The sequence below is a fragment of the Scomber japonicus genome, chromosome 21 (assembly GCF_027409825.1).
Source record: "Scomber japonicus isolate fScoJap1 chromosome 21, fScoJap1.pri, whole genome shotgun sequence".
NCBI classification, from domain to species: Eukaryota; Metazoa; Chordata; class Actinopteri; order Scombriformes; family Scombridae; genus Scomber; species Scomber japonicus.
The window spans coordinates 6475747-6619925 of record NC_070598.1 but is presented as its reverse complement, the minus strand read 5'-3'; the positions used below and the strand labels follow the sequence as shown (position 1 = coordinate 6619925).

The 144179-nt window shown below is 39.1% G+C and overlaps 1 protein-coding gene across 2 annotated transcripts; it reads left to right on the top strand.

The window, feature by feature from the left end:
* Positions 1 to 30309: 30309 nt before the first annotated feature.
* Positions 30310 to 136740, top strand: LOC128382053 (cadherin-7-like). Of its 2 annotated transcripts, XM_053342031.1 has the most exons (11): positions 30310 to 30546; positions 69447 to 69741; positions 79212 to 79331; positions 102232 to 102399; positions 104494 to 104681; positions 107467 to 107720; positions 109566 to 109702; positions 112149 to 112270; positions 121193 to 121310; positions 124025 to 124273; positions 136226 to 136740. In XM_053342031.1, the coding sequence occupies exons 1-11, from the start codon at positions 30310 to 30312 to the stop codon at positions 136738 to 136740; spliced, it is 2403 nt and encodes an 800-aa protein (XP_053198006.1). The 2 variants fall into 2 exon arrangements, with proteins under 2 accessions (XP_053198006.1, XP_053198007.1); XM_053342032.1 differs by lacking the exon at positions 79212 to 79331 and having other exon boundaries at positions 30460 to 30546.
* The last annotated feature ends 7439 nt before the right edge of the window (positions 136741 to 144179 follow it).

Here is a 144179-nt window from a genome sequence, read left to right as displayed (position 1 = left end):
TCATAATCTTATTTTACATCCCAATGATTGCACGGATCAAAGTTTTCTCTTTGATTTCTATCTTTTCAGCAGGATTGGTGCAAGTTCACAGACACTGACTGGACGCTTAAAGCTGCAGTAGGCAAGTTTAACATACACAATGCAAAACCCTCCGTCCTCTCTCTGCTGCCTTTGCCTCCTTCCACAGACCTTTACCCAGTGTGAAGTCCCACCAGCCAGACAGCGGCGGTATGAAGCTGGAGGCGGAGTGGCAGGCAGCATGGCTGGACCTGGAGAAGCTCCGACAGGTGAAGAAGGAGGAATGAATAAGATTTCTGCTCCATGGTGTAGTTCCAGATACACCAATAAGCCACTGCTGCTGTGATTGGCTAGTTACATGCTATCTAACGCTGAACGGTTGTTTGATTCATACCAGGGCAAGTTTAAAAAACAAAAACAAAATATGAGTGGTCGTCCATCAATCGGAAGATCGGTGGTTTGATTCCTGGCTCCCTCAGTTCACATGTTGATGTGTCGTTGGGAAAGATTCTTAATCCCAAATTGCTCCTGATGACTGCACCAATGGTGAATGAATGTGTATGAATCTGATGAGCACGTTGGCACCCTGTGTGGCAGCTCCTGTTATCAGTGTGTGAATGTGTGAATGAGACATGTAGAAGTGCAGAGTGGTCAAAAAAATAGAAAAGAGTTATATAAGTACAGTCCATTTACCATTTTTTTTAAAGAACCCCTTCAGTTTAATATTGTTATTGACATGCAATTGTCAAAATTAGTCATTTCAATCATATTATAATGAAATAATATCACTTACTGCAGCTTAAAGTAACATACTATTCTTTTAATGGCTTGCATCCTTTATAAGTTACTGAAATGAAATCACTTAAAGTCTGTTGTATTACATACTGAAAAGCACACATTATGTAACTATTTTTTTAGCTGGATGAATACATAGTGCACCATGGATGTAGAACTCCTTATTTGGCTTAACCTAATAAGGCGTTGTGCTATTTTCCTGCTGCTGCTGCTATTGTTAGGCTTTTTTTTCTTGTATTATTTGTGTGGGCGAGAGCCTGCTGTCACTGTCAGTCATTAGCAGAAGGCACAATGGGTCCTGACAGATGAAAGAAGCAAATTAATTCAAGACTGATATTAGAATTTGAAGTGTTACCACCTTGGCATGAATGGCACATGTTGCTTGAAATCTGCTTATTTCATTGGAATTGTGGCCAGAGCTGGATGATGAAAAAAAATCAACAAAAATGAACAAGAAACAGTCCAGAAATGGCATCAGTGTGTTTATCAAAGTGCAAAGAGAGAAATTGTGGGATGTAAAATTTTTTAGGGGATTGCAAATGTTTCCTGGCAGCAAATATTATGCCTGATGTGGTTTTGTGAAGACATAGTTTGACTGTGTTTTTATATATTCCAACAAGTGCACGTCCTGACTTGGCAATAGCACTTAAAGAAAAAAACCCAAACGTCCTTCACAGCGAAAATTAGAAACCTCATAATTTTATTCTGCAAAAGTTGAACATGCTAAAATGTGCTCTGCTGTGCACACACTCGCTCATCAAATAGCCTTAGTGAAAATATCACAACCCTGTATTATAACTGCCCAACTCCATTTCGACTTAATCACTCCTGTCTCTCTCTTCCGGTTCTAAATTATGTTCCAAGTCCAGACGACATAGTTGATATGGAAGGGAGGCCATAGCTTTGATCGGTGTGAGGTCTACACAAGCTCAAGCTGCCTCTTTTATCACAAGTCTTCTTGATGAGGCAGCCAGTAAAGGCAGTGAAGTCTCCCTGCATAGACTCCAAAAGATGCAATTTACCAGGAATAGAAGTCCATTTAAACATTAAAATGTGTCTTTCACATTGTCTAGGACAATCCAGCCTCATAATATAAAATAGTGTATTTCCCTAAGACAGAGTAGTCCAACCACTAATACTCACATTGAAGATTTCATCAAGATCTAAAGCCTGTCTCTGATTTATAGAAAATGAATTGGAATATTACAGTAAAATAACTACACAGGGCTTTACTTTAGACTTTACAGGTTCAAGACTAAATAACACATCTGTAAAATAGAGCTTATTTTATTTGATTGATGTTCAAATACACTTTCTCTTTTATTATTTTGCATTGAAGGTCAATTCAAAGGCGCCACACTTTCCATGCATGTTCAGCCGATCAGTCTTTAAAAGGCTCATTGGAATGCTATCATGCAAGAAAATTGTACTTGGACTTTGAGTTTTCAGCCTTTGTGGTGTAACGAATATATTACAGTTTTTTTCTTTCTTTCTTTCTTTCTTTCTTTCTTTCTCAGTTGCTTCGGCTCAGTTCTCAAATGAAAGTTGAAGTTGTCAAAACAATATGTGAAATTCTTCACATATTGTTACTGGTGCAAAGCAGAAGGAGCATTTCTCACTCTGTTACCATGTGCAAATGTTAATGCTAATTTAGGCAAACGGTGAAGAACAGTTGGGTACAATTTGAACAATGAGGGGTTTTATATGTGTTGATCAACATAGACTATATTGGATAGTTATACTCTAAAAAATATGTTAGATTTATTTCAATGTCTAAGTCATCACATGCAGAGTAGTTCACTGAATCGTCAAAATCTACCAAGCCCATGTCTCATAAATTGTATTGATAAGGTGGTTGTAACGTCTGCTAAATTGATAAATTTGTTGTCAGGTGACACTCTGAACTTCACTGATTAATGGGGCGTTAGATCAACATGCTGTCCAGTTATCTTTATAGGTGTAAATCATGAGTATGTTTATTTTAAAACAAATTTATAGAGCTTGAGGGCAACAGAGAGCCTGCTCAGATAAAAATCAGATGAGGGTAACAGAGTGTTAAGTATATGATAATATAACAAATGGATGCAGCTTGTGATAACATAACAGCAGAAGTCTGCAGAGCATAGTTGTGACATATAAGATGATTCCTCCCTGTTGCTTTACAAAGGAGAGCATTCGATGTGATGAGAATCTGTGGCCAAACATGCATTATAACCAGGCGGGGAGTTCCGGTCCTCTGAAATGAGGCCGACGCGGAAGTAACTTAGAGCTGCATTTCATCAAAAGACCACCAGGGGGCGACCGTTTCGGTGTCAAAAGGACTTCCGTCTCTATACAAGTCAATGGAGAATTCACCAACTTCTCACTTGATTTCTAACCTCAGTAAATGTTTTCAAAAAGTGTTTATGGTCTCAATCGCTAGTTTAAAGCCTTCTTCAATGCAGTATGATGTTCATTTGTGAAATTTTGGCCTACCTGATTTTATATTTGACGATAAAGCAGGGTATGCATTAGGGCGTGGCTACGTAGTGATTGACTGGTTGATTGACCAATGTCCTCGAGATCCAGCCCTCGCAACCTATCGCAACCTCTCCGCTCCACCCATGGCCCCCCCTCATGCCCATATAAGTAGAATCCGTGTTTTTATTTTTCCCAGCATGCACCTGAAATTTTCAAGATGGCGCTGCCTAGATTCGAAACTATTGGCTTCCGAGCAGCAGTCCATAAACCAATGGGTGACGTTACATCCATTTCTTTTATACAGTCTATGATTATAACTTTATGTTATTACTATACTATAGTAGTAGGCCTGTGTTTTGTCTCAGTTCTTTTGTTTTACTGTATTGGTTTGTGTTGTGTGACCATTGCAGGAAAAATATAATAATAGTTTCTCCTCACATTACATGCAAATCTAAGAGCTCTTTTCCTTTTACAGAGTGGAATATGAAATCTCGTACTCTGAAGAGTTTTCACTTTGATATACAATAGCAGGCAGTTAGCTTCTGAAAAATAACAGTCTGGTGCAGTTGGCATTGATTGTCAGTGAAGACACGTACAGTATGACAATACTGTTTGGAAATGAGGAATACTTCCAGAGTGACAGTGTGAGCACCTTAGTTTTACACAATGTCAAAGAAACGTGTAATTTTGGTGGCAATGACTTATTCACTGACACAATAACTTAATTTGGAAACATGACTTAAAGGTTTTGGTTGATTTGAAGCCTTTTGAAGCTTAAGTATTAGGTTTTGCTGCATGCGTGTCAAGAAGCTGTTTTGGGAAATGAATCTTCAGTAAAAATGTTTTGAGGAAACCGCCAAAGCAATTGAGAAAAACAAAATTACACTGAAGTTCTTCAGGTAATGCAGTTATAATTGACATTTCTGTATAAACAGTGGATTACATGTCTACTTGTATGTGTAAAAGCTCAATTTTTTTTGTTATATAGCTTTGTTTGTATAGCTGTCGTCGTCGTTGTGGTTTTCTCTTACTGCTCTCACCAGTGCAGTTTTATCTAGAAGACATATCCTCCCTGTCAAGCACCAAACAGCTGAAAGAGAAAGTTTTGTAAGATGGACAAAAAAACGAAACAAACAAAAACAAAACCCTCTCCTGAACAGAAATAAAACACTGGGTTTCTCGGTACAAGTCAAACCTGGAAACAATGCCAAAAGATGTTTAACTTAGCCCTGCATATATGCTGCGAACAGAAGGAAACCTACCAGCACTCCTGAAACTCATTAACACTTTTATTTAATTCATACATAAATCCCCAACTCCATGTCTAGCCCCCTAATGAAAATGATGGTTGACAGATGACAATCAAGTGAAATTATCATTGAAACCATCAACATTGTGAGTGCAGAATCAAGGCCATAGTCATTGAGTGTATGGTGGGCTTTGGATTAGCTTTTCCCCCTACAAATATCCATTAAAATAGAGTGAGGCATGACATTTTTTTATAAAAACTCTGCAGTAACTCAAATCTGCATTCTGTCTCAATAATGAAATTTGAAAGAAAGCCCTTGAGAGATTAGGGATTCCCCTTTGCCAACGGATGTTTGTGAAATGAAAGAGTTTCAAAGAGAAAAGGCCAGGGGAGGGGCGGAGAGGCAGGGCAAGAAAAACAGCCAAAGTGTAATCTTGAGATGGAGGGAAATGTTTGGATTCTTGCTGCATTTGCACGGTGGGGGTACGAGGACAATGGATGAGGCTGATTTCTACATTGTAAATGTATTAGAGTGCAATCCCCCAGCAGAGGAGTGCTGCATCAGGATCAAGACTTAAACAATGTCGCCTTGCCTTTATCTCGCCGCCACACTCTCCGACGGACCTGCTGGAATTGACTCGCAGTCTGTTATTCCCAAAAGCGTGAATCACAAACAGCTCCCTCTCATTCAAGTGCAACTTCATTACCACTTGAAATATGTTCAGATTCAAGTGTAGGTTGCTCTGCTTGTATTCCTCGGCTTGTTTGACAGTTGCATCATTATTTAGATTGTTTAATTTAGACTTGCAAAGTCACTGTTATGTTTTTGTGTAACATAATCTCCCTATACACCAATAAAATGCTTGTAAAGTTAACTTTATGATAGCCTCGGACAGCCATCCTCTGACCTTCAGCTATGATAAAACATCAAACAGCTAAGGAATCTGAGAAAGAAATTGATTTAAGACGGGGAGATAGGATCTTCCATTCGCCCTCCATACAAATTCAACTAAAAGAACACTTGTTAAAGACCTCCACTTTATTGGACCATAGCTGTCACATCTGATGAAGCTCACTGTAACCGAGTGGGTGACCCAGGGACAGCAGGGAGGCTGGGAGATTGTTTAGTGCCAAACTCATGTGACACTGAAATGCACCTTTCACTTTGCTCTATCAGACAATCATTTCAAGCTGGGAGAGAAAACAGACGGGGCTTCCAAATTATATATATATATATAATGTAATGATAACAGTATAACAGTATTATTCCTGTTAAAAATCTGCTCCAAATCAAAGACTTCGCTGCAATCTGGCAGCAACATTTGCTCGAACACCTTGGACTTTAATGAGGGCCATGAAACCACAAATGAGCAAGTGAAGACTTCCAGTGTGGAATCAGGAATGAACACATTAGCGCGTGCTGACAGATGAGTCTTAATTGTTACCTCTGGCAAATGGGACTTCACACAACAGAACAAAAGCTCTCCTCCCAGCGCCCTGCTTGATGCAATGTGACGATGACCTTGCTGCAATGCACCCTCCGCAAGATCCTTAAGAGTTTATCTTGACAGACTCCCAAAGACTGTCTCTCAGGTGTCGCACTGATAGACCAATTCATTTAACTCTGTCACGATCCGGGGCTTTAGAGGCTGCCGCTTGATGAATCCCTATTGTTTCTCTGCCTGTCTGGCTGTTTGCACTCCTTGAGGCGAGCTACATTACTGTTTCAATAGCTTTTGGACTATTACCACATGGAAAAATGGGGCTGTTTTCAATGAGCATTGTCCGCTCTGTCCTATGTGCAGATTCAGTGGTAACTGTTGAAATATGCAGTGCTGGATAAATGAAACATGATTGCTTAAATCTTCAAAGCTTATGAATTTAGAGGTGGTACAGTATGTCTACATGTGCAGTTAGTGGATCAAACAGAAATTCAGTTTTTATATCTTTGAAGGATGTCCTGATAATTAATCTACACATCTCTGCATATCACACATGTCTCAGCACCCCAATAAACTATAAAATTTTGGGAATTAGGCTGGCTGACTTTCTTGCGGTCAGTTAGATGAGACGATTGATACCACATTCATATTAAGAGGCTGCAGCCAACACTGTTTAGTTTAGCTTAGCATAGAGACTGGAAGCAAGGGAAGCTAGCCTACTTCTATCTGAAAGTAACAATATTAATGTTATATCTTGTGTGTTTTATCCATATAAATACCTACATTTAAAAGAAATTTGAAATTGACACTGTGAGATATAAGTGTTAATAACGGAGCTTTGTGGTGCTGCTAGGTGGATTTTGGTACTAATGGCGCTTTTCCATTATACAGTTCTAGCACTACTCGGCTCAACTCGACTCTACTCTACTCAGTTTGGTACCAGGTACGTCATTTTTCATTACTTCATAGTACCTCCTCAACACGGGGGCGGGGTTGTCATAGCCATCCATGTAACTAATTTGTGTGAAACTCGCTGCAACTATTGTTGACGGTATTTAAAAATGGCTCGACTCGCTTGGACCTGGCCAGAGCAGGTACCAAGAAAGTACCAGGTACCAGGTACTATCCCTAAAGGAAAAAGCAAAAAGTTGAGTCGAGCCGAGTAGTGCTAGAACTGTATAATGGAAAAGCCCCGTAGCCCTAACCCTAGCCCCAAACCAGTTGTTTCCCCCTGTTTCCTGTCATAACATAGACTCTTCTAAAAGAATCTAATCTGGCTTTGTCCAAATGGAAAAAAATCTGCCGACCAGCATCTTTTAAACTCACAAATGAAACACATTATACCTCCTTTCCTGCGTCTTTGGAGGCTATCTCTTTTCCTGTTTCCGTTTCCTATCTCCAACTTCATGTTCAACAGCAAGATATGAGCGTGGTATTGATCTCCTCATCAAACAAAGCCTATTTTCCAAAATGTTGAGCTATTCCTTTTCCTTTATCTATTATCTTCCATCTCCATAACCTCACTGTTGTGTTGCCGCGTTCAGGTGGGGGTGTGTGTGTGGGGAATACCGAAGTATGACAGAGGGAAGAAAAATAACCGACGTTCTTGTCTTTGAAAGATGATTCTAGTAGAAGAAGACATTAAACGATAAGAGTGACTTAACGTCTGTGTTGAAAGGTCAAACATAAATACACGTTTATTAAATTCTGCCTGAAAAGTCATTTTTCGTTGTTTTCTAGTAGCTTCTCCCCATCTACATCTTTATAAATATAACTAACTACACACAGAAAAGAGCAGCTTGGAATTTTTATTTTCTGCTTCCCCCCCTTCCCCCCTGCCTTTTCTTTTTTTTACGTAATGAAACACATATTTTATAATAGCTGTCCTTGAACACAGCTGCATCTTCAGCTGAACACAGGTGACTGATTTTACCTCATGAGGGGGAGCTGAGACAGGCTCACTGAGATAAATACAGCATTGGCTTATTTGTGCACACATGGTGACATGATTGGCACCCTTGGATTCTGTTGCTTAAATAATGATAAATAGCGCATTGAATGAAAAGGAAGATGAAACGTATTATAGTTGGATTTTATTTTTGTACGTTAGAGACTCCATATGGTAACCAGAGGCGTTCAAAAGAATTTTAAATCCACAATCAATATCAGGGTGATAAACTTCACACATCATTGCTTTATATGAAAGGATACCAGAGGGATGTGTGAAATAAAATATCAGGAGCCTAGTATGGCCAGTTTTCTCAGGTCAAGCCCCCTCATGCTCTGCTTCCCTCTGTTTCTGTTTGATTTCTCACTTTAATCTGCTGTTTTGTCTTGATAAAGAAGATTGCAGACACCTTTTTATTTTTTTAGACAGCTAATTCTGATCTGAGAGGATGAATATAGCAGCGTGCAAAGTCAACTTTTCCTCCTTTTTTTTTTTGCCACCACCCTTCCTTGTAATACATCAACAAATCACCACAAGTGGTTGCGTCTGACTGTGCACACTCATCTCGGAGCAGCTGGACTACCTCATTGCCAGGCAGGGAGTGTGTGAGTGGTGTGAGTGGTCTTGCTTGGTGCAGCAGTGGGCATGCGGGTGTTAGATGAGCCATTGATCCTTCCCAGCAGGCTCTTCCACCAGGCGATTCCTCCACTCGCGCTACCCCTCCTCCACGCCATTGACTTTCTGCCATGACGTTCCGCTGTCACGGCAGGACCTGACATTTAATGATCCTCTGATGGAGTAACGTCACATTTATCACTTGCCAGCAGATGTGACGGGGCGGAATCTGAGGGGTGAGCATAGGCCAGAGCAAAAAAAAAAAAAAAACACACAACAACAAACAGATATTATAAAGCCAAGAAGAGGAGCTGACAGCAGGAGTTATTCAGGATAAAGTCTCCAAAATGTCTTTGAATGCACCACAAATAAGAAGGATTTAGCCATAACAGTCAGGAATTATGTTTTAAAAGCAAAAATTTAAACTTATACTCCATAGTGACGCTCATTATTGTCTCTTTTCTTTGGCCAACATCAATACGATTTGAAATATGACCTTTTTAAAACACACAATGTTCATCTGTTCTTTGACAGGTCAGGACCGAGCATGAAAGCACTTACAGGTCGGGTCTCACCTTACAGCTGTCGGTGGGGAAAGTAAAGCACGACATATTCAATAATAGATACATGTGAGCTCTTTTTTTAGGAAGATATCTGTGTCTCTGAACTAGGAGGTTGAGAAAATACACACAGAAATATTCATAGCTATAAGACAGCAGTATCCACCCAAGACAAATGAATCCCTGTTTCCTTAAACCAAGATCCTGGACCATCTAAAATCCAGTCCAAGCTCCTGGCCTGGGGTCTGAGGATCAGAATTTAAAGTCTTATATTCTTAAGTGACTTGCATACTTGGCGAGTACAAAAAAACATCCCAAGTGCACTTTTGCCTCAAGCAAACGGTCTGACTTACATCTGAAGGGAAAAATCTGCACTGTAAGTTAAAATAGTGACTCTAAGGTCGAATAATTATGCGTCCCTCCGTGTGGCATATTGCTGCATAAAAAAAAAAAAAAAAGCTGCCTTACTAATTTTGACCGGGGAAAAAAACTGTAGAAGAAAAGAAGAAGAAAAAAAAACAATGTTGGAGGACACTGAAAGAGATGTGTTAATTTACAAAAGGCTTGAGGAAGAGTTAATTAAGCAAGCTGCAGGAATGGGAGAAAGTGCTGAGTCCTGGAGACAAAAAATATTTATTCATCAGCCCATTAATGTTTAATTCCCTTTTTTTCCTATTTTTAAAATGGAGGCAGAATGAAGGAAAGCTTTGAACATTTGACCTTATATGTAAAAGTGTAGGGTGAGTCTGAGAGGCCTCTGGGAATGTCTTAATCATTATGAACCAGCATGGAAATAAACGAAGAAAAAAAAACTTGTTCAATGCTCTATTGGAGCAGATTATTCAAATCAGATTATAACAGCATTCCCTTTTATAAGTATAACCATGCTTGGAAAAATTCAGACTTTTTCTGATAAGGTGAGAAAACAGATATGTGACAGTTTGAGCTGGTGACCACTTGCTGGCGGATCAATAATTGCTCAAGACAAATGAATACATGACAGGACACTGAAAGATCAAGCCTGTCCGAAGTCTGCTCCACATATCCGTCATGTCACCCCCCTCCCCCACACCCCCACATACACTGTAACACCTCACTGTAAGGTAAGCGCTCCTTCGATCCTGGCGGACGTGTCTGATGAAAGGTAGGGGGGCCTGGCTGAGGAAGAAACAGTCCTGCTTGATTTGTCTGCAGCCTAATTATATGGCAACAAACGAGTTGCCAATCATGAGAATATATTGTCTGGTTTTATCTCAGGAACTCATCAAGTCAACCCAATTAAAAGCTGCAATGAGAAAGACATCGGCAGTGAACAGGGCTCTCATTCAGTTAATTCATGATTGCCAATTAAAACAGAATAGCGTGCAAAGTTGTAAAGCTGTCAGGAGGGCCAAGCTAAATTACCCTTTTCCACTTTGAATGATGGATGCGTTCATTGCTCTCCTTATCTTATTTATTCTCCGGGCTGGAGAGATGGGGTGGGAGGGGGGCACAAAAGCAGGAACAGTTTAAATAGTGTGTTGCTAATGAAGAAGGCCCCCCCCCCTTTTTGGAAAAACCAAAAAATCTGCCAGTAGAAGATTGTTTAGCTTTTGTAGGGTAAAAAAAAAATCCCTTAATTAAATCACGTACAGTATCCTGAATCCATGCAGACGGCTCAATTTTCTCACACAATCACTTGTACAAATTAAATCAAAACACTGCAGATTAAAATTGATTGAAATTCATCTGTTGTAGGTGGCTATAGGTAAATAACTATGCGTATATGATCAGTTCTAACAGAATAAGCCAATATTGACAGCAAAGAATCCAGTTATTTTTCCAGAAACAGTAGTCTCAAGAAAAATCTGTCAACACATTGCTTTAAAAATGTCATTTAAACATGTCCACAACAGTTAAAAGCGAAGGCAACTCATCCTGGTTGTGTCTTCTGCACCATTAGCCACTGTTGCCATACTATTGATGGCCTAATTAAAATGTGTCAGGCTGAAATATGTCACATTTTTTAAAGGCTGAAATTGATAGCTCACATTAATTTTCACTTTCTCAAAATGACCTTTAATTTCGCTCGCCAAATGCAGGCTTGTGTCTACATGCGGCACACCCTCCCCGTTTCCGCTCCTGAAACAATATGTCAAATGGGCTTTGACAACACTCAGCTCTCTCGCGGAGCACACCGACTGACCGTTACGCCGAGCGGAGAACGTCAAAGCTCAAATTGAAGTCATTCTCTGATTTCAAATATCTATGAGAAAATTATATGGCCGGCACTTCCCCATAGAATAATGGCTTCCAACATTTATTTCCCTTTTAATAACTCATCATGAAGCCAACTTGCCAACTAGCAATTTGCTCTCTTTTTGCTATTTTCTGTGTAGTCCAGTTTTTATATCCCCCCCCCCTTCCCATCTCTCTCATTGTGAAAGCCAAACAAACCCAGAGATCCAAAAGTGTCACAGTGGCAAGGTTTTCCCTGAAACGGTCAAGGAAAATGTGATAGTTTCCATTTGGTCATCCATTCCAGTAGCCAAGAGTTTGTTCTCATCCTCGGGAGATGTGCTCCACAGGTCAAGCTCTTTGTAACAGATTAAAAGAGAGTGTCACTAATGTCACCCAGCCAGGGAATCAATGGCATAGCGTAGGAAATGAAAGCTGTGACGGACGCGGACGGCCACATCAGCTCCTGTCACTGTGTGTCTACTCAGAGCATTCTCTTCATCCTGGCAGCTGCTGGGACCTGAGGGGGGGCCCTGTCAGCCAAAGCCTGGCCCCGGCACACTCCTGAACCATGGAAATCCCGCGGGGGCTTTTCTCGAAAAAAGCTTACAGTGTTTCAGACACTCAGACCATCAGCTCAATCAACTTCAGCTCTGGACTGAGCATTGCTGCCGCACCAGTGGAGAACTTTTCTCATTTCAAACGTGGCTTTGTCCTCACATGAGAAATCAAAGTGTTCGAAGTTAGAAATGGAGGAAAATGAAGTGAAAGAAGGGGAAACGGTGAACAGGCAGAGAGAGAGCGGTGATTTTGTGAAGTGATTTATAAGACTTTTTTTTTTTTGTTCCTGGTCACACTGATAATCAACAGAGCTCATTGTTGTTTAATCTTTATTTCATATAGTGATTGCGCCCATTTTTCAGGCAATGGATTTAATCACCATTCATCACGCTCCTTTTATTTTCATTTCCTCCTTTCTTTGTCTCTATGTGCATGGAATCTCATAAAGACAAAACACAGATGTGCACATTTTATTTGTCATATTCAACTTTACAAACGTAGCTCTTTTATGTTTTACAGCCCATAATGAATGTTCAAGTGGATATAACCCAATACTTCTTAAGATTTCTGTGCTTGCACGGTAATGGGGGGAGGTTTGTATTATCACTAGAAATGTATGTTTAAATAAAGGTTCCCTTATGTCAGATATATGTGGATAAGATCAGGTTTCTCATTTCTAGTCTAGTTTTAACTGATTTATTTGCTTGTTTAAATGACAACTGTCACTTAGCCGGTTTTGCCAGCTAGCTAGCTAATTAATGTAACGTTGAACAAGCTGTCTCCTGTAGACTTTTTAATGTTTCTGGTTGACTCATACTAAGAGAACAATGGTGTTAAAGCCTCATTAAAGCTCATGTTCTATATTGTTCTTATTGTTGCATTGGGTAACATGCTCATTAGCCATTAGCTCATTAGAGTTTGGACGTGTTAGTTTGTTTAGAAATGGCGCAAAAGAGTAATAACTGGTCATGTTTTGCACTGGAGCTCAGTTGCATTTACTTCGTTAGCTTATTATGCTACATTTCACAACCTCTTGACTTATAGTACATTTAGTATAAAGTCTTTCAAGCTGTTTGCAACATACATATAATCTTGTGTCACTGAGTGCAACAGTAGCTCAGTGACATGTATAATAATAGAGGTCTATGGCACAGAGGAATAAGATATATCAGGCTTCTGGATGCACACACAATACTTGTATCAGTTCATTGTTGGTTTGGTTCTGCACATGAGATTTGTTGACAATAAGAAAAATATAGAAAACTGCCAGCGATCTCCTTTTAAATATGGACTTGATGGCTGCATGATAAGCTCAAACACTGAGGCAAAAAGACATAATCCTCTGTAGCTGATGAACCATGTGGAAGAAATGGGAATATAAAAAAAATACAACAGCTACAGTCTTGGATAAAGAAGAAAAATGTAAGATCAGACTTCACTCTGATTCTTTTTTAACATTACTTACATAAGACTTTTGCTGTAATAGTATGCTTTTAATACAGCTCCAGTCACATTTATCCAACTTGCAGATATATCCAAAATTTACCAGCCATGCTGTGCTTAATTAAAGTTTCTAAAGTTATGATTTGACAATTGCTGTTTGAGGAGAGGGGTTTAACACACAATAAGTGGCTTATTGGTCCTTTATGGCTTCAAGTAGTGCTGGCCTGGGTACTCAATACCTTTACGTTATTGACCAGAATAAACCGATACCAAGTAGTCTCTTGTCAAACAATAACCGCAATCAATCCTTTTTTAACCCAGAGCCACAAAGTATGACTATTTGTATGGATATGCTCACTGCCAATCAATGCAAGCATTCTTCGATTTAATGCGACATGTGATTGGCCCACTGCCACAGCATCTACAACCCGTCTGTGGTGGTGAAGTTGTCGTGAATTTGAGTTAGCGCCCTTAGCAGTTCAGCAGTCAAGATGCCACCTAAACGCTCTAAAGTGTGTCTACACTACACACCTGTTACATCGGATAAAAGCAAGTGCAGAAAATATCTAACGAGTTTAAAATGAAGTTCTCAATTGGTATCAGCATCACTTTAAAGGCGCTTGCATTGGTACTAGTATGGTAATTTCTGAAATGATACCCAGCCCTGGCTTCAAAAGAAATGGTTCTTCTGATTTTCAAATACCACGTAGTTTTATAGTTTGCTATACTCAAGTTTATTCCAATATGAGGCAGCATTAGCAAACAGCATTATTTGAGGAAATCAAGGTGTTCACAGCATATATTTGTCATTGTTTTCCTACTTTGAACATGATCACCCACAGCTGCTATAAAATCTATTTTTTTCTTTGTTCCTAGTTCCTTTTTAAAAAACAATGCCTTACTTTATATTCACTTCTTCCGTTCTCGGAGTACTCGTAGAGAGAGAAGAAAAAAAAATTATTGGTAATGTATTTTGTTCTGTTCGCCCTCCACCCACTGACTCAGCAAGTGTTCTTGGCTCATACAATCCCATTCACATAAAGACAGAAAGGAAAATTTAATGGGTAGAATAGAAACTCCTGGAGTTAATGAGAAACATTTGAAATATGCCAGATAAGAAGAAGAAGACCTGTTATACTTCTCAGAGTTTCCCACTGGCATTCATTACCCAGTGTATTCAGTCAACCCAGCTCCTCATCCGTGCCTGTGTATTCCCATTTGACACTTGTTGGTTGATCGAGTCCATTAGATTATCATTGTTCATTTCCTTTTCCCGAGATTGGGGACTCACTTCTGTCACCAGCGGGACGGATCAGGCGTGGCGGGAGCACCACAGTTTGGCTTGACAGGACTGCATTTGATTTTCAGGATCAGGACGTTTCGCCTGACGCAAACACCACCTGTGCTGTTTGTGTTCACCTGTGTCTCTCTCAAAAAAGGAGAATGGAAAAAAAAAAGGGGGCGCTGCTTGTTTCCTTGTTACACGGTGGCCAGGAAACACGGGGGCTTGTTGAAGCAAACAGAATGCAGATGCTTGTGGTGTGGGAAAAGGGATGTGGAGAGAAGAGGAGCAAGGCAGATGAAGGCATGGGGGGATAACAAGCTCTTTGCCAACCAGGCAACCATGAGTGCTATTGCTCTGCTGGAGTGAATGCAACAGGCCTGGGTTTTTCAGCCTGACTACTGGAGCATGTGAACACACATCTTCCCCGCCATGGGAGAGGAGACTGTCATGACAAAGCCAATGCCTTTTTCTTTTTCTTTTTTCTCCTCTCTGTTACCGTCCCTTCCTGCTCTTCATCTATGTCTCTGTCTCATCCTGTGTCCTCATTTCTGTCTTGTTTGTGCTTCCTGTGTTTGCCTCTTTCTTTCTTTCTCATTGTATGTAACACAAGGTGACACATTATTTTCCCTCTTCTTTTTTTCCAAATAGAAAGAAAAGCATGTTGGTGATATGCAGCCAAAGCTTGCTGTCAAAAAGCCTAGAACATTTGCCACCTTTCAGGGAAATCCTAATTGAAAACCTCCGGCTCTGGAGATAAAACAAATAAAGTAGGGGAAGGAAGGAATTAACTAGACATGAATACTGATACGAGCTGATATGCAAGCATGGGAAGTTTTCTTAAATGATCGTGCATCTTAATGTGAGGATTTCCACATGAAAACGGCTTGAGAACCACATTTTTGTTGTGATACTCCACACATAAAAAAATCTTTTGAGTATCAAACACCCACCCCTCCACCCCTCTGTAGACTTGCATGGTAGAATTAGAAAGTTTGTAAGTTGTAGCTTCTTTTTGCAAGAGCCGACGACTGTAGCCACCTTGGATTTCAGGCAGTTTCAGTAGGTAAAAGTAATCCACAGCATAGAAAAGTATTAAACATCCGTAGAAACTTGTCAAACTGTCCCTGCAGCATTAGAGTCACTTCTCTGCTCCACATCGTGTGTGCCCGAAAAACTCATAGTTTTGCCTAAATGCACCTCAATCTCAATGCGTTAGGATGATCCTCTCACTCCCCAATTATTTCGCTTCGGTTGCAAATTGAACCCACCATTTATACTTCAGACAGAATTTAATCCAATTAAATTGACATAAAAATTGGAAGGCTCTCCATTCAGGACTTGACCTTTCATTGAGGAGTTCTAACTGTTAATATTCAATTAAATTAAATTTTATTCATACAGCACCAAATCACAACAAAAGTTATCTCAAGGCACTTTTTCTCACATAGAGCACGTCTAGAATGTTTTAGGAAAGTTATATCAGCAAAATGTATGTGTCAAAATGTGTAGGAGTTATACAATTATATTCTATTTTGTTGGATTACTGTTAATTAATCTGTCGGATGCATTTTAACATCATAGCTGATGATGGAATAAGTATTCAGACTTTTCTACTCAAGTAAAAGTAGCAAAAATACTCCAAATACAGTATAAGTATTTAAACATGGGCAGAATGAACCCTTTAAGGTTATATATATATGTTTTATTTGCTTATTAATTAACATGTAAAAGGTATTTTAATGTTGTATCTGATGGAAGAGTTCTGATGGAAGTAATGAAAGTAATGAAATCAAACTTTTACTCAAGTAAAAGTACAAATGTATTAGAATAGAAATACATTAAAAGGCTAGTTTGCATATTCAGAGCTTGTTTTGTAGATAAAATGTGTTGTCTTAATTTAATTCCTGTTTATAGGTATGGCAAAATAATAAGCAGCAGAGGAGAAGAGATGCTGCTTGACTGCAATATCTGCAAGGACAACGATTAAGGTTACTGACAGCAAAATGCAAAAAAGAAAAAGGTATGAAATGTTCAACTTTGTGGATTACTGTTGGTAGCACCCAGTAGCTAGCTCCCACAGTTTATGCTGACAACCCTATTCATGCTGTTTCCTGTCCTGCCTGCTTTTTTTGTTGTGCCAAAATTGTAAGTTAGGACAGGACAAGGTCGCAGATGAAGACTGAATCCAAACCAGCGTGTTTAGCTACATGTAAGCCGGCCAAACACAAGTGTTGGAACAACTGCCTTCCATGAAAGAGCAAGTTATAGTCCACGAGTAGTGAATGTTTGATACTGAAATTATATTGTACATTTTGGGTGACATATTGGTTTAAACTGCGCATACAAACCGTGAGCCAGGACTGAAACTGGCAACACTGTTAAGCTTAAAGCTGTAGTAACAGACTTTTTTGGTCACATAGGGACAAAATAAGTGAAACAAGCCAATAAAATATAGTGTATACCACAAACCGCCAAAGTTATTCAAAGTTAAACTCAGTTATTTAAAAGTTAAACTAAATTTTGGCTACCATGAATTGCCACACAAGACACACAGCAACATTAACCTTCATTTAGAGTTCTGTTACTGACCTCCTGAAAGAGTGTGAGTTTAACCCTCCTGTCGTCCTCCCGGGTCAAATTCTCCCCATATCTTTTTGACTGTTCCTTCTTTCCTCCCTTCTTCCCTCTTTCTTTAATTTTTCCTTCATTCTTCCCCTTCCCTTTCTTTGCTCCCTCCTCCTTCCATACTTCTTTCCTCATTTCCTTCCATCCTTCCTCTTTTCCTCCTTACTCATGCCCTTCCTTCCTTGCGTCCTCCTTTCCTTCCTCCCTCCCTCCTTACTCCTTTCCTTCCTTCCTTCCTCCCTTCTTCCCTCTTTCTTTAATTTTTCCTTCGTTCTTCCCCTCCTTCCCTCTTTCTTTGCTCCCTCCTCCTTCCATACTTCTTTCCTCATTTCCTTCCATCCTTCCATCCTTCCTCTTTTCCTCCTTACTCATGCCCTTCCTTCCTTGCGTCCTCCTTTCCTTCCTCCCTCCCTCCTTACTCCTTTCCTTCCTTCCTTCCTTCTCTCCTTACGTCCTTCCTCTTTTCCTCCCTCCCTCCTTCCTTCCTCCTGTCCTTCCTTGACCTGAGGACAACAGGAGGGTTAATATCCACTCTCCTTTTAGTTCAGTTTTAGTCTCCACCAACTCTTATATATCTCGCCCTTTAGCTTCTAGATGTTCGACTTTCTTCACTTTCTATCTGCTGTTTTTTTGCGCTGGGCAATTAGTGTTCCGGTGTTTTCTTTGCTGAAATAGCTGCTGGAAATGCAGGTGGTAATACACTTTGCATGCTGTACAGTGAAAACAAAAGGCTAAAAGCTCTGTAGAGAGCTTAAGAAGGAAGGCTCCAAGCAGGGTGATAATTCTCTGTGGATTTGTTGCTTTGCTGACCTCTTTCACCTTACACATTGGATCCATTGTTAATATATTGTATAATTTAATTAGTGGAGCTTTAAGTATTTCGTTGAGTGGAAAATGAATTGCAACCATGAGTCAAATCCATTTTGAAGCTTTAACCCGAAGGTTTCTAAAGCCATAACCCCATGCAGTGTATCTTCCACTATGTTGTAGTGACTATACTGACAGGGAGGATCTTCTCTGACAGCCTTATTTCCCTTTTGTAGAGATTTTACAGGTGCAGATGTGAATGTGAGTTGAGAGTACAGACCGAGCTGCCACGGCTCTCTCCCGCTCTGTGACACACAGACCACTGAATGCTAGCAGGTTGGTGTGTCATTAGGATTCGGATCAGGGTGCTGCCTCAGTCGACACAAACTGAGGTGAATGAACATGTCTGTCTGCAGCGAGACGTTTCTCTTTCAGAACCTGCTGTGACGCGTCTGGAGGGAAATTGCTGAGAATGACCTCTGTACTTGTCTGTTATCTATACCTCTTCTCAATCTCAAGTATTTACCTATGGTTTTTTTTTCCGTTTTGGGCTTCTTTGTCTTGATCATCTTGAGGAAGAAAGAAATGTCAGTTTACCTCTTGATGAGATTTGCAGAACAGCTTTTGCCTGATGCTATATGGAAGATGCCAAGAGTTCATGATAAACTTTCAGTAACATTGATTATTCACACAGATGCAGAAGATTGTCCTTGAAGAATGACTGTCTCTGCAGTGTTGGCAGCCAGTGTCACCAACCACCAAGTCATAATTTTGCTTGCGTGCAAAATTGCATCTGCGAGCATGACAACATTTTCAACATGCTGTATTTCAATGAGGATTAAGACAATTTATATATGGAGGGTGCGAGTGGAGGTATAGTGTGCGCTGCAGTTCTCCTCGTGAAGGAAATATGACAAGAAAAATAAAATATCTAAAAAGAGAGTAGGGTTGATAAAAACCTGTTACAGTAAATTATTCTGAATCTAACAATCTGGAAGACAAGTCCTAAACTGCAACTCAGCAAGATTGCCATTCCTCCCCTGTAATCTATTTAACCCCCAGGGGAACAGGAGAGGTATGGGCTAAATTAGTGTAATCTGACTGAGGGTTTCTTGAATATGGTGGTTCCAGCCAGTGAAGGATTGTATCCGCCTCTGGCTTCTGTGGCCTGACAGACAATGAGGATATGACCATATGAATCGATACAGCCAATCCCCCATGATTAGGTCATCCATTAGTTCACTTGATCTTTCGACCCTCTTACATTGCATTTGATGAAAATGTAATCGCTCAATACTTGCTGGATGATTAGTCTAAATCCCTGTTTCTCAAAGAGGAGGAGGATGAATGTTTTGATGCAGCATATGCAAATGAGTCAAGCTTTTGTATTTTAGTCATGGTGGTGGAGTCAGGGGGACGTCAACTCCCTGGCCTTGTCTCTTGAACATCAAGGCCCCTCGGCTGCCTCTGATCCCAGGCTCTGTTGCACCCTTATGAACTCCATGTAGTGAAATGCATGTTCACATAGGCTACTGTGAGCTATGCAAAAGAGCCCACACTGAGGCTTTGGCTTTGCTGAAAGAGACACTGGTCCTGATGCTCAAAAAGAAAAGAAAAATCAATCAACATTAAGAATTAAAAATAAAATTAAGGGGGAAAAGAAACAATTAAAAGGGAGGGGGGGCACTTGTGTGGAAATGTCTTGGTGCAATTATGGAGCAGGGAAAGAGTCAGAGATGAATTAGTACATCCACTAAATGGAATTCAGTTTGATGATAAATCTGCATCCCACTGTCAAGACCACGGTGTGAAAAAGGTCACTTGCTTTGAATCATTGCTCCACCGGCACTGAAAAATGTGAAGGCCAATGCAAGTGTGGTGAATTCTATTTTCATAAACTTAAAAAAAAAAAAAAACTTGAATTCATCAAAATGAATTAAAGTGCATCATGTGAGGACATTGCCATATTTCACTGCAGATTTTTTTCTGATACAGATCTGCATGATAACAAGAAAAAGATCATCTGTGGCTATTTCATCATGATTCCTCCTCCGTGTTTGCTGTGCAGCCACTGAGTTCAATGTTTGTGCAGAGAAAAAGCCAATGTGTGTTATGACATCTCTTTAACTGTGAGCAACAGCAACATGTTTTCTTTTAAATGTCCACTGGGAGAAATCAATGCCTTGTTTAGTGCCGAGATTGGCTGGTCAATGTTACAATCATCTGTTTCCAATGACAGTGAATGGCAGTTACTGAAATTATAATGTCATCTGTCTTTTAGCAGGTTATAGATTGGACAGCAATTAACATTACTGATCATTCAATTTACTTCTGCTGTGACTATCAATCCATATATATCCATGCCTTATTTGTATATTAGTGATTCCCAACCAAGGGAGCCTGTATCCTCGGGGGTTCATCTGCAGTTGCCCGAGGGTAAAGACTGTATGGTTGCTTAAGTAATTGAAAAAAATAGATATTAAAATAATACAACTATCCATGTACACAGTCAGATTTAACAGAATACATCATGTTGGGATTGAGAAACTAGTTAGCTAGTGAGCAAAGATAAATGTAATTAACAGTTTAAACACAAGCTACAAGTAATGGATAAGTTTTTAATATTACAAGAAATGGTTTAAATCCTTAGCTATAGTAATGGATAAAGTGTTATAATAGATAGCTAATTTAAGATCAAACAGTAGCTACTTATTGCCCCCACTCAATCTCCCACTCCTTTATAGATATCATTATCATGAAGTGCATTTTTGTAAGTTACGAGCAAATATATAACAAAGTGGTCTTTGTTGATTTGAGGCCAGCATAGTACAGTAGCATGCTGTTAATACATTTAGTGCTTCAATATCTAATAGTCATCAAGTGCCTTTTGTGCCAAGTGTACAAACATTGGCCTTTTTGAATGAATATAATTACAAATACCTGTAAATACACCACTATGTCTTGCCAAGGTTATTTACTCACAGTACGAAAACACATCAGTGTCACTATAATCTGGATAAATTCACAATAAAATGCAGCTGTAATATACCCAGATAGCATGCGAATGTGGGCCACTTGAGGCAATGATCCGGCACTGTAGGCATTCTTCTGGCCCGGACAAAACAGACGTGAACCTAAACTGGCCCATACATTTGGGCCAAATATCACAAAACGAATATGGCCCATCTTTGGCCGAAATATGGCAAGTATGGCAATGACTAATCCGGATGTGAGCCTAAAGAGGCCCACATATAAGGAAACATACTTGGCCCACCTTTGTTGAAACATATTTGGGCCAGTCTTGGCCAAACTGGTTTATTTGGTGTGTTTTTGGTTGACATCTGGCATTGTGATGGCTTGGTTATGGCCCACTTTTGGCAAACATGAGCGGACCGCCCAAGTGCCATCATTCCATGCTGTATGTGGGCCGGATGAACATGTCAGGTGTGGGCCAGATATGGGTCAAAAGAATTTTGCTATCTGGGTATCCAATGCTTTCGGATGTACAGGTGCTGTTTTTGAATTTAAACATCTCAATTGTAGTAAATACACCACTTTGTCTTACCAAGGTTACTGTAGTAACAGATAAATTGTTGATTGGCTTAAATGGCTGAAATCCAGCTTCTACCACTCCAAGTGTGAGTAATAGCACTACAAACTTGACCATACCACTTAAACACTGTCAGACCAGTTGTTTGAAAAAAAGCTGTGTTTAAACATCCAGTTTAAAATCAGTGTCATTAATGAGGTATCTAAGTTTATCTGACAGGGCTGAGGGGGCGTGTCTGAGCAAAACGATTGGTGACTACTGTGTTAGAGTAATAGCTGCTCATGCAAATAGCTTATGAGATGCAGTTGTAGTGACAAACAGTGTAAAATTCAAACCTTATTGTCCTTGGGGGGGGTCATATTATAATAAAATGTTCCATAAGCTGTTACAGTATCCCCTTCTCTCTGTTTTTCTTGTTATCCTGTGAACAAAAAGACCCATCAAGCCGTGAGTCACAGGGGAGCAGATAACTGTAGGCCAGGTGAGCGGAGGTCAAAGCATCCTGATGGGGGGGGGGTTGAGGTTGGGTGAGTGGTTAGCTTGGAGGAAGGGGCGAGGGGGTGGGGGGTGGTGCCTGAGGTGAAGGAGATGTAATGGAGGCATTGGCGGTTAAATGCCGGGGTTGGCCGTGGGATCCGGAGGGAGCGGGACGCGGGCCACATCACCTCAGGCATCTCCTGACCGCGTGTGATTGATGGGGATGAGCTGACGAGCCAAGCTCCCAATGTCACTCTCCAATTAAATAACTCTCACCGCTGAACTGCAGCCCCTCCAACCCATCGCCACCCTCCTACGATAAACCTCCCTCTTCTCCTCCCTTTCACCTCTTCCTCTGTTATCACACACCCACTCACTGTCCGCACTCTGTCTCCATACATCCTTTTAAGTTGAGTTCTTATTTAGTCCAGCTCTTCTCCATTTTATCTTGGCATTATCCACCTTTAACTCTCTTCTCTTTAGCTCCTCCCTTTTGCCTCCAACAACATTATTCTTCCTCCTCCTCCCGTTACTGTAGCTTTCTTTTCTTTTCTGTTCTGGTCTGCTCATTGTCCCGTGTGTCTAATTTTAGCTTTGCCAACTGCTCTTCCAGGTATGACAGACAGAGGCTGCTCTTTCTATTAGTTTGGGTCAATGCTTCCTTCCTAAGGCTGCATTCATACCAAATCCGGCAAACCGGCACTCCAACGCTGGGGGCTACAATGGCGGGCGGGAGGGGTTGGAGTGTTGTTGTTTGAGTTGCTGGTGAAACAATGAAATATGATCCAGGAAGTTGAGTTGGAGCTACAGATGAATGCATTTAAGGACTTGGAAGAAGGCAAAACCCTCACAGACAGGAATTTACAACTCTGTGGAGTTTTATTACAATAATTAAGACATAATTAGCGATATGGCGCTTATGTTGCTTAGAAATGTGTGGTTGCATGCATGTGATTGACCACCACAGCATAACATTAGGTTTTGATTCGAGTCTGGTTCAACTTCTTGCCAGACGTTAGCTTTTTGGTGACACCTGTGAAGTCCAGTCTGCTGCACAAAAATGCTCTGTCCCCATTGAAATGAATGGGAGGACTGATGTTTTTTCATGCATTGCCAGATTTGGTGTGAATGCAGCCTAAATGACGGCACAGAGGAGATGGGAGGGGGGAAAAAATCTGCACAATAGCAATGTATTCTGCCTAAAGAAGATGCAAATTCCATGCAGAAAAATACACAGACGGTAAGCCGCCGGTGACTAATGCCCAGGATTGTGTTTAAAGTGAAATGTGATGTTTCCACATGTGAGAGCAAGTGTACATACTTTGTGTCGGCGATCAGCAGAAAGCACCTGCTCAAAAACAAACATCCGAGTTCAAGCTGTTTACTTTGACAAGGCTCGAAGAGAATAATGTAATACTCTGTGCAAATGCATGTTAATAACTGGAGGTGCCGGTGCACACTGTATGTTTACTGTCACTAATTAGGAATGTAACTAATACTGGTTGGTTTCAAAGGTCTGCGAGTGTGGAGGTGTGGTATAGGCTAGTGTAGAGAGGCTAGTCTAATGCTGTCACCATAGGAGAGAAGTTTGCAGCTAATTAGATGAAAAACAAAACTCTTGAATAAAAATGGAAGCCCAGATATTCATGTGGAACTGCACACAAGAAAAATTCAATTTAGAAAAGAGAGAATTATGCAGGAAAGAAAGAAAAAACCCAGAATGGAGCAATCAAATGAATGCAGTATCTAAAGATGTCCACAGGGACCATCAATGGTAATAAACCGAAGATGCAACATTGTTGAACATAATAATTTTTAACATGCGAGTTGGCCAAATTTAATTAATTCTCAAGGTGAAGGAGGGATGCAAAATTCCTCTCACTGGTGGAAGGTTTCAAGAATTTTGTATTGATTTTCTTTTCACCAGTGAGGCAATCATTTAACAGTACACATGCCATCTGCTGCCAAAAAACTTGGCAGATTTGAAAATTCGGCTCTTCTTCCCCTCTGCCAAAACGCTGCGTGTGTTTCTGGCTCTCTCCACGCCAACTTATTTTGGTCAAACTATTTCGATAGGCTCTCTCCACTCCACTCAGCGAGGATTTGGCTCAGATGAGAGCGTTTCCTGTCTCGCCCGGCGTCCTGAGTCCTCGCTGCTGCTCGTCCCCTGTTGACTATGTAGAGAGAGATAGATACATACCCAGAACCCTGCAGCTGGGGTTCCCTGCACAGAGGCAGCACTGCGCAGGAGAGACGGAGAGAGAGAGAGAGTAGGGAGAGAGAGGGAAGGAGAGAGAGAGAGAGCGAGAGAGAGAGAGAGAGAGAGAGCGAGAGACAGACAGAGAGAAAGGGGATCAGACTTGCCACATCCCTGCCAAGGGTGAGCATTTACGCGCGATCCAGCCGCAGATCTCCAGCAGCCTTGCTCTGCCATCAGGACTAATTTCATCATGAAAACTTTCAAACTCTTCATCTTGACATAAGCTGTGTTTTTTTCTCTGTGTGGTGCGTGGAGAAAAAACCCAACTTTTACCACCAGACAGCATCATCTGCGCGGTCGGTGAAGTTATTCCATCTTCTTTTGGGTGAGTAATTCCAGCAGATTTCAAAGCGCAATTATGAATCCTTGATGTCATGTGTCGAGTTGTTCATCCCCACAATGCACCCCCCAGTTAATTTATGGTCTACTTAGGTATTCTGTGCATTTTTTTTGTCCCGTCGCTTATTCTGTAATTAGTATTCCATGGACACAGGTTTCCTGCGGCGGTCGCTCACAGAGATGTTTACTGTCGGTGTTTTCCGTGGTGCCCGATTCCCATCATGTGCCTGTTTGTCACTATCTAATGTCGTCTCCTGCTTTATTTCTTCTAAAACCCCGAAGTTGTGAAGATGTTTAATCGATCAGTGTTAATGATACGAGCTGGAGGTTTTTTTTTCATCTTCTATCGGAAAAAAACGTCTCCTATCGATCCGGGAACAGGTGCGCCCTGAGAACTTTTTCTGCATTGTGCAGGTGTTGACAGCTAATGCGCAATGATTGATACTTAACAGGAGGGTCAAAGCAGTCAGGTCACATCAGTGCACAAGGCCGACCAGAGAGATACCTGCTGATTTACACCACAAAGAATCAAAGAGTCACTGAGGACAAGATTGAGCTGCAAAATCCAATTTTTTTTAAAATATATGAACAATTGAAAAGAAGAAACTGCCGGCAGGGTAAAAAATGAGACTCATTTTTAATCAATGTGTCCGATGAATTTTCTAAAATTAAAAGATCTGCACTATTTCAGGCTAAGATACTGCAACATGTTCTAGGGAAATTCATGAAACTAATAACTGCAGTGGGAATAAGTGGAACTGTGCCAACATTTCACAGCATGTTAGAAGATAGATATATGTATTTATTTTTTTAAGGACAAGAAAATGACATTATGGATCAATACCAAATAACATGGATATTTCTTGCAGTGCAGGTTTATTCTGGAGCAAAATGTATCAAATTACTTGAGATGTCTGGCTGTGCAAAACCATAAACTCTGCTTGTGTTTGCAGCCCATTAGCTCTATAGTGACCATACTGAGTGTGATACTGTTTACCAAATAGCATTTTGCACAACCCATCTGCCCTACTGGTGTTGGTATTTCTCATCAGGATGCTGCAAAGACAGGAACTGATTCAATTTATGTCTGCAGAATAACTTAAAGGTCTCATTGATCTTCTTTTTTTTCTTTTCTTTTTTAAAAAATGCATCCAGAAAACTTAACAGAAATACTGTTTGCTTTGATTTTTGGGGAAATGGATGAAGTCCATAATTAATATAAGGTTAGATATGTCATTTTTTCTCTGCCTTTTTTAATTTATCAGTTATTTGCTGACTTTTTGATACACAAGCATAACTTCATTTTAGAACTCTAGCATACATTTGAAAGTAATTTAATTGGGTTGGGGGGAAAAAAAAGCAAATTCCTGTCTTTCTTATCACACAGCACGTGTTAAAACTCCATAAGCAGGAGGATCTCTGTAGTCCTCAACCAGACATCTCTCTCTCTCTCTCTCTCTCTCTTTCTCTCTCTCTCTCTTTATGTTGAATTCTGCCTTATTCGTGCAGCATGTGACACGTACATAGTGTCAGCTTCTGATCTACTAGTGAGGGATGCGGGATGAATTCAAATGAATACGAGATGAGGTAACAAAAAGCCGCTCCAGAGGGCAGGACGGTTGTTTAGTGAGTAGGGGAGACCCTTCAACCGGAGGACTCGGGTTCAAGCTCCTGCGTCAGCAAGAGTCTGGTCTGTGTGTGCTGTGAGTGTCCTTGAGCAATAACGCTGAAGACCCACCTGCTCCGGAGTTGCTGTCGCTTTGTAGCTGACCCTGTGCTCTGATTTCCCCCCGGAAAGGGACACACAAAGAGGGTGCCTTGTTATTATTATTTATATGGACACTGCACATATGCTGCCTTATTTATTACAAGCAGAGCTTCTATGTCACTAATGCACAGGGAAAATCTAATACCTGCTGTTGGCTTCAGCAAATTAATAGAAATCTGAGTAAATGTATCATCAAAAATCAACTCTATATACTTTTTAGTTTCTTAAATGAGCCAGTAGACGGTCTTTATTAAGTGTTTCAAACCCTAATTGACTTGTCAGCGGTTTGTATCCTGACACTCTGAATGTACACAATGATTGAGGAGAATATGGATCAGGAGAAGCGTACGATTGGTTACTGAGCACTGTAGCACTGGTAATCCTGTTGTGAGACTGGCAAATGGGATTAGAGCAGTGTGTGTAAGAGAAACAGAGCCGGGGGATGACTGGGGAGGCTTTACATTCACGGCTGTATCTCACATTTTCACTTAATTTAGTGTCTTTGCTTTGACGCTGCCCAACAGTAAGTCTGCTCCCTCACCTCCCTCCCTCCCTTCCTCCCTTCCTCCATCCCTCCCTCCCTCCCTCCTTCCCTACAGGAAGTCCAGCATGGACTTCTGTCAAAAGCTTTGACCACACTGAAAGATTGATGTTGCCAGACTGAATGTGCCAACAGATGATATTTTGTGCTGATATTTAAATATTTTAAGATGAGTAAAAAAATAAATAAAAAAGGCACCAGTATGATTTTTCTCTGCAGGGTGAAAAAACAACAGAAGCGTTTAGAGCATTTGGCACCAAAAATGTTGGACAAAAAAATGAAGACTACAATTCTTTGAATCAAGCTGCCAGTGCTTTAAGGCAGGATAACCCACCTCAGCTATTCAGCAGAAGGGGGAGAACTGCTTTTACAAGAAGAATACAGTAATGGACAGTTTGATATCTGAGAGTTTAAGAACACAACACCTGTGTTCTCTCACTTTCGTGCCATTTCTTGATGTTGCCCTTCACCTCGTCCATCTTTCTCGTACTCAGGCAGGCAGGCAGGCAGGCAGGCAGGCAAGCACACCTTTAAGACATCAGGTCTGCTTTTCCTCCTTTCAAGCAAAAAGCCACTTTCTGCCACTCACTCCTGTACAGTATGAAAAACAGCTTCCGCCGAGTGAGATAATCCATCACGGGGTGAACACGACGCCTTCATTTGGTCTCTGCCAAAGTTTCTCTGTTTCGTTGTCACTTCATTGTACCTCAGTTGAGTGTTTTTTGGTTTTTTTTACCCTATCAGCGCCACGTTGTGTTACGCTCTGCTTACTGTCAATCACCTGACACCAACAGGAAGAAATGGAAGCCTTCACGAGAAAAAGCAGTCTCGCGAAAACACACACTTCCTGTCACATCAATCTCTTTGTTTGCCAGACTTCGCCAGTTCATTTCAAGCTAGATTTGTTATTATACGCTTTAAGTTTTTAAATGATAAACAATTAGTTTGTTTTGAGGGGGAGAGAAATTGATTTCTATTACTGCACAGATTTTTTTTTTGGGACAAATAAACCAGACAGTAAATCAAGATAAAATAATTGAATAAAAAGACCTCGTGGAGCACATTGCAGCACTCTCAACCACATTATTATTATCTATGGCCTCTATCTGACTTCCATCTTTTCTATTGTTCAGGGTTTAGCAAAATGAGAAGCATTACCTTGGCCACTTGGCTCCAACTGACCCTGCGCCGATCTTCTCTCCCACAATACCACCGCTGCAACCTGCCTTCACAACTCGTGTTGCCCTGCAGCCAGATCTGCTCCACTTTCCACCTCTACCATTAAATTGTCATGCAGAGGCAGTGACTTTGAATCTGTGTGCAAATGTGTGTGTGTGTGTGTGTGTGTGTGTGTGTCTGTGTGTGTGTGTTAATGTTTTCCAGCCTTAGTGTGATGTATCTCAGCTCGTATATTAAATGCAGATCAGAATGATTGTTTCTGCAGCTCATTGGAGAAAGTTTCGCCTATTAGGAGTTAGTATGTTTTCTGAACCTTGACCAGAAATCTGAATAAACAGCACACACACACACACTCACACAAAAATAAAAAAAATAAAAATGGAAGATGCTTCTGTGAAGAATTTAAACATTTAAATATGATGCATTTTTCAAAAGCAAATTCTCCAGATTCTTCTTGCAAAACATGTAGGTGTCTAGGCGAGGTGACTAACATGCCATGATGATTTATTCCTGTGTTAATTATTAGCACGAGATAATGACTTCGCTATGGCAAAGTCATTACAACAAATCACTTACACAGGATGTGTGGTGGTGGGCTGTTTTTATTTTGCTTGGGGGGGGGGGGGGGGGTAGTGGGGGGGTAACGCCAAGCAAGTAAAATAAGAACTGGAGAATCTGTGTGGGAAGAAAGAGGTCACTGTATGCCAAAGCAATTACCTTCTTAGTCCTGGGCCCTGCCAATACTCTGCGAAGAGGAGAGAGAAAGAGAGGTCAGCGAGGGAATAAATATACGTACGTGCGGTCAAGCTTTCAGTTTTCTAAATGTCTTGCCTTGTTTAGATGGCATTTCTGAGTCAGTATCATCAAGATATTGTATAAATTTATGTACCAGCCTCCCCTCTCCCCTCTCTGCTCTGCTCCAAAGCTTCACTGTGTTTCCACATTCAAGGGAATTTGCCGGAGACGTCGCCACATGTCAAATTAGACAGATAATACCGGTGATATTAAGAAGTTTATGTAATTACTCAACTACTCAGTACTGCCAAGAATGAGTTGCGACACCACCAAGAACATTATCTGTCAGGACCGGATGCTTTCCTCTGTTTTGACAAGTCTTCATGTACTGGCATCTCGGGGAATCTGTCACAGCATGACGGTGGCAGAGAAGACAGAGAAGACAGATCCCCTTGCATGTGCTCGGCCCGTCAGACAGACTGCATGGAGTAGAGGTCAGGAGCGCTTGGGCCATCATGATGCTGACAGCTCAGATTTATTTTTAATCTCGGTGATGAGAGCTTGCCACACAGATCATGTGGCTTGTTAGTGTTGAGTGGCAAGCCCCGCCACCATTACGCCATGATCTTATACAAAGAGAATGTGACAAAATAACGACCTTGGTGAGGTAAAGCCCAGATAATTGGGAGGCAGCTGAATGGTGTTTGATTGTTATTCCGCGCAGCCACTGTTGTTTCTCTCTGTGAAATATCTTTGCTTATGTGCATTGAGGAGCCGAGTAATTCCTCCCTCCGTATTACCCTTATTAACATTTTGACCTTGCTGGATTTTTTTTTTTTGCCGTTGCATGTGTGTGTAGGTGAGTGTGTGTTTGTGAAGGACATAATGTTGATTGTATTTACCATATTTACTGTCTATTCATTTTTGACCAATTTCTTTATGATTGGTGAAAAATGTCATTATCATTGCATCAGCAGGCACATTACCTGCTGTCTAAAGTGACTGCGGTCACAGAGGCAATTTTGCTGACGGTACTTTCTCTTCTCTCTCCTCTATGTCTTTCTCCCTTTTTTTTCTCTTGCTCTCTCTGTTCTGATAGGTGCCAATTATATAGCCTCCGAGTTGAAGCCTCCCCGATTGCCATTGACCCTGTTAGCCAGCTTTAATGTCAACTCCCCGGCTCCAAAGCGGAAGGAATTACCCCACTTTTAGTCTCCAATCAGGAAAAAAAGAAGAGCAACACAGCAAAATGCAGAGCTTGACTCTTTTTGAACCCATGTGCTCTGTCCAGGGTGTGACTTCACTCGCTTTTTGGTGAAACACAGGGTCAGGACTGTGTGGATAAAACCCTGAGGGTTTTGACATTTAAGCTTTGCTGTCTATTTTTAAATTTTTGCTCCTCTTCTGGCCTCAGTGCGTTTTGGAGGGGGCCCAGATGATGGGGTGGTGTTGCTCAGGCATATGCAGAGCCCTGGCTCTCCTGGCACTCCTGCTTCCCTTGCGGGAGAGGGGCTGCTGGGGGCTAAATCCCAGCTCTGGGGATCTGGAGAAGTCCCCACACTCTGATCCAGCCCCCTGGGAGGTCCTGCACAGGCACAAACGCAGCTGGGTATGGAACCAGTTCTTCGTGTTAGAGGAGTACACGGGAATTGAGCCCCTCTATGTTGGCAAGGTAAGTGATCTGTGGCTGTTAATGTTCATAATCAGTGTTAGCACAGCTTAATGATGTGTTGTAACATACTCGAGACACTGCATTTGCAAAAACATATTCTCAAATGTTGGACTAAACCCATCTTTGTTCAAAAAAAAGAAAAGAAGCTGTGATAAACTGATACCCTATTTTTGCAGATGTGGCAGCAGTTTTATTGCACCTGTACTGCACTACACATATCAATAACCTCTTACTATAATGACCTGCAGAATCTGGGACACAGCAGAGTTTTACAGAGTTATACATATTCCCTATGCCCTATATAAAATCTTAAATAAATGAAAAGACAAAGCACAGACAGTGTAGGAAGGTTTACATCATTCTATTCCAGCCAGGCTGAAGTATGTGCTTGTAGTAATGTGCAATTTTAGTTTAGAGGCCGCTGTACAATATGACAAGGTAATTTGCATTGTAATCAATCCCTAGAAAAAAGGTATACCCAAATGTGTCTTTGTACAGTAGGTGTTCTGCCAAGGTAGTTGCAGATAGATCAAAGTAATGCCTGTTTTGGCAGGTAAATAAGTATGAATCCCTCCCAATGACATTTAAAGCAAGGCTCAAATGGAATAGTTAATGTGAGGGTACGTTGACAAAGTGACTAATCTTACATAAATGAGCTATGGTTACACTCCTATTATGGATTACATTTCTCATGTGAAAATGCATGCAGACCATTGGGGAGAAAATATTCAGACATTTGAAGGAAAGCAGGAAAAAAAGATAATGTAAAAAAAACTCAATTACACATAAATACAATGCAGTGATTTTTTAAAATTTAAAAGCAAAATGCATGCACTGTTAGCATTTTATTTTAAGCCTCATCACCCATTCATTTTAGCATTTATAAGCAGTAAATGATCAATTGGTAGTTTATAATAGACTTTAATGGAGTTGTAAGCATATATAAGGAGTTAATGTTTCATACAGTACAAATACTATACTAAGCATCATTTACCTGTATAGTAATAGCTCTGTATTACATACATATATTTATGTTTTTATATTACAAAGCACTGTTTCTATACCAATCATTTATGCATGTAAGAGTACATAAATTAACACCTGAAAATATATATAACATGGGCATTGAATGTTATAGCTACATTATATTGTGTTTAAACCATTTACTTCTTTGCACAATGCATTAACACATTAAAGTAAAATTGATTTAGCTACTTTATAGACTGTATAGTTGTTTCATTTATAGCAGTGCATCATAATTTATAATCTTTTGTATGTAAAATAAGAGCTTTTCAGCCCTTTTTTTATATCTGACATCTTATAGCTGTTATTTATTTACACGTCTGCTTTATCAGGAGTGTGTTGATGTGTTTTAATCAGATTTGACAGACAGCACATCACACAGCCTGCCAACTGTGCTCAGATTATGATGTATATGCTGCTAAAGTCCTGATTAGTGCATGGAAATAAATGACATCAGCTTTTCTCCAACTGAGCCCCATCCACTTTACACCCATGAGAAAAAAAATCACACAAAAACAAAACTGAAATAACCAAAACTGTTATTTTCATATTAGAAATCTGATTGCAAAAGAATAATTTCCTCATTTTAACTATGGACATCAAATAAATGTAGATGAGTAAAATATATTATTATTCCCTCTAAAATATAGTGAAGTAGACACACAAGGAAATGTACAGCAGGTAAAATAAGTATTGAACACGTCACCATTTTCTCAGTAAATATATTTCTAAAGGTGCTATTGACATGAGATTTTCACCAGACATCGGTAACAACCCATGCAATCCAAAATAAACCATAGGTGTCCATAAATTTGTTAATTTATGTGTAATAATGAGAAATGACACAGGGAAACAGTATTAAACACATGAACACAGAAAGGCAGGTGCAAAAAGGTATAGAAAGCCAAAACAGCAGCTCTATCAGTAACAGAACAGAAAAGACAGCAATCCTTCCACTAGCAAATCAATATCAACTGGTTCATTCCCAACTGATGGCCAATAAAAAGGTGTCTCATTACCAAGGTGTCACACAAGAAGCATCTCATGATGGGTAAAAGCAAAGAGCTCTCTCAAGACCTTCGCCACCTTATTGTTGCAAAACATACTGACGGCATTAATTACAGAAAGATTTCTAAGCTTCTGAATGTTCCAGTGAGCTCTGTCAGGGTCAGGAAGTGGAAAGAACATCATTTCACCTTAAACCAGCCATGATCTGGTGCTCCTCGCAAGATTTCTGACAGGAGTGAAAATAATTATCAGAAGAGTTGTCTAAGAGCCAAGGACTATTTGTGGAGACCTTCAGAAAGACCTGGAATTAGCAGGTATAATTGATTCAAAGAAAACAATAAGTAATGCACTCAACCACCATGGCCTGTATGCACGGTCACCAGGCAACACTCAATTGCTGAAGAAAAAGCATTTTGATTTAGATAAGTCTGTGAAATACTGGGAGAATATAGTCTGGTCAGATGAGACCAAAATTGAACTCTTTGGATGCCATAATACCACCATGTTTGGAGGTCAAATGGCACTGCACATCACCCCAAAAACACCATACCAATGGTGAAGTTTGGAGGTGGGATCATCATGGTGTGAGGCTCTTTATCAGTATTTGACACTGGCAAACTTCATATAATTGGAGGAAGGATGAATGGATGAATGTACAGAGACATTCTTGATAAAAATCTGCCACCATCTACCAGGATGATGAAGATGAAACAAGGGTAGACATTTCAGCAAGACAATGATCCCAAACACACAGCCGAGGAAACTGTCAGTGGGTTTCACAGAAAGAAAATAAAGCTGCTACAATGGCTCAACCAATCACCTGACTTGAATCCAATAGAACATCTATGGAATGAACTAAAGATCAGAGTTCATAGAAGAGACCCACAGTACCTTCAAGATTTGGGTTAGGGTTAGGGTTAGACTGTTTGTGTGGAACAATGGGCCAAAATCACACCTGAGCAATGCATGAGACTAGTCTTTCCATACAGGAGGCGTCTTGAAGCTGTCATTACCAACAAAGACTTTTGTACAAAGCATTAAATAAATTTCACTAAGCGCTTTCAATATTTTTTCCCTGTGTCATTCCATTTTATTACACATAACTTAATGTCTGAACTTATTTATTTTGGGTTCTTTGTATGTGTGGATTACTTGGGTTGTTATTGACATCTGGTCAACCTTTGGAAATATATTAACTGAGAAACATGGTGATGTGTTCAATACTTATTTTACCCGCTGTAACTTTGAGGTAGGCAAGTTAAATAGAGACATAAGTACCTCAAAATGTACTTTGAGGTGTTTAAATAAAAGTATTTAGTCACAGCCCACTAATGGAAGTAACTAGTAACTATAGCTGTTAAATTAATGTAGTATAAAAAGTACATTATTTCCCTCCGAAATCCACCAAAGTAGGTGGCAATGTAATGTAACACTGACTTTGTCAAATAAAATACAGGAAAAGTACCTTAAAATATACTTTAGCTCAGAATTTAAATTAAAGTATTTAGTCACATTTTACTACTGGAAGTAACTAGTAATTATAGCTGTTAAATAAATATAATTTAAAAACTGAAAAGTACATGATTTCCCCCTGAAATGTATATAATGTACCAAAGAAGATGAAAAATGTAATGTAATATTGAACTTGTCAAGTAAAATACAGAAAACAGTACCTGAAGATATACAGATGTACAGTAGACTACTTGAAAAAGTCACATACCACTACCAAATGTCTTATAGTAGTGTACATGCAGTATATTATTTCCTTCTAAAATGTAGTTAAACAGACATACAAGGAAGTGTAACGTTGAAATTGGCAAATTTACTGCAGAAAAAGTACCTCAAAATGTACCAGGACTTATAAATAAAACTTAATCACATTCCATGACTTGAATTAACTATAACTGTTAAATAAATGTAGTGTAAAAAGTAACAACTACATGATTTCCCTCTGAAATGTACCGAAGTAGATAAAAAATGTAATGTATTGTTGACCTAGTAAAGTAAAATACAGAAAAGTTCCCTTAAAATAAACTCAGCATAGCTCACAGTGAGGTAGAAGTATAGTAGTAGATAAAGATGGAAATACTCTAATAAAATACATGTAAAAACCCCCATATTGTACCATTCAGTTGCCACCACAGATTCAGACCAGATTAACATCCGAGACCTCGAGTTTTATGGAACTGTACGTTACCCTTTGTCAAATTGTTGGTTTACATCACAGTCGGTGTACATAAAACTCGCTCCCCAGATTTCAGCACCACTGTGTAAATGGACAGCTCCTGCTGCTGGAAAATGACTCTTGCGTGTTGCGGCACAGGCCAGATGGGTCTTGGATTGGTCTCTAGATCCCTGTTATCTTGGAGAATTTTCTGGTCTTATTATTAAATTAGTTTTCATCTTTCCGCTCATCTGCAGGATAATCATTCTCATCTGCATGTATTTGCCGGGTCTGCTCTCACAAGCCCATTTCCTTGCTGTCTCTGAACTGGATTAGCGGCTCCAGCTGGAATTAGGATACATTTGACTGTCCCTATTGTTCTCCTCTCTATTTTTTGCCAGAGGGATGCTGAAGGAAAGCATCTAAATCACAATGAGCGTATTTGTGACACCGGTTGAGTTCAACTAAAGGTCATTTCGTGTCCAAGCCTGCACAGTATAATACCTTCTTGTCTAATCTGTGTGTCTGCAGATATCTGTGTGGATCTGATTGCTGAGGAGGGTATTTGTTGTCCATGAATATGTGGTCTGATCCAGATGTTTTACCCTTTTCCTATTGTCCATTTGAAAGTAACAGTACCCAGAACATTTCAAGTGCTTCTTTTCTTTTATAAACACCTGAGTCTGATTGCTTTTCTTGTTACTAAATCCCAAAGGACTTGAGCTGACTGATTACTTATTCATAGGTGTGTAGATCTGCATATCCACATGGAATATACCCAAATTCGGATGTAAACCCTTCCTAAGAAAAAGTCCTTTTTATTGTTTCAATACATGTATTGATTGATCTTGTATTTCGCTCAGTATTCATGGCTTTATATTGTTATTACTAGCAGACAAGGGTGAAGACAATTACATGGCACAACAGCAGAAGGCACGTGAAAAAGAACTGGCTACATCTTTACATATGACCCCATGGCGAAGCTCAATCCAGCCCCTTCAGATATATGAAAAGTCTGATTCATTTACTCCCCCGAGGGAAGAGCGTGCTGCCTGTGAGCTTGAGAAGCTGTCACATTATTTGTTCCCTTAGATCATAGTTGTCACATAGTGTGTGTTTGTATGGTATCACAAGGGCATGCTGCTGCTGTAAAAAAAGTCTGGGCGGGACACCCTGACCTCGTGACTCAGTATGAGCGACGTGGAAGGTCCTCGCCATGTCAAGAAAATGGCCTCGGTAGAAATGAATTCTTTATGTGGCTTCTGCAAAAAAGAAAAAAGAAGAAAAAAAAGCTCCAAACATTTCCAGCAGGTTATAGACAAAAAACCCTGGAGTGACATGACCAGTGATTGCTTTTGTCAGATGTATGCTGGTATCTAATATGACAAACAATGGGAATTTGCGTCCAAACAATGGCACAGCCGCTGCACAATTTGGTCATTTGTTTGGCTGGGAGCAAAGGGAAATATGATATAGTCGGTAGGAAATGGGAAGTCATCACTTTGGCCCGGCTGCTCCCTTTGCATCTGCAGTCTGCTTGGCTTTAATGCATTCTGTCAGATTCCGAATTTCACAACCAAATGTCTCATTATACTTTGGCACTCTGCCTCGGGTAAGTGTACTGGCCTGGAATCAGCTGCAGTCACATCAAGCCAGTGGAAACATACATTAAAGAACCCCAGACTACACTGCCTCCACCGCAAATTGGTGACGCACATATTTAAACAAGCGAAACGCTGGAGCAACTCATCCACTTAACAAACACTTACTGGTAAACATGATGTGATTAACATTTCCTGCAAGGGCATTCATGTGACTAAATATTTGCAAGTGTTGAAAAGTACCAATTTGTAGCTTCTGCTGAATAAGCGATGTTAGCAGGCATGCAAATTTGTAAAATGGGGGACAAATCAGCTGTCATGTTTGGATCATTGTTTTGTTAATCCGCCGTCTCTCTTGGCTTTTTCTCCCATCTATTCAGTAACTTTTGTATAGCTACTGCTACATGCTATTAAGCACGCATCTTTTTAAAACATTTTTATTCATAGATCTATTTATGTTCAAGTGACTCCAGAAATTCACAGCCTCTGAGGCAGAGAAGTGCTGCTTCACATCATGGGAGGTACAAGCAGACAGACACAGCCCTTATGCTGAATTTCACTTATTTATAGAGATGTCTTCAAAATTGGCAGTCTGACTAACCATCCGAGTAATGGATGGACTTATTTCACCTTATGATTCAGGCTGCATTCAGTTGGCATTAGCCTGGGCTCTCCAGCTATGGTCACAGAAGGATTTCTTCCATACAAATAACAGAAGCTCAATAAGAAGCAGGAAAATGGAAAACATCTTTTGATGGAGGAAACTCTCATAGCTTGCTATCAAATCTTCAAGTGTGACTGAAGAAGAAAGAAATCACTTGTCTCAAAAATTGCAACAGGAAAGTTTCATTTTCCATCAGTTTAGTATTTTTGGCTTGGCGACACCATTTGTCTCGTATTTATTGCAGTAACCATTAAACATTTTTATGAGCGTGAGTCATATGTAATTTCTGACCTGATAGCTGTAACCTGGTGTTGCGCGTGACAGTAATTCACTTTAATAATCAAACAATATGCATCATGGGCATCAGGGATAGTCCCATGGATAATTATGATGGAGCAAACACAACATGTTGCTATGCGAGCTACTTCATTAGCATTCTATTAGATGTTCACTGTCAAATGGGTTAGAATCATAGAGCTGCAAAGGTCAGTCTGAACAGCATCTACTCACACTCACTGGTGCCGCAAACACATCCGCGCAGCTGGGGAGTGGTGAGAGCAGCATGTCGAGCCGGGGAGGAGGGTGATTCAAGCTGACAGGAGGGACATCATACACACAGCACCCAGGGACAAGAGCTCACAGAGGGGGGAGCTCATGAGACATCCTGGGGGCCTCTGGGATGGTGGGAAAGCCTATATCTGAGCCAGGCAATCAAAGAGGATGAAAACAGTAGCGTGCAGTAAAAGTAGACTAGAGGGTAGTTATCAGCCGGGTTGGGGGAAAGGACAGGAGAGGAACAATGTTTACACTTGCAGTCTCTCTTTCTCTTTCTCTCATGTATAGAGTCAGGGCTGGAGTCAACATCACCAAGGCAATTTTCAGATAAAGTCCAGTAAAGTTGGAGTCAAAGTCCACAAAAGGGTCACAACAAAGTCAAGACAGAGAAATGCAAACTGAAAGTGACTCAAAACCAAAGAAATCTTTACTTTTCTTACAGAAAACAATGAATTCCTTTAATGGGTCAACAGACATATAGTTTAAGCCAACGACGCGGTTACAACTGATGAATTCAAGATGAAATAATCAAACAAAGAATGTCAAATGATCGTGTTTTAAGAAAAAAATAATTATATATCCCAATTATCTCTGCTACAGTTCACCAAGTTGACTTTAATGGGCTCTGACCACAAGTCACTTTTTATTATGCGGGCTACAAGTAACATGAATCCTACCATGTGAGATGCAAACAGGTTAAAGATAAACCAAACGCAAGTTGTGAAACACAGTCACTAAGAGTTTATATAAGGCTGTGAATGGTGACAGTAGCTGCCTCAACACATTTAAGCAGAAATATGATGATATTATATACGGCAGATCCAGGGTCAGTGTACAGTTATGAATTATTGACATAAATAAGATGAATGATCAGCGTTGTTGCAAATCAGCTCTGTACTGTTTCACTGTTGTAAGGAATTATTGTTGCATGAACACAATAATTATTTTACACCTGACACTGTCCAGAATGTATTTACCTTCCTGGTCCAGTGTTTGAATTTTAAGTTGTTGAGCATTGACCAGGCGGGGAGTTCTGGTCCTCTGAAATGAGGCCAATGCGGAAGTAACTTAGAACTGCATTCTATCAAAAGGCCACCAGGGGGCGACCGTTTTGGTGTCAAAAGGACTTCCATCTCAATGGAGAATTCACCAACTTCTCACTTGATTTCTAACCTCAGTAAACATTTTCAAAATGTGTTTATGGTCTCAATCGCTAGTTTAAAGCCTTCTTCAATGCAGTATGATGTTCATTTGTGAAATTTTGGCCTCCCTGATTTTATATTTGACGATAAAGCAGGGTATGCATTAGGCCGTGGCTACGTCGTGATTGACAGGTTGATTGCCCAATGTCCTCGAGATCCAGTCATCGCAATTTTCAAGATGGCGCTGCCCAGATTCAAAACTATTGGCTTCCGAGCAGCAGTCCACAAACCAATGGGTGACGTCATGGATGTTACGTCCATTTCTTTTATACAGTCTATGGCTTTGACACACGTTGGCCAAAAAAAACAGTGTTGTTCTGGTGCATCTTGTTGCAAACGAGAAGTCATTGGATCGATCATTGTCCCTTAATCATTAATATTATTATTATTTTTTAAATTTTATTATTATTATCTGAAAAAAGGCAATATTCAATTTCCATAATAAAAAATAGCCATAGTAATGCTGGCTATTGACAGGTAGAGCATGTATTTGAAAAACTGAGACGAATTCTTCAGCCTTTTTGGAAGGTACTAAGTTACATCATTATTTTTAATCAGCCCAATAAAACTAAACTACATTAAAAAAACTACAATTAATTATGAAAACAGCACACAAGCTGCCAACAGTGATTTGTCTGCCGATGAAAGCCACCTGACAGGGTCTGGTTTTTTAAAAATATGCAGTTTTTAGCAAAGAAGTTAAGTACAATCAATTACTCCAACGCTATTATTAGTAATTAAACATGTCACAACTCAACATGTGCTCTACCAATTGGTTTAAAAGACAATTAAGCGGATCACCTCACTCCATTTCACAAAGTTTCCAAATCTTTCACTTGAAAAATAGCGTCTCCATTTAGCTGTGTGGTTTACTGCTGCACTCCTGCACAGGTGTTCTTAATTAGCCTGGTTGATTAAACCTCCAGTCAGGTGGAAGTTTGGAGGAGCCATGCTGGGAGTTACATGATGTCACCACATTGTGTTGGATTAACTAGAGCTGATCATCTCTCGAGAGCTGATTATCTTACACTTCATGACATTTGAATGAACTCAAAATATGCTTATTGAAATGTGCATTAAATGAGCAGCAGATCGTTTCCTTTGCTTACAACAAGGCAAGTATGCAAAGACATGGAAGACATAAAAATGGTCTTGGTCCTGGGCAGAAATTGAGTTTTTATATGTTTGCACGTGTTGTACTGTAGAAGCTGTTTGTCTCTTTGCCAAAGTTAAGATATTATTTAGAGAATGGATTTACATTCCTTGTTTCACCCCTCGGCTAGCTCCTTGAAATTTATGGGGATCTCATACTAGCTCACTAAAACAGAGGTACATCATTTTGGCATTTTGGATGTACTGTACAAGATAAATGTTCTTTTTTTCTAGCTAGTAATATTAACTCAATTAAATATTTAGCAATATTGTGAGCAGAGCGAGCTGTGAAATGGTTTGAAGTTGTTGTGAATTTTATTTTATGTTTTCTGTCTATATCCTCTTTTATGTGCTTTTTTTTTGTCTGAATATGGGGCTGCTGAAGTTTCCTGAAGTGCTGATGTATTGAATTTTAGACATTCCCAACAGGTCTGATCTTGAATAATTCAAGAGAGGTCCTCAGCCTGTGCTGAAAGTACAGACGTACTATGAATACACACAAAAGTTAAGTTTTCAGATCTCTCCATTTCCCTCTACAAAGTGGATAACAGGTGGCCTGGAGACTATTGTGTTTCATATAAAGGGGGTATCAAGCATCACCCTCCACTTCAATGAATAATGTAAGCATGGCGGGGCTCAACTGCATACAGGTAGTTCATGTATTATAAAGAGGTTGCTTAAATGTCTGCCACTTGTTCCTCTCAGACTGTTTTGCGGCATTTTAAAAAGACGAGGTGAGAAGAAGACTTACCTTTGTTGTAAAATAAAATGTAAAAAAAAAAAAAAAAAGCATTTAGTCAGTAGGGAAGCAGAAGAGAGATATAATATTATATGAGAGGCAAAGGAGAGAGTTGGTCAGGCATGCGTGTGCAGAGGATACTTAACTACAACTCTCAAAATGTAATGAGGCATTATGGAATGGCGCTCATTTTTCATGGACTGACTAATTGCATTTCACATTGGATATCTGTGTGAAATTAGCAGTTTGATCTCAGTGTATCTGAAATGGGTTTTCATACAGCCTGAAACAGCACTAGACACGACTTGAAGCATTACAAATGTTTCCTTGGAGAATCCCTACATTGAAAATCAAGTTTTTTTAGCCTTGTTAACATCTCCCTGTGCTGTTTTTAAAAAAATATCTGCTACAAGACATATCAGGAGTGAAATAAGCAGTCAAAGCCACAGCTGATCCTTCCTGCTTTGAAACTGCAGTGTACCAAGGACAGTCTCACAAAAAACATGGATTCAGTCAGGCAGGATTTCCTACATCAGAAATCTAAGGAACCGATCATTTATAATTTAAGATAATTATATGCAGAGTCGACCTCCTTGGGTTTTCCCCGGCAGCTGATTCCAATCTGCACGGAGGAATAAAAACCCGTTGAGCCGAAAAGCTGAGTCCAGCATATTGTTATTTAACCAAGTGGAAAAAAACAACAGATTCTCAACTTTCAGTGAACGCTCAGTATCACATCAGATCCGTTTTTGTTTTTTTTTGTTAAACCAGTGAAGGAACGAAGACCATGCTGTAAATAGCGAAGGAAGGAATGGCTGGCCTTGGTCGCATTAACTTTTAGCTTGCCTAACAGACCGACCCGCTAACCTCTCTTCTGCTTCCGTGCACACCACTTCCTCTCTCGCCTCGGAGCCATCGTTGTCCGCTACGCCGCTCGGTTGCCGTAGGGGCATCGTGTCGTCAGGAGCTTGGGTGGAAGTGAATCAGGCGAGTTGTTGATAAAGTTCGGTTGAGCTGCACCTTCTTGGCCTAGTTGCGCTGTTAGTGTTATCTGCACACTTTATTAAGAGAAGAGTCCCCAACACTCACACACCATAACCAGGAACCAGAGAAGCCGCTGCACTGCTGCTCTCCACCATGAATATATTTGCATATTCATACATTTTTTGGAATTTTTAATAAGGGAGAGGGAGTAGATGTCATTTTAAGGATTTCAAAGCAGTAATTATGCCTTTTTTTTTTTTTTGCAGTAGAGCCATATCAGACACAGCTGAGTATCTTTATACATCTTAATACATAGAGAGGATCTTTAAAGTAAGATTACAGAGACAGTGAGGTTTTTTTCTCATCTTTATTATTCCCCCTTTATTCCTCACACACAGACAGTTGCTCATTGTGTCAACTGTGTTTTGAGATTGATTCATTATGTATTACCCTCTGCCGCCTATGGGACCGCAGGTTTTGAAAGTCTATCAGAACTCCATTCAATCTGACTCTCTAACAAACATTTTCGCCTATCTGAGGCAGTGTGGTAATCTGATTTTTTCCCACTTTCCGCAGTAGTCTTATTTCAGAAACATCCATTTAAAGAGCAAAAAGCCCGTTTCCTTTTTCAGGTGAGGAGAGAAAGAATAATTTGGTTAACACAGCTAGATTTCAGCTGGAGAAAACCTTTTTACTTAATATAACCGTATCTGGGTTTCTTGTAACATCATGTTGGAAATTATAAATAGAGAAGGAACATATACACCACTTTCTTTTTTTATAGTAATCAAACACTGTATGAAAATGGTATGACTTGCAAAGGTTGTGATTCATAGGTGAAAGAAAATCAAGTCTTAGTGCTCATTTACAGTAAAAAGTGCAGAGGTATAGGTTTGATTTCATTAAATTATGGCTCTATTTTCAGGATCACTTACACTCATTTTGACTTTAAGTTACCTTTCAAATGACTATAATCAAAAGGGGTTAAAAATAGCAACCTTTTTATTCTGGGCATACTATTTGGAAGCTTGTGCACAAATTGGGTGTCTGGTAACATCATCATGTTCTTCCATGTATCAAGTAGCTTTTAAGTCAGAGGTTGATGCTGGTTTTTGGGAAGAGGAGAGGGGAAATACATAAACGAGTTACCCCAAATTTCTCACCTTAATCTGATTATACGCTGTAATCTACTTTTATGTGTGTCCATGTAAGAGTGTTCAAGTTGCAGCTCTGCTAAAGTAACCTGATCCTCATCTTCCCAATCCCCTCTGCTCCCACACCCACACACACACACACACATACACACACTTCATCCTACACCTAACCCCCTCCACACACACACTCCCTCCTCTAGACATTTACCATCCAATGGATGAAGGGACCCTAATATGCTAAAACCGGGGATGCATTGGCCACCTCTCACTGTAATTAAATTCAGTCATAATGAATCATAGCCCTTAATCCTAAAACAGGCTATATTTCCACAGGGAGGAGAAATGACCTACATGTACTGGAAAAGCTCTTAGTATAGCCTTTCTACTACAGCTTTTTTTTTTTTTTTTTACTTGGCATTCGCTCTGAAAGCGTGACAAACACACACAAACCTCACTTTGAGCTGTGTTGAAAGTAAATGACTGGTGTGCAGCGTGCTTATTTCCATATCAGTGGTGTTCATTTATATATATATCACACGGGGCGTCATTAACAAAATCAGGTAGAGGCTTCAAAAGATTCCTAGCGAGCCGTGTTAAGGTTTGCGAGTATTTCTTAATAATGTGGTCAAGTCCTATTTTTTTTAATATATTAATTTTTTTTTTTACCTTTTCTGTTCTGGTCTCAGCTAATGTTTTGTGACTTGAATAGCAATACGACGGGCAACGGCTCATTGCTCTGTGGAGAAGAATCTTTGCATAGTAACATGAGGCAATTAGAGTATTGTATGAGCCAGTCATAAGACTAATGCTGGTGATTCACAATGGTGTCTCTGTACCTTTGCTCTTGGAGGTGTATTTTATCATTTGCAGAACCATGTTGGTTGCAGCCCAAGATACTGTCACCAGCTCATTGTGTAAAAAATACACTTGGCAGCAGGAGAACACGGAGATAATGTGCACTTTGTTTTTTCTGTTTTGAATGGACACAGATAGAGAAGAGGGGAAAAAAACTCCCCAGTTGTAATGCAGGGTAGTCAGTTAATTATGATTTGTATCTTTATTTCGCATGTTTGAATCAATGTGTTCAATTATTAGTGCTTTTCTTCTAAATGTAATTGCACATGGCCACTAATTGCATCATAGAATGTAAAATTTCTGATTTTAATTCAAGCTCTATATTCATCTCTAATAATGGGCCTCCACTTTAAGCCATGTGGCGCTGGAAAACAGATGTTTCATCCGAGCAGACTGGCAAGTGTTCTTTGATAAATAACATATTCTCTCCTCTGCTTCATGTCTGTCTTTATATAAGCAAAACGGAGAGAGTCTGCAGCTCAAGGTTAACCTCAGCATGCTAATGTGCATGCTCAGTGACAATGCTGAAATGCACATGATCACACAATGTTAGGATGTTTAACAGGAAGTAAAGCTGAGACTCATGAGAATGTAATTCGTTTAACATTAACATTTTGAGCTAATGATGGCACTAGATGAGAAGCAGAGAGAGTTTTTAATGTTAGGAAAGAGGAAAAGTTATTACAGTTCATCCTGAGGGGGAATTAAATGATTGTAAATGTACCAGATTTGATGGCAATCCATCCAGACATTTAGCTAAAAAACTAAAAAAGTTCAACCTCATGACAGTGACAGTAAAGGAAATGTCAAGGAATCACAAATTATTAGAATTTATACTCTGGATAATTATGAATAGTTGAACAAGTATTGTGTCAGATGAAGAGATATTTCACTGCATAAGTGAATATTCTGAAGTGATTCTGGAGGTACGGAGATAGCTTGAATGGCTGAAGCTCAGGAGATAGAGCAGTTTTCCACCGATTGCCGGCTCGATTCATGGTTCCTTCAGTCCGCATGTCGATGTGTCCTTAGGCAACAAGCTTAACCCCAGATTAAGAGGTGTATGAATGTGTGAATGGGTGAATGTGACATGTAGTGTAAAAATCACTTTACAAGTACAGTCCCTTTTATCACGAAGAACTAGAAAAAATTAGACTAGAGTCCATTTACCATTTAGATAATTAAATCAAGGGATCATATAAGTCAGTGTTTATCCTCTGGGGATCATGAAGGTTTGTGCAAAATGCCATGGCAACCAATTCAATAGTTGTTAAGATATTTCTGTTCGTACCAAAGTGGCAGATTGACATTTCCTAATATGGCTAAAAATACATATATGACAGCTAAACTACTATTTGATTATGAAAGTTTAGCTGGGGAAGTTAGGTTCTACCACCCCCCCCCGCCGCCCTCCCACACCTTTACTCAAAGCCTGAGCTTAATGATCAAATGATCTACTAAATAATCAGAATGCAAGAGGTGACCTTTGGCGCTCTGTGTCCTCATCTGAGGTACAGGCGTGGCTGTAAAAGAATAATTGCTCAGTTCAGGATTCAGATGCTTCAGTGAACAAAACGAACCTCCCTCATTATGGACTCTACATGGCTGACTTTGGATATTTGATCCAGTTAGGGTCAGACTTTTGGAGCCCAAAGCTAATTCATAAAAAAAAAGAAAAAACATAACCTCGATAACTGTATTGAAGACAGCTAGTGGCTGATTAATTCTGTTGCTTGTTTCTCTTTATATCCGCATGCCCCATTCATTCAATTTCAGGGACAACAAGGATAAGTGGATCTTGGATGGTGAAGAAAATGTTTAGTAGTAATTTTTCTTGCCTTTCTTGTGCTGGACTCTAGTTTTTTGTATGCTCATAATGAAAAAAAGCAAGGACATATTCTGAGTCAGACCGTTAAGTATGTCATTTGAATTTTCTTTTTATACTTCATGCACATAACTAACCGCGAACTTTTGTGATCCTTCTCTTATTTTTTACCCATTATCTTGTTTTTAAGTTCCTCCTTTCTTTTCTTTTACTCCATGAATGTGACTCCCTCATCAAAATGTAACTTTAACACACAAAAAAAAATGTTGATGAAACTACTTGTACTCTCAGTCAAAAGGACCTTCACCTAAGCAGACAATTGGTTCTGGCCTTTGTATGATTTAAACTAAAGGTGCAAGACAAATTATTTCTCTTCTATTCAACTCAAATGTTATTCTATTTTCAGTTTTTTTTCTTTCTCCTTCCTCCTCCTGCCTGTAGACATTACTTTGACACAGCCTGAATTTAGACTCTCCAAAAGAAGTTTGAGGGATTTCTGTGAAGATATCCTGTTCTTGGAAGCTTGCCTATATTCGTTTTCTATGGAGGAGATGAGTTCATCGTCTGACAGTGTTAAATTATGCCAAGGGGGGGGCTAAGGCTATGCAAAGACTATGGGATGATTCAGAGATGGATCGGGCTATGATCTAAGATTGTTATTGAATTTGGCTGCTGATATCCCTCACGATGAAGAATGGAGTCGGGAGAATGATTTACTCCTTTTTTTTGAGACTAAATATATTCACTACTGGAGGGATTGTGTACACATCAAAAAGTCTTCCTTCCCAAAGGCCCTCTCATGTTGGGGTTTAATAAGGTATTTTATTGTTTGAAGTAGTACTGCTTGTTTGAGTTGTTTATAATCCCTTTGGATCGGAGCGGCACAGTGGGTAGTGTAAAAGAGACGGCATTATCCGTGTGTTTTCTTTTCTTTTTCACCGGCACCGGCACCGGCCTTCAGTCGCATTACATAATTCAGGTTCATACTTTCCCCCCCTTCCCAAAAGAACTAAAGGAAGGCTTGAGTCACAGATTTCAGGTCTCACAGGTTTTTATTTTATACTTCACTGACAGTGGCTGGAGTGACGGTGACTGTGACATGTTGGTTATGGGATGCAGGTGCTTACAAGGAAGAGGCTCAATAGGAAATGAATAGCTGGAGCAAAGTAAAGATCAGTGTACTGTGTAGGCTGACAAGCAGGTCCAATGTTTGCTATATCTCTAGAGTCAGGACGGACAGGAACTTCTCCCTCTTATCTCCATCTTCCTGAAGTGTTGACAGATAAGTGAAGATGCACAAGTAGCATGACAGGAGGCCTCTACCATCTGGTGTGCGTTAGCTGTAAACTTGATTTAGTTGCTGGTCGGCATCTACTTGTGCCGTATTATTTTAGCTTCTAAAAGAGTTTGCAATTTGGTGACCTCACAGTGAGAGAAGAAGTTATTTATTTCCAATCACAGCCAGTAGGAAATTGCTTGTGAACTTTTTCTAACATAAAAAAACCCCTCATATTATTCAGAATCATTTTCAGAAAGCATGGTCTAATAAAATGAGGCCATAAACTCAATTTCCCTTTTATGGAGGATGAGGGTTTTTTTCTCTTTCCTTTATTTGTCTTTTCAGGCATTATCACTGTGTCAAACTATTATATTTTTACATTTAACTTGCAGGGTTTATTTTAAAATAATGTATCATTCATGTAACATTTTATAGAAACTGCTGCAAATTCAGTCACTTTTGCCTAAAAAAATCAGTTTTTAAAAATACACAATTTAACATAGAAATATTGTGAAATATATAATAAAACAGAAATATAGAGTAGACCCAGAATCTATTTAAAACATACTGTAGTGAACAGGCTGCAGTCCATGACTAAATTTGTCAGAAGGGACGTTTGATATAAAACATGGTATAGAATCAGCCTGGTTTGACGTCACTCAAAGTCCAGCAGAGCAAAGTGTCAGATATTTGAAATGGATGCAGAACATACATTTTACTTGACTGTTCCCAAGCTGAAAAAACGATGCACCTCTCAAAAAAAAAAGAAGCTGGACAGTTGACAGCAGCAGCACAGGATGGAGAAGATTTAGTCCGTTTCTGAATGTGCAAATGTTTGTTCAGAATAAATAACACTAAAATCTGAAATATGAATTATCAGTACAAATAAAAGTGTGCGTGTCAGAAGGTTTCCTCTACTAAGTAACTATATTGTTTCTGTTTTTTGTCTTCTTTTTTTTTTCAACTGTCCCTGATTTTCTTTGTGCCTGCAAAATTCTCAAAATCCAATTATAGTAACACAAAGGCCTACAGCAGGGAAATTTAAGGTGTGTAAAGTAAGAACACACAAAAGTGCCATTATCTTTTGACAGGTTCGCTGATATACTGAAAGCTCTAACCCCCCTCACCCCCCCTCCCACCCCCCACCCTCCCCTTCAGGAACTGTTGAAAAGATGGAATTGATTTGTATGTTGTTGTTTTTTCCCCACACATCTAACAGTGTTACACGTGGAGAAAAGAGAGCACATAATGATATAGTGCATGTGTCATGGTGATGTAAGACACTGCCATCTTAAAGCTGTACTGTAGTGTGGACATGCTTCAGCCTCGTGTTGACTGCAAACTAGTAGGCTTTCATGATAATTAGCTGTGGACTGTAAATGCAGCTGGGTAAATGGTTCGTGGGGTCATTTGCGTCTGTTTTTTATTTCCTGTAGATGATCAGATATACTTTACATGGCATTTCATCAATTAATGCACATCATATAAAGCTGCCTCGCTTGCCAGGAGCTCTTTCATACACACTTTTTAACAAGCTGGATAAATGCAAATATGTACAGGTGCCTCATGAAAAATGTTGTGTACATGAAAAATATGATATGCAGAGTTTATCACATGCAAATTAAATTCCTTTTTTTTGCATACTTGGTTAAAAGATTATTGAGTTTAATCACAGGTGCCATGAGTTTGAAAAATCTAAATATCCAATTTTCACGGGTATTAATTTTGACAGGAATTAAAATTACCACTTTAAGAAAGCAAAATCTTTAGTAGTAGTTTTAATTTGCACTTTTTTATATGACTAAAACATCACTGGAAGGTGTTGAGCAAACAAACAGGAAGAGATCAAGTCAAAAGATGATAGCAGGCATCAACCTGAATGCATTGACTCCGCAAGTCATGTCGAGTTTGGTCTCAAAACACTTGACCTCTTGCTCCTAACTATAAATTCCTTATAACAGTATCCATCACTAGTCCTCTCTCCACCCACATAAAATCAGCTGCTTGATACAACAGCTTCAGGTATGTTTTCTGGTGGGGTTTGTCAAAATGAAAATGCATTTTTTTGGGGAGGGAAAATCATTTATAGAAGCAGAGTAAGACAAGGCCATCTGAGATTAAACAGAAAAAAAGTAATTTTACGGTACTTGCACTGAACATTAATAATGGATGATAGACACAGTAAGAGCCTATGCTTTTGTTTGACCTCTATATAGGCTAAATAACATGCATAAATACACAAGTATAAGCTGAATCTACAATGTGCAAAAATGATTTCCTGTGTGTAAATATGGCGGACTCCGAGGTGCAAATATGCTGCACTTTTAACCTGATTGATTCATTTGTATGTGCCAGACAAAACGAAGAGATTCAATTATTATCATTACTATTGTTATTAAATCACCCACATTGTATTCAGAGCATTATTTAATGTTGAGTGGTGTGAAGAAATTTAATTTTTATTTGCTTTTATGCTTTAAATCTATTATCAGTATGTTGTCCGTGTGGGCTTTAGTTGTGAGTACTAAAATAGTTGAAGTCTCCCCTCTACTCCCCAATATGTTTTTGTTCTTGTACCTTCACTTATTTGAGCTTGACTGTGCAGAATGATGTATGTGCAGCAGAGTTTGACACTAGAAGGCTGTTTTCACTTCCCCTTTGCTGAAAAGTGGAAAGTTTCTCTGAGCTCAATGAAAATCCAATTTTTAAGGGGCGTTTTTTGGGGGGGGGTTTTTACGAGCATGATTTGTGACATCACACATAGTTTGGTAGCCAGTTGTGGTCCAATATTCAACTTAAACAAGTGTGCTGTGGAAACTTAAAGCTTCCAATGCACAAACACTGAGAATGGACTTTACAGTGAAGTAGGAAACATCTTGTGTCCAGCAGTTTAACTTCTGAAATGAAACGTATTTGCATATTTATAGATTGTGGAATTTTTAATGAGAGAGATGAAGTATAATTAATTTAATCGAAAAAGACAATTTAAAGGTGCAGTGTGTAGAAATTAGGGGCACCTAGCAGAACAGACTCGACAGAAATGGAATTTAATATTCATGAGTATATTTTAATTAGTGTATAATCACCTGGAAATAATAGTCATTGTGTTTTTGTTACCTTAGAATGAGCCGATTATATCTAGGAGTGGATCCTCGTCATATCTGGTTGCAATCTGCAGTCTCACCACTAGATGTCACTAAATCTTAAACACTGCTCCTTTTAACTTTTTTATTAATCATTCAGAGTACATATCCAAAAACATGTCTGGAGGGCATCTTTAATAGTTAATAGTAGTTGTAATGTCACTTCAATTCCAACGTCCACACAGACAGTTAGCTAGCTGGGGAGTTAGCATTATTAGCCATTGTTAACTTTTTGCTTGCCGTGGTTTCTGCACTCTGTATACTCTGTGAGTCTGTACCTTACTATATGTCATGAGTTAAACCATAAAGTAGCATACAGGGCTTAGCATTCTTGCTAGTTTTGACAGTCTGGTTATTTTCTGTCACTAAACCTGGACCCATGAAAACAAGACAGCTACATTAATGCTAGCTTGACCCACACTTCATATAATGTGGGACAAACACAACGCTGAGGGTGTGAGAGAGGCCAATCACCCAACAGGTAACAGAATAACATAATGATAAGTAAGCATCTAATGAGAATCAGTATAAGCAAGCTAGGTTAGCTGCTTCTCATAAAGTAGGAGCCAACTTTACATAACCACTGCAGGAACCAGTTAACATGTGCTTGTTGGCTCTCCCAACCACTCTGTTCCCCATTCAACAGCTGCCACCCTGAGGCTTGAATCTTTGATGCAAATATGTCCAAAAATGGTTTTATCCTCCCTTTTGAAAAATGGAAAAATATGCATAATAGCTTGCATTATCATAATAGGTTATTTTCCTTACACAGACAGTGAGGAGAATTCAAATTCCAGTTGGACTTTCATGCTGTAAAAATGCCATCTTTCTTGTTCATAGCGAGGTAATATTACACCCACCTTATTACAGATTGAGGATGAGCTGAAATGTAGTTGCCAAGTCTCGCAATGGTTTGATTTGGAGCCCGGAGTTGTGTCAGCCCCTGTTTTGCCCGAGCTTTTGCTGACTCTTCATCTACTGGGCCTTCAGGGTCTTTTCAGCAGACGGTGACATATACAGCAGAGATGTCACACTTGCTCTTCTGCTGTCTGGGATACTTAAGGCAATGGCACAGAGACAGGAACAACACATTGGTTTCCCACAAGCAGGAGACAGAAATCAAAGTTGACTTGTTCTTGACAGCAAGAATCCCAAATGTCATGTGGGCACGAGATGGGACACGGTAGCCCATGATATCACATTTACTCACAACGGAGACACTCCTACGCCATTGTGTTTGCTTTGAGGCGTCTTATTCAGATGTACAGTAGTGCCAAGAATTTCCAATTTAAACCCAATATTTATTCATTCAAAATAACAGGAACTTGCATGGTGTGAAAAAGATAAAAAGAAAAAAATGTTGTTAGATAACTGCAAACTTGTGTAATCCCCACAATCTCTCATATACTGCTGGATCATTAGCTGAAAACACTCACAGAGGAAAATACAACACTTCAATGTGTGGGTTTTTTTTCTTTTTTCCTCAGGCACTTGTAATTGACAACTTCCTGAAAGTGTCTCAGTGCAATCTCAAACCTTAAATAGCAGCTCTGGTTCAGTCTAAATTTGCTGTGCTGCTGATTTGCGCGTCTTAAGTAAATGCTTGTATAAAAGTCGAGCCCCCCCCGTGGGCGCTTGTTTCTCGGCTAATGGGGCTGATACTGTATATTGCTCAGCTAACACACCAACGTCTGTCTTATTGGCCCACGAAGATGGAGAAACTTCATGGGGCTCATCAGAAAACCTCTTCACGCTTCAGCTATGACTTTTACTAAAGGCCACTTTCAATAAATGTCAGGCTGCAAACATTGGTAAACAGTTTTACTTCTGATCAAATTCCAGAGGGGTGGTATACGCGGTGAGCTTGCCATGTCTGTAGGATTACAAGGGTTCCACTTTGGAAATGGCACATTAAACAAATGGAGCATTTCCCTCATGGTGACGACGGCATTTATTCCCACCACTGAGTAGGCCTGCCCTTTCACTTCACGTCCTGCTCATCTAAACGTTGGGCCCCTCCCCATCCCCATCCCATCCCACCCTATCCTGTCCATGACAAGGACTTATTTCCTTTTTAGGAAAGCGGCTTTTGAAGGGAATGCTACGCGCTTGTAACTTGAAAGGTGGCATTACAAATTAAAAAAGGTCATTAGGGAGAAATTGTGTTTTGAAATTAAAACAGACTTATAAAAAAAAAAAGGAAAATGAAAGAAAATAAATAAAAAATACCTGCAATAAACTGTGAAATGAAGCATTTAATAACAATCTGAGTCACATAATGTTTGCTGTCTTTTTTTATATGATTAGCTTATTTACAAGAGTACAAGTTTAGACTTTTCACTCACATTTTGGGAAAAGACCACAAACTGGACAAACTAGAAACCCCATTTTTTGCAAAGTTATTGTCACTTTGAAGGATAAAACTGCTGATTTTCTATGTTCTCTTCTTGTGCAGAGCCAAACCAACAATGAATTGATCCAACATTCGAGTATTGTGTCCAGAGCCTGATGTATCTTATTCCTCTGAGCCTTGGACCTCCGTTGTCGTGCACAGAACTACTCTCCGGAGACTGAAAACATGAACACTTTTTATTATTATTCTTTGGAGCTGTCTATAAACAAACTACTGTGACTGTAATGTTCATGGTAAAGGAACATGTCATCCACTACAACAGTGTGGTTCAATGATGTGTTTTTAATAGTTTTGGGAAAACAAGGAAGGTCTACGGCACAGAGGAATAAAATAAAACACACTGAACCGGTTAGTAGATCAATTCATTGTTTAGTTTTGGCTCTGAACATCGGATTCATTGACATTAATGGAAATTACAGTGAAGTGTAAGGTTCACATTTTGAGGTTAGATTAAGTGTTAAGTTAGAAAACAGAAGCAGTTTGGTTAAGGTTACAATTCTGGAAAACTTGGCATAAACCCTCTGTACCACCTAAGCTGTTTTTTTCCATTACCAGTCTACACCTTTTCTTCTTCTTTTCTTCGACTTTAATTTCAAAAAAGCTTTTCTTCTTTTTTTTTTTTTTTTTTTAGAATTTGTGATCTTTTCTGAAATGTCATGTCCATTAATTTTATCCCTACAATGATTTGTTTTTCAGTGTTCCAGAAATGGCAATGGGATGCAGATTTCAGTCCGGATAGACAACACATTCATCTTTTTAATGTCTGTTTTCTGTAATTATATCATCTAGGCAAAAGAGGGATGATAGAGAGATGGAAAATGACAATAAGTCTCAAATCCAGGACTACATAGCCAGCACCTCAAAGCCCAGGACTCCTCAAAGAAAGAGTCTAACTAACATTACTCCCCCAGTTCTTGAAATTCTGTGATTTATGGGTAATCGTAACATGGTTATCGTTCTTCTTATCCACGTCTCCAGTATTTGGATTGTTCATTGTCCTTGTCGGTCATCTTCATCCATGTATTGTTGTTGACTAGCGCCTCAGAAGAGATTATTAATGTCACTGTCAACCGGCGGTCACCTCAAAGCGCTCCAAGTGATGAGTACTCTTCACTGAACAGGTTTTTAATCAAAATAATGTGTCAGACAGTGTGAATCACCTGTGTACATGTGAAAAACAAACATAGGCAATTATGCTTCCCCAGGCATTCAAAACTATAGGAAAGAATGCAGACAGTGTTTTGTCAAAATCAATGAAGATGTGGAAGAAAAGTAGAAAATTCAAGTAATTGATTTGTACTTCTGTTGCTCCACTTAAACTCTTTAGACATGAAGAAACGTCTGTCTGCAGTGTACGGTGTGTTGTCTGTCAAAGCATCTTTCTTTCTTGCACACAAACACATATGTTATAATATTTTCATGTTCACAGCTGTTTGAAATTATTATATCACACCCTCTGGATATTTGTTGAATCTGTTCCATTTAACACGCTACATGTTATATAGACACAAAGCTCCTACACAGATGGGCACTATTACAAACAAACACAAAAAAAAATGCATCTAATTTGGTGTGGTCTGATTGACATTACTGGCAGATTGGGTAAATATAAGTTAATTAAATTAATGGATGCATGAATTAATTAACTGGTGTTGAATGTTTGTTTCTATACATGAGAGTTTTTCTATCCTGGCAGTATTGATAATCTGAAGGCACATTAGTGTCTCTATGAAGCAGCACTGAGGCACAATAGTGCTTTGAGCTACATGCTAACATGTTCATAATGATAATGTGATCATGTTTTGCAAGTATAATATTTCCTATCTTTTTTTCAGTGTGTTAGCTTGCTAAAATTTCAAAGGGGCATCAACACAGTCCTTAGGTACCGTGAATGTTAAAAAAAAAGAAAAAAAAAGTCAGTCCATTTAGTCGAATTTTGAGATATTTCAGTGGATAAGTGGGAAATGTGACCTGCTGTTGTCACTAGAGGAAAAGTCGTTAGTATCCATCATCTGGGCACTGTAGATATTTGTACCAAATTTTCTGGCAAGCCACCAAACAGTTGTTGAGTTATTTCAGTCTGGAGAGCGGCGGTGGTGGTGGTGGCAGCGGTGGGCAGACTGACTCATCGACATTACCATTCATAAAAATGTATTGGATGAAACAATAATCCCTGTACAGAGGAGTTCTGTGATTATCAACTACTTGAAGTGCTGTCAGGCAACCTTTTCCCAGGCAGTTGCACACCACTTCACAGTTTAATTAACATGACTCTGATGACTCTTATGAGTACCACGCAACCTCACGTGGGATCTCAACGACCCTGAGAACTCCCCATGATTATCAGTCAGTACTAATAAAGCCTTTTAGATGGCTTGGACGGCATAAAAAGCAAAGCCAGTTATCTTTTAATAGTGCTTCCAGAGATCAAGCAAATATATAACGAGGTCAGTATAACTATAGCAGTTTAATGTAATTTTTGCACAAAAGGTTTGGTGCATCCCACATCATGGAGATTTTATAAAAAAAAAAAATGTTCTCATTTTACCCCCAGAAAAAAAGATTTTAGAGGTGTTTTAACAAACTGCCAAGGCCTTTTTTCTTTCATAGGAAAGACAATGGGGAGCGGCTGCAAGACAGATGGAAAGCAGCCACTTTGGATAGGCCTGTCATCTTTGTTGGCAGAGTGGAGCGCTTTTCTAAAGTTGTCAGACATTTTAACTTTTCAGAGGAGACCACACAAAGTGGACTTCTGTTTGTGTGAGCCGAGGAAGAAGTGTTAGTGGGTTTTCAACTTACATAGATGTCACACATACAGCGAGATCAAGAGTGAAAAAGACAAAGTAATGGCAGAGAGGTTTGCAGTAGTCGCTTGGGAGCACAGTTTACTGCGGCACTGATTCTTTGACAACTGAACACCTTGTGACACTTGTGTTTTTATATTGAAAATGTGATTTTTTTTGGTGTGTGTGTGTGTGTGTTTTCTAGAGATAGCCTGAAAAAAGTGAAGGTTCTCAAAAATTAATTCTATTCTATGAAAAACTACACCTACAAAGCACCATTATTACCATTAGTATCAGTGATGAATAATTTAATTCAATCCATTACTCCTAATCTGGAGAGAGGGCAATATAGGTGTATAAAGATGGTTTATTTCGTCCTGAATGTCCCTTTTTTCCACAGTATTTCTGCTTAAACAGTTACTAAAATTCTTATTTTATAATCATTCGATTTCTCCGGCTAACAAAGGTTTTTCTGTGGGAAAACGAGGCAGTCACAGCGTGTTTTTTTAAACATACACTTAGACTCAGTTGGACTCAGGCAAGAATCAATTGAAAGCAATTCACTTTAGAGGGAAGAGTGAGTTAGATCTCAGCTTTCAGTATCTAGTGTAGTAAGCTGTGACAACAGGCAGCCAAAAACAGGCACAACATAAATTTATCTCAATTCAATGCTTGTTTATACAGTTTTATATCAGCAGCACAGTCGCTCTTTAGCTTATTTCCACCAATGAAAAACTTCTGTATGAGGAAATATGTTAGGCTGCAGATTTTGATATAGATTCGGTTCAGTTTTGCTTTACTCCTGGACTTCATGTATTAAAACTGTAATTGTTAACCTTCAGTGGAGGCACAGCTTTACAAGTATACAGTAGCAGCCTGCATTTTACTGCGGGTATTATATGAGCATGAGACAAATAAAACCTTTGAATCATCCATGACGGCCCAGTTTTAACCTGTTTTTCGCTTTATTTTGCATGAAATTGAAATTTTAGCTGAACAAAAGTCTACCAATTATATTATTATAATAGCACATTTGGAAAGCAGGTAAGAGGAGAAAAGGCTGTGTCAAATTTTCATACATCCATTTTTAAAAAGACTCATTATTTGGCATGAACCTTAGAGAAAATATTGTATTTCAGTGAATTTAGAAGATTGACTCAACTAGCCTTAAAAACTAAAAATCTGAGTTTGGGCCCAGAAGTTCAGGATGTTGAGTATTTATAGCCAACTGTAACCTCATGTTGTACTGTATGTCCTACTTTTGTCCCAAGCAGTACAAATTTGGGGTTCTTTTGTCACTTGACCAGGTTTGTATGTGGTTTCGTCATTGAATGAATCACCAATTTCTCGCTTATTGGAGCCAACTTTGCCAACATAGTTCATTCAAATTCTGAAATTGAATTTGAAATGCAGTTCTAGGCACTTTTATATTGAACGGACACAGCTTTTCTGTCCTGTGTTTGTTTGCTTCAGTTTGACCTGCAGAACAAAGGAATAAACAACCGTCATTTTAGGATCACCATGGGAGAGATTTCTTCTCCTAACACCACCTGCTATGTAAATACAGTTTCCTTCTCACTGTGTACTTTTGCATTTAGATTTATCCATCAATAAGCTGTCAGTTCTGGCCTGTACATGAAAAAAAAACAAACAACAAAAAAACAGGCGTCACAAAGATAGCATCTAAGGAGCCTTTTTGTGACAAAAGAGCTTTGATTCCTTCCCTCATAATACTTTGAAAGCTATGCCTATTCCTGTCTTCCATTTATGTGCATCTCTGTGATGAGGGCAGCTGAATGCCACACACTCACACTGAGACACACAGACACAAAATAAAAAATAAATTGAAAGCTTGCCCTGATTGCTAGCTTGATTACTTTCATTGATGTGGATGACAAATCGGCATGGTGGCAAGGCTGGCAAACCAGAAAAGACGGCAGGGCACCAGATTGAAAAGCCTGGGAAGCACTCCTGCATGTCTTTAATTAACATGTGTGTGTGTGTGTGTGTGTCATGGGGGGGAGACTCCAGACGTAGTGTAATTGTGCCCAAATAAATTAGGAAAATGTTGGTTATATATTTTTAAAGATATAAAAAAATGTTGGTCAGAGTAGCTTTTTTTTTTTTTTTTTAAAGATACTTTATCTGTTAAATGCAGTTTTGTCATTTTCTGTGCACATGTTAGCGTTCATATGCTATTTGTAGTATTTTTAGAGGTGCTGTGGTACTTTTCTAGCTGTAATATTGCTATTGGCACTGATACAGCTGCGTCTGCTCGGCATCAGAAAATGAGTTTCTCCATTTCTGACACCACACCTGATACTTTTAACGCCCTTTTGTACATCTGAAGACTTCCACTGCAGTAGTAGTAAAAAGAAAAAAGTATGTGGAGATTCATTGCCAAATCGTGAATCGTTTTCCCGTATTTCTTCTTCTTATAAAAAAGGAAAGTTAGATGTGGTTTGGACTTGGAACAGCATGTTTTTCCGCCGCTGTAACTCTCACCAACACAATTTGCAGGCTGCTCCATTGTTTTCTGTCAGATGTAATTGTTTCAGATTGTCGACGCGGAGCCTCTCGTGCACCACAGGCTATGAGTGCATTATGTTTCACTGTTACATTAAGCACAACCCCAATATATGAATAAATGTAGCTGACACTCATGTTGGTTTTTGTTTTAATGCTGTTTTACTGACAGAAACATGAATGTCAGATTTAATAAAGGAGTCTGTCAGAACTTCGATTGAAAAAAAAAAAGAGAAGAAGTCTACTGGTATGCATTTTATTTTCATTTTAGAGATCTTGACTAAAATTGTTAAGGCCCATTTCTATGGAAATCCAAATTCATTTTCTCCAACACTGAAACAGAGCTATTATCTCTTTGGTGTTATGCCTCAGCCAGCAGGTGCAGATATGAGCTTCTGTTGTCTGATGGAGACAAAGTGTATCAATGGCAGTCAGATTTTTGAAAATCATTTCTGACTTTGATTGAAAGCTGATGCTCTTATGTGAACAGTCAGAGAGAGAGAGAGAGAGAGGGAGAGAGAGCAGTGAACCCTGCCTTATCCCTACTGAAAACTGCCTCTCTGCATTTCCCCATTTATCCTCTAAAAAGAGCTATCTGCATTTGCTTTGTCCCCGCTGTCAAGTCATCGCATATATTTATTTGTATGGACTTAACAGCCTGTTAAACTGCCTTTTTTGGCTCATTTTGAATCGGCTCGTTCAAGCAAGAAAATAGAATCTCTTTTTAATTTTGCTTAATGCATAAAAAAGCACATTGTGTTGCTCTTTTGATGAAAATTCAACAGTTTTTTTTATCTTCTTTTCTTTCTCTTCAAACTGACACCTCAGCTACAATATTGATATTTTAACTGATGTCACTGCTTACATACCAGCTGACACTAATACTGTTTACACTGCACACATTTCAACTATTTCCTACGCTGACAGCTTGAATATATTAAACTTCAGCTGATTACAGGGCTCAAACTTGACACAAAAACTTCCAAAAAATGCTCTCAGCGGTTACATTTACACTGATTTTGACTGTTTTTAATGCTTACAGTTCAGCTGACACCTCAGCACTTTTCTAGGCTTAAACTTCAAATGTCATTTCAAACACTTTTAGTGCTTCATCTTCAACCATCTTGAAGGCATTTTAACTTGTTTACAATGTTTATGTCAAAGCTTTTCAGTGTGAGTGAAGAAAATGTGTCCTTTCTATAGTTACATTCATATATTTACACCAGCCTGAACTCACGAGAAAAATGACTATTGGTCATAAATGTATTAGTTAAAAATGGAACACATTGGTAGTCGCGTGGTTATAAAACATAATGGCAGCTTCCCTGGTTTCATTTCAGGGACTTTTGCTGCAGGTCTTTCCCCTCTCTCTCCTACCCCATTTCCACCGAGCTGGAGCTGGTGCTGGTTCGGAGCCAGAGCCTGACTAAGCACCGGTTCTTTGCTTTTCCACCACCAAAGCTCCAGCCCGGAGCCTCAGAACGGGAGCCAGAGCAAGCACCAACTCTTTGCTGGTCTAAAGCAAGAACCGATTACGTCAGCGGACTAGGGGTGGGACTAACATTTATTAGCCGGCTAGCAGGGCTAACGTTTATTAGCTGGCTAGCGGGGTTAACGTTCATTAGCTGACTAGCGTGGCATTTACAGAGGGTTAAAGATTTGTTAATTAAAAGTACTATTTTTATCATTTTTCTGCCAGAGCTGTCGTCTTCTCCTTCTTCTTCTTCTTCTTAGTTTCCGGCAGGCTAGATGCCTTGCACCATTTTGCTGCCTCTCACTGGTGAATCATGGAAGTGCTTCAAAGGCGCACGCTAGCTACGTTACACAGTGACGTAATCGCGTGGCTCCTTGCCGGTGGAAAAGCAACAGGTTCGTTAAGAGGTGCTTGGATTAGCTCCAACTGAGCACTGGCTCTAGCACTAGCTCCGAACCAGCACTGGCTCCAGCTCGGTGGAAAAGGGATATCCTTGTTTCCTAGTGGCCTCTTTGGTATCTGCTGTCAATTAAAGGCAAAGAAAAAATTAACCCATAATTATGTTTGAGTCACAGGCGCCATCCAGTTGTAGTAATTATGACACAAAGAAATTATGCAGTTCATATGACGTCTCTATGAAGTGCCAGATTACCATATTTGCAGGTAGTGGGTTTGGAGTCTGGACAGTTTTTTTTTAAACTAGTAACTTTAACCTACACCACATTTAGAGGGGTCATTTTAACCCAAACCACAATCTTTATCAACCCTTTTTATGCCAAACCTAGCCAGACCATCAAACATCATTATATTTCAGAGGTGATTTGTAACGGTTTTGGAAAACTGCCAACAAAAAAGACCTTTTAGAGAGCACTCCTAGTGTATCGTACAATGACACATTAAGTCATTTAATTATGAGGATGTGTTGATTTAAAATTAGACACCTGTTACTGCAGAAACTGTGGTAGTAATTAAGGTAAAAATGCCGTTCACAATTACATACTGTAAAGAATTAAGTTACATATGGAAGTAGAGCTAGAAAGTGAATTGTCCTCTATTAACACCAATCTGCCTGCTTGAGAATGTTTTCATCGGTCAGATATTGTAGAAAAGTAGACATTAGATAAATAATATTAACTGCAAATGAGTCATGAAACAATACAGCTGTTTATAAGTCTGATTGCTGAGATAGAGCACTTTCCTGGAAATATACACATTCCAGTAATATCTTAAAAATTGTGGACAGGTTTATGCTTTTATAAACTCTGTGTCTTTATATTATAATCTGTCTCATTTCAGTGGACTCAATTTCCTGTGGCACAATTCAAACAAATGCAAGCCCCTTTTTTATATAGCTTTGAATTCACATGCATGCACATGAAGGCTATATAACGATTTGATATGACAATGATAATTTTTCAAAAAGAAGCTTGCCAAAGGTTTTATAATCTGATAAAAGATAATGAACATAAAAAACAAAAGCATTACAATGTGTATAATAAAAAGGTAAAAAACATAAAAAATAAGCTAAAGGAGACCAGTGAGGTTCACAGAGCTCATAAAATAGAGCGAGCAAAAGTAAAACCATGAGACACACGTTAATAAAAATTAAGCAGAATGGGTCTATGTGTGCAGATCCCATGCAACACTACTGCTGTGCGATAGCGAGCAGTTTCTCCATGGTGATGGCTAAATCCCTCCACCTCCCAACTTGAAATGAAAGAGGAGAGGGTGAACCACTGAGCCTCTCTCAGAGCACAGCACCATGGCTACTCACCAGAACATGGCCAAGTGAATAGATGAAAAGCCAAGCATGTCGGGAGCTGATGTCGGTGACAGCTGCACTGAAGCCCCCGTCTGCATTTTTAGCCCTTTTTTGTAGCAGAATGACCCATCTTACCCCTTATGTTGTCTTTTTTTTCCCCCTACTTGAGCTTTTTTATGTATTTTATATAACTTCCAGCTGGATGTCCAATAATAACCTTTATTCATTGGCAATTTTTATGATTTCTACAGGGTAAAATATAATATACATGTGATTTGCACTGTAGGAGGGGTGATATTAAGTGCAGATTTCTTGTGCAACATAAATCTCTCAACAGGAAAACAATGTCAAAGTGCACATGTTTTATTTCTGGGCTGTTTGTGATACATACTGTACTACCTTCTTTGTAGAGAGCCGTTAAGCCCCGACGTTCTAACTGCTCTGTGAAATATCTCGAGGGCGATTGTTGATTAAGGGCTCTTGAGCAGCGGCAGAGACTGTTTTAGTGTACTGGATTCAGTATTGCTCACAGGTCGCCTGTAGGTATGGATTTTTGTATCCATTTTGGATTGTACACAGTCCAATGAATAGAAAAAATTGTACTCTCCTCTTCTCTAGTGAGGCAGATATACAAAGCTTGTCTTCGGGTTTAAGCCTTATTTTTGTTTTATCTTATTTGCGGTCTCTAGTATTTTTTTTCTACTTCCAGTGCTGAGCCGAGCCAAATTGGTGTAACAAAACAGAATTACACACCTTTCAACATGAGTTGTCATGTAGCACAGAATAGCGAAAATGAAAATTCAAATGCTAGAACAATTTGAACACGTTGTGCAGTAGTTTCATTGATAGGACAAGCATGTAGCAGTGGGTTGTTATGGGTTCTTTTATTCTTTTTATCCTTCTCCCTTGCTACAAGGTAAACAAGCAAACACAAAGCCAACAGGCTGGTCCCTAGAGAACTGCTTGCACACAAAGTGATGATAAGTGTCAGCGCTGATTTCAGAAGGGTTCATGTTCAGATCCCACCCCTCCTTCACAATCCCTGGGTGCGCCTTTGAGCTACACCGCCGTGCAGCGCCGAGCGGCATGCTGTGTTATACCTACCTCAAGGGAAGCAAAGAAAAGAATTATAGAGGGGTATTTACATTTTTGCAAGTGAAGCAACTATGGTCCTCTGTAAAGTAATACAACTTGAAACTTCAAATACCACCCGAAAATGAGCAGTGAATGTTTTAAAGTGGGTTAGATTAATGAGAAAGAGAAGTATTTGACCAGGGTATACTTTTTAATAAGCCCTACCAAGCTATACATATTTTATGAAGTCGTTGGTGTTGATGAGATTTAGAGATGGAATATGTGAGGCCAGCTGCTGTATTATTGTGTGTCCTTCCATTGCCAGGCAGAGTGGGAAATGAAGCAAGCCAAACAGTTCACTGAAAAGACCACATAGTGTGCTTGACCTTTAACCTGGCTTGCATGCTTTGTGGCCCGTCAGCTTTGTCCTTCTTGTCCATGGCATTTACTGGAAACAAAGTGACACGGATGGCTTCCTCAAGATTAAATGTTGACTTTCTCTCCGACTGACAATTTACCTCAAGTTTGCCCCCCGACAGCAGGAGATGGTGAATAAACACGGTGAGCTCTAAAAAGAGAGGCGGCATATGCGTGCTGAGGCTTGAGGACACGACTGATGCAATCATCATGCCCCTAACGCGACATCCATCAGCTCACTGATGGATTCCATTAATAAAAGACCTTTTGGTGTTGTATCCCCTGTTCAGCATGTACTCCTTCAGCAGCACGATATAATATAATATTGACCTAATCATTCTCCACCCCTGCGGTGCTGGCTAGGAACTTGAAATACCATTGTTATTTACGCTATAATGAGATGTTGACATTTACAAATAAATGAAAAGAAGAGTTTCAACAATAATCCTGTTGTAATATGAAAAGAAACGGTGTACAATAGATGTTTGTCATTGCCCTGCAAAATAAACACCTACAGAGGCCAGAACTTAATTGAAGAGCACAGTAAACAATGAGCATGCACACAGTCAAAAAAACCTCCAAAAAGATAGAAACAAAAACAATGAAGTTGCCCAAATTTAATTTTCTCAGTAAAATATTTCATTAGTAGCTGTAATTGTTGTGCTCTTAAGTGTAGGAAGGAAATGAACAATCATACAGCATCATAAAGGTCCAAGAAAACCATCAGACAACACTAGAAAGGAAAGAAGAGGGCCGACCTTTACCCTGGCTGTTTTCATCATAGTTAGCTGCTGACCTCGACTAAGGGATCGCGCTGTGGAAATAACACAATGAGATATACTCCTGAATCCAAATGACGTGGCGTCCAGGAGGAAGATGTGTAGGCAGACTCTCTCTAAGCCTTACTCACCACCCCTCCACCCCCCCGGCGAAGTAGTTAAAAAGTGCCACAGTTGCAGGGTGCTGGGGGTTGAAGGAAATTTGCTTTGAGATGCAAAAGGCTCTGGCTGTTTTCTGGCTGTGATTGGTTATGTGCTTCTTCAGTGTCACGTGGAGTTCAGGAAAAATGTCTCAGGCTCCTTGAAGAAGCGCAGACCAGTCCGACAAGGGTGCTGACAATGACTTTCCAACTAATTGACAAGCCTCAGATTCTGTCCTTCTCCTGAAACAGTTGATGGGTTCCTTGCAATTGCACAGAGACATCCAGTGTGCATGTGTTTTATGAGCTTGGAGATTGTCTCTATTAGTGGTGCCTGAAATTCTTGTGGGGTTGCTAGAGGAGTGTGATGCATTGAAGCCAAATATGAGAGCTGTGTTTGTATTCCCAACAGTGATTTGGGAGCATTCTTGGTGAAGATAATCAATTTTTACCAGTTTTGTTATTTTCAGGGACAAAATCTCAAGGCACAGCCAAGAAGTAGGTCCAGATGTCCAGTTTGGTTGCTGCAGGATTGCATCTGTTTTTATTTGCAGATGATACAATACTGTTGGGGCTTTATGGTGTATCCAGCATGGGATGTAGAGGTTAGGGTTCATATCTTCCAGTATCTGTCTTTTCCCCAGTACAAGATTAACAGATACAGTTTAGTTCAGTCAGCCTTGGTTAAGGACAGTATTCTAAGATGGTGTTTTTTTGTTTTTTTTGGCTGGACCACAACAGTGGACAGTGTCTTTCCGTCACTGACTGACTGAGTGATGAAGAAACACCACTAGTCTGCCAAAAGAGGCCAAAGTTAAGTATCCCTGAATGCGTTTTCCACTAACCGATGATGATATCGGAGATAAAGCTATTGTAAATGCAACTGTAGGACTGTTAATTTGACGCTTCATTAAGTTTTAATATTTTCTCAGGTGAGAACGTAACCATTGAGAATCCCAAATGTGTAGTTAGTTTATTCTAAATAACAACATCTACATGAGAAAATAGGATGTGTAGGCCATTGCCAGTGTGTGTGCTTCATACATCTAGTGTCTTTTCTTAAATAAATAAAAGCAATATAACAAATACATTCACAAATGCAAACATTACACACATGGAATTCACTCTATTTGGGGCCATTTACACTTAATGCCAAAGATTAACTTGATAACAGCTTTATCATTGTATTACGACTATTTAAGAGTTGTGGTGGGTAGGTGAAATAATAATTAAAACATAAAAAAGGCAGACATCTTAACTCACCCCTTCTAACAACAGCACCATGTACCAGCAGTTATTAAAGGGGGCAAACAAACATCTTAAAAATGCTGGTGATGTCCATGTCTGATGCTAACCAGGTGATGTACATGGAAACAATGTGTGAATCACATGGTTTACACCAACATACCAAGTTCAAATCTACTTAGTAGGAGTATTTTTATACAGCAAATTATGATATATGCTGCCATGCTGCCGCTCGTATAGACGTTTCTTCCATGCACTCGTCTTAATGTCACCACTAGTCTCTCATCTGCAGTCCCAATCAATCTCATTCGAAACTTCACACAGTCTGGCGGCTATGGAAGGGTAGACCGCTCCTTCTCCTTCTCATAGTAATCATTAAATTGACACTATCCGCCCGCCATACTCTCGAGATTATCAGCCAGTCAACGCTCGTCGTCACCCTGGGGAGAACATGATCCGATGAACTGATCTGTGCAGCTCTTCGGTGATTTACCGCTGGATCTAATGTCTCTGCAGCATTTTGACATATGATATAATTCCTTTTGGAAGATAAATGTTGGTCTCACAAATGAAATCCAACAATTGTAGCTGCCACATTAGTTTGTCTGAATGTAAAGTGAAGCTTCATGTTTTTACTGGACAGAATAACAGCGCTGCCTCTGGGGATCTTAACATACAGATATAACCACATTTCAATAAATATAAATGTATTAAAATGAACATATCAGTCAATATTACATTAGTTTTATTTTATTAAGTTACATAACAGTTAAGATTTTATCATACAATACAGACTGAATTATATAATTTACTGCATCTCTGGGTTAATTAAGTTATTTTTTGTGGGGACGAAAGTGATAGTGGAGCTTTGAGATGAGATGAAGTTGAGCTACAGCTGTCAGCAGGCAGATTGATCACATTGCGTCATCCTGTCCTCCGAAATTTGCATTTTTGAGTCCAACTTCCAAGTCTGAAACAGCAAGAGCGCAATTCTGAACATAGGCTTACTAGGTATTGAGAAAGGCCTTGTGTCATTTTGGCTTCAGTCGAAACCTGGCACGCTTCCTGGGAGCTTAATCCCCACCAGTCGCCACTTTTCATATCCGTCTTTTCAATTTAAAAGCCCGCTAGCATTTTATACGGAGTCCAGCCATATACAAAGTTTGACCTAGTCTTGTTTTGTTGTTGTTAGGATTAATCATTAGCAGAGTGTACTTAATGCTCTACAGAAATCATTTGTCTCACTGCAATAAGCTTGAGGGTAAAAAGGCAAAGCAACAAGCTGGGAAAAGCTATTTTAGCAGACTGACAGATGGATGTAATCAACCGGATCCTTCCTGATTTTATTGTTTTGGATGCAGCAAGATTCAAAAACACTTGGTAAATTGAGAACACCATTACAGGTTCAATTTAAGCTTTAAGTGCCCTTTTAACAGCAGATATTGAGAACTAGGAAAAGCATCCCCTTAAAAATCCACTAAGATTTGCTCTGAGGGGCTTTGCTGTTAATTGAAGTGTTTTATCATGTTCAAGGTGATGAAGTAAAGACAGATGTTTGCACTTGGCTCAAAGCTGACTGTTAAAAATGGTCAAAACATTTTTAAGACTTCTCTGTCCATCTCAGCCTGAAGAAATATGTCGGTTTCTGTGATCACACTGATACTCGGCACATTGAAGGAGGTTGATGGCCATCAGACCGCTCCGACTTCAAACAGGATTATTCAGGGTTGGCTACTTGACATGGTCATTTAAATGCTCCCATAAACTTCAAGTACTCTTTCTTTGGAGTTGTTCAAGGATTATTTTGTGGCGTTGTACTTTGAGTAGGGGCCTTAAAGTCATCTTTAAACTTGTAAACTTCTTCAGTGTTTTAACACCCTGTCATAAGCAGAGGGCTGTTGTGGTGACTACAAAGGTTTAAAATAACAGCATAGACTGAGTTGTCGACCTTTATATCTGTGTATAAAACATTATAAGAACTTCTCCTTTTCTACTTACTACAACAAACGAAAATCTTTGTTCATAGTGTCAGCCCACTTTCTTTTGAGATTGAAAAGATTTCATTTGAAGATTTGAACTTGACCATCATTTGGTCTGCCACGAGTTTTAGAGAGGAACAGTACACACGCCCATCAAAAATAACTGATCTGACAGTGTGGCTCTTGGTACATGACCTGAGCTCTTGCTTTTAATCCTCAGAGGGCAAAGACCTGTAAAATCCTTTTTTGATATCAGTAGTGGATAAACGTAAAGCTACGCTTTGCATGCTGGCTGCTCTGAATGCCAATGAGAGGCAGCTGTAGAAAATAGTTGAGCTGTAATATCCAGATGTCATGTCGTACAGTATGCCATCAAGAAACTGCATAGAGAGCATTCACATGTACCAAACCATTTATGTGCTCCTTTTATTCTAAAGGGCAGGAAATGGATGAAAAGAAGCACAGCATGGGGCACTGAGACCAGCTTTCACTCAACCAAATACTCACTCCTTGTTATTTAAGTGGCTGTTTGAATATTGGATTTTTCACTGTCACATGGCCACAGAAGTATCTTCACCATATCACTTAAGAAAAGAGGCCAAACACACACTATGGGGTCTCAATAAAAGCTTTTCTAATGCAGCTTTTAAAACCAGCCAGCCTGGTTTTTTCCCCCCCAACACATTTTTGAAAGATAAATATTTTCATCTTGGCATTCCTAATGACAGAAAACAAATAACATCTATTGGAATTTGCTGCATCTTTATTGGTTTACTTTTACTTTTAATATGTAGTACAGTACATGTACCTTTAGCTGTTGAAGGGCTTTATTTGGCATTTTGCTGAAAGTTTTAATTAGAAATGTCTAATTTGATCATTTGTAACATTGCATTAGTTAACATTACAGTGAGTGCCACCATTTCATTTCATTTCATTTCATATTATTCCATTATTTGTAGCAAAATGCAAATGGTTATGTGATTTTGTAACATAATTCGCTGATGCATAAATGGTGCATGTTTTGATCCTTTGATCTGATTTTGATGTTTGTCCAATAAACATGATGTGTATTTGCTTGTTTGTGTGTGTGTGTGTGTGTGTGTGTGTGTGTGTGTGTGTGTGTGTGTGTGTGTGTGTGTGTGTGTGTGTGTGTGTGTGTGTGTGTGTGTGTGTGTGTGTGTGTGTGTGTGCTGTACAGTACATATGCAATGGCATGAGAGTGAGATTCACTTGGTGTACACACTGAATATTTTACATAACATTTACATTTTTAATAGTATTTAATGTTTGCTATCTATAAAATGTATTAAGTTAGTGACGTTATATAAACTAAACCTGCCAAGTTTAAACAATTTAGCATTTTTACTCTTATCAAACTCACAGCAATCAATACTTAATAATTGCTAGTAGCATTTACATACTGATCAGGCAACCATTGAACCATTTTGACATTTGAAAGCAGTAAAAACACCCTAATGAAACAAATTCAGCTCAATTTCAACATGATTTTGTCATCGCCCGACAAATTCCTCCCAACGAAAAATCTAGCATGTCAGAGTTATGTGTATTTTCCTGCCTAGTTTCACATCTTCTATGAAATGTTCATTAATGTTGACCAAAAGGATCATAGAGTGCTCTCTGGGTGTCTGATGCACATATTTAAACAGCATCACACATAATGTTTCTGTAGCTATGATTGACAATTTCTTGACCTTTCTCCACGATGACCTAAAAATGTGTGATTGATTGAGAACAATCATCGGTCTGGGTCACTTGCATAGACTGTATAAAAGAAATGGACGTAACTTCTGTGACGTCACTTCTTGGTTTGTGGACTGCTGCTCGGAAGCCAATAGTTTCAGATCTGGGCAGCGCCATCTTGAAAGTTTCAGGTGCATGCTGGGAAAAAAACACGGATTCTACTTATATGGACATGAGGCAGGGCCATGGGCGGAGTGGGGAGGTTCCGATTAGTTGCGAGGGCTGGATCTCGAGGACATTGGGCAATCAACCTGTCAATCACGACGTAGCCACGCCCTAATGCATACCCTGCTTTATCATCAAATATAAAATCAGGGAGGCCAAAATGTCACAAATGAACATCATACTGCATTGAAGAAGGCTTTAAACTAGCGATTGAGACCATAAACACATTTTGAAAACGTTTACTGAGGTTAGAAATCAAGTGAGAGGTTGGTGAATTCTCCATTGACTTGTATTGAGACGGAAGCCCTTTTGACACCAAAACGGTCGCCCCCTGGTGGCCTTTTGATGGAATGCAGTTCTAAGTTACTTGGCCTCATTTCAGAGGACCAGAACTCCCCGCCTGGTCACTTGTAGTGTTTCCAGTCTCTTTAAGCCTGAACTTGTATGACTTTCCCTAAAGTGGCCCAGAATAAGTACTTCTTTTGTGCAGTCTATTTAACAATTTGCACATAGAGGCTGTTCCAGGTCAAATTTGACCCGTATTTAATCACAAGAGATGGTAGAAGTAGCAGTTATGTGGAATCTTGAAACAATGAAACTACAGATTAATGGTTTTAAAACTTATAATGAAACCTACGATTGAATCCTTCACTTTAAATAGAATTAATAGAAATTATTATGTATGTTTTTTTAGATGAGACATGTAATCCTAATATAGTGTGATTGTGAATGTATTTTATCTATAAATGAATAGTGTCAAACATAAAGAAAAGACTGCTCTCTGAAACATTAATGAAGGATAAATCACTTCTTCATTAATGAGTTATAAGGTATCTATGGATGCACTGTACATTTTTGTTTCATAATAAGATATAGGAATTATTTGTAGAAGGATACTTGAGCTGAATTAAATTCCAAGAATGGTCTGAATAGAAATGGTCTGGCGTCATCACTATAACATGAAGGTTATTTTTGTGCCTTTCTTGTATGACCGTCTTTACACTGAATGTTCTCTTCTTTTTTTTCTCTAACAGCTACATTCAGATGTGGACAAAGGAGATGGCAAGGTGAAGTATGTATTATCGGGGGAAGGCGCCACCTCCATTTTCACCATTGATGAGAACACGGGAGACATCCACGCCACAAAGCGTCTCGATCGGGAAGCACAGGCCTACTACACGCTTCAAGCTCAAGCCGTAGACCGACTCACCAATTTACCCGTGGAGCCCAGGTCTGAGTTTGTGGTCAAGGTTCAAGACATCAATGATAATGAGCCCAAGTTTCTTGATGGACCATACTTGGCAGATGTGCCAGAGATGTCACCCTTAGGTAAGCTTCCCCATTTGTCTTGAACATAATCCCAACCCCCCCATCAACCCCACCGACCTATATTTTCTCCTCATCTCCATCCTTATACTCCATTCTTCTTTTCATCTCTCTCTCTCTATCTCATACTCTCTTTCTTTCTCTGGCACCCGCTCCAACATCTGCATTTAATCATTTTCCACCTCACTGAATTTGCCTTCATCTCTCTCAGTCTTTAGGTCTAGGGAGGGAATCTGGAAGTTTGCAATATTATTTATGTGCTAATCACATCGAGCCCGATTTATTAAAGAGGATGAAGCTCCACTACACGGGCGCCACATCATTCGAGGCCCAGATTAAGCTATTTAAATTTGGGCATCCATTAGCAAGACCATGAATGTTTATTGGAAACACTGGTGTCTTTGTCCTTTTTCACTAAAACGCTGACAGAAAACATGATCATTGACCTTTCTCCAGTTAAGGTTTTTGAGCTTTTAAATACCTTCAATTTAGTTTTTGAAAGTATAATGATGTGCTGAACTTGACAAAATGCCCTTGGAACTTTATGCAAGGCAAAGTAATTTATTTTTATTTTTTCCCATGTAGCTCATTTAGTAATTAAAAGAACTCCACAAAAGACATTGAGAATGAAACAACAGAATGAAACAACAAAAGGGAGGCGGGAAAAAACAAATAAATAGTCCCAAAAAAAGTGTAAAAGATTAAATGAAAGAAATCAGGAAGTATTTGAAGCAGCCCCTAAATCTAATTACAGGCAACGATGAACAGATAGCCATGATTTAAAAAGTAGAAGGTTCAAAATTGTAGAAAATATTTGTTGTGCAGAACCAATGGTGAGAGCAGCTTCTTTCTGTTTTCTTTTCATTCTGAGAACAGCAAACAGATAAGTGCCAGATAACCACAGAGCTCCGTATGTTGTGGGAGTGAAAATTGGACACATATTTAAGCTAGCAAACATTCAGAAGGTTATAAACAATAAGTTATTTAAAGAAAGCCATTTCAACTATTAAAAGCCTAGTTTAACATTTTAATTATTAGACACGTACAAAATATAATTTAGGGTTAGGGAGGGAATTTATGTTTAGCTATCAGAGATGTTGTATCTACCTTTTATCAAGTGCTGTTCCAATTACTGCTCGCTAACAAGAGTCTATAGTCGGTATCAGCATGCTAACATATGTATAATGACAGTGCAAACATATTGATAGTTAGTAGTAATGTAGTATAAAGGCTGTCACTGATAGGACTAGCAATATCTTTGCAGATATTTAAGCATAAACCAAAGTATTGGACAGATTATAACTTTAATTTGATGATAGTGCTCGATGAAAAGTCAGATCATTGCTACAGTTAAGACAAATTATCCTGAGGGGAACATTATAATATATCTTTATAATATACCATGGGAAAACATTCAATAGTGGTTGAGACATTTTCCTGGAAATCAAAGATGTGAATGTCATGGTGGCACTTAAAGAGAAGTCAGTCAGTTCATCCTCTGGAGACCACGAATGTCTGTATTAAATGTAACTCATATTATGATTACTGCAAGATTTCAATAAAACACTGTAACATCAAGCTCATGGTGGCACTAAATGAAAAGTCAGAGGATCACTATAATGCAGGATTCATCCTCCAGAGACTGCGAATGTCTATACAACATTAGAATTCATTGCAAACCAATCCATATCATAGTTGTTGAGATATTTCAGTCTGGAGCAAAGACAGACTGAAATTACCATCCCTAGAGCTAGCGTGGCTGAAAAAAAAAACAAACTATTGCATTCTCAGTTGTAGGTTTTCCATCAATCATATTAACATTTATTCCTGCAAATATGTATTTTTCTCTGTCTGTTTTAAATACAGACCTGGAGGAATTCATCATATCAGACCCATCTTTAACTGCTCCGAGGTTTTGGATGGGTCACGCTCAAAATGCGAGTAAATGCAAATGACAACAACATCCTGAAGCCATTCAACTTAGCAGGTGTTATGAGCAATAAGACTGGAGCGAAAGAGAGAGAGAGACCCTCAATATTGACAAGGGAGGGGGTCCAAAGTAGGAGTTTTTTCGGTTTACCGTTGACACTTCTAAAATTCTTTGAACATCTTTAGCAAGAATAGATGGGTGGCGCTGAGCATAACATGCTTTCACTATGCTATTTCATGGTGTTTTTTAAGTTAGCCAGACATAGTATATTGTAATGTGAAGACTGATGTACCTTCATTTACATATCTATCATTTCACATATTCCAGCACAGACCTCAAGGCTTGAAAATGTTGATGAATGATGCATGTTTAAAAAAAGTGACTCAAGCCAACTTAAGGTCTGAATCAGGCTTAAGGCCATAGTTTTTTTATTTTTTTATTTCTCTACAAATTGGGCTTCGAGTTCACACTGGCCAATACTCACAGGTACCTGCCTGCTGAAAAGAAAAAAGTCAGTTTGAGACAAATACATTTCTATCCATCCATTATCTTGCCACAAACACAGTAAGCAGAGCAGGACACACATCCTTAACTTCCCCGAGCTTCTCCTAGGGGTTCCCGAGGCGCTCTCCAGTGTGCTGGGAGCTGTGGTCTAATCACAAGTGAGCTGTGACTGATGGAACGGAGACGGAAATTAACTTGGGTGTCAGTGGACTAAAACCAAAAAAAACAAAAAGAAGAGAAATCTATCTTTCTCTTGGGATGTTCCTGTTATTGATTAGTAGACATTTCATAAAACCCTTGACAAGTTGTAACCTTTCATAGTCAAATGTAATGATGCGCATGGTTTGAGAGAAGAGTAAAAATAGTAATTGTAGGTGTTATAGACTGTCTTAACACAACATGGACTTCAATCTGCAGTGTAAATTATAATTCAATCACTTAGTCATCAATTTGTTACTCTATTTCAATCAGGTCTGTTATACAATAACCAGAACTTTAGTTAAATATACAAGTAAAAGTAAAACTGGCCTCATTAAGTGAGTAGCAGAGTGTTTTTAAAGAGTAATTTACCACTAAATCCACTTTTCAGCCTGTGAATCCATTTTATTATCCTATCAATTGAATCTGGTCTCAGTTGTGTTCACTGCTTAATTGATTAATCCCATATAACACTGTCACATTCACTCAGAACAGCAAAGCCCTCTTATTAAGACAACACATACATAAATAACTTTTTTTTTTTGGGAATCGTCCAGGGTTCATGGAAATGTAGTCTTACATAAGAACTCCCAAAAGAAGTTATGTTGCATGAGTGAAAGGCAAGCGGTTACGCCACTGGTCCGTTAATTAAAACTGAAATGGATGACTGAAGAACGTGGCCGAAGCATGTCCAGTGTAGGCGGGGGGTAAGATAAAGGGATGCCAGAGTAACTTAGAGTCAGAGCTGTCAGTGTCACGGGGGGCAGGAGGGGGGGGGGGAGTGTGCTCTGTATTTAAATGAATTTTAGAATATGTGAAAGGGGTCATGTTAAAGCTGAAAACAGGGTGTTGCTGGAATTGGATCTGTGAAAACTGACATATCGTCACCTTTTAGCTCACACTTTAGTTAGCAAACAGTTCATATATACAGAGCAATATTAGACTTAATTTGGTGTCATGTTTCTGGCTAGCTAGCAAATGTAAGTTCAATAGTCACTCCACAAACTCTTGCTTAAATGCTAGTTGCTAACATTTATCTGCTGTTTGATGATGGGAAGGTAGCATATGTTGGGTTTTTGTAGCCTTTCCATTTAAACCAGCTATACTATAAGTGCAGTGAGAATAAACCACAATAGTCAGGTTTCAGGGTTTTACCAAGCACATTACACTCCCATATAAATACTAAGAACTGAAAAGCTGACTCTTTGCCTCAACATTTCAAACACACATGGTACCATACAGATTTAAATTAGTGAAAACAATGGTGTTACCACTTTTTTTTTTTTTTTTTTGGTACCTTCAAAGTCAAAATGAAAATATCACCAAGCATACAGTGGCAGTGGGAGTCGCTCTAAGGGAAGCAGAGCTTTGCTTACAACACAGGCACGGAGATCTCCGAAGGATTACACAGCCGACTGTCAACGGGGGGTACAGAGCTCAGGCTTAAGGAACCAGAGGATTAGAGTACAAGGGCTTGGAGTCTCGTGTCCAACCCGCGATAAGGCAGCAACTTGGTACATCAACCACTAAGGGGGATGCATTCACACGACGAGCGCCGAGACGCAGGGTCACCCTCGCTACTTTATTTACTCCACCAGCTCCTGTGAAGGTCTTCATCACAAGTTGGGAGAACAACCAGGAGAATAATGTATTTGCTTCCCTTTGTAAATATCTGCTCAAAGCAATTATCAATGCAGTAAAGAACAGGGAAGGGCCAAGCACCTCTTGTCCTCAATAATTCCTTTATAGATGTCTTTAAATCATTAATGGTCACAGCTCTGCGCCGCTGATGAATGGGTTCAATTTAGAGGAAATCATGAATTTAATTAATTAAAGTAATTAGAGGCAGTGCTCGTCCATACACATGCGGACCTTATGGCCTGAGGATCTCTGAAGGCTTTTGTCTTAATCACGGCGGGGATGTCAAATAAAAGACAAGAGAGCTTGAGGACAGTTGGAGGTGTGACAGTCGTGAGCCTTGGCTCTCTCCTGCCGCACAGCAAAGGGCCAAAGGAGCAGTTTGAGGGCTCATTACAAGCATAGAGAATGTAATGTCAACCCAAGGCCACAGCTCTTGAATTTACTACTCACCAGTCCTATATCCAGCTGTCATTGTTCCTGTCTAATTCATGAGAGTGGAGATCAAAGATGGGATAGTCATTTAATTCTAGAAATGAATTGGTTTGGGGAAAAGGGATCTTCTATTGAGATAAGTAGTTTTCTGTTGTTTTTTTCAGTGCATTGACATCATGTTAATACCAATTTGCATTGTGTCTTATTAAAATAGATTTAAATGAAAGTTAAAAATGTTTAAGCATGCAGAAAACAAAAAGTCAGTCAGTAACTTTATTTCTTTCTCTAATATAATTTCACTTGGCAATTTCAAATAAAAGTGAATTGAACTCTAAGCAATGATCCCTGCTTATCTGAAACAGTGGGTAGCAGGTGTGAATGTGCATGAATATAATCAACTTAATCAACGGTGGCAGCTTTGAATACTCATGAAGGCATTGCGAAATTACTGGGCTTAAATGGAACGTGTTCAATTTTTTTTATATTGGTTTCTTTTTTATCCAAAGGTGATGTATCATGCACATTTCCAAGTTTATATTTATGTTCTGTGAGCTCTACTGGAATATCTTTGCATAATTTAAAGTCCAAAAAGCTCCTAATTTATCTTATACAGCCCTTCAGTTTAGTCTCTGTTTGAAACAGGCTGTTTTAGCTCCTGTCTCTTTAAGCCCCTTCCTTCCTGATGAGCCCACTCTGCTGCTCTGACTGGTTAGTTTCAGGAAGCTGGAGGCTACATAAATAATCAATAGTTGGCAGATTTTCACTTTTTATTGTTCTTTACTTTACTCAGAAACTTCCCAAAAACATATGTATGTGTTCAAGCATGAACAATCTGATGCCATTTCGATGAGGAAATAGAGGTAATGTATACAGTAGGTTTGATGCCCTGACTTTTGACTTGCAGGCAGCATTTTAACATATGTTAACCACAAGGTTTGGACTTTGACCATCTTTAATATAGATGTCCGACATTATAAGAGTACAAAAAAGCATGATATGTCCTCTTTAATATATTTGCAAATCAATTTTAAAGTTGCACAATTCTTCTCTTCATTTAAAATGGAAAATATTAGGTATTTTATTGTTCTTCACTAGAATCAGCAACTTCTCGAATACATCTGTAGGCCTACATGTTTGAACCTGAATCCAATCTGAAATCAAATATGCAAATATACTCTACTTGAAAAATCTTGTGGTCATGTGCAAACAATGTGATATAATTTCAATGATGAAGTAGAGGTAATATTGCAAACACATTATTTATACTGAAGTCCTGGCTTTTGACTTGCAGGCAGCATTTTTACATGCATTCACCTCAAATTGTGGAACTTTGACAATGTTTAATATAAACGTCTGACATGAGAATACGAAAATAACAATGAAAAAAGCATGACATATCCCCTGTAATATATTTATACTTAGCATTTCAATTTTCTTTCTCCTCTTATAGCATGGAAAAGAGTAGGTTTTACTACTCCATGCAGAAGATGGCCCTTCATTTGAAAACAAATACAACTTGTATTAATATAAAAGTTATAAGTCACATTCTGGGTCACATCCCTCAAAACAAATAGACAACAAATTTGCATTGTGAGTGTGCACTCGGATATGCATATTGTACTTGACAGTTGGATGCAGCACGTATATGCAAGCGGCGGGAAGAATACCTGTCTCCCATTCAAATTACGCATGCCACATTTATTTTCATTACTAGCAGATGACAGTTGCTCATCCAAGATACAGAATTGATTAGGAAACCTGTTTTGTACACAGCTGCAGCGAATAAATAAAAAATGTGAAGATCTGATCCATCATGTGGATGAAGATGGACAAATATTGAAGGGACACAGACAGGGCAAATTGAGTAGCAGATGACAGGCTTGTGGAGCGGAAAGAATCCATTCAAATTTCAGGGTGTTCATCCATTTTGTACATTTATTTATTTATTTTTGATTTTGGTTTTTGACAGCCAGCTCACGCAGCTTGTAATACCTGTCATACCGACAATATTGTCAGAAGCTGAAAACTGTAGACAACAGCTAATATATATATATATATGTATGGATATATACAGTATGTGTGTATATGAGTATACATCTTTAAAAAACTGTCGGGGGCCATATTGAATGTTAATTTACAACCTCGTCTAGTGAGCCTTGTGTGAAGTGATTTTAACTATCAACCTGTAATAGAGATTTAGATGTCGCCTGAGTTCTCTTTCATACAGCCACCCTTTGACCTTGGTGTTTTAAACTACCTGTAATATAGCCTGTCATGACTAAGAGGTGATGATATAATCTAGGTGTCCTTCTACAACCGGCCTGGTGATAACTTCTCCACCTTCACCGACCAAGCTTCTTTTTTTTTTTTTTCATCTTTTTTTTCAATTATACTGTTCACTTTCAGGGCCAGAGCCTGTTAATTCTTCTTTATGACCAGAATGGAGGAGTCTAATCTTCAATTTCCATGATCACTTCATTCTGTAAAAGCCTGTAAAATACATCTCATGCAAGAAAGTGAGATTTTTATTAGGATGTTTGCTTCAGAGTAAAATATCACCAACTTGTAACACACTTCCTGTCATGTGCTACAATATAGGCTCAGGCTTACTCAGATATGTGCAGCTAGCCATTAAAGTGAAATATTCTAGCATAAACCAGCTATTAATCTGACCTACTGGAAAAAAGCATGCTTTGGAAAATGACGTTTTTTTCATGTTCAAGGTTATTTCAACAATATCTATTATTGATGATTTCACCGCTGCTAAGTGTGAGACTATAGGCGTCGGCTTTAAGACAAACGCTGACGCACTTTACAGTCTAAGAGCAAGAAATATCCTGGATCATAATGGTTGTTTGTTATGTTTAACCATCTATTAAACAGCTTTTTCCTCTCTGTTATCAGAAATATATAAATTATTTGACCTGAAATGAGCCCAGTTAGAGCATCAAGCCTCATGTATACCATAATGAATGACCAATTGAAATTGATTGGCACTGATTGTCACTGATTATGTTTTCTCTCTGAACTCCTCAAACTCTTTCCTGCCTTACCTACAGAGCCACAGCTGTCAGCTTAAGTCACATCAACCTTGTTCAGTGGGTAAATTTAAAGGGAAATGCATAAGGAGTCATGTCTGATGTCTCCTTTTTCTGCCTCCGAGGAAGAGTGGGGGAGGACATTACTGTACTGCACCAAGACACAACAGTTGTCAGTTGTCAGGAGAGTTCACAGTCGAGTTTGAAAACTAATTTTCTTTCTCTAAGATTTGGGGGGGAAGTTTGAGGATTTTGAGACATAACACTACTGGGCACTGTTGCAAAATCTAGTACTGTATCTTGGATTCTGTAATTTTATCTGCATTATTCTGCTGCATAAAGTCAGTTTTCCCTGGTGATATGAATACATACATATAATAACTAATATCTCTAAACTGTGATGCAATTTAACATAAATATAACATAATTTTACCCTGTAGTCAGTCCACAGTCTTGATTCAGTATCTTAACATTGTGTTAGCATTATGGCTAACTTGCCAATTATGTTATTCTAATGCATGAATTTATACATGTTGCTAATTGCTAATTGTACAACTAATGGCAAAGAAAAGCTGCTTTTTAGATACCAATTTGCAAATTAAATTACAAATTAATGTGTGGTATTTTAAAGGATTCTTGTTCATTGAGGCATATTGAAATTGTTCTGCTTTACTAATAGCTCTACAATTCATCCATCCAACTGTCTACTTCATTATGGTCTGTGTAGTAGTGTAAAAATATAACAGAACATTTTGTTTGTGCTACAAGGCTGCAATCCTGCCTCTCACCTTCACTCATCCTTTCATTTTCATGGTTACAATTTTCTCCAGAAACAGCTTGTAAAAACTTAAATCAGTAAATGGGTGAGTTAACATCAAGCTGCATGCACACTAACATTTAAATTTTAACTGGGAAAATTAAATAAGAGTTTTAAAAAAGGAAGGAGAAAAAATAGGGGGGTTTTATTCTGAATTATTTTTGTCATAAAATATTTGATTCTTTTTATGAAGCTACAGCTCAGATACAGTGTCGTCCTATGACTTTGCTGGAGGACAAATTCAAACTCTTTTACTCTTCTGAAACAAAAAGGGAAAAAAAGTTACATTATAATTTAGCTTTGTCTTTTTTTTTGGGAGGGGGTGAAGTGTCTCTTTAACATGCACAGATGGGTTGCAGAACCCATTTGGCTGCTGAATTTGAATCAACAGATTGAAGTTAGACCCAGAAAAGATGCTCTTCGGGTGGGAAATGGAAACAATGGTGAAAACAAAATGATCTCTAAAGGCAAGGAGCTACACTTTAATCCTGCTAAAACCATTCCCTGCAACAACTGAAAGTGTTTGTTTGTGTGTTTGTTTGTTTGTTTAGCTGCGTTTGCGGCTGAGAGCCAGTACACATCACACGTCAGATCTTTCGGTGTCGCTGAAGGTTTTCGCTGAAATACTGCTTTAAACCCACTGTGTCATTGTGCATGAAAATAAAACTCCATACAAAACTAAAGTAAACACCAGTACCGACAAAGAAAGACATTGTACTGACTAATGACTAATGAGATTATTTACCGCCTCAGAAGTTACATTTTCAATGCTTTCTCCCTTTTTTCCTTTTTGCCTTTCAAGTAGAATTTGTCACACACGCTGCTGATATGATGACTATTTCCACATTTAGCTCGGTTTGACTTGGTTTCTGGATGTTGTCTTGGAAACTAATGAAGGGCTGTCTGCTCACAGGAACCATGGTGGTGCAAGTGGCAGCCACAGATGCAGATGACCCAACATATGGGAACAGCGCCAGAGTAGTCTACAGCATCATCCACGGACAGCCTTACTTCTCAGTGGAGCCCAAAACTGGTAGGTGAAACATTTTGTCTGAAGTAAGTGGTGATTAACAGCACAGATGTGACTTTGATGTGTCATTTAAAGACCTTGAAAACATACAATACATTCACATTTCTGAAAAAGCTTCTTACTAAAAATAAGGATACACAATTTTCTGTAAAATCTTCTGAGTGTGACAGACGTTTGAAAAATTTCTGTTACAATATTTCACATAAGCGACTTCAGTATTTGTGCTTTCAGTTTTAAAGTGGATGGAGCTCAGTTGAAAAAGGTGATGTCAAGTACTCCCATGTACCAATCAGACTTGAACAATATGTGAATGAACAGTTTTTGAGTTGTTTTTTTATATATTGGCAGACTGTTGTCAACCAAATCAACCAAACAACACCCACAACTATAAAGAGATTTAGAGCTTTAAATTTCATGAAGAATAACTCCACCTTCTTTTTGATTGTTGATTTTTTTTAAGTCTATGTAACAGAAAACAAACATGCCTCCTGGTAAAGTTACGCATGGTTTAGTTCTTGTTTTATCTTTGTGGTAAAACCATTAAAATATTGATCTGTGACATGATAAAAAGAAGAGCCATAAAATCAGTGAAGTGACTCAGTAACACAGCCTATGTCTATTTCCCAGCAGTAGCTACCATAAATGACTGGCTGTATCAGACCAAGTGAGGCTGTAGCAGTAAAACAGGAGCAGGAATAATTCAACTTTTTCTTTGTAAGAAAAAATAATGTGTTTTTTTGTATTTTATGGTGTCACTTTAACCATTGCTCATACTCACGCTTCCTCTCAGTAATTTGACGCTGACCATTGACACCTTTTGTTTTACCATCAACAAGTTAAAGCACCGAGTTGCAAAGATTGCAGCCGAAAACTGAATTCTATCAAGTATTGTCGCTTGGTACAGTAAAGATAGCAATTAAATTTGAAAACAGTGAGAAGAAGCCTGAGAAAAGGGCTAAAATAAGCTGCAAGGCAAGATGATGTGAGGTGGGTTGTTGATTTGTCGGGCATTTTATCCTGAGAAGTGCAGCGGCAGTCCTCGCTGCATCTTCATAGCCGGCTCATTAGCCACTGCCCTGTCGAGGCTCGGCTACTTCATGCAAAGCACTCTTGGTTGAAAACAGAAAAATATGGGCCATCCCACGATATTAAGCTTCATCGTCTACTTCGAGAGCAACACATACACACATTTTATGAATGTAGTTCTAATTCATGAACTAGTGACAGCCACTGCAATGCAGGGATTTATGTTGTTTATTTTTCCACAGTCAGGCAGACACAGAAATAAGCAGGACAAGAAAAACTCCACATCGACCTGAGAAGGTTCACTGTTAACATTCAATAACCACTGTGAGAAAATGGACAATTCAAACAAAAATGAATACACACATATATACCACAAGGAATAAAATGGTTGCATACTGTGTTGACATTTTAGATGTTGTGTCTAAGGAGGGAAAAGATGTTGTGATCATCAAAATTTCAGCAGACTAAGCTGAGAAGCCTGCACCACTATCACAGAATTTCTATGTTGTTTTTCATATTCTGGAGACCTTTCGCTAATGAAGTCTCCCGCTGAAGCTTTCATTAGCGAACATTTCCATGTTTCCATGTTTTTGGTTCAAACATTTACATGTTTTATACGCTCTAAATGAAAACTTCCTCATGGATACTCTTTAAGCTCCAACAGTTCCACAGGGACTGCTGAGGCTGAAAATCTTTGATTTTAAGTGAAGGGTTCCTCGTAGCTGCTTAGAAGCTAAAAAAGAAAAAGAAGTCTGGGGGCTAATTAATGTGTTAAAACTCTGTGATCACTTTCTTTAAGATGAGTTTGGACTGAAACTTGTGAATTTGATATTAAACATTTTTCCCAGTTCCTTTCCTGTAATATCGTATTCAGTGTAATTTAGCTGATCTCCAAGCACTCTGCCTCCAAGGACACTGTTTATTATTATCTCTTACGGCCATCATTAAGCACAGAAATAGTTGCTTAATATTTGTCTTTGTCTAGATCCAGCTGTATTTTGCCTGAAGTAGACCATCTCAGTCCATGTGACTTAATATATAAACATCTAGTAAAACCATCCATCTCTTGAATAATTTCTTTTTTAATCAACTGAAACCACAATGTCTCGAAAAAATCTCTAAAAGTCTTTCATCTTCATCAAAATATTCCTGACAAGTTGTCTTATTTGACTAAATCAATGGAGCATTGCATTTCTCCAGGAAAGATCCCACAGAGTCACTGTATTTGCACAAATGAAATGCTGCTGCTGGGTCAGACGTCTTCTCTGACAGGACAAGCTGTCAGCTAAAGCTAGCTATTAGACTAAACCTTTGATATTCTGACTGTCTCAGCCCTTAAACCTGATTAATAGACTTTTTGTACACTTGAGGGCAACAAGCTATAAACGTTGATATATTACGATACGATATGATACAAAAATACTTTATTCATCAAATACCAAACTTACTTTACTCTTATTTTAGCTCTGCTTTGGGTTTCCACCAACCGCTGAGGTACATATCTTTGTCTTTAGTTGCTAAATGCTCGACTTTGTTTAGCAGCTACATGCTAATGTCGTCTGCTGTTTGATGCTCGGCAACTAGCATGTAGTATATGGCAGGTTTATCAGTGCTCTTTTGCTGAAAACTGCTGCATTTGGAAACAAACTTGTGTTGAAAAATGCTACGTAGTGTTTTAGCATTTAGCAGAGTGCTTTGGCAATACTTCTCAGTGGGTTTGTCACTTTCAAATTATACACAGTCATTTCATCTCTTGTTAAACTCAACTATTGATTAGAGCAGCTTTAAGTGATTAAAGTATACAATACTAATTATTTGAATTGTAATCTTTGCAGCCATTTTTTCACTTCAAGTGTCCAAAATTGCTTACTTCAGCTTTAAGCATAAGACCTTAAGCTCACAAATAAATCTCTTTCTCTTTCTGGAGGACAATGGCTACTTTATTAACCTCTGGAAACAACCAGGCACACACACACAGACACACTCCTAAATGTGCACCCATTTTGGACCCCAGCCAGCACCTCGCCAGCACCTTTCTGCTGCCCATCTCTACCTGGCCACGACTGATTACGCTTGGCTCTCCTTCCATTCACATAGATGGTGATTGGATCTCGTGGTTATGAGATGCAATATTGGTGTCAAAATTGAATAGCATGCAAGCCCTCGGAGAGGTGTGACTCCATGTGGGACTTGATGCAGGGAAGCATAGAGACATGTTCTCTTGTTTGACAGGGCTAACCTTAATAACCTCTCTACAAGCCACTGTAAAAAGACGGCTTACAGAACAGTTACAGTCAAGGGAGACATCCTGCACGCTTTTATAGCAGCACTGTTATTGCCTACAAGTCTCTAATGGTTTCTTTTTTTTCTTCAGATTCTTTCCTCTTATATTGCTCCTTTTTTTAAAGTCACAACTGTAATTGAGAGAAAAATTAGGAAGTGTTCACTTGGTTACCTTCATCTTCATCTTCATTTAGTTACCTTTCAGGAAGGGCTACCTCAGGGAAATAAAAATGTATGCTCTACTAAAAATGCTCTGCTAGTTTCCTGGAAAAATCAGGATCTTGTTGTGTCATCAATTTTGAACACTGAAACACTTTATACTGTCTATTAAAAATTCACAACAGTGATTTTTCTATTATGAAGTTTGTCAGAAAGTATCAGTTATTTATTAAGATATCTGTGATCCTGTTTCTGCTGCGTCTCATATCCAGCAGAAGATTCCATAAAACTGACGCAGGACTGATGGAAATTTGACCACTTTGCCTCTGGCTGTTCAAAGATCTTTAACAAAGTTTGCGAGAACACTTGAACCCATCGATGAGTCTCGAGTGAGACTTCATGACACCAATACCAATTAGAGCGAGAGCAGACATTTACTCAAGTGATGTTCAAACAGCATGTCTGCCCCATAAAGTCCCCATTACTCTCATATCATGCCTTTTTTTCCTCTAACCCATTCAGCTCAATGACCAGGGCTTATACTTTCACAGCTTTAGATGATGACATGTTTTTCATTAAGCTAAGTGGATTCTTTAAATCCCAAGGTTGATATTTCAAAAAGCTTTAATGGGTTATGATTGCTTACTAAGTGGCCTCTGTTCTCATACAGTAGGTTGTGCTGCTAACCAGAGTATCTGCTACATGCTGGGAAGCTTTTTTTTTTTATTATTATCAGCGTGCTAGATGAGACACGATATAGACATTTCGTCAAATGTCAGTATACCTACAGTCTGAGTTATGTATTGAGCTGTCAGTGTGCTCAAAGCGTTTATCTTTGCACCCTCAGATCTGAAGAGTGACAGTCACTTACATGCACATATAGACATTTGATTGCATCTTGACAGTATTTTTCTTTTTTTTCTATCACATAAAAGTTTAGTACAGTTCATAAAGTATCTGTGCTGAAAAATGTCAAATATTGCAACACATAATATGCTTGTACAGTAGTTATTCTTTAAAGGGGATGAATACAGTACCACTCAAATGTTTGGACACACTTTCTTATTCAAGGGAATGGGAAGGTGTGTCCAAACTTTTGACTGATACTGCATATATATATAGCCTATATATTCTAAACACTCCTTTTTGTATTTTACAAAAAGGAGTGTTATATTTAAGTTATATTTAAAACTGCACTTTTTTTCTGCAGAGAAGATAAAAGTGAAAATAAGAAGTTAAAGTCCTAAGCAACACAACATATTTCAATACTCTCATGGGTTTTGTTGCTATAGCCTTACTTGTTTTGGTATGAGTAGCTTAGGATGGCTAACATTGGCTAAATATATATATTGCTGCATAACTCACATTACTGCTTCAGTAAGCTGAATATATTTATGACTCTTCTCTACTTGTACTAATGTTACATTAGTTTTAGTATTAGCTACTTGTTGGTTCAAAGGCTGCTGATTAGCAAAAGTTGCATAGCTTTTAAAATAACATGAGTACATTATAATCCAGTGCAAGAGTACTGCAAACCAGGGTCTTAAAAAGTAGCATAAAATAAAATCATGTCAAGTACTTTAAAGAGGAATTGAGTATCTCTGAATAGGCTCACTTGTAGTGAGGCTAATGCTAGTGAATGGCGTTACATTTTGTGGTGCCTGCCTTCTGTACCGACTGGCTGTTTACCAGGCCACGCTGTTTGTATTAACTGTTGGTTTTTAACATATTGTCAATACCACGAGCCTTACAGAATACACCATAGGGGTGAGGCACTAGCTTTTAGCTGTCCACGATTGAGTGTTGTGGGATGAGCGTTGTGCCTCTGTCTTTGCAAGTTACTAATTAGTCCCATTTGCAGCACACGCCTGGGCCATAGCAGAGGGTGACTTTGACAAAGTGCCTGTGCTGAAATACACTCTAAGCTCCACGCTGCAATACTGCACTAGCGATTAAGTGGCAGAGGGGGCTAATGGTCAGGGGGGGGAAGAGGATGTGTGTGACCCGGTGTTAGGTGGGTAGCATCCTTGCTCTCCTTCGTCTAACAAGTCTCTTTACTCCGGTTTATAATCCCAAATTGAATCTACAAGGTGCCCTTGGGAAAAGTACTTAATCCTGAATAGCTCCAATAATTTCCGAGCAATGCATAATGTCGGCGAAATACATAAGTTGCCGCGCCTAAAGTTGCCCAGTTAAGACAGCATTTTGTAATATATTGATTGATTGCTTGTAGTTTAGTTTGAAGGTGAAGCCGAAATGCTGTTAAGGACTGTGTTGTAATTGATAGCAGGCTCAGGGAGGTTTGAACAGCTGCCTCCAGCTCCATACACCTCGGCGATTTGGCAAGTCCTTTACAGACAATTATCCGTGCACATTAACACTGCTAAGCATGCATGCATGCATACTCACAAACCTCAATGGCTGGAATAACAAGAGGAGAATTTAGTTAGTAAATGCCAGGTGTCTGAATGAGAGGATTAATTACATTCTGAAGGGGGTCTTTGAGATGTGACATGGCTTGCCTCTCTAAATGACACAAGTATGACATCTGAATATGACAGGTACTCAGGTGATTGCAGACTGGGCGGACTGTGCTTTGTCTCTTCTTGCTTGTTGGATCATGATGTCTGAGAATCTAATTAAACTGAAAATAGTCTAATAAAAGAAAATACCAAGTCCAATCCCCTCTATGCAGCCTTTTAGCTGCTCTGGCTCATCACATGTGAAATTTCAATGCTGAGGTCAGGAGGAGTCGGGTTCGCTGTGATCAGCCCGTGATTAAGATATTAGCGCAGCCTTTTTTCCTCAACCTTGTGTGCTTTTCTATACCTCCTCCTTTAAAAGTGTGTGTCGTTGTGGCTCCGTACAAGATCTTTGTTGTGGTGACTGCACTAAATCGAGAGAACATTACAGCTGAAGGCTAGATATAAATCTGGCTGCCTCCTGCTGTTCGGACAGGTAATATAGAGAGAAGGGGCGGTGCAATTTTTAAATTCTAATCACAAACAACAAACACTCCAACGTGTGCAAAGACGAACACACTTCCTCTCAGCTTAACATTACAAATGAATGGACCCTGTCTTCTATAATATGTTCGACATAATGATACATTTCTGCAACACATGGGTCCTTTGTATTGTAGCATCATGTGGCCCTTTTCACAATTGTGACCAGTGATTAGACCATGATGCTTGAATGTCACTCAGTAATGAACTACCAGGGCTGGAGGTTTAAGTCCCTGCTTGTATGACCTGTTTTTGTGTTACGGGATCTATTCCTTGTAAGTGGACTGCCCGAGGCTTCCGCAAATCACATACTGCTCCCTTCATGTTTAAGTGTTCATCACCTTCATCAGTACCTCTCAGAGCTACATGGAGAGCCAGAGGGTTCCTCCAAAGTCTGCACTTTTATTTCCTCTTCCCAAGACAAATGTCAAGTATCTGGGCTTTAGCAGGGAGCATGGCCCACCCGTCTGCCGCCAGTGGTGTGGAGACAGCTAGATAAATGCGAGGCTACAATGCGTCTGGCTTGCACCGGAGGCAAGGAGTCACGGCACACAATAAGAGGCCGTGCTGTGATAGCGACAGAAGGATTTTAATCATCGCCTCTCCCCAGGAATGACACCAGCGCCACACAGGGTAACAGAGATAGAGCATGAGGGGGCTGGCACCCAGCAGACAAACAACAGCTTCGCAACACAGTCGTGTGGATTAGCAGTGTCGCTCTGTGAGAAGTATGTGTGCGTCTGGCCAGGCGGGAGGAGAAACATGTCTCTGTTTTTTTTTTTTTTTTTTTTTTTTTTTTAGCGTACTGGAATCAGGATTCATGGCATCATTAACCACAGCCAATATCTCTCAGGCTCCAACACGCCAAGCTGATATTAAATTAGTATATCAATTGTGTGTGAAGCCTATCTTTGGTTTAGTGAGAGCATTCATTTTTCTCACTGAGCCCTTCCTTCCATGAAAAAAACAACACAGTAGGTCGTAGTAGCAGTCGCCAAAAACGACCTGTAGTTACATTTTGAGTGACAGACAATATCGAGCACTCATAGTAATTATCAGAAGAGGCGCGGTACAAATGAAAGGCACAGCTTTTTAAAAAACCATAACTATGATTGTCATGGTGTTTGCTGTTGCCATGACGATGGAGGAAGGCTGCCTAACTTTAAGGAAGTACAGTAGTGACTTTTCAACACGTTTCAAGTGATCAGTTTAATCCAAACCATGATCTTTACCTCACCCTAACCAAGTGGTGCCTAAACCTAACCAGACCCTAACCACAGCATCGCCACATCATAAAACATCATTATTTTATTAGCAGTGTTTTGATAAATGATGCTGTCCTGCCGATTATTGCTGATAGAGGCGGCGGTTCTGGAGTGCATGGTCAAATGACCTGTGTGTCCATTTATACTGGAGGACTTATCGGCCTCATTGCTGTCGGCACAAACCCCACATCTTTTTTTTTTCTACTTTATTTCACCTTTCAGGAGCCATCCATTACAGCTGTTATTATAATCCAACCATTATCCAGCTCTTTCCTCCTCTTAAGCTTTGCTTCTCCCGAATGTTTAAAGATGCCTCTTTTAAGTCTTACACATACATGCTTTTTGTCCCTATGGTGATGCTGTATGGAGTACAGAACAGACAACGTTTTGTTCTGTTTGTGTCTAGCTAGCATTAAGGGAGCCTTGCTTGGATTGAAGGCTTGAAGTAACCTTTCTGATGCAACTCAGTAAACAGGGTTCGCAGGTGTCACTGCAGCAGACACCAGAGCAGTGGTAGTGCTCTTTAATTGGCTACAAGGTTACACTGTGAAAGAAGCAACAGAAAACTGATGAATGGATGGATGGAGGAGGGATGCAAGGGATAAACAGAGCAGATGGGTGAATATCCACAGTACAGAGATAGATGACTAAATTCTAAGCATAAAAGCATTAGGCTTAAAAAAAAGAGGGAAAAAAGAAACAGATGACATATTTTGACTTTGTCGTTGAGGCTTAACCGAAGCGTAGAGAAAAGCAGTCTTTTTTTTTTTTTTTTCTCCCCAGTGCTGTAAGACAACGTCCCACTGTTCATTATTTGATGCAGGGCATAAACGGCATGTTTTGTTGAGCAACAGCAAAAGAGTATTGCTTTATTGACCACCATTATCCCCACTGTAAGCCCACTGGCAGGGACTTTGGAGAAAAGAAGTGGACAGCTCACTATAATTTAGCTAACTGAGCCATTTAGTCAGACCAGCCAATAACAGTTTTCAGCTGCAGTGACTGTAATGACATTAATAAAGGATGGCAGAGAGAGAGAGAAAATTAAACTCTTAATGGTATTGTTTATTTTTCAAGTACAGCCAGGATTGATGGGCATCTTCATTTTTCTGTCTTTTGATCCACTTTTCCTCATCTTTTCCTCCCTTGTTCCTGAATTAAGCTCAATTTCATTCTTTGTGTGTGTGTGGTGTATGTGTGTATTCATGCCATAACCAGACATCAGATTTTAAAATCTCATTCAGGTTAAATCATAGAAAAAAAGAAAAAGCAAAGTGGTTTGTTGCAGTGATTAGGATTGTGGTTTCATTATAGGGAGCAAGTAAATGTTTTAGCCAATAAAAGTAAAGTGAAGATGCTTTAAAAAGAAATGCTGCAATGAGTAGTTTTTATTTATCAATTAACATACAGAGTGCAATAAACAGAAAAAGAACTAAATCAAATCAATATTCACTAACCTATTCACCAATTCTCTTTAGTACACAGTGAGTTTTTTAATGGTAGACAGGTTGTTCCTCCATTGTGATAAAGTTCCCACAGTTCTTCTTCTTCTTCTGTGGATTTCGGCGTCTCAGCTGCTTCTGTCTCTTCACATAAACCTTAGACTGTCTTCATGATGTTGAGATCAGGGCTCCGTGGGGGGACAAACCATCTGTTTCAGGACTCCTTGTTCCGCTTGTTTCTGAAGATATAGTCACGATTGATGTAGTTTATCTTCTAATTGTCAAAAGAACAACATACAGACATCAAACATCTAGATACTTCCTCAAAATTGTAAACTTTTTCTTCTGTGTCATGTGGAGACAAACAGGAAACTAACAGGAATAAGATATTTAGGGTTAAGAATTACAATAAATAGTTATTAAAATAAAATAAGTACATTTTAGATCTATGGTTAAAACTAACTATAAAGCCCAATTTCCACCGGGTCCGTCAGCAACGCGTTACAGCTGTGCCGCTTATATTTTTGACGGAGCTGTTTCTAACTCGCGATAAGCTCAACAGAGCAGATTGCACCAGACAGGAAGTCAGACACAGAATCGGCATAATAAAACTTCCGTCTTTCAAAATAAAACAACCTGTGCAGCCTCCCGATCGTATTTCAGCAACAAACAGGAATAAAACAGACAGATAAAGACTCAATCTAGCTACGTAGCCTACTGACACATGAGATAAGCACAAAAATCAAAGAAAATGACCAACTCAACCAAAATTGAGCAAGTTAACAAAATCGGGCCGTTTAGTTGTGCTGCTACTACAGTAATTACGGTAGACTAAAGGCACTCGTTTGGATTTGATAGGGCTGCCGTAATTGCTGTATTAACAGTGCAACTTAGTTTTAAAAGGTAGATTTCTCTCCCAGAGCATGCTCCGCTCCACTGCTGTAACGCTCCCGGTGTGAGTTGATGCCGGGCAGAGGACGGAGCTAAACCGTAGCGCAGCTGTTCCGCGCCGCTGACGGACCCGGTGGAAATCCCCAGTAACTCTCTACTGGGTCGAGGTGATGAAGAACAATATTCACGGTACGAGTCATGATATATTAAAAAAAACATTGTTTGAAAAATGACACAATAACACAACGCTAAACTTTATGTGGCATGTAAACAAAGCAAAGTGTTCATACTCAAGGATGTCTACTTCAAATATAAATGGTTGACTTACAGATATTCAACTTATTTTAATACTATATGTCCTTTGGTTGTTAGCTAGTAAGTGAGTTATTTGAGCCCTCTGTTAGCAAAGACATTGAACACATGGAGAAAAAAAAGTTACAAAGCTTAAACATTAACTTGAAATGTCAATATTTCATGAAAACATTACCACAGGAAATCATGCAAGGGCAAGAGAAGCTTCCTTTTTAAATAATGTATAAAGATCCTTGGAATTAACACAACTAGCTCAATAAATAAAGCTGAGCTCAAATATAACAGTAAACAACACAGTAATAAAATAGAATAATTGGAAACACATTGGAGCCACTAAGCTCTATCACATCATTTCTATTAACTGCTGTTTTAAAAGCTTTAATGAATTAATCGCCAAACATCACTTTAAAGAATTCTATTAAAAATAATATTCCCATAGACAAATTGAGCATCAACAAAAACTAATTAGAAAACATACTTTTTAACAATTCATTTTCAATAAAAAATATATTTTTTACAAAATATTCAATTAAAGCACCAACAATTAATTTAAGACTTGAGCACTGAAATAGATCAGAGCCTTCCACAAATAGGATATATGGAAAAATGCATGGCGGTCCTTCCATTGTACAAAAAAACAATTTAAGCAAATACTAAATAGATTATATTATATGCCGTCACAGCTATACGAAATGGCCATAAAGGATGACAGTAAGTGTATAAAATGTGGTGCTGCTGAAGGAACTCTGCTCCATCTGTTGTGGGATTGCGATATAATAAAAGATCTTGGGTTTTGGTTTGGCATATCAAAGCAAGTAATGATCCAAACTAATATAGCCATTCTAGTCACACCACAATCATGTATACGGGATAGATTTGCATAATTTCAGCTCAAAGAACAAAAAGATCCCTCTATCGCTATGTATGGTCACAAAGAAGGTAATTATGAATAACTGGATTGTTTTAAATGCGTCAATTCAGAAAGAATGGCTGACTGACGCAACAGACATGATAAAGTCAGAAAAGGTAGCTCTGTTTTTAAATGAAGTTAATCATTGTTGTCGTCTTTCTCTGTCAGTGCTGCTCCTGAGTAATTATGTTGCATGTTACCTGTACGGTGAGAATTAAAGGACAGTAATAATGTTCATGACTGATATAGTTTAAAGGGTTGGTTCACATTTACAGATTCATTTGGAAAGGGTTAGAAATGGTTGGACTCACTTGTTTGTTAATTATTTGTTTCTATTTTTGTGAGTCAAATTAAAAAAGTTCATCCATATTTATATTTTTATATGCAAATGTAAATACATTTTGGCTAAAAATCTGAGCTCAGTCACTTGCTCCATGTACCATATAGGCCTGTCACGATAACTACTTTTATTGGACGATATATTGTCCAGAAATGATCACGATAAAGGATATTATTGTTATTTGATGAATCTACAAGAATCCCCAAAAAAGGATTAACCCTCCTGTCGTCCTCCCGGGTCAAATTGACCCCATCTCTTTTGACTGTTCCTTCTTTCTTTCCTTCCATCTTTCCTTCCTTCCTCCGCCCTTCCTTCGTTCCTTCCTTCCTCATCCCTTCTTTCTTTCCTTCCTTTCTCCCTTCCTTCTTTCCTCCCTCTTTCTTTAATTTTTCTTTCATTCTTCGCCTCCTTCCCTCTTTCTTTGCTCCCTCCTCCTTCCATACTTCCTTCCTCTTTTCCTCCCTCCCTCCTTACTCCTTTCCTTTCTTCCTTCTTTCCTTCCTTCCTTCCTTCCTCACTTCCTTCCTTCCTTCCTTCTTGTATTCCTCCCTCCCTCCTTACTCCTTTCCTTACTTCCTTCCTTCTCTCCTTACTTCTTCCTCTTTTCCTCCCTCCCTCCTTCTTACCTTCCTTCCTTCCTCATTCCTTCCTTCCTTCTTTCCTTCCTTGACCTGAGGACAACAGGAGGGTTAAACAAAAAAAAGCATAGAGTATCTGGATTGAAGCTTAAATCCACATTGTTGAAGGTAAGACCTGGCATAAGGAAACACTCTAAATATTAGACTAGTGTGACTTTTGCAATTAACATTAACGTCAATGTTAGCGCTATTAAAGTTGTCAGATGACAAGTTAATCCATTAGCTTGTGCAAATGTTGAAAAGTTATATGGTTTCATCATCATTTCATCAATCTGCATTAATAATACAGTAATATGACAGTGGAGCAGGTGCATTGCTGCTAACCTTACCTTTCTTTGTTTTATTTATTTAGTGTCTTTTCTGATAGATTTCACATTGCAAGGTAATATTAAATTACAGAATCTGGAGGCAAGTTTGGTTTTGATCTCAGTCAAAGTTGAGAGTAGCAGTACTACCACAGCCAGGCCAAAGGCAAACTTTATTATGCATAACAATGAGCGTCCCTATGGGTAATAAGTTCAATTAGCAACAAATAAATGGTTCTTGTTGTGTTCAAAAGGGCAAAGCTACAGTTGTTTTATCATCCCGAACAAAGAACAATTGATACATAAGTGTTAAGCGATACATAAGCAATGCAATAAGCTAAATTACATTACTGCATCCAATTCAAATCTTGTATTAATTGGCACCAGTAGCCAAAGCTGCAAACATCAGAGTCCATATGTCAAAGCATGTCACAACATTTTCTCTTCAGGCTGTTCTTTTAGACTAGATGTGTATTTTTAATGTAGAAAGAACTGAATCTCATCCCTTATTGGCTATTCTATTGTTATTTATTATTGAAATATATTCATATGGTCTCTTAAAAATTGAGATCTTGTTCAACTGTTCAGAGATAAGTTTCCCTCTGAGCATAACAGCAAGCAACCTCGCTCCGCTGAATTTGACATTTCGTAGAAGATTGGACAAAAAAAAAGAAAAAAAAAGAAAAAGAAGATTCAGTAAATCCTCAGACTGCAATCCCTGATGCTCCATGAATACACCAGTTATAGATATTAGCATGGTAATTATTAGTAAGAAAAGATGTAAAATAGATCACCTGTGGGCTACACACTACTGCTGGACTCCTTCACAGCTCCACTAACAACTCTCCACTCAGCTCATCTAACAATGTACTGTCATGTCTGTAGGGATATGTACAATAATTCATTTAATGTTCACAATTACCTCAGGTTTTCTGCATGGACTGAATGTTAAAATTAAGGTCAGGTCATAGTGTTTAACAATTTATGTCACTCTGTTTTTTCTGAATTAATTATTAAGTGTAGCTAAGAGGATTCAGAAAAACCAGCTGAGCCTACAAAGCTGGTCAGTTTTCGGACACTGCTCGGCATCTTAAAGGCCTCCTTTTTACACCCTTGACCATTACTGCAAATTAGCATGTAAGTCAGTCTTCAAAACAAAAAAAAAAGTACAACATCATTACCTCAGACTTGGCACATCCCTGCTACTTTCCTGAAGATTATTAAAAATCAAACCACCCAAGACGCAAGAAAACTAAAAAGATATTAAATTATGGCATCAGACCAGAGATGCAATCCTTTTACCTCGACCCCGTGACTCCTTTGCAAATTCTCTTCTGGGAATAATGAAGAAAGCGACTGGAAGATGGTGAGACTTTTGGAAACAAGCAGAAAATATGTAGAATATACAGTATATCCTTTGAATATGGTGACCTCCCATGTGGATCCCTGTCCTCTCTGGCAATGTTCCCTCTCTCCCTCTTCCCCATTTGTACTGCTCAAGAAGCTTCCTGATCTCTATGAAGGGCTCAATCTTCCCCATGATGAAGCTATTTGACTTGAGGAGGAAACAAGACACCGAGGCACCTGTGAAGTGTGGCATGAGGTGCAATCTGGACACATAACTGCATCAAATTTCAAAACAGGTCAGGAAGGAAGGAAGGAAGGAAGGAAGGAAAGGAGTAAGGAGAGAGGGAGGAAAAGAGGAAGGAAGTATGGAAGGAGGAGGGAGTAAAGAAAGAGGGAAGGAGGCAAAGAATGAAAGAAAAATGAAAGAAAGTGGGAGGAAAGAAGGAGGGAGGAAGGAAGGGAGGAAGAAGGAACGAACGAAGGAAGGGAGGAGGAACGAAGGAAAGATGGAAGGAAAGACCTCCCATGTGGATCCCTGTCCTCTCTGGCAATGTTCCCTCTCTCCCTCTTCCCCATTTGTACTGCTCAAGAAGCTTCCTGATGTCTATGAAGGGCTCAATCTTCCCCATGATGAAGCTATTTGACTTGAGGAGGAAACAAGACACCGAGGCACCTGTGAAGTGTGGCATGAGGTGCAATCTTGACGCATAACTGCATCAAATTTCAAAACAGGTCTGCTTCAGGCTCTCAGATTTTCAGGGTCTTGCCTCTGCACTATGCCAACATTAGTCCATCCACACATGGGAAGGAAAGAGAAGCCGCAGGCAGGCAACAACGTTATATTCAGAAGTCACAGGTCATCAGATTTTCCCCTGTGGGTTTGTGCTGAATCCAAATGCCCATCTCACCCCCTCTCCCTCCCCTCCCCCAATATCTAGGATGCACACCTGACAGGAGAGTCACAGACCTGAACGCAGACCTCTGCCATGGCCTTCTGGAAATCAAATGCCCCAACAATGACAGCTACAGGAGTTGCCCATACCTAATTAGAAGGGAGGATGTCTCCTATTCCCTCAAGCATGGCAATGAATATAACCATCAGATCATGGTGCAAATGTGGGTTGACAGGGGCAGAGTGGTGCGATTTGTTTATTACGTGCGAGGATGATTTCTATCTTGAGAGAGTCCACTTTGACGCTATCTTTTAGGAGAGCATGAATTAAGTATTTTCCCTTTACTCTTGGTCAGATAGATGATTGTAACCACTGTCCTGACAAATTTAAAGTAACTAGCATTGTCATTTATCATATCATTATATTAGAGTTTTGAATTACCTTTTCAAATATGTAATTTCCTTGTCAAGACAAACATCCCACAGGACTATGACTGATAAAAAAAAATAAAAAAAACTTCACTTTTTTAATTATGTACTGTGTCATTCATTCTCTTACCTATTGAGCGTCATTATAATACAATTATACGATAAGAAACAGTATTTAATCATTAACATGGTTGGTGTAAAGGGATTTTAACATTGTGGTCCATATGCTGTACTGTATTTCTGTTTTCTTTCAGCCAAATATTGCACTTTAAGATATCATGGCAGATCAGTAGATACCTGATTAGAACAGTGTAATGGAAATTTGAGATATTCTGTGTTTTGAAGACCAAAAATAATGATGATTTTTTTTACTTTTTTTTTCCACAGACAAAAGTGTACAAACATATTTTAAAATTGATTTGCTTTTTAAAAAATAATGAAATTCATGAATGATTTGTAACATATTTAGTATTTTTTGCTCTATCATTCAAAGTACTATTTCATTCAATTGATTAGAAATACCAATGAGGAGAATAAAATCACAAACAAATGGAAGAAACAATGATTACAGATCTCACTATCAGAATATCATATCAAACATGTTTGTTTGGCTCCTTTTTTTAACAGGCTCTGATATTAATCATTTCATGAAAGAACGGCCAGCAGCTTTTTCATTTCGATCACAGTTTGAAAAGCTTGGACTGTTTTTTGTTTTTTTTCCTTTGTCTTATAATTTCAGGGTTTGAAAATGAGTCAGCATGGCGCACACATACAGTACAATAACTGGTTAATGGTCCCCAAGAGAGACAGAGGAAGAACTTCATCAAAAGATATAGTATCGCTTGATTGTCCTCATTGCTTTCTCTACATGAATTCTCAATCTGGCACATTTTTTTGTTGAATGTTGGTGTCTTCCTCCCTGGTGAACTGTCTCCTCTGACTGTGGCACGGTGGCACAATAAGAGACACAATGATGGGTGACAGCAACTCACTAATGAGGAAACCCTTATCGCTCATTACCTCATCCTCCTCTTCAAGTAGTGACAAGACACCAGACTATTTAGTTATTTCCTTGTCAGAAATTGAGCCCTCACTTCGACTGCTCACGAATTGTAATCTCTCCAGAGGGGTTCATGCTAATTAACCCCTTTAAGGTTGTGAATGTATAGGTTGTATATTGAATAGGTCTCCGAAATTACCACCTTAGAAATGGTCTGCCTTAATGCAGTCCAAAATAAGGTGTCTTTAAAGAACTGTGGTCTGTGGAGCTGTAAAGGCAATGAACCAAACATGAAAAACAGATCATTTGCACAAGTTATTATTACTCTACTAACTGTAGACTGTGAGACATGACGGTGCTCTCCCAACCCCCCTCTTGTACATAGCAGAGGAAAAGAGAAAAACTGGTCAAATAAGCCCATGCTCACTTCCTTAAAGCTCACCGGGGTCACTTTTTTTTTGTTGCATATCCTGATTCTGTTTCACCGGTTTCTGTGCCTGACTCCACCTCAGCATGTACCGCTCTCAGTATTAGACTTTACGCCGATATGATAGGCTACATCGGATCAGCCAATATTTTGCATTTTATGCAATTTATGAGATCAGCTGTAATGTTTTTTGCAGATGCTCCCGTTGCATAGATTGCAGATGGCTTGTTTTATATCTGTCTCATTTAGTCCGAAAAAGTTCCACACCACCGACATGTTTGTTTGAATCCAACAGTTAGTTTTGAGCCCTGTCTCGATGTGACGGACAATAAAGTTTTTTGAATCGTGAATCATGAGCTGTCGGATTCAAACAAACATGTGGGTGTTGTGGGCAGACAGATAAAACACAAGCTATTTGCAATCTGTGCAACACTAAAGTACCTGGATAGGGAACACGAGGAGGAACATGCCGAGTTTAAAAAACGGAGCGTGGACAAAGAATACGTGATCGGATCGGTGATTGGTTTATTTAAACTCACTGATCGGTTATTGGCCCCAAAAATCCTGATCGTGTAAAGCCTAGTTAGTATGTTGTAGTCATACAAATGAAAATGGTCTTAGGTGCACAGATGTGGAGTTTTTCCATCAGTACAAAGTCTAATTGAAGTTCATCATAACCATACTGACGCTGTGAGGGTATGAAATATGAGGTTATTACTCAATAAAGATTACTTTAGGCCAAGCTGTACCTTTTTTGAACTTCAGCTCTAGGATTTGGATTACCATTATTTTAGATGGACTTCACACTTTTGGTTCCAGTTTATCACAGCACCCCCGAAACGACCCCTTTAGGTGTTTTATTTCTATTATTCACCTAAAATCCAGTGTAAAAGGTCAAAAGCTTTATATCAATCTGGAATCGTTGCAGACAAAAGCAGGATGCCTTAAGCAACTTGTTCTCCTGAGTAAGCCGGGCAATTTGCGGTCACGCTGCCTCTAGCTGCTCTTTCAAAGGTGAGGAGGAGGAGGGTACTGGACATAGTGGTGGTCAGGACGGGCCGCATGCTTAACATCTGGTTCTGAACTATGGAAAACAAAAAAATGAGAAAATATCATCTCCAAATATGTGTTTCTTGTAAGTTTTATAACTCTGAGTCAGCTGCACCTATGGGATCTTCATCCAGAGGTGTCTGTCCTCCGGCAGCCTCATCACTGTGTACATAAACATCCCCTCATTAATCCCCGTAGTACCTAAAATAAATCAATTAAACAAGCCTATTTAATAATACGTGCTGACATGTAAATAAGCATTCACTTAACACACACTTGTAATAGATCTCCTCACCTAAGTGTTTTTGGTCCAAGGAAACAGCTGGAGGACACTTGACACATGTCTTGCCAGCCTCTTCACGCCACACAAAACACTCGCTGCTTAAGTGCCTCGAACACACTTTTGTGTTGGATGTAACCCGTACAAACACATCAGTGTTTCCCCAAGGTTGGCTGCTTTGGGGCAGTAGGGGTTGGGGGATGGGGAGAGGGGTTTTTTGCTGAGCCAGTAGCCAGACATGTTTGTCTTCTCTGTTTACAGTAGGAGCAACTGAGATTGACACTAAAATGGGAATAGCTGGTCCACCTTAAAGGTCATTCCACCTTAAGCGAGCATTGTCAGGTCAGGCTAGCCCATTGATACAAACGTTATGGATAACCCCCTCCACTTTTTGCAGCAGTTTGGGGAAATAACAGACTTTTGTTGATCTTGAGAAGTTGCATCATTTATTAACTGACACACTGTAGCCTCTACTTTATATTTACTGCCAGACTGACAACTTACTGCTAACCTTTTCCTCTTCTCTGATGGCATTCACCTTCACTTTTCTGCCGCTCACACACACACATTAAGCACTGCCCTAAAGGAGCTACGCTACTCTTTAACAGTACCTTTCAAATAGATGTCCTTTGAGGAATGAGAAGAGGGAGGATTCTGGGATTTAATGTGCTAATCAAATCTAAGGTTAACGTGATGTTAGGGAGTTGTTTTGCTTGTTCAACATGCAATTTAAAATCTTTAGTAGCCCACTGATATTAGGTTGTGTGAGAATGATTGGAAGAATGAATATAAGAGAAACATTACAAAGAAATACGTGTTCTAGTGAGCAAAATGTTATATAATGGTACTGACTTAAACAGAACATTTCTGAGATTGAGTGGAAAGACAGGAAGATGGTTAACGTTACATCACCTGCTTGATTACATCCAGTGACTCAAATAAATATCCATTATATGTATTGATATTTCAGAATTAACACCTTTACTATTGTATCATATAACATTATCAAACATTAATGTTAGCTAGGAAGTAGTTGAATGCTAACGTAGCTAACGGTAGTTATCAAATACCCTCCCTCTGAATTTTATAACTATCCATTGTCTTTTCAGTTGCTGGTTAATCAGGAAGTAGTGAAATTATAACAATTTGTCAGATTCCCTACATTTATACAATTTACAAGCTAAAACACAGCAGTATGACATAATCCTTTAGATAACAGCATTTGATCTTCCCACCCAGACCGTGATACTAGAGGAAAATGGCTGCTGTGTGTATTTAGCATAACTATATAGCAAACAGTATATTCCATGGTTACATCATTAAGCATTTAATATGTTTGATATACTCGAAATTAAAAATTTAATAAGCTAAACTTAGCAATTATTGTACCAAAAACACACACACGTCTTTATTGTACATTATATATTTATCACAAATGGATTTTTTTATGCAATCATAGTTTTGGAAAGCACTGAGAATATATGTCCAGACTACGTAAAAATAACCAAATCAACATGCATCTTCACTTAGACCTGAAGCGACCTGATACATAGCACTTGGGGGTGCAGCACAACTACCTGTTAATACCACAATTACATATTTAAAACACTTTATTTTTAGCCCTGTTTTGCCATACACAGTAGAAGCTCCAAGGGAACTGCACAGCCGGATGATAATTCTCTCTAGTTTCTCACTATGAGCAACACCTTTCTCATTACATGCAGTGCTTTGACACATGTTTAATCTAAAAATATTATTATTCATGCAGCTTTAAATAGATTATAAAAAATAAAATAGAATAATGTTCAAATCTACTTATGCTTTTTCACAAAATCAGCCAGTGAAATCTGCAAATGTTCGTGGTAATTTTGCATCTAAAAACAAAACTTAAGTCTTAAGTCAAGGACAACGTGCTGCTTGAGATTTCTGTAAGGCATATACTGTAGTGAGAAAACATGAGCAGTACTATTTTCTTCCTCCTGAGAGTGGACCTATTAAAGTAAAATAAAATAGTATGACGTATTATGGATTTATCATTTATTTCCCATTCTTATTTCTATGTTGTTGAGACTACCTTTCATAACCCCTGTCAGACTCTATGTACTATACATTTGTATTGGACTATAGGATCCCATGCTTTACTGAGTATAAGCAAAAAAAAGACAACATTGACCTGGGACAAGGCTGGAAGTAGGTGTAAAAGAAAAACTGATTTAGTAGTGTGTGTTGTTCTCTGATGGGCTCATTGTGAAAAACCACATAATTGAAATGAACCATCTTATATAATGGTCTTATACAATGATGATGTGGTTACAATACAATATGTACCATTATTTTGATAGGCTAGAGGCTGACTGGCTCTCAGACAGCCATTCAGTGTAAGATATGTATTTTATTAAATATAAGAAGTGACTGGATTTTGAGTTCGAAGAGAGAGAGAGAGAGAGAGAGAGAGAGAGAGAGAGAGAGAGTGGTTAATCCTTCTTGACCCTCATACTGAAGTAAATCTTTTTCTGAAATATAACGTACATTATATTTCTTAATTACATCATTGCCTCAAACTCGTGGAATGCTTTGTGTTTTATTCCCAAGTGTTTATAGGTAATTTCCACCACAGAACTCAATGACATGTCAAATTTCTGTGTAATTTAAAGGATTATGAGAAATTCTTCAGGTGCCAACTCCAAGCAAGAGCCCTCCTTTGATCTGCTTATTCAGGCTGTGAATGTGATAAAGCAACTAAAAATGATTCATTTATTCAGGAACTGTGTGCTGTAGCTTTGTGAGGTTCTTAATGAGTAATCTTCCATGTTCTGTAGGAATCTTTAATAAGTGCCGTTTAATGAATGCAACACATTGTATGCTAAGTCATTAACTTTGAAAGCAACGGTGATTGCTTTTGAAGGATTAGGACACTTTTCTTTGCATTTAAATGTGTGTCGTTAATTTTTTCTGGAATTATCATCTTTGTAGTCAAGAGATGAAGTTAAGATTACAAAAATGTCATTAATGAAAAGATTCCCCTATAAGCTATTTAGTATTTTGGGCATGTGTGTACCCTATCTTGGCTTAATACTAGCGTTTTCATACAGCAAGGTACAAGCAGACAGCAACAGACAAAAACACCAGCCATTTGAAGCCAGTGTTGACACATCTATGATCTTTTCTAATACAGATCAATTATGACGGAGACAGACATATAATGCCTTCCCTGGCGGCGAAAATGTCCCCTTGTATGTGCTCAGTTTTCTGACAGCGTCTCAACATTAACCTCATCATATGTCAGACCACAGAACTATTTGCAGTGACAGTGACACATTTGAGGACGGAGAGGAGTCACAATTCATTGCTGGTGTGTAAACAAGACACCAGTCATTATGGACATCACATATTAACCCAAAGTCATGTAGTCTTAATTGCTTCTTGAAGGATGAATGTGATCTTTCTTTTTTTTATTTCATTCATTCATTCTTCATTCATATTTTTAGGCCAGGCATGATGAATAAAGCCTTCCAGTCCTTGAATGGTCTACTTGCCAGCTTGCTAGTTAAATAATTTTAGGGCATGACATGCAATTTTTGTTGAAGTAGATGTGTTTTAATCACCTTTTTGTTTGGTACTGTTGAGGCCTTTTTTTCTATGCTTGTGTGTTCTCAAAGCCAACACTCAAAGTTAACTGGAGGCATTTAGCTCTTTGGCTCTTTTGTTTTGAACACAATCCATCATTTTGAAGGAAGAAGATCAAAAAACTAGCCAAATACAGTTGAAAACAACAGGAACACAATATATTTATGAAACAGATTTATTTTTACCTGTCACCCACGGTAAAGTGATTCCCAGCCAGGGGTGTAACCATGAGGGTGCTGTTGTCTGAGCATACTTAGAAAATAGTGTAGAGTAGAAAAACTTTTGAAGAATGTGGAAAAAAATATAGATTATGATTAGATGTAAAAAGAAATACTGTAACATCTGACACAAAAACTACATTAGTAAGTAAACAGAGAGGCCTGAACAGTGTAAAGTGACAGGTATATATTAGATAGAAGTAATGGACAAATATTTGAAGTAGTAGCTTAATAGATAAATAGAAATAAATGGCTAATTCTAATGTATAAACTGGGTTACAATTAGTGGATAAATGGTTGAAATAGCTGCTAAAAGTAATAAACAGTTAAGTTAACTAAACGTAATGGATATGGTTGAAAAAGATAGCTTAAGCCTGATAGAAAAACAGTTAAAATAGATAACTAATACAAATGAATAAACTGTTAAAGTAGCTAACTAAAAGCAATGGATAATGACTGATATAGATAGCTATCTGGCAAACAGTTAAAATATATAGCTAATACTAACAGATAAACTGTCGAAATAATTAGCTAAAAGCAATGATGCTAAAGATGCTAAACATAATAAAAAAGTTTAGTTAGCTTAAAGCAGTGGATAAATGGTTGAAATAGTTTGCTAGCTTCATAGATACATGCTTAAATTAAAAAGCTGACACTAATGGATACTTAACTAAACGTCCAGCCTCGGAGCGCCCTGGTGTTTGAGTGGTTAAAGGGCATGCCACATAATCGCCCTCTCTGCCAGCTACCGACATAAAAAGCCCAAAAATAAATCTTAAAAAGAAAAACATCCAGCCTCAGCCATTCAAAGTGGTGCTAGTACAAATTCAAACTTGACCAAACCATCCAACTCTAACAGTCAATACAGTGTGTATGTAATTATTATCGTAGGCTGTATATTTAGTGTTAAATGACATGCAGTTTAATATCAATTGAACACATCTGGAACATGACAGGCAGTGTTAAATGAAGGCGTACTTTGACTTCATCTGACAAGGCTGTGATGGTTACATCTGATGAAAATGTTCTCCCTCTCTGCCCCTCTCTCTCTCTTCAGGTGTCATCAGGACAGCTCTACCTAACATGGACAGGGAGACGAGGGACCAGTATGTGCTCGTCATCCAGGCCAAAGACATGGTCGGCCAGATGGGCGGTCTCTCCGGCACCACCTCCGTCACTGTCACACTCACCGATGTCAACGACAACCCACCTCGGTTCCCTCACAGTAAGATTACGCTCTTGATTGTACCTACAGGGTCGATTAAGCTTAAGCCACGTACAGCACATGCCGTGTTTTCAACAGCTACTCAACAATCAGAATAAAACCACCAGCTCCTTGCCTAATTTGCAGTACTTTTTTTTTTGGGGCACCAGCTAAAAAGGGTCTTTAAAGAGCTGTTATTGCTGAAAAACCACTTGGACTCACAGAATGAAAGGAGGGCATTTTTTGCACTGTATGCAATGAATGCAGTGGTACAAAAAGGCTGGGCTGTTATTCCACCAGTGAAAAGAAATCATTGGAAAATATAAAATCTGTAACAACACTTATATAGGCTCAAGTTTAACAGAAAGTACACACATCTTAGAAATGAAACACACTCATTCTCATCATTAACCCTCCTGTTGTCCTCGAGTCAAGGAAGGAAGGGAAGAAGGGAGGAAGGAAATGAGTAAGGAAGGAAGGAAGGAGGGAAGGAAGGACGGAGGAAAGAAGGAGGGAGGGAGGAGGAAAGGAAAAGAGGAAGGAAGGAAAGAAGGACAGAAGGAAGGGAGGAAGGAAAGGAAGGAAGGAAGGAAAGAAGGAAGACAGGGTCAATTTGACCCGGGAGGACGACACAAAGATTAAACTTCATCTGATCAGTTTTCTAAGACTATCTTAACTGCATTTTTAACCCCATATCCCTCTTTGTCTTTATAAAATCCCCACATTTGTGTTTTTCAGCAAACATTTGGACTTTTATGATCAAATTAAAAAAAAAAAAAAAAAAAGTAAAGACAGCCTTCCTGCAAGGTGTGCACCTCCCTGCTTTACTCTTCATCAGAGCTGGGGCCTGCTTCATCGTTGGATACTAGGATCAATCAGCCTCCGTTTTTTTGTTGTCAGCCTATTTCACGGGCTGCTAATGGGTTCCAGGCCGAGCTTTAGGATTCAAAGGCATGCAGTGCTTCTCATGATAATCCGAAGCGCTGGCAATCGGTTTACCGCTGATAGCCCCACCACTGTCTGGCTTCTGCACTCGCCACTGGACTGCCATGAAGCTGAGTTAATTTGCTGGCCCCTGGGGGGAAAGAAAGGTTCAAGTTTGCACAACAAGTCATCAATGCCGTTTTAACCCAGCACTGTCACACTGGGAAGAAAGAGACTTTGGAGGAATTCTGGGGTTTTGCTCCCGCTGTAGCGCTCACAGGGTCATAGGTCAGAATCGATAGACCATTATGGAGCATCAGAGCTGATAGAGTCTAGGAGCTATAGGTAGTCCTTGGAAGGAACAAGGGAAAGAAGCCAAGGTTAGCTGCATGAGCGGACAGGCTTGGGATGGAAAGGGGGGTGGGGGGGGCGGGAGAGGGAGAAGAGGTAGGTGGAGGGGCAAAAATGGAGGGAGGAAAGCAATTTTTTGGTCTTTTAAAGAGCTGCTATTCCACGGCAAATTAAAAAGCCATTATAAAGATTACATGGCAGCAAACAATGTCAGGCAGATTAGCATTTAGACGGTGGCTGAGGGAGACACTGTGAGGAACACAGAAAGGTCTGGTAATGAGCTCTGCCATGGTGATTGGGGAGATTATGATTATGAATATGATTCCCTTCTTTATTCTTATAAGAGTTCTTTAAATCCGAAGGGTCAGACAAAAGCTCAGGGAACACAATGGAGAGTTTTGGAGTAATAGATTCTTCGAGTGGACTTTTCATCCCATGAAAGATTTCTAAGGGATCGAAGTTGACACCTGTTTTTTTTTTTCTCTCTCTACTTTTTTGTGCAAGGAATAACCCATTACATCCTGACAGCATCCAGGAAAGTCTATATTTTGCTAAATATCTTTGTTTAACACTAAAATCTTTTCTTAATTCCATATTTAACTTTTCCCATTACTTTCTATGCTGCAGTATCAAGTGGAAATAAAGTGCTATATTCTATATTTCTATATATGTGTGTCTCTGCTGCTGCCTCTCTGTGTTATGCAACATGAATTTATTGAGGATCCACATGGCTGAATCAAAGCTGAGGGGGTATAACAAAAGCTGAGCTGCTTGAAGGTGAATTGGTAGCGAAATAAGAACATCCATTACCTACATCCGCTGCTGTCTATCCTTTTTCAGAAAACTATCAGTACACAGTCCTGGAGTCGCTGCCTGTGCAATCAGTGGTGGCCAGAATCAAAGCGACTGATGTTGATATAGGCTCCAGCGCGGAGATGGACTACAGGATCATGGATGGCGATGGGCCTGGCATGTTCAACATCACAACAGATGAGGACACACAAGAGGGGGTCATCATTCTTCTGAGGGTAAAGCAATACCAACAGTCTGATTATTATAACATATAACAGATTCACCAGTAAGAAAATAAAAAGATGAATTCAGTCACACAGAGAATAAAGCCTTTGGTGAACATCTTTGTCTTGATACTTTGATATTCTGGACTCTCCCTCCTGAAAGTCAGTAAGACATAGGGCAGAATGTTCAAGCTGTTGGATAAAGGCTTGTACTGTTTATCCGAAGCTAGAGTGGCATTAAGGGTCCCATTTTAACGATCTATAGCGTATGGCATGAAACACATGGTGCAAGTGCCTTTTGGGTGCATCCAAATCCACTTTTGCTATTTTAACGGCAGAAAAATGGTCACTGCACCAGGCGCTTGGTCTAAAAGGGTCGGACAAGTCCCCTCATTAATCATAGGCATGTTTTGGGAGTAACACGCGGTAAACCAATCAAAGTGTCATCTCTCATTCCCTTTAATATCCAGGCGCGCTTTCACCTTGGCGGATTGTAAGTTTGATGACGGATTTACCAGGATTGGTCACATGACTACATTGACAGTTTCATTGATCATTACTGCCATTGACTGATTCTGATACATAGTGGCACGTCATTGTGACTCAAAATATCAATGCACCACCAATGCACCTGACCACACCTCATTATGAGACCATTCCGCCCATAGGTGCACAGACTGGTGCAAGGGGAAACTAACAAAGACACATGCACCACGCCCGCCATCCACTGTCCGCCAACCGCAAGATGGGGCCCTAAATGTTGGTTGGAATATGGATTTGAGTTAAAACTGCATATACCAGAAAAGTACATACAGCACAAAGTAACATCTTGTCTTACCTTCTACCTACATATCACAATACATTCAACTGGATGTCACAGCTATATTTAAGTGTAACTATGTGATTACTCTCTCATAGTGACATATTAAAGCGTAAGGTTGGCAATTTTCTACATTTCTTTCCATTAAAGGTCCAAAATCAGCAATGAATCAACCCCAAAGAGCCTGAGATACTGTCGTTTATTCCTCCATGCTGTAGTAATCCATTGTTAACCATAACGCACCGATAAACCACACTGCTGTATTGGGTGATGTGTTCCTTGATTGTGAAGAACAGGAGCATTGTGATTTAAGTATTCACTAGAGAAGCTAGAGATGCTGTGTTAATCCGCAGCTGAAAATAGTCCCCCCAACAAATGCATTATTTACTTCAGTTTGTGTATTGTTTCTTAAAAAGCTACAGAGCCCAATTGTTTTAGAAAATGACCTAGCTTTAAAGAAAAAAAAATGAAACTACATATTTATGACCTGTTTTTAAAGATCTAGAGGAAAATATAGGCTTGGGTTTGATGGACACAGACATTGTCGAGAAATTGGAAAGCATTGATAGATAGACTAATGCATTTTTGTTTTGTTGACAACAAAAATATGTATAATAACACCAATTTTATCCTAGAAACATTCTTTATGTTTTCCAATTCTGTATCTCACTCCTACATTATGTCACATTTAAGTTACATTAAGAAACAATTTGGGTCTTTTGGCATGCTGGATGGGGCATGGGCTCAAAAATAATGTGTTAACCATATTGCATGCGTGTCTTAATCCATTGTGATGTTTACGCACTAGGTGGCACATTCTCATTCATTAGAGGGATATTAGGATAACTGCCTCCACTTTCTCCTCTTAACCTGTCTCACACGGTTTCAAAATGACTTCTTCACTTTTGGATTAATTTGACAAATCAAGATTGACTATTTCCAGCATCTTTTGGTTGAAGTAAACATCCCCAGGTCAGTGTGAGCTTTCCCTCAGAAAAACATAAGGTAGTACAGAGATTGTTATGAGGATTAATGCAGAGAATTTAGACATTTCAACACATAAAAAAAAAAAACATACCCTCCTCTCACCATGGGAACAAAGATGCTATAAATATTGTCATTGACATCCGCCTACATGAATTACATTGAAACTTATCAAGTTAAATGTACAGTATAACAAAGCCATTTCATTTATAGAGAATACCAGAAACATTTTGTTGCACATTCTTGCCTCAGCTTTGGTTGTATCAGAGCTCAGGGTCCATGCCTCATATTTCAGGGTTTCGGAGGACTTGAAATGGTCTCCTCGGGCAATATGGATGTGACAGTTCATTGCTGCAGCTCTTTTTGTTGGAGAGAGAGAGAAACAGGGAGAGAGATAGATAAAGAAAAGGGGAAGAGAGAGAGGGAGAATCATTGGTGGTCACTAGCAATTTTTGTCTGATTGGCCCATTTTGATTTTTGTGTTTGTTTTGCACCAAACTCGGACAATTACAGTGTCACAGGGAGTCACCGACAATGACAGTGTCAAATCAATCTTCTCCTGCACTATATTATATGTTTGAAAAGGGAGTTCAATAATCCAGACAAAATGTTTCAAAAGCATTCATTTCAGAATGCTTTTCACAAGTTGTCTGCCTCCTCTAAAATCAATATTATTGCTTTCACAGCACAAAGTAACTATAATCCATCAGCAAATTACTTTGTTTAAGCCTGACTCCGTGTTAAATTGTCATGAGTCTTTAGAATCCACATCCTTAATTGGGATCAATAGCCCTGCATTGTATGAATGATTCATAACAGATATGCATGCCTATATATAAACTGGCTTTTCACCCATGGCTGTGTAGTCTTTACATTTCAACAACAACAAAAAACATTTTCCACCACCTCAGAGCCCAGCTTTCTCATTTTTGACAAGAAATGTGAACATCTCTCATATATGTTGTGTATTCTATTCCTGTCTGTCTCCTCTAGCCTCTAGACTATGAAACAAAGAGCAGCTTTTCTCTGAGAATCGAAGCCACAAACAGGAATATTGACTCCAACTTCTTGAGCTTGGGCCCATTTAGCGACACGACATCAGTCAAGGTGACAGTGGAAGATGTGAACGAGCCACCCGTCTTTTCCACGCCACTTATCAAGATGGTTGTTTCGGAGGACGCCAAAGTGGGCACCTCAATCGGGAGAGTGTCCGCACATGACCCAGATAACACCAACAGCGGCATCAGGTACTAACGATTTGCTCACCTATGCTATGACATGAAGTTACACACTATCAATCTCCTTGCCACTTAGACAAGTGAAAAATATTCCCTCATGCAACTCTTGCTGTCATTATTCACTTTAATTCAGAAAACACTTATTTTTATGTCTCCGTACCAGTGACAGCTGTGGCTCCAGGCGTTATGTTTTCTGGTCGTCCGTCCAAATCTGGTGTACTCGATATCTCAGAAATGCCTCAAGGGGATTTCTTCCAATTTGGCACAAACGTCCACTTGGATTCAAGGATGAACTGATTAGATTTCCGTGGTCAAAGGTCAAGGTTGCTGTGACCTCATAAAACACGTTTTTTGGCCATAACTCAAGAATTAATTTATAAATTATGACAAAGTTTCACAGAAATGTCTAATAGGATAAAATGATGAAGTGATGACATTTTATATTGAAAAGGTCAAAGGTCAACTTCACTGTCACATCATAGTATTCTGCAGAAACACTTTTCTGGCCATTATTCACAGCCGTAACTGTGACCATATTTCACATTTGCTTGATAATGAATTGGTGACAGTAATCCTGGGTGCCCACCTTGAAACTGTGGTGATTTTATAGATCGCCCGTGTGTGAAGCATATACATTTTTAATATTTGTAGCTTCTCTGCAGCAACATCCATATCTGAAATATCGTCATGACCTGTGTGCTATCAGAATCAATTTTATTGGGCAAACATATGAACACATATAACGAAAGTACACTTAATACCTTTTTATTAAATTCCTTCAAAGTCTCTACCACAAATATTATATGAGTGTGGACGGGCATGGATATAAACTGCATCGTGACTGGTTGGAAATGCAACAGCAAGGTGGTATTTCTAGTTTCTATTTTTTTCCAAAGGACCTTGAAGGCCCCAAACCAGGTAAATAAAACAAAAACATTTATGAATAGGTTAATCCATTCCAGCGACTCCACATTATCTACAAACACACTCGAAAGTCCCCATCTGACTGTCACAAAGACAGTGCCAGATGGCGGGAGGGCCAAGGAGTGCAGCATTTGCAAAAGTGAAATGCCATCTTGAACAAGAGAAGGGCATTCCTGCAGGAGGGTCAAGGCTCAACACTTGTGCCGTGGCATTTATGACTCAAAACAAGCTCTCACATTGACAATCTGTGTGGTGTCACTCTTGAGATCCTTGCCTATTTTGCATTAATTGAATGGATATTGTATGGTATTCATGCTTGGTCTGTTAGGATTGTTAGTAATCTTAATCAGAAAATCAAATTACTGCACCATTGTAGCTGTAAATTGGCTCTTTTTGCTCCTGTGACTATTATCAGCGTCTGCAATATATTTCACTACATCTGTTGAAATTAAAATTATTGTGGAACTAATGCAGCCACAAGAGTCAAATTACATTGCAATAATACCCTTTGGATGTAGGCTAATTGAAGTTGTAATTTTCTCTAGAAATATGAGTTGCTGTGTATTGAAAGGGTTTGATCAGTGTTGTGTGCTGAGGGACAATAAGACAGCCTTCAGTTTTATCAACATTTAATAGGGTTTTGTTTCACTCACGCTATAAATTTCCAAGTTTCTTCTGCGTTGCTGAATTTAAAGTAAACTTTTGTTAGAAATCTGTGCGATCTGGACACTGATAAAACTGTTGATGTTAAAGCTTGTACTGTAATCAGCCGAAAATCTAAAGTCCGAGTGTTGCAAACTATGATCATAGAAAAAAAAACATAATCTTTCCTTACAAGTACAAGAAACATGAAAATGTCAAATCAATACCACTGTCCAAAAGTATGTCAATGTGTGTACTCTATGTGTGTGGTTGTGTCTTTGTGTCCAGGTATTCCATTGACAGAAACACAGACTTGGAGCGCTTTTTTAACGTGGATGCTCTAAGTGGGGTCATCAGCACAGCCAAGCCTCTGGACCGGGAGGCCAACTCAGTCCATAACCTCACCATCTTTGGCATCGAGAGCCGTAAGTTTACTCACAGCAAGTACTCAAAAATCTGTAAATCTGAAGTGACTGTTCTCTAAAAACCTCCCCTGAGCAGCAACTGCCTGATTATCTCTTAACAACCACTACTAAGCTTAGCAGACCTGTCAAACTTTAGATTTCTCCACTTGCTGTAAAGGTGGATCTAGTAAGACAGACAATCAATATTTAAAGACTGTGAAGGATGGTGCTTATTTTTTAATGTTTCAAAAACTATAAACTTGAGCGCAAAAATGTGAGAAATTTACTGAGCGCTGTGTGTACCTGCTCGAACAGAAGTTGCCATCATTATCCAAAATAACTTTTATGAAACACACTGGATAGTTCTCACTATTGACTGTATATAGATATGAATGATGCATCTCCACTTCTTACTTCTGTGCAAACATGGAGCCACCATCTTATTTGTGTGACACAATTTGGAGCCAAACTATCCACATTTGGACAAACATTACCTTCCTAAAATGACTAAAACTATCTTTGGGAAAAAATGTATTAGACATGTACTTTGAGTTATTCATTTGGCTCCCATTAGCTAACATGGAGAGGGTGAGATTTATGACCAATAGTGCAGCCAGCCACCAGGGGGAAATGAGATGTTTTGGCTTCACTTTTGGGTAGCTGTCATGACCGTGTCCATATTTATACTCAGTCAATGGTTCTCACGCTAAAACCTTTTGTAATGTTAACAGATAAAACATAATGTGCCCACTTTTAGCACAATATCATGCATGTAACCATCAAGTGTATATTTCAGGTAACAAGATTGAGATACAGTGTTTTTAGCAAATTCATGATGCTCAGATCAGTAGCTTAAGTAGTTAGCTACAGCTGATAAAATCCACAAGTCACATTTCAGTCAGCAAAATCAATGATTGCTGTCTACAAATGCTTTTTACCTCAATCTGAAATTAAAGGCTCTTTGTTAAAAAGCTGACTTAAACTTGAACGTTTGCCACTGGAATCAATATAAGTCAGTCGGGTTTGTTTGTTCTGCTGTGAGTAGATCCTGTATATGAAGCCTTGTGATCGTCTCTGTTGTTACCCACTTCATAATGTGTCATAACCTTCTGTACTGTTGACAGTGCAGTGAGGAATTGCTGGGGTTGTTGTAGGGCTGTCGGGGAATGTTAATTCACGTAGAGGACGGTCGTTTTGACCTCCATGTCTCCCTGAGCCGTGGGGACGAGATGCTGACTAAGGGTGGGCGATCTCACCCACGGGTGAACTATGTTAATGTAATGTGAATAAACGCTGTACGCCTTTTTTTGTCCATGTCTCGATGACTCCAAGGACACGAGTGACTTTTTTTTTTTTTGTTCCTGCATTCCTATCATTCCACTGCCATCACACAAACACAATGGGCAACAATCATTAACACAAGTTCCAACGAGCGCTCTAGACAGCTGCGTTACATCAGTATAAGTTAAAAAAGACAACCAGACTGTCACCTTGGCAGTTCCTCTGCGCTCACATCTTCTGACTGAACACTGTGTGGAAGAAAAGGTATTCATTTTTTATTTCAAAACCTTTTCATCACTCTTTTCTTCAAAGATGTTTTTATTTACATCTAACAGCACGCAAGCACACTACTTGGTTGATTCCCAAGTGTTAGTGCTTGCCTGATATAGCAACAAAGAGAAAGCAGCATATAATAATAGCCATATGAAATGTCACTACAGTCCCTCATGCATGAAGTACTGGCTTCTGACACACAGTGACACTTGGGCACTGTTTGCAGCTGAAAACATCTTAGAGTTCATGGACTGGCAACTAAATCCACTGCCCTGTACGCCTTATGACAGTATTTATAGTAAATGGGTTCTTTGTAACCGAAGAGGGTGCAGGGACTCTTTGGTTGAGGGATGTTGTGTATTTGAGCTGCAGTCACTCACATTTTCATCCACTCTGCCCAGACCACGGCAATGACAACAAGTCTGTGGCCCGAGGCACCGCACGTCCTTTTTATCACCATCAAATCAGCCAGCCCGAATGTCAGCGCGTCATCTCTGTCCGGCATGGCGGCGACGCCAGGCTAAATCATCATCTTGCGTTCAGACGCAGCCATTTAGCCATCAGTGTGTGTCAGGCAGGCAGAGGCGTGAAGCCCGCTGTGCAAGATGGCTCGTTCGTACACGCAGCCTTCCCCCGACAACAAGCCCGCAACGAGTGTAATCACTTTGGCTGATCCACAGCAGAGCGGGTAAGGACGCCAGCTGTTGGAAGCACACTGCATATTTCATTACAGCAGCACTTTTTCCCCCCTCCTTTGTGATTAATTAAAACACATGAGGAAGATCAATATTCCATAATTTGGCCAAGTGCTTCAATGCAAAGTTAAGGCAGAAATAAAGTGTTTAAAAGAAAGTTTGCTGAATGCTGTGACACAAAGAGAAAACTCTCTCTCTTCTCTTTTTTTCTCTTTCAGAGGATCCAGCCCAAATTGGAAAAGGCATCACTCTCATCACGGTGCTGGACATAAATGATAATGCCCCAGTCTTTGCCATAGACTATGAGACTCTCCTCTGTGAAAATGCCATGCCAGGACAGGTAAGACCCAGAAACAGCTCTGCAGTTGGTCCAGCTTCCCTCCCCTTTTTCCCCTCTTCATACTCGCTTGAAGTTTGACTCATAAAGACAGCCTGCTGACTCTCAAAGCCATTAAAACTCTTTCTTGTACCTCAAAACAAGTCCACTGTGCACATATTCATTTCACATCTCGAGGTCATTTCAGGGAGACAGCGCCATTAGTATGAGATACATCCTTAAGATTTAATAGCAGGTATTGTAGGTGTTATCGTTCATTAGAGATGTTACTCTCATTCCATACTGTCATAGCCAACTAAATTAATGACAGTGCTTGACTCTGCCTGTGGTCTTAATCCACAATAATATCACGGCGTAATGTGATATCTCATGCTGGGATTGAGTGGTGTTCTGCCACTGTTTGACTTTCTGTTCTGAAGCCCTGTGTAATTAGGCGATCACCACTGAGGGCAGCGGGGCAGAAAATGCATTACAATATCTTGCAAAAGGAAGCAGAGAGATTTCAGGACTCTGGGAATTTAGTCCAGGAAAAGAAGGGGGGTGAACAAGAAGCTGTAGCCATGCATCGCATTTCATTTCCCCTGTGTTTAGCATTTGGCCTCATTGTTGGTAAATGACTTGTACGTCTGCAGCGGCGATTCATCTGCTCTTGGCATTTGGAAAATACAATCAGAGGCAAAAGGTAAAGGAGGCGTGTGGACCTGAATAAGTACAATTGATCAAAATGATGCATTGTATTGGAAATGGCTATTAGGCTCTTTTAAATATGTTATTTGCATTCATATTTTGGGGTTGTTTGTCACTGTGCTCACGGGAGGGTGAACAAAAATAGCAAATGATTTCATTTGCAAAAATGAGAGACTATATTTCATGTCTGTATTTCCTTTTTTTTGTGCTTGACCACATTGTGGCTGTTTTTTATTGAAGTGCTTTACAGGTAGTCTGAGCAATGTGGCTTTGTTGCCGAGTTTCTGAAGTATTTTTATGTTCATCTCGAAATTGTAACGTTGAAAGTTAAATTCCCAAAAAGCAAGGGTGAGGCTGAGGTTCACTATATGCAATTCAACATACCTTGAGGTATTTTGAGATATTGCTGGATTAAAGATTTAGTTCTTAAATATGAGCCTTAGGGTATAGAGTATTTGCCAGAATAAACATCACCTCTATATTATTTGCCATCATTATTAAAGAATGTATGACACCAGAGCTGAAGATCTATTTTTGGCTATCAACACTGCCAGTGACTTATCCTCAGATGATTGTTGCTGCTCACTGACTTTAAAGAGTAAGTACACATCCAAATTATTCAAACTGCCTTCCTCATAGGATTGTTTAAAAAATGCAGTGGAGGACCAGGCAGGACAATGACTGTAGGGAGGTAAAGGGACACCGACTGACCAATGCTCAGTGTAGCATGAACAGTGATGTAGAGGTGGTAGTAAGAGCTAACCAGCCATGAGTAGCTGTTGTCAGGCTTTCACGTGTCTTCACTGGAAACACAAAAAGTCCACTGGAGCTTTGACAGTCACTGGAAGCACATATATGACCCCCTTGTTGTTGCTGAGCTAGCAACTAGACTACGAGAGGATCTCCCGTTTTAATATCAATTTCATGATGTAGCTATGTCCCAAGCAGTTGAATCTGTGTCAGCATTTGCCTTGCTAGCTTTCCCGGCCGATTAAAACTACAGATGGCGTGTTGAGCCAATGAAATGTCAATACTTACACCAACATTGAGGCGTTTCATCACAGTCATTTAGTTAAAAGCTCAGAAAACACATACAAGTGTCTAGTACCTCTTTAAAGTTAGAGCAACACAAGCAACTATCACCCATCAATATAACCTGACTTTCAAATTAATCAGATAATTTGTGCATGTCCCCCCACTAGCGCCTTATAAATTATTGCACAGAGACTATGACAATACTGAAACAAAGTCATTCCCTTATAATCAAACCGGCCCCCAGGACACAGCAACAGCCATAGCCCATGACAGCATCATCAGCAGGAAAAGGTATAGCAAATCTGTAATTACTCAGCTGAAGCAGACAGATTGCTTACTCAATGCCAGTGATAGCTGAGCTGTGAGGTCCCCCCCTTAGGTGTAGCTAGGAGCTAGTCTGCTGTAAAGCTGCTGGTCACGCAGGCCTCTGTCCAGGTCTAACCAGCGAGTAGACAGGCTGCATTTAAATTTGGTCTGCATAGTTTTAAAGTGGTGCAGTCATAAAAATGAGCTGTTATAGCTACGAGCCAGTTTTAAATATGCTAATAGTCAGAACACTTCCAACATGTTAAGATGCTGTACTGGAAATGTTTTTACCTCCTTTTTTTACTCAACTAATGTGAAATCTTCCAAAGCTTTTCCTAATGATGAAAGTAGACTCATGCTTCTAACTTTTGCCCAAACATATGCTTGTAGAGATTTCCTTCAATAAGCTAGCTAGTTAGAAAATTAGCATGGAGAGAATGTATACATGGCAGCATATCCCATGCTCTAAAAAAGCACATGTGAAATCACCAAAATCATACAGCTATATTATATATTAATTTTTTTAATGTGTATGTAACTGTCAACAAAAAAAACATGTTCCTGCGTGTTAATTTATCACATAAAATAGCTTTTTTGACAAGGGGTTTCTTGTGTTTATGTGAAATCACATGTGTGTCTGAAGACCACATATATCTAAAGGTGTAAATGTTGTTTCACATGATAAGTTCCCATGTGCTTTGAAATCTGCTTCACCACACAGGCTTGATAATTACTGCTCGAGGCAAAAAAAAAAAAGTGTTTTGTTCTTACATTTATTTGTGTCCTCTAATTCCAATTTATGTTCAATCTCATTCAACATACAGCCTTTTGTTTAGTTAACAGTCAAGTGTACCTCTGAGACTGTACCTCCAGATTGAATAATGAAGCCAGGCAAAGTGGAAATTTCATGATGAAATTTACACCCCAAAAAAACATACAGAGCAGAAGGGAAGGGGAGAGGTTGACATTTGAATGCGAAACACTGTTTGAATTACAAGTAGATGTTGGGTTCTCTGTTAGCAGACAGGCTGGGTCGACTCGTAACCTGTCAGATGTGCTCTCCACTACCTCCCTGATTCCTAATTAATTAAAATGCTCCTGTTGTGCACTGTATGTCCAGCAATAGCGGTGAACAGTTGGTTTTACTAACTGTGTCCGCTTGCCAGCAGTGTCTTCCCTGTAAGCTTTGTAAAAAACCTCGGGCCGCCCACCGGCTGTCACGCCCATTGGCTTATTCACAGCTGCGACAAAGATGAAATAATAACATTTGCCAGTTGGGGCCAGGGTTGACTCTGTGGCTCTGTAGCACAGATTAACAGGGAGTGCAGGGATGGAATAACCTGCCATTTTTCAGGCCTAATTAAGGCCGTCTCGTGGCACTGGCTCCCTCTAGAGATGCCACTTGTTACGGATCATTGGTGCGTCTGTCTTCTGCCATGATATTAATTGGTATTATGATGGGGTGGTGGGGGCAGGGGCAGTGGGGATAGAGAGGAATGACAGAGACTTGGGTGGTGGTGGGTCACGTTGTACAATCACTTTAGTGTATCCATTACATACATGAGTGGACTTGGCATTCTGCTGCCCCCAATCTGCTCCCATGCCCCTCCCTGCACTCCTCCAGCTTCCCCCAGAGAGGGTCAGCATCCCCTGAGAGATTTGTGAACACTGGGGATAGTCAAGAACATTTCTGATGGTTCCCCCTTTTCAATTTTTTTCTCTGAATAAAAAAATACTGCTTACTTATTTAACTACTGCCTCAACTTCCACATCAATCACTCAAAGAGCAGAATTTATCCTCACACCTCCGGTCCTTGACCAAATTATCAGTTCATTATAGGTGTTGCATCAAGGTGGGAGATGAAAACAAATATGTCAAGGTGCGAGGCACAAGGGAACAACATTAGCACATGTGAAGCTTACTGTGCGCTCTATAAAAAGACAGAACATGGAGCAAATGTAATCTCAGATCTCACGAGGAGATCGCTGCAGACTAAGCATTTCTGACTTGTCAGGATCACGCCAACGACAAACACATGAAGAAGAATCTCAGGAAATTATTCAGATAATTGATATGAAATGAGAGAGGCAGCTTTAAAAAGAAAAAAACAAATCAACGTGTTAAAACTTGTGTGTGCGTGTATTTGATGACAGCAGGGGGTGAGGGGTTTTCGGAAGGGGGGGGGGTGGGGAGTGGCGGGGTGGTGTATGTTGATCTGTCACTGAACAAAGTTATGGGTGTCACATGTGGGTGATGTTCAGGGCGTTGATGTCATGGGAAGCTGCTGTGGAGCTGCGCAGAGTGAGGGGTGTGAAAACGGCAGGCCCACCACTTCCTTCATCAACACAACCCCTGGGGACAGCTGTCACATCGCCATGGCAACGAGTGCCACCTATTTGATGCAATGCTTATTTATACTCTTAGTTCAACTTTCAAGTGCTGGCTTGATCTTATTGTATGACTCATCTGCCAACAGTGCTTTAGGTGGCTTAAATGAAAGACTGCTGAGAACAAAGCCAGTCAAATCCGATTGACTATGCGATAATTACACTTTTAAAACAATGTTACACTCATAACTCCACTTTAAATATTAGATAACTAAAGGAGAAGATTTTTTTTTTTTTTTTTTTTTTTAAATGCGGTGCAGTGTTTTTCTTTGCTGGTGTCAAAGAGGGGGAATTCAAGCCTGTTATCACTCAGATTTTTTTTTCCACACCTCAAAGTAATGCAGTCTTGCCACGCAACATTAGCTGACATTACTGTCCTCATTATGGAGGCCACATTTCAATCTGTCGCTCCAGCCAGTCTAAGTCAGCACAGAAAACATCCATATATGAGATGCTTTGTGTCGTAGGTGCAGTGAATTATGGGCCAAGCAGGTTACATACACACACTTCTGCCATTTGGGAGATTTAAATCTTGATTGTTTTTGTTTGAAAGGCTAAACAGATTTTAGATGGCAGGATGTGATTTGTGGAGTTACGAGAACTGAGTGAACAGTTTTGACTCATTTGACTCTCATATTCAAATTGCTTTTAGGATGTGGGAATGTTTGTGTTCTGTTATTGATTTTAATATATTATATGTTCCATCTACCTGAGACCCAGGGACTACGGGTGGAAAATAGCAACTTGCTAAAACCCAGTGCAAGGTTTTATACAAGGTAAATGTTTTATTGCACACTGTCCCTGTTTAAATAACATAACATTACATAATTATTAATCACTATTTGATCTGTGATATATTACTATTACTATTACTATTTGATTAGCTCAATCATTCAGATGGTACAATGTATGGAGATAGTTTAATCCAAATGACTATGACGACTTTAGGCTCAGCATTTGGCTTTTGATTCTTTTTGATTACGGTTAAAGTCATATCGAGAGCCTGAATTTTGGTACCAATATGAAAAGTATTTTTTCAGAACGTAGTTGGGAGAATAACTTTTCATTTTTTCACAATATAAATATAGTAAAACTGCTAATAACATTAGTTCTAACAAATGCCTTAAAACAATACAGAGTTAGAAAAATGTGTCCATTTTCAGGCCAAAAGTACTCAATGCAAACTTTAAACCCAATGCCAACTTTTGAATACTCAAATGTATATGCATGCATCAGTTGGTGCTCAAAAAGTAATGAAATTTGATACCCAACTTCTTTTTTTTAAAATTTAATAAAATATTCCGAATTTCTGACTGAATCAGTGTTAAATAATATATTTCTAAGCTAGAAAAAGAGTCTGTCCAACTTTCATTACTTGACACTTTTAAATACTTTATGCTAGAATGGACACATTTCCATAGTTGCTTAAAAGGTTGTGAGTCTTGATACCGAACCCTGCTCACATCTATTATTCTCATTCATTATCACATCATATCTTTTTTTATAATTATATGTGGTGCTACAAAAGAGGAGAAAAAAAAGTGCATTTACTATAATTAGATGCTAGAAGTGCTAATAATAGTTTGTCAGGTTTAGTTTAGTTTAGTTTATTTGGATCCCCATTAGCTGTTACCCAGGCAACAGCGACTCTTCCTGGGGTCCATGTTAAAATAAATACAACCAATTACATTACAATTACAATATAATGTCACCTTATTTGTTATTTGATGGACAATCCCAGCTTGGCTTCATCTTACATGCTCAGTCCATGACAACGAGGCGTAGCAACCACACAAACAGCAACACAGGAGCTCAACTTTTCTCTTAGTTTTGAGTGTGTTGTGGATTGCAGTGTGTTGGGCAGTTGTTTGCTTGTTTATTCACAGCCTCTGGCATTGTCGTTTAATATTTCATTGTTTTGTTTTTTTCAGGATAAGTGAGGCCATCCAGAAATGTCATCATTGTTAGCGGTTATATATATATGTTCAAGGACGAAAAAATAGAGACACCTTTGCCGTTTTATATCCTTTTTGATCTAACGGTGCAGCCATGTGTAAACTCAAAAAACCTTTAATTCTGTGATTCATAGGCCTCCTCAGTCTTGCCTTGCGACAGGCACCAGTCTGCTGCAGCTGTTAATGTCTTTCAGTGAGAATTTATGTCTACATCCATGCCTCTCTCCTCCTGTCTCCTACTCAACCCATTAGAGAATTCCCCACCAAAGGTTCTCTGGAACGCCGTGCATCAGAGCCACACTAATGAAAGGCATTATACATTACAAAGTGTTTGATTTAAGGATGATTTACAGTCCTTTTCCTCAGCAGTGAGGAACGGAAACCTTCCTAGAGATAAGCTCCGAATTCATCTGCAATATTCAAAGGACATCAAAGGGTTCAAATTGTGTATAGGATTCATCGTCGGTGTGAGAACCACAGAGAGACATTTCTATCTGATGTGAAATTTCCATAACAGAGTGAGAGGCACATGAGTTATTATGATTCAGGGATCAATGGCGGCTTTCATGACATGCAGGGGTAGAGCATGCATACACTGAATGTTTAGGTTCTCAAATGTTGCATCTAGCCGTCACTGATCTGGTGCTGACACAAACATCTGATCTTTGTGTGTGTGTGTGTGTATGTGTGTGTGTGTGTGTGTGTGTGTGTGTGTGTGTGTGTGTGTGTGTGTGTGTGTATGTGTGTACACTAGATATCTCAAATGTTCCTGAACTGTAGCAGATTTTTGTTGTATTGCACTCTCCATCCTCCGCTCCCCATATAATTTTCCCTCCTCTCGCACACTGCAATATTAAATAATGAAAAAAAAAAAAAAAAAAAAAGCACACTTTGTGATTACTTCTTCTGATGAAACAGCAACTATTTTAATTTTGTTAAGAAACAGAGTAAAATATTCATGAATTTTCACCCCGCCTGCCAGTTTTAATAATTGGCAGGATGTCGTTTACCACCTACACCAAAACCCTAATACCTGACAGCTTGTAACCAGCAGCATTTAATCACAGCTGACAACTGATAATCCATGTCTCAGTAATGATGGATCACTGGCTTTTTTTTCCCTCACCCTTTTTTTTTTTAAACTTTTTTTATTTATTAATTTTATTTTGTTTTTGTCTTGATGTTAGTCGCCGAGCTGTTTGGGGCCAGGATATGTGATAATTTAGTGTGAATTGCTTTTAAGAATATCTTGGATCCCTTCCACGGGGTGTGAGTTGCTCTAGGTTTGAGTTTCTAGATCGCCTACAAAGGATCCAGGATGCTTGATCTAAATTTATAAGGACACTGCTGCAGTAACACCCACTTTGATGGCCGTCGTGGTGGCTATCATTGGTTGTCCATATGGCATATTTGTACGTGATATACTTGTCTCGTACGGCATGTGCTGAATGAGATTTTTCTTTTTCTCCCTTCTTGCTGGTGCATATAAGATGCTGAAATGAAAGCTTAGTTGTTCTTTTTTTTTTTTACTGAAAAGAGATAACTTGATTTTCAGATACACCACATTTGTATGAATAAAAATCATAACAGTACATGCTGGTGGGTGTAAATAAATTGGTTTATTTGCTAATTTGATTTTCTGCGTTATTTATGGTTGTCAGCACGGCCATATAATAAAAGGAGCAGGATTCTGTTTAGTCCTTGGTTCAGAGGCATAATAAAGTGGGCCGAAACAAATAGCATTCACTTGTTTAACTCACAGATATGAATGCTTATCTTGCATTGCCTCAAGCAAGAGCAGTTCTTATCATGAGTCATTTTCATACTTGTAATAATGAAGTAGGAATGCCTGACTGCCAAACATATGCATTTATTTTGAACATCATCAACGTAACAACATACTGTAATGCAAAAGTCAGTGGTCTGACCTGACATTGTGTTTATCTTATATATGATGGTCACTGCTTGTAGGTACATCCTATTGTGCTTTACATACTGTATGTAAATAAGCAGAATGTGAATAATGTACAGTCAGATGAAATTGGAAGTTATCACTAAATATGTTATTGTCAAGGTATAGAGGCTGAGAAAGTAGTCATTGGGCAATGATCTGCTTTGGAGAAAGCACTTCTTAAAAAAGAAAACACTTCATCCCTAAGAGGTTGCCAAGCCTTTGCCAAATAAGCACTTACTGTACTTCAATAGATAAATTACACAAAACCAAAGCCAAACATTATAAAACAAATCTTTTCTATAAATCAGAATCAAGTTGATTTTCTCCGGTTCACTAACACTGTTGGTTGGCCTTTTAGGAAAGATTTATGGTGCTGTGTATATAAATCTATGACAGAGTGGAAAGTGATGCATATACAAAGGTTTGACGACAGTGCTTCACTCAAACTGATTCAATAAGGAACGAGAACAGATAGATTTCGGCGTGTGCGAACATTAAACACTTGACAGCTTCGGTTAATACCTAATCAGCCAACAGCAGGTAAAGATCAACGAGGTAACTAATCTTTAATGTGTTTTTTTGTGTTCCTTTTGTTCTCAGGTGATCCAGACCATCAGCGCCGTGGACAAGGACGAACCTCTGAGCGGTCATCGCTTCTATTTTTCCCTGGCTGCACCTGTTGCCGGCAATCTCAACTTCACTCTACGAGATAACAAGGGTGAGCCACCCCTCACTGTTATTCTTTTATTTTGCCTTCAGGCTAACTGGTCCTGCTGTTATTTTGTGTTTATCTGTGGTCGCAGGTTAAAATGTATTCATTTTTCTATCTGATAGAAGTCTCTCTCCCATTGTAATTAATTAAACACGTCTTCGTCCTTGCTAAACCTCCAAGTGTCAGATCAACCTTGTGGCATGCAGTAGCTAAATCAAAAAGACCCTCATAAAATTCCTGGTGGCCTTTGGAGTCTGTAAAAGGTGTTGGTCAAGTTAGGTGTGAAGTATTTGCTGCTTACTTCCTTCAAATTGAGCCTAGCAGCAATGCAATTGACATTTTGACCATCGCTCATTCCTGCTCTGTATATCAGCTCTGTATCTGGACACAATCTACTCTGCAATCTGACTCAGGAGAAGTACAGAGTAGCCGGTGCCTCTCGGCAAGCCCAGCCAAGCCAAATGAAACCATAATTCTGCTATGACAATGCCCTCACTACCCTTTTTTTTGTATTTTGTAATTCTTCATCAAAACTGAATGCAAAGAGAAACTTTCCGCTGCAACTGGAGCACATCTGAGATAACTCAATTTGTGCTGCAATCCACCCAGCCACAGCCCTTTTCTGTTCAGTATACTGTCTCTATGTACTGTACAAGATCACGGTGTAACTTTAACCTGAGCATAAGCTAATACAAGACAATGATTTGCTCGCCACCTACAAGCAAAGCAGTGGGCGGATAAATATGCATCTCCTATAGGCTAACATGAGTTTCAATTTGCATGTTGCTTTACAGACAATTGTGCCTGACTCCATCATGGGTTACTTACAGTACATGCATATCAGCTGCTTTAAAAACATGTGCAGCGCTGATACACTAAGATAATGGCCTGTGTTGAGTGTTTTGTTCACACATGTGGAAGCTTGGCCGAGGCTACCATGTTATATTTCAGCAGGAGCAGCAGCAGCAGCCAGGTAGTGCCACTGTAATCCGCTGGAGTGCAAACATGTGTTACATGATGACTTGCATGTTTAAGGTAACCTCTCAGCGGATTAAGAGCAACTTGGCTGTGACACTGTGTTTGATAGCTTTGTCGAAAAAAAGGGAAAAAAAGACTCTTTGAGGAGCACATTTTGAAAAATAAGGGTACTTTCTGCTGAGGGTTATATAAGAAGATTGATATTGCCTTCATATCTGTCCATTAAATGTGAAGCTAGAGCTAGGAGACAGTCAACTGAGCCACTACTACAGTACATCTACTACTACTACTTGTCATTTTTTACATTTTGTTTGTGTGTGCCTTGAAAAAACAAGATTTAACACATTAATTAGTGAGCTTTAGGTTTTTGGACATTGCCACATGAGCTGTTATGCTCTGTTTCCATTCCATTCTTTAGCTAATCTATCTCTGGCACTTGCTTCATGTTTAATAGACAAAATATGAAATTGTTCCTGTTGTATTACTCTTGGCAATTGCGCAAATTTCCCAAAATGTAAAACTCCCTAAAGGAGTGGTTAAAGGTTGGTAAGTAAAACATTTCATAAAGTTTGGGAAGAGTTTGGGTTAAAGGTTGGAATTAGTTTCAAGTGTGCTATACACAACTCCAATCTCCTGAATGAAAGTTGGACCTATGCCCATCCACCACCCCAACCTCCACACTCTTACTTTCTGCCTCGTTACATAAAGGGCACACTTCTTCCTGCATCGGCAGTGAACTGACATCATGAATGTGTGGAGTCGTCCAAAATGAACATAATTCCACAGGACACCGGGTTGGTATACGCAGAAGGCCCTTATCGCCTAACACTGGGTTGACCTCACTAATGCTGTTGTGGCTGAATGGGAGCAAATCCCTGCAGCCAGGTTCCTAAAACTTGTGGAAAGCCCTGAAGAGTGGAAGATTTTATAGATTTATATTAATGCCTGTTGTTTTCAAATGAGACGTCTGATGTCTTATTTTACTTGTGTGTGTTTTCCGTCTTGCTCTCCACAGATGTTTCTTAAGGACGAGAATAATAGAAACAACTGAATGTTTTACATTAAATATATTTGTTTAATATTTTAATGTTCTTTTTTCAACCCATTGCTGTTGTTGTTACCCACCAACTGTGTGTTTGTGCTGGTTTTACTAATGTGGCATTTACAAGAGATGCTATCTCTATATTCATCTTTCCCTCGTTCTAAGACTTCTCTGTGAGCAAAAGCAAAGAGCAAAATCTCAATATCGCTAAGGAAAACAAAGGAGTTGTCCTTCAAGGCAAAAAATCTACATTTCAGTTGTGAGTGCTCAATTTGAAAAGCGCATTTTTAATCTATTGATATAGTTGTCATGAAATGCCTTTTTTTAGCTGGTGCAATAGCACATTGTTCTCCTCTTTCTCTCTTTCTCTCATACCCGGAAATTTCCTATAAGATTTTTATCATCAAACCAAAGCTGTTATTAGCCAACAGGTGGTCAAGACCAGGGAGCGACACCACAGTGTGTCATATAATGAATTGTGTTAGTGACTCCATCTGTCAGCATTCTTGCCTTTAAATACTATAAAAAATCCTTTCACTGCTCAACCAAAGCATAGCAATCATTACAGAATAGAAGTTAACACTCCTGCTTGCCATATATATACAGTTCATTGTTCATATGAAGCCAATAAACCTGTAATTAAATATAGTTTTCTAGGATTTTATACCTGTGACTGACCAAGCTTTACTCTGTTTTGCAGACAACACAGCGTCCATACTGACAAAAAGGGGGGGCTTCCGGAGACGGGAACAGCCCGTGTATCGGCTGCCTGTGTTGATCGTGGACAGTGGAAGTCCTGCCCTTAGCAGCACAAACACACTCTCAGTGCGTGTGTGTGACTGTGACTCTGACGGTGTGGCCTTGTCGTGTGGAGCTGTGGCATACACTTCGACTGGCCTGAGCACTGGTGCCCTCCTCGCTATTTTAGGCTGCATCATCACACTTCTGGGTAAGATCTCTATGACCTCACTGTCAGAAACATAAGTTCATCTAAAAACAACTCTTTTTTTCCTCCTTATTTTTACGCTGAGAAGGTTTTGTACAAATTTCCAAATGATCACTGTAGAGGAGATTCATTTGTGTTTCATTTTTTACCAAACTTGTACCATTGTGGCCACTGTTGATATCTGACTACACTGTTCATCATCATGTTGCTTTCCTGCTGGCCAATACCATCAATTAAAGGTCCAGTGTGTAGGATTTAGTGGCATCTAGTGCTTTCAAGCGCTTAGTAGAAAAGCCATCTTTATAGCCAGTGTTTGGTTTGTCCATTCTAGGCTACTGTACAGACATGGCAGTGCTGCATGGCTGCTTCTGTGGATATAAAGGGCTCAATCCAAGCAAACTAAAACACAACAATTCTTATTTTAATGGGATTATACACTAATTAAAACATCCTTATTTATCATTTCTGCCAAGTCCTTTCCAGTAGATGCTACTAAATTCTACACACTGCACCTTTAAATGACAACTAAAACAAAATTAGCTCAGCTCACTACAAGAACTTTCATTCACAATTAAAGTCAATTCAATTACTGGACATAGATAGATGGCAGCAGGATATAAGTAGAAATTTGCACCAAGAATCATCATCTTAAAAGCAGGCCTGTGCAAGAGCAATAAAACAACCACCAGTATCAGCAGCTAGTAGCAGCTGATGTTGCCAAGCACAGAAACCGTGACTGACCAGAGCCAAGGCATGGACTGTCCACACAGATATTAGTGTGAGAAGCAAATATTTAGCTTGGTGAAGCAAAGCAAAGTGGATCTCAGGGAAGAGTAAACCTTTAGAAAGAATCACACAGTTATGCAATCACAAGCTTCTGACAGCAGAGCAGGAAATCTACACTTTTTGGCTTGAAAGGTGTGTTTGTGGCCAAGCTGATTAGTTCCAGTATGCAAATATGAACTGTATTGAATGTCTATGATTGGACTGTCTGTGTGATTGAACATCTGCAATTTTAATAATCCAATTCAAATTTTAATTAAGATAAATGTAGATACACAGTGCGGCATTACAAACCACTCTACCTCAGTGCTGACAACCACTTTAGACTTATTTTCACTGTTTTGAATTCTTAACCCAGCTCAGTGTAAGTGAATAAGCTGAGTTGCATAGTGAGGTCTTGCACAGGTCAAACCTGGGGGAAGATATCCTCCCCTCATATTTCCTCTTTGGTAAATACACAAGACCTAGGTCAGCCAACTCTGATGAGAAGCCTGTGTTGACAAGTAAAACACCCCTGAAATCCTGCCAAAAGGATGAATTAAATAGATTTTGGATTGTGGTGTATTTATAGTTTGCCTGCCTGTTAAGCTGGACTAATCAGATGATAAAATTAATTCTGTGATTTTCCCAGTTTGCTAACCTAAACTAAAAACTGACAGAATATGTATTAGGTCACCAAAGGCTGTTAACTTTACTCATTTGTAAAATATTTTGCTCAGAAGCCCTTCAGGAATATAAGAAAATAAGAATATTTGAAGAACACTGGCTATATTTGTATAGTGGGGTTTTCCAGATTGTATCCATTTGCAAAGTGTTGTTTATGTTAAGTCTCCAGCATTACAAATTATGAGTTTTTGTCATTTATGTGGCAGACTTCCTGCGCTTAACTACACCATACTAAAAAAATAGAGTGTAATGATGTACATTTTCATTGAGAGAAGGCATTGCCTGAAGGCAGCCCGAGACAGTGATGAGATTTTAGATCATGCCCCTTCTAAGGGAACTCTCATGGTGGCTTCCCTCGATATGTTCCAGTGTATTTTATTAACTTAATTATAATATTTTATGGAGGTCATAGAAAGCTGCGTTTCAAGGACAGACACTCCTATGCTTCTGCTTTCTAGTGTTACACCATATGTTAAGATGTTAGTAAAGATACTTGTAAATGAGAATTGATTAGCATACCCTCAGAGATGATGCGGTACTGAGCCTTCATCTACACACTGCATTATAGCTCATAAAACTCACAGACAAAGCGTTACTGTATGAGGGCAGACTCATAGTTTAACGCTTAGGTGATCTTCATTGAAAGCTGAAGAGGATCTAAACAGCATATACAATAACTGAAATGAGTTCTTTGATGGGGTCAAACTTTGCCTTTTATTCCAGTCTCTCAATCTTAAAGTTTTCCTTCTTTTTATTGAGATGGAGAATGCTTTGTGACAAATGAAAACTTCAAAAGAGCAACAGGGGGAAATACGTGGCTGCACAACCCTGAACCCAGCATCGCTAATGAAAGCTGGCTCTACTCTGCACGGCATGGCCTCAGGCCACAGACTTAGAACTAATGGCCTCCAGTTTAATATACCTCCAAGTCGCTTGTCTCTGCGTTTGTGTGTGTGAATATGTGTGTGTCTATGTGTGTGTCCTTAGCTGTCCCCATCTGTCTGTTTTGCTCAATTGGATCAGTCTCTTTCCTTCTTTTGTGTGTTTCCTCTGTTCATATTCGTCCTCCTCTCTCTCACAGCAGCTCCTCCATCCCTGGTATTAATAGTCCATGTGTGACCGCTCTGCCCAATCTTTTATTCTGATCTTTCTTGATGGTCTTCCATCAAGACCGCTTTCAATTTGTAGGTAGCAATTGAGGCCATGATTGCATGTGATCGTATTGTGTAGGATGAGACACGAGCCAGAATAAGACCTGAGCTGCGTCTCGCTGCTGCTGCCGTCCTCAGGTGCTGTCAATTTAAAACTTAGATCTGCTTCTTTTTCTTCTTTCCTCCAATTTCTCTTTCTCATCAACTTAGAGAAATACACACTTCTATCAGCGACAGCAATTCTAGTTATCTGTCATCATGACTCAGTCTAATAACTACAATGCATTTGGTGTGTGGAGAGCTCTTCAGAGTGCCACTCTTCTACTGGTCTATTCATCAGTTGTGTTTGAGAATATCAATCAAAACAGTTGGTACAAAGTGTGTCATTCAATTTCTCCACCTGCCTGCCTGCCTGCCTTTAAACTACACAGCACTGTATGCACATTAGCTTTTTCTTCTACGCACTCAAAAGCTAGGTGGTCATTAATCATCAGTTGATATTTTTAGATTTAATTACTGAGCTTGTCCTCTAGTCCTTGCAGAAAAAATCCTCTAAATGCCTGGGTATGAAGTGTGTGTTTTTTTGTAAATTATTTTTTTTAATGATGTCACTTTTGGATGATACATTGAGACAATCATTATCTTGTAAAGATCAAATGCCTTTATTTCCTAGTACAGGTCAGGTATTGCTCAATCCTCCAGAGGGCCAATTAGGACATTACATAGCACTCTAAATCTCCAGACAGTTATTTCTGTCTGAGTATTGCTGATCAGACTCATTCTATAAATCTTCATGTCCATTCATCCGGCTCTTATTTTACTGTCTCATTCCTGTTTTAGTCCCCTGTCTGTGTCTAAATTTATGTGTCTGTATTGAGAGAGCAGACGAACCCAATTTGTTTTTCAAAAATCTGATCTTTAAGCTTGACTGTGCACGTTGTAACCTGAAAATAACCGCAGCACGCTTGTGTGTTTAAACTGTGTAATTATTAGCTATCATTACAACACTGGTTGACATGCTTAACAAAAAAAAAAAAAAAAGGAAAATCATCACTTTTTTAAAAATGGAACTAGTCAATTAAGAGAAAATTTGTCTTCATAATGACAGCCTGGCAGAAGCTAAAAAGACCTCTTGTAAGGGAATTGGGGGGAAGGGAGGGGGAGGGGGGGAAATGGTAAGAGCGTATAAAAGGATACAGATAAAATAAAAAAAACAGCAATGTTGAAAAGACAGTAAAGAAGCACAGGCAACATAATCTGGACAGATACAGATAGCATCAGCAACAACAAAGACACCATGAAAGCTATTTGAATCATGAAGTAAACATGTAGCAGCACTGATAAAGAGTAAGGCATAGTAATTACTTCAGCCAGCAACATGGAGGGTTTTTTTTTTGCGTTTGCTGATTGATTGTTTTAATAACCCTCTTCAAGCTGTAGTGAGTGCAGACTGACTTTGTTGCAGTAGACAGTGTCATCCATGGGGAAGAGTGATGTCTGTCATGTTGTTGAGGAGGCATGAAACCTCTTCATTTGTCTAGACATCTTTATTTTCTTTCAACTTTTCTACCATCCTTATATTTTTAATCATGCTAGCTGTAGGTACAAAGTGCGTTAGTGCTTTTATAATAATTTGAGTGAATAAATTGCTCATAAATTAAAAGGTACAAACCACTCACTCACAAAAAAATACAAAAACTGATGTTGTCCTTCTTATGATAATCCTAGGAACATTGCACACATGTATATATAATCTCAGGAATTTCCGCATATTGCACATTTAATTATTGCACATTTATTTACACAGAGATTGTTTACAGTATATCGTATTTTATTTTATTTATTTTATCACTTTCACCCTTATGTAGCTACTTTTTGTGTACTGCTGTGTCAATTTAAGTCTCTTCCAAGGGGGATCGATAAAGATACATCTTATATTATGTTATATTATCTTATCTCTTATGTTATCTTAAATCTGAAATGTTCATATATTGCTGTGCAGATGTTTCTTTTTCTGCAGCTTGTTCGATTCCTGCAGATTTCGGATGCCGATTTAAAAAAAAACAAGCCAATAAGATGATGACTTTTGTTCAGATGGTCAACACTGTCATAGCAGCCAAAATCATCATTTTCCCTTACTGTCACAGAACAATAGAAATGGATATCGATCACTTCTATCCATTTGGTCTAGCAGCATAGCACCCTCCTCGATAAACATTGCAAACAGTATAAAGACCACAAAGAGAACATCTGTGAAAGGTTTGCAGCTCAATTTGATTGTGATGGTGAGTAGCATACAAAGAAGGGCTAACATAGTCCGTTGTCAAGGGCAACGTATTTAGAAAGCCATTCATTTCCAAGTGCATTAGCTAACATTAGGGTATGGGTATTATATATGTCAGAAATGACATGTAATGACTATGAGAAGTGTACTATAAAACCTGACCCTATAGGATAAGTGATACATCAATTATCAGTGATATTTGTTGTGTACTTACACACTGGTCTGGTGCCTGGTGTTGTAAGCAAGATAGTTTCAAAGTAATGTGTGTGCAGTGGTCTGTTTTACTGTTTAGTGAAAGAGTAAAGGTGGAAACAAACCTCTGGGACACCTACTTTAAGAGGAGGAAGGAGAACAGAGAAACAAAGAGTTGACAAGCAGGAGGAGAGCCAAAAAAAGGGTGGAAGCATAAGAGCTTATTGTCTTTCCCTGGAGCTATTATAAGCTGACCAACCATGTATCACATATTATAAATGCACACATATGATAAACACCTTATGATTTATACTCTTAATGCAAACATATACTTAGCCCCTCTATTCAGTCCAATCATGCATAAAAACCATTGCACACTTGAAATAACGAGCCAATCTCCAGAGTGTAGAGTTGAGTATGGGTTTATTATATTAAAAACTTCTTTTTTAAGGCCACTACAATTTATAACTTTTTGATTAAGTTTTCTACTTCTGCTTTTCTTTTCTGCCTTCTACTTTTAGCCACATATTTTCACATTTTTGGGGATTTGAGTTGTGTAGTAACAGCCATAGGTTATTTTAGGGTAATTCCTTTAAGTCACAAAGACAAAAGCACATTGATGAATGTGTGTGATTTTGTTAATATGCAACAATAGAAGTTTTATTACAAGTAAATGATTTGCTTGAATTTCTCCTTGACCACTAAACAAACTCAAATCATGATATGAGATAAGAAAGAGCATTACATTTGCATAAACATATACAGTAATTGATTAATTTAAGTCCTTTGAAGTCGCTTTTTCCTGAGGATGAAGCTCAGATTTCTGGAATAATCATGGCAAATTTAAGACCTCAATCCAACACAAGTTTAACAATAGACCAGATTGATTGTGACTTTTATGATAGCCTATGATAGCCTCCTCACAGCCGTCATATTACACAGCCAGCAAACAAAAATAATTCTCTTCATCTGGGAAGTGATTTGATTTTGTGACCTTCAATGGACGGCTTTATTCCTTTATTTCAGGTTTGCTGGTTTAAAAGGCGCTTCACACGGAGAACCATAATGTGTAGAGTTATATGTAGGAACTCATAAAATTAATGGAGTGACCATCTTTATATATTAACCAATAATTAATTGATTAAGAAAAATAATTAAATTGAATTAATGAGTCTTCTATCTGAGTGTCTTGAACATTGAACATAATGAACTTCATCTCTGACAGAAAGGAATATACAGAAACAACAATTTGGCCATAAATAAAGATATTTATTTGACTACCATGGGATAAGGATGAATGGAAAACACCAAGCATATCTTGCATACTATATATAAAGCTAAAAAATTTAATTAACAAGTTATTGCCAAAAATCAAACATGCAGTGAGGGGCAAAACTCTAACTACAGCCATTAAAATTCAATTGTTGAATAGCTCTTTGCATTAACTCTGAGGCAGAAGCATGTTAAATAGTTTTCCTACTGTTTCGTTGGTGATGGGGGCTTGATGATGTGATGGGCAAACTTCCTGGAAAGCTCCGAGCAAGTGGACTCGGTTATCTGTGGGTCGTCACAGTGACAGTCAGATGAGAATCGTAGCAGTAGGTTCAGTGAATAAGATTTGGTTCACTGCTTCTCAGACTAGCTGAGGCCGCATACTTGACACACACAGAAGTGAGGTGTCCCAGTCTAGTCTAGGTGTAGTCAGTGGCATGCTGCAGAGTTGGATTTATGAAGCTCTAAACTACTCTGAAGAGTCCTTGGAGAAGTTTTTATTTTTATTTTACCACACAATAAAAACAGGAGATTATGAAAATGTATAAATTGAATTGGCAAACAGTGTTGCTTGGCCTGTTGCTTAGTTTTCTTTACAGTTTTTGCCTCTTGAGACTTTTTGTGGTGCTCTCAGCTTTTAGTCATAAGAAAAAAGAAAAAAAACAATGCCTAAAATGCTAGGCTAACCAGACTACAGCGCTGAGAGGAACACAGAGGAAGCAGCAGTGGTGGCAAGGCAAAAAGCACAAGAAGAGCAACAGTTGTAAAAAATTTTATTGTCTAGGTTTAAAAGAAATAGGCTCCTTGGGGCTCTTTTGAGGGACCACACTAATCACTGAATCCTCCTTTGTGTGGAGAGAAAAACTGACCTTCAAATAAAAGAGAGATAATTGCATTCTTATTGAATATCTGAAAATTAAGTGCTTACAAATTGAATATTCACTCATTTCTGTCACCAACTCCAATGTCATCAACACATCATGAACCAGTGATGAAACCCTTAGAGGTTGCAATATTGATTAACCATATAAAATACAGAATAAAATAAGTAAACCTCAATTTCCTAATCTGTTAATTAAATCCATTAAGTAAGCATTATTTTAGAAATCAAACCATACCTAATGCAAGATTGGCTAGTATTGGTAGAAGTCCAGATGCATATTTTTACCATAGACTGTATAAAAGAAATGGACGTAACATCCGTGGTTTGTGGACTGCTGCTCGGAAGCCAATAGTTTCGGATCTTGGCGGTGCCATCTTGAAAATTTCAGGTGCATGCTGGGAAAAAGAAACACAGATTTTACTTATATGGGCATGAGGGGGGGGCCATGGGTGGGGCCATGGGTGGAGCGGGGAGGTTGCAAAGGCTGGATCACGAGGACATTGGTCAATCAACCTGTCAATCAGGACGTAGCCACGCCCTAATGCATACCCTGCTTTATCATCAAATATAAAATCAGGGAGGCCAAAATTTTACAAATGAACATCATACTGCATTGAAGAAGGCTTTAAACTAGCGATTGAGACCATAAACACATTTTGAAAACGTTTACTGAGGTTAGAAATCAAGTGAGAAGTTGGTGAATTTTCCATTGACTTGTATAGAGACGGAAGTCCTTTTGAACACAAAACGGTCGCCCCCTGGTGGCCTTTTGATAGAATGCAGTTCTAAGTAACTTCCGTGTTGGCCTCATTTCAGAGGACCGGAACTCTCCACCTGATTTTTACACATTGTTAGTGGCATTTCCCACTAATTCAGACATTGATTGTATATAAAAGAAAATGAGAGTAGGAGAGCAACTCCAAGGATACAGTTTCGCCCAAAGTTTATGAGCTAAAAGATAGTAGAGCTGGTACAAGAAGGGAGTATAGTCCATCCAGGTTGGGCAGTCTGTATCTGAAAAGAAACACAAATTTGTTAATTTCCAAAACTGTCCCTTTTCTTTCCGTGGTTGGTCATGACAACACTGGGTTTTTAGTCCCGTTCATTGTTTTTTAAAGAATTAAACTTTCCTCTGATATCCCTGTATTCATTATCCAGCACATTTAATGTGACACATTATTAAAGGTTTAACGACCCAGTAGTGTGTAAAGTGGTTTCATTTAGCTTTGCAACGTTAAAATGATCCTTACACATTAATGACTACTGATACCACAACAGGTTAACTGGTTAATATGTCCGTGCTGCCATGCTACTTGGCCAGCGGGAGAACTGCAGTGTGTTTTAAAGGTCTCCCTTATCTGTTGAGCTTCTACAGATACTCATTTTTCCTGCAGAGTCCTTATTGGTGGAACAGGGCATTTGAGGTCATCACCGTTGGTCTCGCTGCCTTTGCTGTTGCTGTGCTCCAGATTATCTTGGATAGTTGCAGAGAATGCAGGCAGGTTTGCACAATGTCTGCAACAGATGGGCTAACCACAACTCTGTGTGCTCAGGAGAGTCTATAATTAAAGACCCTCTTGTCCTCTGGCAGGCGTCATCCTGGGTAGTGCAGTAGCAGATATGTCTTAATGGGCAAGGCCTCATCTGCCACTACAACATGACTGACCTTCTCCAAGTCTGATGCACCAAGGAGCTCAGCTGGTCGAGGCACATTAAAGGATCCATCTCATAGGGCTTTGGCATGAGCTAAATTTGCAGATATTATCCCATCACTGTTGCTTCCACAGCTTACCAAATCAATTGCTAGGAGGAGATAGTCTGCATCTGCTAGGGTCAGGAGTACAACAGAGAATGATCATTTGTAATTAAAGAATTGGGACCCGTAGTCTGCTGGAGCCTTTAGGACAATGTGTTTGCTATCTAGTGCACCCAGACAGTTTCATCTTTCCTGGAGTGCTTTAGCGATACTTCACCAAACTTTCAGACAGACCCAAATGTCATTGCGTGTCTCAGTCACAAGGCCTGCAGTAGTGGTGCTGACTAGTCTATGGAGAACAAATAAGGGTAAACTTTGTTTTAGTAGATATCACATATATTCAATATGTTTTAAAATAATATTGTCTGAAGTAATTTATGCAATGTCATCGCATAAAGGTAAACAGCTTCTGCCATAAACACAGAGACATTTTCACAAGGTCTGGTCCATCTTACCTGGACCATGTTGACCATGATAGCTGGTCAGTGTATGTGATCATGTCAAACATCCTTGTCAACGATGCCATAATACATATCAAACACACTGCCAGATGTTGTTCAAGATGTATTGGCTCTCTGTGCTGTACGAAAATTAAATGTAATTTCACAATCAGTTGAGAAATGTTACATAGTTAGATTCATATAACGTTCTCCATAAACAAGGACCAATTCATTATTTTAGCTGTGGAAGTTTCATGGTGTTGCAGTACATTGTTGAAGTCAGTAACCACTGTGTGCTGTCAAAACTATCAATCAAACTCCATTTTCACCTTCTGTACAGGTTAGTCAAATTCAAAGTGGTTTACAGATGATTGACAATCTCATAATGAGACCGAACAAATGTAATCAGTAAACACAAAGTTACAGTTAACATTGTAAAGTTTATATATCCATCCAACGTCATCTTGCCACCAGGAATTAGTACTTTAAGGTGAAGCTTCCTTTGGTTTCAGACAGCATGACAGTTGCTGATTTGCATCTCACTCAGAAACTGCACTGCACAGTACAGATGCATTGGAAATGTGTGGGTGACAAAACGAGTGAATAATCAGTCAGAGGTTCACCAGACTCACACAGAGCATAGGAAAAAAAACAATACTCTAATGAGAGAGTGCATTCAATGATGCATGCTGGTAGGAAAAGGTCAACACAGAAAACGCACCTTGTCCACTATTAATTGTGCAGTGTAGATCATTTAAATAATTCAATTACAGCAAAAGCCATCGTAACAATGAATTGATCTCCTTCTCTTCTGTTTCTCATTTAGTTTACATCATCACTAAATGTATTATGAAGAGTGGGCCTTCTGTCATATTATGGTTATGTGTTTGCTAAACTGCCTGAGCTGGAAAACATTTCTTACAGGACCCTTGGTACCTGACATAGACAGACTATTTGTATGCTCGGCCATCCACCTGCTCATCCTAGTAGGACGTGATTGGATGTTGGCCTGTTTCCAGTCTGTGACGCATTGTGGCTGCCTTCTAGGCATTAAACCCTAAAGAGCTTTGCTGGAAAGCACTGAGAATATTCTATTCCAATGTGCCACTTTGTAATTCACTTTGGAGAAGCCCCACTGAATTGAATAACATTTTGAATGAATCAAGTCCCTTAAATCAGAGGAAACAATCTTCCAAAGAAACGTTTTGTATTCAGTCTCAAAGTGCAAAAAAGTCAGTGTCAGGGATATTAACAGTGGCTTTTAGACTGGAGGAAGGATTCCAAGTATTTCACACAAAAAAAAACTGTTGAGTAGGAATACTAGTGTTTCTGTTGTTGGGTACCAGCAGTCACCAAACAGCCAGCAGAGAGCTACCCATTCATCTCCTGCAGCCTTTCCATGTGACATTTTCCTCCCTTCCATTGCTTCCATTTGCTCCCTTATTAGAGGCTGTGAAGTGGTTTTTGAATTTGGTTCCTGGGCCTCTTTCTCTGCTGCTTGCAGTAGCTCGATGCTGCGAAGGAAAAGAAATATGGGCCCACGGAACGATATTTCACTGGCACCGGCATGACATTGATGGATAGAGGATCATTAGACATTTGCCAGTTTGCTTGGGCGTAGAGTTATTTTCAGCAATAATATATGGGAGGGGGTACAGGGGCTGGAGTAGTGCCGCTGGTAGGATCTCAGAGGGCCACAGATTCCAGTTTGGTGGAGTTTTGTACAAGTCTTGAAACAAAATGTAGGTGGTGGAAGTCACAGAAGGCCACAATATATTGCATTGTAATGTTAGTTTTAGAGATTTTGATAGAATTAGCAAAGTATTGCCTTGATATCATTGTACAGCTGTTCCAAACCTTTATTTGATCCATCGTGGTGGATCAAAATATGTTGATGAACATTATTAATTATATAATAGTGGATATGTTTAACCTTTATGTTCTCATACTATTGAAATGTCAATTAAACTTAGCTGTTTTGGTTAAGTTGATAGTACTACAATGACTAAAGCTTGATTTAATCTCTATATCCATTACATTTAGTTATTTCAACCAATAATCTATTCATTTTAGATACCTTTCAACCATTTATTCATCACTTTCAGCTCTATCCTTAAAGCATGATTATTTTAGCTACATCTTCCAACCTTTCATCATTGCTTTTATCAATCTATTTCAATCATTTATTACTATTTTTAGTTAATGACATGAATTATTTATCCATTATCCTTTTACTTCAATGGTGTATTCATTACTTACAGTGTTACATCATTACTTACTTGTTGATCACTATTTTAATGCTGTCTTTATTGCATCATGTAGTGTTGTTCTTCTTGGTGTTACAGCTGACTCTATATGTTAAATCAAAAACACAATTTCAGTCTTTCCACGTAACTGGTTGGGAATGGTGTTTTTAGCTCTAGCTCTTCTAAACATATCCCTGCATCTTCTTAGCTGGCACAGTTCGACAGTTGTACGAGAATGTTTTCAGTCAATATTAACTATGTCATCTCTCCCTCTCTCCACAGTGATGGTACTGTTAATTGTGACGATGCGTCGGAGGAGGAAGGAGCCTCTGATTCTCGAGGAGGAGAGAGACATCAGAGAAAACATTGTCCGTTACGACGACGAGGGCGGAGGAGAGGAAGACACGGAGGCTTTCGATATGGTTACCCTACGCAATTTGAACGTCATCAGAGATCCCAACGTGAGGCGAGATGTCACACCGGATACGCCTACCTTCTTTCATTACCCGTCAGCTACTCGCCCTTCCTATAAATCCCTGCCGGACAATGTGGTGTTTCGAGAGTTTATTTGGGAGCGACTTAAGGATGCTGATGTGGATCCGTCAGCTCCACCCTATGACTCTCTGCAGACATATGCTTTTGAAGGCAGTGGCTCCATAGCAGAGTCGCTAAGCTCACTGGAATCACTAAGTACAGACTCAGATCAGAACTATGACTATCTCAGCAACTGGGGACCACGCTTCAAAAAGCTAGCTGACCTCTACGGCAACAGCGACGGCACCAGTGTCTTCTCATAGCCCCTAAATGTGTCTCTTAACATATCTCGGACTTAAAAAAAAAAAAAAGATAAGAGTAATTTATTGTCAGCAGAGAAAAATGATTTTGTCTGCCTTGGTGCATAGGAGGAAAAGATTCAAAGACAACACAAGAGAGATTGAAAGAAAAACACTTTGACTTCAAAGGTTTTTGGTTTGTTTACCTCCTTGTATGGATTTTCAAAAGCGTGCCATGGTGAGTTATGACACGGACTTCAAAAGTGGCTTGACTGAGGAGGAAACCTTGTGTGAAAAAAGACATTAAAGGTTTCAGATTTGGGCTCCAGTCCAACCATTGACTGCAGAATGCATACATGATGGAGCATTTTTATGGTGCGGCACCTGTCCTTTCATTCCAGCGATGGGCACGGACCCAGCACCCTTGCTTTGATGCATTCCTTTGCTATCTTTGTGCTAAAAAAAAACAAACATAAAAGTTTCTCATGAAATGCAGTGTCCCTGGCGGCTAATTAGTAGTCACTTGACGGTTCATATGAAATTTGACAGCGATTTCTATGTTTTTCTTTTTTTGTTTGTTTGTTTTATTGGTTGGGGGGGTTGATTGATGAGGGGCTGTTTTTTCATAAACATTTAAAACATAGTCACACTGTTCATGAACTCATTCATACCTCTAAATACTATATGAAAAGTGCAGCTGCACACATACAGTATAAACAAGTAGTTGATGTGCTAAGGAAGTGATGTGAAGACATAAGTTGTGCAAATAATAAAAAGAATGACACTGTTGTCAGTTTGATGTCTCCACTGGGTGAAACAGGAAAGCGTATAATTTCTCTTATTCTTCTAACAATACATCTTGCAGATGTTCCAATGTAGTGTTTGTCTGAGTCTGTTTTTTCTTCCCGCCTTTCTATTGCCAAGTCCAATGTATGATTTCCGAGCTATAACAATGTCAGGATTCAGTTGTTCTGCTTTTGTACGAGGTGAGGTGGCGTAGGGACGACTGCTGCATCAGAGAGCTTTGCTGACGGATCCGTCCTTGTCGTCGTGCTTGATTGCGAGATTCACGTCACCTAGACTTTAAGAAAAAAAAAAAAGAATTTGTTTCTGAAGTGACAGTCCTTACTTGGGTGAAGTTGCAGTTTGTACGTAAATGAATTTCGCTTCTGTAGTTTGCAGAGTTCAGCATATATTGTCATACGGAAATGAAATCAATAATGTCCATGGTTTGTTTATTAATGGTTAAAGGACACACTGTATGATAATCATATTGTGCCGATTTTCTTTTTCAGCTTAGACAACTTATGTTACGATTGGGTGTCAACATGTACAACCGATATGTATTATTTATTTTGAAGAGGCAACAATTGTGCAAATGATGTTTTTATCCTTTTTGCTGAAAATAAAAATTGACATTCAGTTCCTTAAAAATGCTGGAGGGATTTCTTTCAGTCTGAAAGACGGAAGGAAGGAAGGAAGGAAGGAAGGAAGGAAGGAAGGAAGGAAGGAAGGAAGGAAGGAAGGAAGGAAGGAAGGAAGGAAGGAAGGAAGGAAGGAAAGGAGGGAGGAAGGGAGGAAAGAAGGGAGGAAGGAAGGAAAGAAAGGGGGAAGGAAGGGAGGAAGATGGAAGGAATGAATGAAGGAAGGAAGGATGGAAGAAGGAAGGAAAGGAGGGAGGAAGGAAAAAAAGGGGGAAGGAAGGAAAGAAGGAAGGAGGGAGGGAAGGAAAGAAGGAAGGAGGGAAGGAAGGAAGGAAAGAAGGAGGGAGGGAAGGAAGGAAGGAGTGAAGGGGAAGGATACCGATATGTATTATTTATTTTGAAGAGGTAACAATTGTGCAAATGATGTTTTTATCCTTTTTGCTGAAAATAAAAATTGACATTCAGTTCTTTAAAAATGCTGGAGGGATTTCTTTCAGTCTGTCTTAACACAGGCAAGAAAGTAAGTAAGTAAATAAATAAAGGTTATTTTCTGACAATAAACTACAACCGACACCTAACAACAACAACAACAACAGCTACTAATGATTAAAAAAGTGCTTTACTCTCTGCATTTGGGGAACTCAAGGAACCAGAGAGGGGATTAGAAAGGGAAGAAGGAGGAGAAAAGGAAAAATGTCTCTTTTTTTCATATCTCCTTTTGATGAGGCCTTTGTAGTTGAAAGGCCTGATAGAGACAAAGCACTGACGCTCTGCAAGAAGCATGTGTAATGACGGCTACACGAGGCTCACCGTCGGCCATCTGAGGAGCTTTTTGCAAGTTGGTCTGTTAGGCCTGTTTCATGCAGTCAAATGAAACTCCTTTATAGGCGTATCTCAATAATGACTGACAAAAAGTAGTGCTCCCACAGTATGTGGTATGAAAAATACTGTGTTGACTAGCAACCTATTTGTATTCATAGCTTATATATTATATGTGTTTGTCAATGTCATCTCCCTACATAATACTTAATGTTTGCACAAGCTTTCCTGTAGCGTAAACACAGTCTAATTTCAGAATATTGGCTCAGAAAAACATCAGAATAGCTTTGAAAATGTAAAAAAAAAAAGTCTTCTCATGCCCCCAAAAATTCCCAGATATAGATACATGGAGTATCCTAGTCATCCTTTATTTGAAGACAAACCTATTGAAAACACAGGTATTATTTAAATGGTATGTCTAATTCTGGTTATTAAACCAGAGCAGAGAGGCAAAAATCATGCTTGATCATGCTTGAGGACCCTGTTTGGTCAATTTAAAGGAGCAGGACACAATTTTTAAGTCTGGCTAAAACAATAAACAGTTGCTTATATGAAGATGAAAAGAGCTTTTTCTTTCCTCCTGTTCATACTCATCATTAGAAGATCAGATTAGGAGGGAATTTGAACTTTGAAAGATACTGATTAGACTAATTGGACAAATGAAGCCTCATATTATCTTCAAATACATTTTATTAAATACACTTTTATATTGAAAGAGTAGGTGGACCCATCACTTACAGTTAAAGTGCATTATGAAGAGATATTTTAATGGACATTATGAACAGGAGGAATTATTACAGATGTGTCAAAACGTGTCAATATTCATTTGGGTACTTGCTATTATGGATCTGAATGCATAGTATTTAAAATGAAGCTACGACAAAAACAAAAAGCAAATGATACACTTTCTCCATTTGACCTCATAACTTCTTTAATTAATCAAGCCCATTAGCCAAAATCTGTGTTACTATATTAAATAAAGTCTTAAAAAGTTAATATTGAATTTTTTGAAATTTTTAAATCTTTAATTAATTGCTAAATTATACATACAGCTACAATACCAAACTATAATTTTACTTCCAAGTGAACTGATCTTTAATATAAATGGTCTCCGAGTTATAATTCCTGTTATTTTAACTGGTGAAAAGCCACTGTGAGTTGTTTTTTTGTATCATTTTTTTTGGACTCAGACTGTGAAATTACCAGCTTGGTTTTACATTAGGAAAGTAGTATTGAATACATAACTGTTGTTCAGCATTCATCTGAAAAACTACTACATCTAATGTGATGAAATCTGAACAGAAAATGAGCACATACCGAACTCAGGATCAAATCGTACCAGTTCTTGCATTTTGTCATATTTGTATCTCCACAGTTAACTGTTGTCGACTGTGTAAAATCTCACTCTCTCACTAACCCACACAATTTTGGCTTTGAGTTAAAAAGTAGTCGACTAGCATCTCTTGCTGTCGCTGCATCTCGACAGCACTCAGAGGTTCATGAATACAATTGACAGTATAATTCACGATGATGCAAGCGATTGCAAGGAACTTGTTATGCGTCTTTGCTCGGTAAATACGGCGTCTCCTTACAGGTATTGACATAGTTTCCAAAGCTTTGAACCTGACAAAAACAAAAGATTTTTTTAAAAGTGTGGTTCAGGAGTAACCAAGGTCACCACATTTGTTCATTATGATGCAGTTCACACAAACGTACAGCACTGTTTTTTTTCTTACATTCAGGGGTTACCGTATATAATAACCTTTCACAAAGCGTACTGAAAACCAAAGAGAGCTACGTACAAAATAAAAGCGCTCCAGCAGAAATCAATGGATAAAAACACTCTGATAACAGAAGCGGAGGTGTTTAGGTCAAACAGTAATTTCTTGTTAAGACTTTGCAAAGTCAATTGTAAAAAAAAAAAAGCATGTTCTCCAAATTAAACAACCACTCAGGTCGATTGATTGTGCACTGCAGAACGACCCATAGACGTGTTTTATAATCAGGAACCTCTCAGCAATAACTGACAGGGCAACATCATTCATCAAATCATTGTTAAAAATAATGATATTTCATGGTCTGTTTAGGTTTAAGGTCCTCCCGGGTCAAATTGACCCGATCTCTTTTGACTGTTCCTTCTTTCCTTCCTTCCTTCCTTCCTCCCTCTTTCTTTATTTTTCCTTCGTTCTTCCCCTCCTTCCCTCTTTCTTTGCTCCCTCCTCCTTCCATACTTCTTTTCTCACCTCCTTCCATCCATCCTTCCTTTCTTCCTTCCTTTCCCTCCTCTTTTCCTTCTTCCCTCCCTTCTTACTCCTTCTATTCCCTCCTTCCGTCCTTCCTTCTCTCCTTACTTCCTTCCCCTTTTCCTCCCTCCTTACTCCCTTCCTTCCTTCCTTCTCTCCTTTCCTTCCTTCCTCCCAACCTCCCTCCCTCCCTCCCTCCTTACTCCTTCCTTCCTTCCTTCTTTCCTTCCTTCCTTCCTTCCTTCCTTCCTTCCTTCCTTCCTTCCTTCCTTCCTTCCAACAACAGGAGGGTTAAACATATGGCTGAGATCATATGTTTACAGTCATCTACAGATATAGAAACAGATGAAAGAGAAATTATATTATTACTCTGGCACCAATAGATACTGTGACTATGGCAGAGTCATTTGACCCTTGAATGAATGCCGATTGCACACTGGAGTTAAAGGCCAGATGTTAGTGAGTGTTAGTGGGGTTTTCTGTCCAGTGTGAAAGGGGCTCTAGTGTTATTATAGCATGTCCATCTCACATTTAGTTCATGATTTCTTGTATCTAAGGCGATACTGTAGACATTGCCTCAAACAGAGACATCTGATGTAAACTCCTCTACTGATAGTCTGATACCAGATGTTGATTTTGATTGACAGCTGGTCAATCAAAATCAACAGAAAGTGCCTGGGGGTACTTATGAGCAATCATGGCCCCTCTGCTATCAGGGGCTCAATCTGTACCTCAGTTGATTACTCATGTTGGCCCTGGCACCTTGGCTAGGTAGGCCCGAGGCCGCCACAGACACTTCACTCAATTCTTATCATAACCATGCATCATCAACAAATTGCCCTGACAAAGAGGTGCCCATTTTCAGAGACTCTCAGTGAGATGAGGAACACGCTTTTCCTCAGATTGTCTGCTGGAACATCGCTAATGGAGTTTGACCTCTTGGCCGCCTGTTAAAGAAATCATTCTCTGCAGTCACCTTTTGGCTTCACATGCAACGCAGGTGTCTGGGATCATTTATCATACAATTACTGTCCTCTCTTCATACAGTAATATTAGTTCTTTCACTTGATTTACAGTCTTATCTCTTAAATTGTGATGTGTGTTTTTGTAGGTTTAGACCAGATGAAGTTTGTGCCAGAAACCAAACAATCATAAACAGTAGCTTATCTAAGTGTAGGCTGTGCATCATGAGAACACATTATATATATTAGGTTTAAAAAGGGAACCTTAGGTGTATCTTCCTGCTGGGGATTGAGACATACACCTCCGCTATAAGGCTGCTTTCCTCTTTAACACAGAGTCTGAGAAATTAGATGAAATATAGCTTGACTATTAGTCAACTGGGAACTGAGTCTTTGCATGCGGTGAATATTTATTTCTGTGATTGCGCAGCAGGAAACAAAACTCCAAAGAAAGTCTGCATCTTTTTTCTTCCTCTCCCACATGAAAAAATAAAAATAAATAATCTGCTGGTCGGCTGGTCCATCCCGGGGAGTCTATTGATGGCAGAGAAACGGGGGCCCCTTGCTCTAGCATCAGCTGGACGATTCCTCGCTGGTCCTTTGAAAAAGAGAAAAGGAGGGAAAGGAAGATCAAAGGCTGTTGCAGCACCATGCTTTATTCTCTGTCTCTCTCAGTAGTGCTAACAGTTCGTCTGCCTTCAGCAAGAGAAATGTCAGACCTGAGGTTTGTGTACTCTACATATAGTTACACCCAAATTAGACTGGTCCCAGACCTGGGCAATATAAATAATTCTCTTGAGAGGTATGTGTGAGCGCAACAGCTTGCTTCTTCATCGCCTGGGGAACGCAAGGAGGGAAAAAGTAGGTCAAAGTGGCAAGATTAGGGTAATAGGGTGTAAAAGAAAGAGGAATTTAGTATTATAACTAGAAAATGACTGAAAATGAATCCATCAGTAATTCATCAGTATTACTCAGACTTTCAGGTAAAGTTGTAAAGAGGCCGGTGGATAAAATCATCAAGATGAGTGAACTAGATCACCTTTCAGACTGTCATCCTGCTCGTCTCAGAAAAGGTCAGAAACAACAAGATAATTGTGAGAGCAATGCATTTATTATTCCAAATTCACTCATGTTAGAGAAAAGGTTTTACACTCGTTCAAACAAATATATTTTCAAATGTCATGGCTTGAAATACAAACACGTTAAATTGATTTCAATAGAAACTTGAATTTGAATACTTGAATTGTAGGTTGTGTTTGATCCAAGAGTCATACTTTTTTCTTTTTCACATCTCACTAACTACTTAAATGTACCTTGATTTTTTTTTTTTTTTTACCTAGTTATGTCATTGGATTTCATTGCTTTGAATGGCCAAAAGGCACAATACAATAAGAGCGACTGGACAGACTCTGCAAAGTTAACCCACTTTTCATTCACTTTTAGGATTTCTTGACATTTCCATTTGAACACGTCACTGCAGGGTTGATACTAGCAGAGCGTCGCTACAATGATGAATTAAAGTAATTAGAAAATGATGCGCCGAAGCCCTCTCCAGTGATGATTGGCAAAAACATGTCAGGGCAACATCAGCATTAATGAGCCATAATCGACATAGGCCTAATTAGCAGCACTTTGTACTTTTACGTAGGTTTATCATCATTAGCCAAGCCTGGCTTGATATAGCGCTGAATATGTGGGTGGCATAAGTGTTTGTTTATCATGTAGACATGGAAAATAGTTACATGCTACAACAGCTTCCGCCAAGGGGAGTGTTTCAGTAGGCCTACATCTGCCATCAGGAGGTGCTTCGGGGCTAATTACACCTCAAAAGACTCAAAAGGAAACTGTGGAAGGAAACATGCATATTCAAACAAACCGCAAGATTTACTGTAGGTGTTTGGGGGGTTTTCTTAGTCGTCTTCAGCTGCATTATACATTCAAATCGGGATGACTAATAAATCATCTATCAATGGGACCATTAAAACCCATCAACAAAGGCTTAACACCACTTCTGT

What these genes read in the sequence shown, in the direction of transcription:
- LOC128382053 (XM_053342031.1), top strand. Translation starts at nt 30,310, where the DNA reads ATGATGGGGTGGTGTTGCTCAGGCATATGCAGAGCCCTGGCTCTCCTG. An exon ending in AGCCCCTCTATGTTGGCAAG is followed by an intron (nt 30,547 to 69,446) that starts GTAAGTGATCTG and finishes TTTCTCTAACAG; the next exon opens with CTACATTCAGATGTGGACAA. An exon ending in CACTCTACGAGATAACAAGG is followed by an intron (nt 121,311 to 124,024) that starts GTGAGCCACCCC and finishes TCTGTTTTGCAG; the next exon opens with ACAACACAGCGTCCATACTG.